At 40.6% G+C, this 132,858-nt stretch overlaps 2 protein-coding genes and 1 non-coding gene across 5 annotated transcripts; 2 read left to right on the top strand and 1 right to left on the bottom strand.

The window, feature by feature from the left end:
- Nucleotides 1-15,235: 15,235 nt before the first annotated feature.
- On the top strand, nt 15,236-70,622 carry SLC2A12 (solute carrier family 2 member 12). Of its 3 annotated transcripts, none has more exons than XM_059082976.2 (5): nt 15,236-15,562; nt 34,487-35,827; nt 54,423-54,545; nt 57,992-58,124; nt 69,041-70,622. In XM_059082976.2, the coding sequence occupies exons 1-5, from the start codon at nt 15,448-15,450 to the stop codon at nt 69,192-69,194; spliced, it is 1,866 nt and encodes a 621-aa protein (XP_058938959.1). In that variant the 5' UTR covers nt 15,236-15,447; the 3' UTR covers nt 69,195-70,622. The 3 variants fall into 3 exon arrangements, with proteins under 3 accessions (XP_058938959.1, XP_066866943.1, XP_066866942.1); XM_067010841.1 differs by lacking the exon at nt 15,236-15,562 and adding an exon at nt 18,665-18,695; XM_067010842.1 differs by lacking the exons at nt 54,423-54,545; nt 57,992-58,124; nt 69,041-70,622 and adding exons at nt 44,557-44,632; nt 44,716-44,766 and having other exon boundaries at nt 15,278-15,562.
- Nucleotides 20,789-20,861, top strand: TRNAD-AUC (transfer RNA aspartic acid (anticodon AUC)). The gene has a single exon. It is a non-coding gene; the product is annotated as a tRNA-Asp (tRNA).
- Nucleotides 70,623-71,486: 864 nt separating the features above from the next.
- TBPL1 (TATA-box binding protein like 1) lies at nt 71,487-103,888 on the bottom strand. The gene is made up of 7 exons (XM_059082984.2): nt 102,968-103,888; nt 79,569-79,747; nt 77,789-77,871; nt 77,564-77,627; nt 75,922-76,025; nt 75,734-75,828; nt 71,487-73,713 (listed from the first exon to the last, which is right to left on the bottom strand). The coding sequence occupies exons 2-7, from the start codon at nt 79,701-79,703 to the stop codon at nt 73,634-73,636; spliced, it is 561 nt and encodes a 186-aa protein (XP_058938967.1). The 5' UTR covers nt 79,704-79,747; nt 102,968-103,888; the 3' UTR covers nt 71,487-73,633.
- Nucleotides 103,889-132,858: the final 28,970 nt, after the last annotated feature.

The raw sequence follows: 132,858 nt of genomic DNA, 5'->3' as shown, positions 1-132,858 counted from the left end.
CTGCCGACACCTTGATGTCAGACTTCTGGCCTCTAGGACTATGAGAGAATACATTTCTGCCACTTGAGGCCACCCAGTTTGTACCTCTTCCCAGCAGCCCTAAGAAACTCATAGAAGTCCCAGGCACTGGCCCACCTGCTGTCTGCTGGGCAATCCAGCGCCATGCCCCTCCACCAGCAGGGACTTTAGCAAATCAAAAGCCAGGAGGAGGTCACTGCTGCTTCCCGTCTGCTGCTCAACAGCCCCAATTCAGGACACTCCAAACCCTGCTTCATTCTGGGAGCCCAGGTGGGGATGGGGTGGGGACACACTCAGTATCTTCATAAATTGTCCATATGAAATTCACACAAAATTTGTAAAGTTGATGGGGGAGAAAGATGAATGAATCTTTAGATAGGAATTTTTCCATCTCCATATATATTCAGACCCTACCTTTCTGATATCATTACACACCCCTGAGTGGCTCAAACTCAGAAATAAGCACATGCAAAAAATGGCTTCAGCCATTCAAAAGAACTCTCACAAATTCTTGTTATTCACCGAGGCAGGAGCAGAATTACCCCTCCCTTTATCAGGCGCTGAGCCTGTATGATTTCACAGATGCTCTGCGGGGGTAGGGATGGGGGAGTACCTCTTTTCCTTTAGCCTGAGGTTCCTTCCTAGGCTCCTAGTGGGGAGTGGAGGTGTAAAGAACACGTGGTGCAGGAAAAGAGACAGATGCAGAGCCACAGCCCCTCAGGCCTCCCTGGAACTCAGTGGCTGGCCAGCCATCAGAATTTACAGAGGAGAAAAGCTAGCCTTGGGGCCCCTCAGGCAGCCCTGCTTTCCTGCCTCCCCCTTTGTCCTGAGCATGAGCACAGACCATGACCTCAACTCCCCAGAGGCAGCTGAGACCAGCCGCCACAGCTGTCCCATCTGTAGGCAGCACGGACACAAAGAATAACAGCTCAGGGGCTCAGGGCTGGCCCCCGGCTAACTTCCTGCCATCTACCCGCCTACCTCCTGTTCCAGAAGCAAACTCCTCTCACCGCTGGGCCTCCAACAGGAGTTCCCGGGGCACATCCTTCCCCCTCATTCCCGAACCTTCTTCCCCATACTCCCAAAGTAAGGACTTTTCCCTCCAAGCCCACCCAGTCTCATCCCTGAGCTCCAAGTTTTCATTTTTGGTGTCTAGATCTGCCTCTTTTCAGGATGGTTGTGGGAATTTCCACTTGCTTCCTGAAATTGCATCCTTCATTTAGAGGGGTTGACCTTCTCTGACCCCAGCAAGACAATGGTATCCACACACAGAGGACCAGCGATGGCACCGTTCCTCACGCCAGAGCTAGTTTAGTCGGGTACCACACCACCTGTGAGACATTCCCAGACAAGTTCAGATTGAGTTTGGCCAAATCTAGTTCAGTTGTGTTTTAAAAAAAGAAAAAAAAAAAAAAAAGGAGTTTATTTTTAAGAGTGAGTTTAGGTTCACAGCAAAACTGAACAGAGGGTACAAACATTTCTTACATTCCCCCTCCCCCCACTATCAACACCCCACGCTAGAATGGTGCCTTTGTTACAACTGATGAACTTACATTGACTCATCATTTTCATCCCAAGTCCACGGTTTACATTAGGGTTCACTCTTGGTGTTGCACATTCCATAGGTTTTGACAAATGTGCACAGATGTATCCACCATTACAGTATCGTACAGAGCAGTTTCATTGCCCTAAAATTCCTCTGTGCTTAGCCCATTCATCCCTCCCTCCCCCCAATCCCTGGCAACCAGTGATCTTTTTATATCGCCATAGTTTTGCCTTTTCCAGAATGTCAAATAGGGGGAACCATACAGAATGTAGCCTTTTTAGATGGCTTTTTTCACTTGGTAATATGCATTTAGGGCTCCTCCATGTCTTTTCATGACTTGAGAGCTCCAGTTGCTTTGTTTTTACAATATTTCCAATATGAGGCAGTCATTGGGCCTGCCCGTTCCTCATGCTGACTTCAGGTCTCAGGTTCCAACTCATGTAAACCTCCCTCCTTCTTTCCATCTATCATCCATCTATTTTAGAACAAGAATTCAGAAATGAGAAAAAACTGTCACAAAAGATGCACATTAATGTGGTTATTTGAACTTAAAAAATGAGTTTAAATATTTCCTCATGGAAAATAAGTTGTTATTTGACAGTTTGGTTTGACACTGAGGTCTATCACGATACGTGACAGATGTTAGCCACAGATTGAATCTATAGTTCCTTGTTTTTAGTGAATATATTTAAAGAATATATACACTATACAGTACCCTGGAAGATACCGACTTTGTAAATATTTAAATTTATGGTAAAACATTTAGATGTCAGCTTAAAACTATATGAAGAGGTGCAGAATTTCTCAAGAGTTTTCCAAGTTTTTTTATGGTGTACTTGAGCAGAAATGTTTGAGGGCCACCAGCTAGAAGAAATTGTGTGTGAGAGTGAAATTGGCTTCATATTTTTGCCTATCAGCTACTCTTCAGGACATCGCTGTATGACAACTCAATACTCTCATTACTCAGAATAATCCAGAAAATATTCCATCTGGTTCCAACTCTATGTTAACTGAGGCAGGGAAGTGTGTAATGCATATAAGGATGATGATTAAAATAAAATTTCTCTCAGGAGGTTCATAAAAAAATTGGTTGTCTAATTCCCTGACCAGAGCAAATTTGGCCATTCTATGCATTTTTAATTGCCCTCCATGGGATTTAAATGTTTCAGCATGTAGAGTAAGAAATGGAAAGTAAGTACCTGAGAGAATAACGAGGAAGAAAATTATATTTACTAGGGCTTACTGCCAGGAAAGACATGGAGGGGCTAGAAACTGCCTCATGAATGTTCTTTTTTTTCTAGAGAAATTCTAAAATGTTCCATTTATTGTGAGCCACGCTCAGGATAATGACACTTTTATGTGGTTTTTTGTTTGTTTGTTTTTTGGTTTTTTTGCGGTACGCGGGCCTCTCACTGCCGTGGCCTCTCCCGTTGCGGAGCACAGGCTCCGGACGCGCAGGCTCAGCGGCTACGGCTCACGGGCCCAGCCGCTCCGCGACACGTGGGATCTTCCTGGACGGGGCCACGAACCCACGTCCCCCTCATCAGCAGGCGGACTCTCAACCACTGCGCCACCAGGGAAGCCCAATGACACTTTTAGATCTTAAGAATTCCTTTAGAATTTCTTTCCAGAGTGAATACCTTTCATGTTCAAGAGAGCTTCAGGTGGTAGATTCTGCAATCCAGATTCTTCCTCAGATCTCAGAACAAGACAGAATGACATAAGAATTCTGGAGATAGTGAAAATGATATGAACCCAAGGAGCCCATTTATGACTATAAAGCAAAGTGTCCTTATGAAATAGTATTTGGGTCTGGAAAACTGTGAAAAGATGGCTGTCCTATGCAAGAAGAAGAAGGAAGCCTCAATCAAAGGCTTCAGTCTCTGAGAGTCACGTCTAGAGAGAAAGAATATTAGAGTCAAAAAGGTCAGGCACAGGTGCAATGTATATAGTCAGATCAGCTGGAAAGGTCTTGGGTTCTTGCACAAGAGGGCCTCTTTCGTCATCACCTTGCATTGGGCCAGGATAGGTGGATGAGTTTTTGAATGAACGCACATGTTCCCTTTATTCCGGGCAGGCAGGCAGGAAGCACGAACGAGCAGCTAACCAGAGCCACAAAACTGCACAGAGCAGTTGACAAAAGCAACTCCTCAGATCGATTTGGTGCTCTTTTCCCAGCTGGCAGCTACTGTTGCATTCTCTTGCTCCTTTAGCCCCTTGCAGCTGGAAACTTGCTCTTACCTCTATCTATCAAAAGGGGGCAGCAGAGGACTTCCCTGGTGGCTCAGTGGTTAGAAATCCGCTTGCCAATGCAGGGGACACGGGTTCCAGCCCTGGTCAGGGAAGATCCCACATGCCACGGAGCACCTAAGCCGGTGCACCACAACTACCGAGCCTGCACTCTAGAGCCCGCAAGCCACAACTACTGAGCCCACACGCCTAGAGCCCGTGCTCCACAACAAGAGAAGCCACCGCAATGAGAAGCCCGCGCACCGCAATGAAGAGTAGCCCCCGCTCGCTGCAACTGGAGAGAGCCTGCACGCAGCAACAAAGACCCAACGCAGCCATAAATAAATAAATGAGTAAATAAATAAGTAAATAAATATATTAAAAGAGGGGCAGCAGAGAAGAGTTAATTCAGGTACCAGGCTGGCTGTGAGCAAAACCACCCCAGTTCCATCAATATCTTAATACAGATTGCCCAAACTGTGTCCTCCTAAAAGTTCATGTCTTTTTTAAAAATTAATTTATTTTTATGGAGAAATTAAGGATTAAAATTAAGGAGTTGGGAGAAATCTACCTTAAAATTATTTCATGTCTATAATGAAAATTTTCTTAAATATAAAATGTTTTTATATATTATGGCAAATATTTATATATTTGCCAAGTACGGTATATAATATGGGAAATTTCTCAAACTTTCTGGCCAATGAAAGAGCCTCCACAATTTTTAAAAAATATACAGCAGGTTCTTATTAGTTATCTATTTTATACATATTAGTGTATCTATGTCAATCCCAATCTCCCAATTCATCTCACCATCACCACCCTCTGCCACTTCCCCCCTTGGTGTCCATACGTTTGTTCTCTACACCTGTGTTTCTATTTCTGCCTTGCAAATAGGTTCATCTGTACCATTTTTCTAGATTCCACATATATGCGTTAATATACGATATTCGTTTTTCTCCTTCTGACTTAGTTCACTCTGCAAGACAGTCTCTAGGTCCATCCACATCTCTACAAATGACCCAATTTTGTTCCTTTTTATGACTGAGTAATATTACATTGTATATATTTACCACATCTTCTTTATCCATTTGTCTGTTGGTGGGCATTTAGTTTGCTTCCATGACCTGGCTATTGTAAATAGTGCTTCAGTGAATATTGGGGTGCATGTGTCTTTTTGAATTATGGTTTTCTCTGGACATATGCCCAGTAGTGGGATTGCTGGGTCATATGGTAATTCTATCTTTAGTTTTTTAAGGAACCTCCATACTGTTCTCCATAGTGGCTGTATTAATTTACATTCCCACCAACAGTACAAGAGGGTTTTTAATTCCTCAGAATGTCTGTTAACATCTCAAACCTCTGTAGAAGATGAATTAGGAAGTGCTTTCCTAGCCAGTCCATTCCCATCTAAATGCCAAAGTTGATTCTCTCCACTTTAAGGTATCAACTTTCTTTACCAACAGGGAAAGAAGGACTGGGACGTTGACCCCTGCCATTTCATAGAGTAAACTGTCTGAAGATGGAGCTTGAAAGATAAAGATATACCCCCAATCCTTTATATTCTTGACACTCTCTCTTCTCCCCTTCTGTCCTGGTAGTAAGATCAGCCCCCAAATTTGTCTGAGAGTGAAAAATCTCACTAGGGCCCTCCAGTTGGACACGTGGCTCTGCGAAATGTTGAGTCAGGTCATGCTATTGTAGAGGCTGGAGATTCGTGGACCTTTCTGGTTTATCACCACTGTATCAGTTGTCAGTCTATTGTCATATGCTGCTTCCGTCCTTATTTAGAAAGAGAGCCTGATTTGAACGGATAAACAAATAGACTGAGCATTAACTTGATTCTCTTCTACAGTTGCTATTGCTGTTGCATTAGTGAGTAAAGTATATTCATATAACACCTGAACAGTTTTCAAAATGATTTCAGATACTTGTCTGATTTTACCTTAACTAAAATCTTTGAGAGAGTATATGTTAGGGAATCTTTGGACTCTGGTCAACATTAGCCAAAACCAAATTTGTTGCTGGGCTTTGGAGTGGTTTATAGGACTGCAGGAAAAAATAGGAAGAACGAAGTCTTGGGAGAAACCAGGAAAGTTCTGGAGAAATAGGCAATAGTGGGTAGAGTTTTCTGTTCTGCCATCAGGAATGACTGACTGTTCCACCCAGGTATTGACCTAGTGTCATCTCTCAAGACTCACATTCCAGGGATAGAACATCTAATTGTCATGGCAGGGGGTTACAAGCCAACCCCTCGGCTAGAGAGTGCTGTACATTAGTCGACAGGTCCTCTAAAATGGCATGTCATTTCCCAACAGAAAATTACAAGGGTTTTGCTGAAAGAAGGGATCTTGGCTGCAGGGCAAAAAAAAAATTAGCCCCTTTAGGCAAAGCAAGTGCATGTTTTCCTATCTTAGAGATAAAGAAAGAGCCTAGATGGGTTATTTGAATGGCCTAAAGTCATGTGGATAATAAACAAACAACACATTAGAATTTATATGATCTTACTCCTAAACCAGTAATATTTTTCCTAGTATTACTTATACTTCCATGGAGCCCTTGGGTGCAAAAACAGCTATCATTTATTGAGGATCATTATGGTCAGATATTGTTCTAAATACTTTCTTTACATTAATACACTTAATCCTCACAGGAACCCTATGAGTTGGGTACTATTATTATCCCATTTTAGAGATGAGGAAACTGAGTCATAAAGAACTTCCAGAGACAGCAAGTGGTGCAGCCAGAATTAAAACTGACTAGCCCAAGAACCTACTTTCAAAATGATGCTTTAATGAAACAACAAGTGATCAATTTGAAGTTTTATTGTTTATACCCTCTTCTCCAACTTTTTCTTTTGCATTTCTTTCTGCAAATATTTAGTGAGTGACTCAAGGTTTCAGACACCACCACGCTGGACTCTGGAGGAGTGGCAGTGAACGAGTGGTCACAACTTGCCCTCACGGTGGTTACAGAGTCTAGTATGGAGAACAAGTTAGGAAATCATCACAGTGCTCCATGCTTCTCCTTATGTCAGCGCTGCACTCTGTGCCATGGGAGCAGAGAGGTGGGTCCTTGGCCCAGCCTGGGGGAAGGGAGGACAGAGAAGACCGAAGCACCTGGCAAAGGGGGATGGGGAGGGAGTGGGGAGGGAGGGAAAAGATCATACCACCCAATGCCTCAAGTACTGAAGGCAAGTATAAAACACAGCCAGACTTCATAGAAAGCCAAAAGCCAAGACCATTCTCCTGGGGCCTTAGAGCTCCACCTCTCTGCTTCACTCTATGATTTCTCATTCTCCTGCTCTCTGTCTGCTGAGCTTTCTCTTATTTTGCGCATCTCCTTTGCTCTCTCTACCATAAATCTGGCTTGCACAAACTTGGCCTGCTGTGACTCTGACCCCAGGCCTCACTCCATATTAACCCAAACATTCACCCACCATTGGTGGATACAGTAGAGTGGCCCTCTCAACCTCCATTCAACCCTCCTTCTTGTTGGGTAGATTAGAAAACTACATTTCCCAGACTTCTTAGCAATCAGGATCCAGACATCAGTTAGAAGCATCTGCAGGAAGGTAGATATGATGGGGAAGCTATTTTCTCTGCCTTTTTTTGGGGGGGGGGTTCTACTAGCCTATGAGATCAGGTGATGTGAGATTTTCCTGAGGCGGCATTCGACATCTATAGCTTCTTGGAGAATGCAGTTATGGGGGTAGTTGCGTTTAAATCTGATCCCTTGATTTAAACAATGCAGCTTGAACTCATTGCTGCATTAGGTGGCCTTAGATAATAGGAGCTCAGCTGATGAATCCACTCTATATTATTCTGGAAGTCGTTTCTGAATGCCTGGAATCTGATCTTTCAGGCCTTCCAATGATTTTATAAGCGCCTGATACTCTGTGTTAAATTCCTTCCTGCTTAAAATTCCCACACAGAACTCTGACTGATACACAACCAGTCTCTAATTTAATTTAGAGAGAGAAGGCCCTCAAAGAGAGGATCCTGGTCCATTCTTTTGGTTCTCGGAACATGAGAACTCTATTCGTGGTTTAGTCAGTCGTGGGCAACCACAGTGAGGAGTGAGGCAAGAGTGTCTAAAAGCCGATGAGCTCAAGGACGTACTGATCAGCTAGCCCACCAGAGAGTCCAGGAAAGGACTAGACTGCAGAGATTCTAGTGAAGAAGCAGCAGGAGAAGGGTTCAGGGAAGTCAGCTGGAGCCAGACCATGCTGGGTATTTTAGGTCTCATTAAGACATTTAGACCAACCCTAAGAAGGGCTGGAAGCTGGTGAAAAGTTTAAAACAACTGGAACCTTTTAAGGGTCTAAATTTTAGAGAAAAGCCTGGGCTGTACTATGGAAAATGGGCTTTGGGGATCAAGAATGCAGGCAGGGAGACCTGTTAGAGGTCACTGCAGCTGTCCACATGGGAGATGGGGAAGTGGTTTGGATTTAGAGAGTGACAGTAGGGATGGGAGGAAGGGAACGGATCCGAGAGATTCTTAGTAAGTACAGTCATCTGAGAAGACCTCGATTTCCCAACCATATTCATAGGGTCAGATACAAACTTTGAGGGGCCAGAAGTTTATTAAAATTGGGGTACTCCAATCTTTAAAAATAGAACTATACAATGAATATATTAATACAACATATACAAAATTTAGATATTAATATAATTATATTATAATTATATTATAATTAATATAATTATATTATAATTAATATAATTATATATTCATACAAAAATACAAAATTTTTGTATACAAAATATACAAAAAAGTCTGAATATTTATTAAGATCAGTTACAAATGTTTAAAAAGCAATCAAGTATTACAAACACCACACAATCCAGAAATTACCTGACATATGTCTATAATACTTTTTTCCCCCCTCTTTTCTTCATAACAGAATTTTGGGGGGCAATATTACTTTCTACAGAGAGAAGAGAAAGAACCCAATCTCTTCTCTAGCGTGGCCCTCCTCTGTGGCCCACATCCTCCTGGCTCTGGGAGCTATATGACATAGACACAGGACATGGATAGACAACCTCCAGTCCTGAGCCCCTTCATCATCATGGCACATGAGCGATAATGTGGAAAATGTGCGGTGTGAGTTGGCACAGTAAGTAGCAGAATTCCTGGGAGTCCTTCCTTTACCAGGAGAGATAGCAAGAGCTTAACTGCTCACCGAAGTGCCTGTGAGTCATCTAAGTGAAACCCAAGCCAAATATTTTTCCAACTTAACTGCTCCTAAGCCAGATCCCAAATATCCCATGACCACTCCTATGTCACCTACACAAGGAAAAGGTGACAAAAAGGATATCGGTGTCAGAACGCGAAGAGTTAGGGGTCTTCACTGATTGCAGGTACATATGTTACTTTTGCAAATTTTAAGAAAATATACGATCCTAGGAATGCATTGCCAGGCCCCTCCCACGACCTTGGAAGGGCCAATATGAGTGAGGGGCCCTGAAGCTTAAATATTCTCAGCTTTGTGATTGATCTGCCTCTGCACACGTCAAAAAGGACTCAGCTAGATGAGTTCGGGAACCAACTCCAACTTGGAGACTCTGTGGTCAAAAACAGTTCCCGAAGTCCTGCTCTGAGCTGACCTAGTCGCCCCGGGGAACATACCTCACTGTGTATATCTAGCAACCAAGGGACATGGCGGCCAGACCACTGCACCATTTTGCCAGAACAGAAACACTAAATCTTGTTGCTTCATGCTGCCTGCTTCTGATGCAAAACCTGGGGTGTGTGATATGTTAGGCAGAGCCTGGCCCTAGGTGTAAAGGAAGCCCCAAGAAGGGTCTTTCCAAGTTCTGTGTGGGAGACAGTCAATTTTCTATGTAGTGCCCTTCTCGTTGACCAGCAGATAGGAGGCAATTAATGAAGGTGGACCAGTCTTTCAAGACAATAAAGACTGCTGTTGTCACACAGGATTGAGCAGTATTTTTCCGTCATTATGGCATAAAAAGAAGGATAACCTAAAGGAAAGGCTTAGTCATTGAACAACTTTCTGTGGATGCCTCCATCCAAAGAGCATGGTAATAGTACTGAGGAAAATTTAAAAATTGGAAATATTGATAATTTATTTGGAAAAACAGGTAATAGAATGGAGAAGGGTACTCATCTTATATAGCTTAGCTCTACAAAGGCAGATGTAGGCCAAACTAACAGATAAGACATTGCAATTTAGAGGAAGATTATAATTTGAACAGCCCCATTAATTGCCCAAATGCATCTTTGTGCAAATTACATTTTAACTTTGATTTTCTGGAAAACTTGTTTTATAAATAAACAAACTTCTGTCTAAATGAATGGGAACAGCCCACCTATAGTTGTGCAATGTATGGATTGCACAACAGTATATGCCAGCCCTAAATTTGAAGAACTTTTCTTCAGATTTATACTTATTAGATATACAGTATTGTAACAATGTTAAGAAAATATTTTTTTCTTGGGGGCTTCCCTGGTGGCGCAGTGGTTGAGAGTCCGCCTGCCGATGCAGGAGACACGAGTTCGTGCCCTGGTCCGGGAGGATCCCACGTGCCGCGGAGCGACTAAGCCCATGAGCCATGGCCGCTGGGCCTGCGCGTCCGGAGCCTGTGCTCCGCAACGGGAGAGGCCACAACAGTGAGAGGCCCGCATACCGCATAAAAAAAAAAAAAAAAAAAAAAGAAAATATTTTTTTCCGAAAATACTTTTTACACATGATTTACCCATGATTAGGACTAAATTCCTTGTGTGACCTAAATTACCATCCCAACATATTTGTTATTTTCAATTTTTCCAAGTTCCCTTCTAGCATCTATGAATACACATATATATTTTTTTAAATTATTATAGTGGTAATCAGCATGAAATGTTCTACTCTGATTTTTCCATTTAAAATAATATTTTATTACACTGCTATATTGTCTTTCTTTTAACAATTTATTTTATATCAAGTGAACATATCATAATGAATTTAACCATACTTCTTTTGTAATTTGAGGAACTTTAATCGCTATGTTATGATTAGTAATATCCTACACATTACAAAAAAGTTATATTGAAAACCTTTAGAAAAAGGAGTTATTTGGATAGTATAAACATGTAAAATAATAAATATTTTTCCAAAAAACTGATACCAAGATGAGTATTTTATTGGAGTATGGCTAATTAAGACCTGAATTTGTATCTGGATATTTTTTGTCTAAAGATTGTGATTGTATTTCCTCATTTGTGTTTACACTGTAATGAACTATTTTAGGATAAAAACTCCGGAGGTACATTCTACATAAACATAGGACAATGGGATGCGCCACAGAGAAGCACCAGGGTGTAGTGGAAAGCATGTGAGTTTTGGAGTCAAATGGACTTGGACCGCTGTGCTTTGAAATGTTATGTTCTGCAAAAGATTTGTGCAAGAATTACTCATAACAGCTTTATTTACAATAGCCAAAAGAAAACAGCCCAAGCGCCAATCAGTAGGAAAATGGATAAATAAACTGTGGTATATTTATCCATGGAATACTAGTCAGCAATAAATAGAATAAACTACTAATACAGACAAACGTAAGGATGAATGTCAAAATTATGCTCAGTGAAAGAAGCCTTACACAGGAGTACATACTCTATGATTCCATTCTATGAGGAGAGAGAACAGGGAAAGATAACCCATGTGGAAAAAATCAGAACATTGGTTACTTCTAAGGGTTAAGATGTAAATTTACTCAGAAAAGACATAAAGGAACTTTCTGGATGACGTTCATGTTCTGTACTTAGTCGAGGTTTGGAGTGTAAATATGTAGGAGATTTTGTGAATTTATGTAATGGTATCCTTGTATGAACATCAATGTATGTTAAATGTCTCAAAGGGGAAAAAAAAAAAAAAGAACCTAAACAAGGATTGGACTCTATTTCATGATACACATATCAAAATATTCCAACTTACTATGAAATGCATAAAAACTAAGATGGATCAATGGATGGATAGAGGGGTTAAAATACAGATACATAGATGAAAGAGTGAGCATAGTAAAATGCTGAGTATGAAATCTAGGTTTTCTTGTATACTGAAAATTTTCAGAATGAAACATTGCAAATTGTTTTTTTGTTTGTTTTGTCTTGTTTTTGATCTGGACATGTTTCAAAAACCTCTGTTTCAATTTCTGCAAAATGAAAGTAATAGTGTTTACTTCACAAAGTTGTTGCAAGGTTTAAGAAAAATCGCCATAAAACTAGGCCTGGTATATACATAGTAGAGGTCCATAGCCTTGTGATGCTGTTTGCCTTCTCTTTCATCCCCTCTTATTTGTCTTGTCAGTTTATCAGCCATAATACATATTTTTGGATTTGGTAGCATTGCCTATGAACAGGTGGTCTGAAAAGGTATGCAGCAAAATTATTGGAATTATAGGAAATGAACTGTCCATGTGCTGATTACATATTCCTTAAGCAGAGGAACTGCTTTTAACGATAGTAGTGGCTCAGAGTCTATTAAGGAGGGACAGCCTGTGGTGACACTTGCTCTAAAGAGAGTACCAGAAAGGAGAGAGAAACGATGAAGTGTTAGAGACAATCGTCAAAAGGGTTTTTTAAAATTACATAGCTATCCAGCTCACGAAATGCTCCATTTGTGAGCACTCATTTATTTGTTTGTTTATTTATTTATTTGCTTGTAGAAATTTGAATGGAATGAAGTGAGGAAAAGGACTTTGTTCATACCCCTCAGCTCTGGCTGTCCATCTCTTTCTTCCCAAAGTAGTTTGCAGGGTAGGTTTCTCCATACACTGTAATCTTTTTATTTATTTATTTTTGGCTGCCCCGGGTCCAAGCTGTGGCACGCGGGATCTTTCGTTGCTGCGCGCGGGATCTTTCGTTGCTGCACGCAGGCTTTTTGAGGCGGTGTGCAGGTTGCTCTCTAGTTGTGGAGCATGGGCTGTCTAGTTGCAGTGCATGGGCCTAGTTGCCCCGTGGCATGTAGGATCTTAGTTCCCCGACCGGGGATCGAACCCGCGTCCCCCGCATTAGAAGGCAGATTCTGGACCGCCAGGGAAGTCCCTGCACTCATTTATTTAACACATATTTATTGAGGGTGTGCTGCACTGGCACTGTGCTAAGAGCTGGAGACACAGAGATGGACGAGTGCCCGGGACAGACACAGGTGCCTGCCCTCATGGAACTTACATTCTAGTCATGCTAAAGTTAGTTGGATTTATAGGGATCAGTCTGTTAGCCAGCAAATATTTACTGAGTATGCATTCTGGCCAGACACTTGGAATATCCATAGTAAACCAAACAGAAATGGTCCACTCTGTCATGGAGCTTGCTATCTAGAAGAAAAAGGCAGATTTAGTCAAATCACTGCATGTAACTATAATAAAATTGTAACATGATAAGTGTGCAAAATACTGTGAAGGAAAAGTACAGGGTTCTTCAGGAAATTTAGGCAGGAGAATATGCCCCATTAGCCTAGGTGAAAAGAATTTTTCTCCTAAATTTTCTCTGAGTTTAAGAGAGTAAATTGAGCACAGAACAGAGCTTGGGAGAGCCAGTGGCTCCCATTGGGTCAACAGTGGAATGAAGAACAGAATTAGAGGCACCAGGAGCCATGTGTTCAGTCACATAGTGTGCTTATTCCTTCGGATTTCTCCTTGGTTTATGCCTTAGGAGCTCCTGTGTGGTTCGGCTACAGAAAGCAAAGTGAGAATTGTTGAATTGCTCTTCACCGTAGTAAGGGATTCTGGAATTAGGTTTATCTTCTATTTGGTCAAAGACTATAGCAAACACCCTAACATGTCCATGGTGCCAGGAAGCTGCTGGAGACACGGGGCCTGAGATCATTAAACAAAGCAATTATACAACTGACCCACTGCAAGAACACGTCCACCAACTGAGGTCGTTTATTCCCAGCAGAGAGAAGATAGAAGCCAAGAGAATACAGAGAGCTGATGAGAAATACGCGTATGCTGCAGACAAAAACTGTTGCTCCTACAATGATAACACATTCTGGAAACAAATAAAAACCAAAGCATCACTGTACCACACATTCTTTAGTGCGGACAAGCTGATCTGTTGGAGTCTGCACTACTCACCTCTGAATCAAAAGGGGGCTGGGCTATGCTTAAAGAACTGCCATTTTCCAGCACTAGCAGCAGACATAAACAGGTGCACAATCAGTACTAGGTGAATCATCACGGGTTTGTTTCCATTTGTTGCCTGATTCCCAGAAGGATAAGAAAGATACAGAAATATCTAGTGATGAGCAAAAGTAATGTACAAATGATAAGTTAATTTAGAGCTGTGTTAGGATCCAGCCAAAATGCCAAAAGTGAGTTCTGTGTAGTTCAGCTTCTGCCTATACAAGCAAGAACTCATTTCTCTGTCCAGAGGAACGACTAGGACCAAAGCTGTATTTCATGTCATCTTCTTAAGGTCAAGAAGGGCTGAAAGTGACGGAAACCAAGAAAATCAGAGAAGGACAAGGCTGGGAGGTTGGGATATAGGCAAGTTATAGCATTAGACCACCTGGCTTCCTGGTCTCAGCTCTGCCACTGACTAGCTGTGATGTTTGAGGCAAGTCACTTTGCCTCCATTTTCTGCTCTGTAATATGGGTACATGCCTCACAAGGTTTTTTTTTCCCCTCCAAAATGAATAATTTGGTAAGGCCTTTATAAAAATATACTCACAAATCAGGAAAAAAGAATATCTTCCTTCTCAGGCCCTGCTTTTGATTCCGATTGGACGACACCACAGCCACACCATGGTCCATTTCACTCTGGACGCTCAGAACTGGAAATGCCCCTCTTCCTACAATCAGGCTGTCAGGCATCCATCTCGACAGAAGATTCAGGGTTCGTTCCTTCCTTAAAGACAGCTATGCATAAATAAACTGCGATAGTTTGCTGTAACCCCAGGGTATAAAAAGTCCAAAGGACCTGGGCATTCTGAGTTTGCGTTCACTTGGTCTCAGGCCTTGATTTGTCTGACAGGCCTTGGAGACGGAGAGTATATATACTGCACTCACCTAGGGCAAAATCAGGTTGAAACAATGAAGATGTTTCATGCTTTGTTGAATGTGCTAAGTGTCGCTCTTGGAATAACTGTCTTGCTGAAAAATTGACACACTTTTCCTTCTGGTAAGTCTTTGCCTAAATTGTTCCTCCCTGTGCAAGATTAACTAATACCATCTGTGAGTATTCTGGGCCCTCACTCGCAGCCTGGGCTTGGATCTGCCTGACTCTTTTCTGTGCCTCTTTTCAAAGGTGCAGGAATACAAGAGCTACCGCCCCCCCCCGCCCCCCCCCCCCCCGCCCCACGTCCCCCGTCCCCCGCCCCCAGCTAAGGGCCAAACACTGTCAGAGCTCCGGTTCCCAAGCCTGGAAATCCTTTGCTTCCAGCTCCGCATCTGAAGGCAAAAAACAATCCTCCGGAGATTCGGCCCTCCCACTGCCTGTGATAGGCTGCTTGGAATAGCAAGAGCCTGTGTCACCGAAAAGGGCAAAGCTTTCGGAAATAGAAACAAAGTTGGTCACACATCACATTGGCTTTGCCCGAAGTTGTTTTTTCACCTTTCTTTAGCATGCGACCATGGGGAAAGTGACCGCTCGTGTCAGTGGGGGGAGTCAGGGTGGTTTAGTGCCCAGGGAACGCCTGTAACTTCTACGTGACCATGGTACCTGTTGAAAACGCAGAGGGCCCCAGTCTGCTGAAACCGAAGGGGCCAGCAGCCGAGACTGATGGCAGCGACAGAGCCAGCGGCGGCCGGCATCCTCCCTGGGCGAGAGGTAAAGCGAGGCTGCAGGGCTCGGGGACCGCGAGAGGAGCGAGCTGGGCGCGCGTCTCACTCGTGTGTGTGTGTGTGTGTGTGTGTGTGTGTGTGTGTGTGCGCACGTGAGCGTGCTAGGTGCCTGGAGATGAGGGGACAGGATCTGCTGGGAGGAGTGACAAGGAGCTGTAATGTGAAGGTTGAAGTCCCACTACGCATAAGCCAGGTGCCCTCCGCCGTGTTGAAGGTATGATGTATAAATCTTTTTCATTTGGAGAAATTGACTGGCAAGATAGTCACACGTGTAAACACACCCACCCCCCCGCCCCCCCCGCATACACACACTTTTTCATTTATTGTCACAAATGGATAATCTGTAACCATTGGACATTATAACCACCATTTCAAAAATCAGCATTTTAAGGAAGCGTCATAAAATTATTAGTTATATAATGAATAAATACAACTTTCTTTTTCAATTCCCAGCATCTGTTTGTAATGAATTTGAGCATTATTTACAGTCTAAAACCTCTGCTTGGTTGCTCCTGCTTTCTTTAAAACTGGCCTTTCAGACTGAGGTTTGTTTAATACTTTTCCTTCCGGAGGTGAAATTTGGAAAAGTTTTAATTCATTTCATTTAATTCATTTCATTTTATCTTTGCTAAACCAAATGCCTTTCTTCACTCCCACATTTACAATTTTCCCAAACACATTGCACGCTTTTAGTTGCCTTTTCCTATTCAGTTAGTTTGTTCCCAAAGGAATAGGAACTAATTGTAATGTGAAATGAAATCAAACACAAATAATGCCCTTCTTCCGACCGCTTCCCTCAGCTCTGCCCCCTCTAATGATATAATACATTCGCACGCCATAGATTGGAATTTCATGCATAACCAAAAACACTAAATGATATGAAAGGCATTTTACCTTTCACCTTGGGATGGATCTGTATACTTATGTTTGCATGGCGGGTTTGATGATCTTGGAATTGAATCCACAGCCCCTCTCAGGGAGAAACTGAGCGGCCCCTCCTTGGGAACTGAGAAGCTCTCCTTATCCCCTGCCCTCTCCCTGCTCAGCCTTCCCTTGCTTCCCTCCTTCTCGTCAAGAATGAATATCTGAGGTCACCTTACACTATGCCTCAGCCCTCTCTTCAGCAGAGCTGTCCCTTTGTCTAAGTGTGATCTTTGGTTCCTCAGTCTAAGAGCAGACAAAGGAAACTTGTATTCAGGGGTAAAGAGAAAGAGTGGCAAAGTTCTTCTCTCTGAATTCCGGCAAGATTGAGCTCTAGGGTGAGCTGAGGTGGTGATATTGACAAAAGGGTTAACTAGATGGAGTCACTGATAAAAGTCACAAAGAAGATGAAAAGAAACTTTGTCCTGGAGGGGCCTCCATGGTGATAATCAAAAATGGATTATTTAGTTTTGATCCGTCTTTGAAAGCACAGTGTAGTACTCTTAATAGGTTCAATTGCCCAACTTCACAGGGATCCCAAAGGAAGGTAACATGTATGTGTGCTTGTAAAGGTTGAATACACACACAAAATTCAACTTATAGTGCAATTGTTTATGCCATTGAAAAGAAATGAGAAATGAACAAATACCATAATCTTTTACATTTAATTTTAAATGAACCTTTATCATGTAGAAGAGGAAACCTAAATGTTTTTCTTAAATCCTTAATTAATACAGCTTTGATGGGTGCTATATGTAGTTTATATTTAGACAAATACAAACCTTTTATTATTACTTTTGTAAATTTTCATAAATTGTCTTAAACATTCTTGGTACCCAAAGGCAAAATTATACAGATCTTATGTGTATAATGAATCCATAGTACGGACTTGCTCTACGGTTTTGACAAGTTACTTCACCTCTCCAACTGGGATTGTATTTTTGTATGATTTACGAAGATGTTGAGGTTTAATGAAATATTTGACAAATACTACTTTCAACTTCTTTATTTTTTTAATTAATTTATTTTTTTTGGAGTTACACGGGCCTCTCACTGTCGTGGCCTCTCCCGTTGCGGAGCACAGTCGTGGCCTCTCCCGTTGCGGAGCACAGGCTCCGGACGCGCAGGCTCAGTGGCCATGGCTCACTGGCCCAGCCACTCCGCGGCATGTGGGATCTTCCTGGACCGGGGCACGAACCCGTGTCCCCTGCATCGCCAGGCGCGCTCTCAACCACTGCGCCGCCAGGGAAGCCCTTTTTATGTTTTAAACTTCCATAGTTTCATCCAGGAAATTCTGAGTATTTAAAACATGCTTAAATTATCCTACTTTTCCTGCATTTGAAGGTAGCAAGTTGTTCTATATTCCTAGATGAAAAAAGTAACATGCAAAGAGGAATGAGTTATACAACCCAGGACAAGGTCATTGAAACATTTGAGATATTGACAAATGAAAACAAAAACCTTAATCTCTTTGATTGTACCCCCTTAATGCTATTGTGTGTAATGAAAAGTGTTGGCAGGTTTTTCTTGGCTAACCCCTCTAAACTGGAAAGAATGCTCTGTTTCAATGGCTAGAAGCTAATGAATTTAAATTCAGTTTCAAAAAGCTATGGCTCAAAGTGGGTACATTTTTAGTAAACCTTTCAGTGTTCATAGACACATTATAATTGACCTTGTAGGGCAGGTTGAGCTCAATTTGAAATCTCAGTACCTTGAGCCAACAACAGATATAGGTGGGTGTGGAACATGGACTGCTGGCATCTTACACAAGGAGAGCATGAGTCCAGAAGATGTGTGGTTGTCCCACGTTGACGCGGTGGCAGACCAAAGCTGACCCTGGCGACCTGTGGCCCAGGAGCCCTGCTCCTTCATCTCAGGAGCTGGGTCTCCCAGGCTCTTCTAATTCATGATTCAAACAACTGGCTAGGAGGAGGGTTTCCTTAAGTCCCCCATTACCCCACCAGCGCTGCATTCTTCCTCTCAGATCTGCCCAAAAGGTCAGAAACCAAGAACAACATTCACCATATGAGTGTCGGTTCTGCGCGCTGCAGATGCAGCTGCCGAAAGCAGTGGAACCCAGATCGCTAGCACTGGACTCGGAACCAGCTGAAAGGGCTGCACTTCATCCCCTCCAAGACCCTTCTAAACCTGAGATGCCACAGTCTGAGATTTAAGAAATGCACACTTCTGCTAATGAGGTGAATACCCTATGGCAGTTGTTCTCAAACTTGTTGAAAGCTGTGAACTCCCTTTTGCAAATGGAAGCTGAGTAGGTGGTCAGTATGTTAAGACAAGTAAACATGGCGCCTCTTTAGTGGAAAGGCGAGCGATGGAGAAAGAAAGACCTGCAGCCTGGCTGCTTCTCTGCTCCTCTCTCATCCCTTGTGGCCCTGAGCCGGCTCCTGGGTCAGCACCATATTAATAAACCTCAGGTCCATCACCACTCCGGCTATGCAGACCGTGTTTTTGAGGTTGAGGCATATTTACTGTGCTCCTACCGTGAGCCTTGGGCTCTCAGGATTAGCCTAAAACAGAACCTCTTGAATTGAGTCAGGTCTGGCTTTCTCAGGCTTCCTCAGGCAGCCCAAGGGGAAGTCTAGTTGTAAGACAGACTGAGGAGACTTTGGGGAACAAACTTATCACCGCAGAAGAGAAGGTCAGACTGACCAGCTTGACCTGATAACAGAGCTTTGGCTGTGAGACCAACAGACTGGTCACTTTGGGAAGACCCAGGCCTTGGCCATTCCCATGTTTCCGGGCTTTCCATATATTAAAAAGTGACATCTGAAACTAATATAATCTTGTAAATCAGCTATACCTTAAAAAAAAGCAGAGATAAAATTTTTAATAAAATATATACAGTATTAAGTATCAAAAGAAAAAGTGACAAAACCCTTGACAGAAATTTGTGTTCTTAAAAACATGTGTATTTAACAAATTGATGGCAATTACAACAGCAAAAAAGATGTTGTATAGCTTGATATTCCCAAGGAAATGACAGAATTTATAGACATTTGCATTTATGAGGGACTATAGACTTTTTTTGCCTGGAAGTAAGACCGGATTTAAAGATAACCATCTCCCCTTTGTCTTCAGTCAGCTTATCTCTGAGGCTGTACATTTAACCTCACTTGGAAATCATATGAAAAGTCTCAATTTGAGGCTTTTTGTGACAGTGAGGCATAGGCAAATGGCTTCTCTGGGATCTCAGAAGGGAGAAGGCTCTAAATAAACATGGCGGGAGCTGTTTCACTGCCGACTCTGGGTGGTGTTTGGCTCATGCAGCAGGGCTCTTTTCCCCTTTAATATCACATCAGAGAGAGAGCAGAGAGATTGCCGCTTGCCACAAACCACCTCTAGGCTGCTGCAGCAGCAAGCATGTATTGTGAGTGCCTGTGTTGGCAGGGCCTGGCAGACAAGGCCAGGCCAAGGAGCCACCAACAGTGCCATTGACCCAGAGGGCCTGAAATGAGCCAGCAAACACCAGCGTGCCTGAACAGGTTTTATAGCCAGTGTCTATTCCGATAGGTCAGTGCCTCTGTCCAGTTGTTAAATATTTTAAACATTACCCTCCTGTCTGGTAACATTTCCAGCAGGACCTGAGTGGCTGCGTTCTTAGGAAAGAGACTGGTGGTAGCTGGTAGGACCCTACTGTGATCCCTCAGGTATGTTTTTTGTGAATTCTCAAGGAGGTACTTTTCAGTGGTCTAGACCTCGTAGAAGCTGATGAAAACAGAACTCAAAATACAATGAGTCCACCCTGGAACTGCCTGCGGAAACTCCAATTTCCATGTATGTATCAGAGGTGAATTTATTTATTTATTTATTTTTATTTAAAATTTTTTTTTTGTGGTACGCGGGCCTCTCACTGCTGTGGCCTCTCCCGTTGCGGAGCACAGGCTCCGGATGCGCAGGCTCAGCGGCCATGGCTCACGGGCCCAGCCGCTCCGCGGCATGTGGGATCTTCCCGGACCGGAGCACGAACCCGTGTCCCCTGCATCGGCAGGTGGACTCTCAACCGCTGCGCCAACAGCGAAGCCCTATAAGACTCTTAAATTGAACGGAGTCGTGTCTCCCAAGTTCAATTTTTCTCTCATGAAGTCCTCCCCAAGAGGATGAGTTGGCGAATAAAATAAGGCAATGAAAGCCACGTGAAAGTACACCAAGTCACGGTGGTAAGAAAGGAGAAAAGCTGAAATGTGCTTCTTCCCAAGGAGCTATTTGACCAAATACCAAATGAGGATAATTTCTCATCCCATCTTCCCTCAAAAAGTACCCAGTCTCTGAGACTTCCCTGGTGGTCCAGTGGTTAGGACTCTGCACTATCAATGCCGAGGGCCCGAGTTCAATCCCTGGTCAGGAAACTAAGATCCCACAAGCTGTGCGGAACAGCCAAAAAAAAAAAAAAGGCACAGAACCTGAAATCCCTCCAAGTATTTCCCAGCTGAAATGTTAAACCAAATATATTACTTCCATAGTAAATCATAAATTCACATGAGTTTTTTTTCTATTTTATTTTGTTCTGTTTTGGCTCCTGGGTATCACTTTCCTTCCTGCATCGCAGCACATTCATTTATGCATTTGCAAAATGGCTATGCTTCAGTGATATACTAATTTTTCTATACAATTTAGATAGAAGTAATAAGACTAAAATAATTGATCACATTATTCTCATTTTAGGAATTTTCATTCTTTTTGAGCATGACTCACTTTATACTGTTGTACCAAAATATCAGGGAGAAAAGCAGTCCTTTGACTTATAGGAGTATTTTTTTTTCCCTTAAGTAAATCAAGTGTTATTAAACTTTAAACTGGTAAATTGTGCTTCCCTTGGAAGCAATTGTTTCTCAGAAACATTCATGACACAGGTCTGCCTGGCATTACTAGGCTCTGGGGCTGTTAGCTACAACCATATTATTTTATTTATATTATTATTATTATTTTTTATAATGTATTGCTCCTGCATGCATCTGTTTCCCACACTTTGTGGAATTTGGGAACCATGTGCAATGCTAATCTAGATATGACATCTCAGCCTCAGATGTGCAAGGTTTTTTAAGAATAGGGGACGGAATTCCCTGGCAGTCCAGTGGTTAAGACTCCGCCCTTCCATTGCAGGGGCAAGGGTTCAATCCCTGGTCGGGGAACTAAAAATCCCACATCCTGTGTGACGTGGCCAAAAAATAAAAATAAAATAGAGAAGTGAAGAAAAAAGAATAGGGGAAAAAGTTGTAATTTTAATCAGTTGGTATCGTGAAAGAACATCCCTAAGCTAATGAATATTTCATTTCTATTGGGAAACAAAATTGTGGAAAGCCCAAGGCAAAATCACAGGAAGAATTTTTAATAATATAAGCCTAATTGTGTAGGTATTGCCAAAAACAAAGGAATTCAAGAATTTATGAAAAGGCAGAATTGTTATGCTGGAAACAAGGTATCATTTTACTTCCTTTGCTATCAGTAAGAGACTGTTTCAAAGTTTTACTTCAGTGTTATGGAGATTTTCCCCCATAGACTCAGACTAAACAAATCTTTGTTGAATGAGTTTTGTGGGCAACCCAATGAGGTAATATTACCCCCAGTTCACAGATAGGGAAACTGAGGCTAAGAGAGCAGCAGCTAACATTTACCAAGCACTTACTAGCGTGCACCAGCCACTCGTCTATCTCATCTATTCTCATAACAACTTTATGAGTTATGTAATATTATCTTTATTTTAGGAATGAGTATGCAGAGGAACAGAAAGATTAAGGGACATGTCAGGGTCTAGCTGGTAACTAACCAGACGCTCTGATTCCAGATTGTACCTTCAGCATTAAGCCAAGGTACCTCTGGGAGAGAAGCAAAGTGACTTGCTCCATGTAGCATGGATAATAGCCCAGAGATCCAAACCTCAGTATCCTAAATCCAAGCCAGGGTTTTGCCCACTTGAATGATAATACCATCCAGCACCAATGTTTCTACTTTCTGGTCTGTTCCGTGATCTGATCCGTGAATTTGGGTACCCAGTATACGCCTTTCAGAACTTTATTGCATTCTGTTTTAGCTATTCTCTAATTTTCCATGTAACATGTCTTTTTCTATAAGATTATAAATTCCCAGATAAAATATATATTCTTGTACTTATCAGAGCTCTGAGCTAACTGCAAGTGTTTAGAAAGTACTGTGTAGCTCATAAGAGGGAGGAATTATGCCTTTTCCTCTGTATTTCCATCAGGGCTCACATGCAAATGGCACAAGTACAGCCATTTTGTAACCTAGGAAATGTGTCAGCACTGTGCTTGGATTGACCAGCGTGCTGACTGCACTGTCCGCATAGTTGAAACTGTCTGCCATCTGTGTCCAAGACGGTACTGCCGTGGAGTACATGCTTAATCGTTAAATCAGTGAGTGAGTGAAGAAGTGTTTCTTGAGCTGAACTAAAGAGCATTTAATTCTGCAATACTTATTGACCACCTACTGTGTGAGAGGCACAGTGCCAGATACTTCACAGTAAAAAAAAAAAAAAAAAAAAAAAAAAAAAAAAAAAAGATATCTAAGACATTATCCAGGTCCATAAGTTTTACCAACTCATCAGAGAGATAAGAGTCTAAAGAATGACAAGACAATCATTTAGCAAATATTGAGTGTCTCCTAGAAATCAGACATGATGCTAGACCCTGGGTCCAATGGTGAACCAGTGACATTTATGCAATGCAAATACTTATTAACAATTGGTGATGAGAGAGATCAGGAAACCTACAAGGGAGGAGGTGGCCAGACACATAATGCCACAGTAGTGCAGAGGGGGCAGCTCAGCCAGTTTTTGAAGGATCCTGGAAGACAGTATGGCTAAGTTGAGTCAAGAAAGTATCACTGAGGCCAATAGATTTACAGAGAGAATTCTAAGCAGAGAAGATAGCTTGTATACAAGTTTGGAAAGGAGAGAATGGCACATTCAGGGAACTACGAATATTTTTGTCTGATGAAAGCACAGAGTTCAAAGCAGGAGAAAGAGGGTTATGAAAGAATCTGAAGGTGTAAGTAGGGACCATGTTATGAAACCTATGTGTGATAAGTATCATGAGAGGAGGAATTCTTAGGAAGAGATCCTACTGGTTTATAGAAATCAAGAAAAGTTTCTGAAAGTGATGATAGTGGTGAAAGAATTTGGGAGTCTTGGAAAACTCCACCTGCATGGCTGTAAATCCTTCAGCTCTATAGGATCACCATTCTTTTAATATTTAAACAAAAGTAGCTCCAGCCCCCATAAAGTTAAATCCACATGCCCTCCGCCTATCCTCACACACACCCGGTATACCTGTACATCTTAGGAGTCTTGTGGTTTCTGATCACTTTTTGCACCAACTTCCTGTTTCCCCTGGATTTTTGCCCTTCAGTTAGTTCCTGCAGCTGGTCTTTTCTCTTATCCCTGCTCCAATCCACGCGTGGATTACAGCCCTTTTCCTTCATATACTCAAATCCCATTCACGCAAGTTCTTTGTCTATTCTTACTGACAATTTGAGGAGAGCTATAGTGCAATTAAATATTAGGTGGGCCCATTCGTAAAATTCTCCTGTCAAACCCACCATAGGGAATTTCTCGTAAACCAACTTTTCTAAAAGCTACAGCCTCTTGCACTATTGTTCCCTTGTCTTCATTTCCCATCCCCATCCCCCAGAACTTGACAAACTCTCCTGACCTTTTCTTTCATTTCTCTTATTTCTGGGTTCTGTTGGCCCTTCTTTCTTGATCTCTCTCTCTCTCTCTCTCACACACACACACACACACACACACACACACACACACACACACACACACATATTCTTGCTTCTTGACCTTTTCTCCTGTTCTCCCTCTATCTCCCAGAACCCACCACTGTATTACCAACATGACCCATGGGCTTTCCCCTTAACCCTGAGGTGGCCGTCTAGGTAATCATTTTTAGTAAATAAAGTGCTCTTTCTAAGAACTTTACATCCACAAGCTTTACAATATTACTTTTTCTGCATTTCATTTCCTTAACTGAAGAATTTTTAAAGCACTGAGGGTGATTCTCAACCATTTTTGAGTACCTGTACTCCTTTTTTAAATTGAAAAACCTGGACTCCTTTGTTTATTTATTTTAATTAATTAATTAATTTTTATTTTTGGCTGCGTTGGGTCTTCGTTGCTGCACGCGGGCTTTCTCTAGTTGCGGCAAGCAGGGGCTACTCTTTGTTGCAGTGCGCGGGCTTCTCATTGCGGTGCCTTCTCTGTTGTGGAGCACAGACTCTAGGCACACAGGCTTCAGTAGTTGTGGTACATGGGCTCAGTAGTTGTGGCTCACAGGCTCTAGAGCACAGGCTCAGTAGTTGTGGTGCATGGGCTTAGTTGCTCTGTGGCATGTGGGATCTTCCCAGACCAGGGCTCGAACCCATGTTCCCTGCATTGGTAGGTGGATTCTTAACCACTGCACCACCAGGGAAGTCCTGGACTCCTTTTTAAATAGAAAAACAACTTCAAATTCTCATATAACAGTTTTCACAGTTTTATATTTATTGATTAGAAAATACAGAATGACAGAAAGCTACTCTGCATTCACTCGCACTTTGAATTAAAACCTTTTTTTCAATCATATCTACATATGTATGAAATCTTGAAGTACAGATATGTATGTTACTATTTTTCCCAATGTTTAATAATCATTGATGGGATGAGGATCCTTTTTGAAGACTTTGCCAGTTTTCAAAAGTCCCTCGCTCACTACAACTCACACACGTTGAAAATCTCTGGAGACATCAGAGGCCTCTGGGTAAAATGGCTGATTCACCCCCTCTTAACTATCTATTGAAAATCCCCTTGAAAAGACGAAAAGAGATGCAAAATTACAATAGTATTAAAACCAGATATATTCATCCATGTGTTAGAACTTACCCCGAAATAAAATGCAAATACGGGCCTAATGTATAAACTAGGGCGGTAATATTTTAGCTGTCCACAAACTCTCACTCAGCACCCCTAATGAGAGAATTTTCATCAATCAAAGGATGGCATCTCCACAGACTCCCCCGGAGCTGCTTTTTCGGAGGGTCAGAAGGTTTGGCTCCATGGTCCAATTCCGCCCACCGTATCCTGTAGCCATCACTTCTCTTTCTATACCTCTTAAGGGCTACAATTTTCAAGATTTCAGCAACTCTGTCTGTTGCATTCTAGAATGTGAAATCAGGGTTAAGAAGAGACAAAGTCCAAATGAGCCACTGGAATGGTACCTTCTAGAAGTTGTAATTTTGCATGAATTGTTTATGACAAGCGAAAAATGACAGTCTGTTCATAGTCAGGGGACCAAAAAGTGGAAGAAAAAAAATTCCTTTCTCAGTCCAGTGGGGTCACTCCAGAAAAATAACTTCCAGACATCAGAAATTTGGCTAGCAGCTGTGCATGGTCAACTGCTCCTTCAGGTCTAACTATGAGAGTTTCCAACTGCAACTGCGTGGCTAGACTAAGGTGTGTCAGATGCTGAAAACCCAACAGCTTTTCCAACTTCCTTCTTATTTCTTGGTCTTTCCCTTCTGGGGAACTAGAAGATTCAGATACTCACTTAGTCTCTCTTGCAGCCAAGTTTGACTGTGGAACTCACTAGTTCTGGTCAACGAGACGTTAGGGCAAGTCTTTGTAGGGAAGGGAAAAAGTTTTCCTCAACCTTTTTAGGGCCTGTGGCTGAGTCCTAAAATTAAACTAACAAAGACTAACAGAAAAGCATCCATATTTATTTAATATAAGTTTTCTGTGACATGGAAACCTTCATAAGGAAATAAAGACCCAAAGACATGACTAAGCTTGAGTATTTTTAGCCTAGATTTGATGAACAGTGGACAGTCATGAAAATATGATGACAGGTCAAGGAGTATGAGGTAAGTGTAGTGAGCCAGGGGAAACTTAGCAAGGATGTTTGTTTGAATTCTTCTTGGTGCCCCTTTGTCTTCTGAGATAAGGATGTTCTTTTCCTCTGGGTATAACAGAGAGCACCTCTCACATGAGGGTTTTATGACCTGCTTGGGGGGGAAGCACAGGGGGAAGGCTAGAGCCACCTTCCTGTATCTGGCATTTTCTCAAATTCCTTCAGCTTAACATATTCAATATGCCAAGGGTTTGTATTTTGGGGTACCATGTCCTGAACCCCATCATCTTCCAAGGTGCTTCTGAAAAGTTCCTTCCCTGATAAAAGGAAAGAGGCACGTGGGGATTACCCCTTGCCCTAAGCCTTCTTCCATTGTCTGCTGCCTTTGAGTCTGGTTGTGAAAGCATCTAATATCTAGAGCTATGACAGCCACCTTGCACATATGGTGACAGATTGAGGACAAAAGCCAACCCTCTGAGGAGGCAGGAACAGAAGGATTCATAGAGTGTGAATCCTTGTAGACACCAAATTCAACTTGGTCTTCTCGCAAAGTAAACAATAAATGCCCTTGTTTTTCAGGTTTTTGGTTTCCTGCCGTCAAAAATATCATAAATGATTTGGGGGCTGGGTAAAGAGAATGTGGCAATCTGGTTTTGTCAAGCACATTTTAAATACAAAAGCAAAGCATGAGTTTTAAGATTTCTCTTTACAGGAAACAAATACATTTTGGACAGTATCTGATTTCTGTTCTCTACACTTAAAAAAAAATGGACTCTGTGGAAAAAAGAGATGCAGGACAACATCTGGTGATAAGAGTAAATTGAGGTGAAGATGGAACTAGCTGAGATCAGAGATGCTAATAGACCTAATATGAGATGTGTAAAGTGTTGGAGTCTAAAACTGCAAGAGCAGAATTATTATCTGAAATCTGTGATGCAGAGGATAAATAAGAGAAGCTATTCTAGGATGCACATAAAAAGAACAATAAGATAGAGATGAGGAAATGAATATATTTAGCCAACATATAAATAATTATTCCAAAACAAATGGGAAGGAAAAACCCCCCAAAATACTAGAGGAAATCTTTTCTGAGTAGGAGAACTCAACCAGTAGCAAAAAAAATTTAGAAGAAACAAGTACTCTGACTTGTCCTGGTGAAAGTTTCAAATTGAAGGAAAGACGAAAGAGGAAGGAAAGAAGGAAAAGAATGAAAGTCCTACAAGGAATCAGGCAGAAAAGGAGTGTTAACAACAGAGCAAAGTGCAGGGAAGTGCTCTTATGCCCCCTCTTTATACCTCCCCAGCCAACAGAATTTGGAGAAGATTAGTTTCAGAAAAGTATGTCTGTGAAAGTACTATGTGAGGTTGGAAAAATAAAAGGAAAGAAAGTAAAGTTCCTACCTTTTTGTCCTAGAAAGTCCAAACAATACTAGATATAGAGAAAGGCCATGTTGTCTGTTGTTCTGAGTTTCATTGCATGTTAAAGAGAGGATGGGGGTACGGGGAGAGGTGGGGGGGGAAAGTGGTTAGATAAAGGATAGTGCCCAATATTTATCATCACAGGGAGCACCACACATGGTCCAAGGCCAAGAGGAAGCCTCTGGAACTTTTGACAGCTGTTGAAAACACCATACCACAACACCACACTCTCCTCACACCCTCCGTACAAGGGAGCTATCTGATTAAGCCAGTGCTCTCCTTCCTGGGCATCCAATAGCCTCTGCAGAGCTCTGGCATTAGGTCCTATGTGCCCCCCCCCCCCCATACAGACTCTAGTCTCAAGGGACTCCCAATCTAAGCAGGAGACAGACTAATCCAGAGTGCTGTAAGGCCCTGGACACAAAGGCAGAAGAGAGAAGAGAGATGAATACTAACTACAGAGAGGGAGTCTGGAAGATTTTGTAGAGGGGGGATATTTGAGCCAGATCTTCAAAGACTCAGGTTTCCCTAGGCTGTGAAGGAGGGAGGCCAGATGTGCCATGTGCCGTAAGTGAGGGACAACAGCATGAAGAGGAGCACAAGTCTGGGAAAGGGCAGGCATTTTCCAGAAACAACCAGTGGTGCAGAAGGGCTGGAGAATTGTGCCTGGAGACTGTTGTTAGGACCTGAAAACCTGGTCCCCAGAAAGGAGACTGCTACACATGGAATCTGAGTGACTAGTGAACAAGCCTGTGCATGGGGCTGACATTAAATAAAACATAAATATACGAGTGACAGTGGAACACTTTAGAGTCCCTGCAATGGTGCCATGTTAACTGGCTAATAACAGTGCTGAAACAGTGCTGAAATACCGATTGCATGTTGTTCAGATGCTAAGCATTTATGTGACTATAAAGTTCCAGGTGCTAACCCTTAAGTCATACTAGGTATTAACCTTAGTCTGTTGACCAACCATGGGGAAGAGAGGACCAAGGATTGCCATTTGCAGTGCTGTTACCATTCATTCATTCATTTATTTATTCACTCAACAGATATTTATTGAGGATTGACCTTGTGCCAAAGACTAGAGGCAAGAATACAGATGTAAAGAAAGCAGGGTTTGGGGACTTCCCTGGTGGTGCAGTGGTTAAAACTCCATGCTCCCAATACAGGGGGCCTGGGTTCGATCCCTGGTCAGGGAACTAGATCCCACGTGCATGCTGCAATTAAGAGTTCACATGCCACAACTTAGGAGCCCTAGAGCTGCAACTAAGGAGCCCGCCTGCCACAACTAAGGAGCCCGCCTACGGCAACTAAGACCCAGCGCAGCCAAATCAATAAATAAAAATAAATAAATAAAAAAGAAAGTGGGGTTCTTGCCCTCAAGGTCTTTCTGTGTAAGAGGGGGAGACAAACAGGTCAGTAAATGAGTGACAGAAGTATGCCGTCATATATCTGAAACCCTGCATTCTGTGCACAGCAGGAGTGCAGAGGGGCTGGGGTGGGACAGCAGAAGGTGTCAGAGCAGAGTAGTCATCATGGGGGGGGGTGGCACTTGAAATGACTCTTGAATGGTGGGTTGGAATTAAAGGTATTCAGAGGGAAGGAGCAGAGAAAGAGGAGAACACAAATGCAAGGCCATTTGGGGGCCACTGCAAGTTTTTCTCAAGCAAAACATGAAGTAAGAGGTCTTTTAAATGTGTGAAGCCTTCACAGTTGGTCAAGCTGTATAATGACCTGGCTGCCTGCTGAAGAAAGACCTGTGTGTGCGCGCTGCTTTCCAGTCTGTTGTAGGATTCAGTCCTCCGGCCGGTGTTTGCTGTGTGTCCATTTATGTACCTACGCTATAATAGGCACATGGGGGAGAAAGGAAAGAAGAAAGCGGGCAGAAACTCAAATATTGTGAAAAATGGAGCATTTCATGTGCTTGCCAGTAAAAGTTGCGGTTCTGTCTGAGTCACCGTGAGCAGGAGACAATGCAGCTATTGTGAAGGCGGCTGCAGCCTCTTAGCCTGCGGGGCTTGCCTGTCCTTTGTGCCCGGGATGTGGGTCTCCGTGCTCATTTGCATAAAGCCTCCGAGTTGTGATCACATCTTCAATAGGAACAGTTTTACTTTATTATCTTACTAAGGAATTATCATCGCATCAAAAGGAACACGGCTGGTCTAACAAAGAGACCCAGAGGGTAGGCATGACCCAAGAGCCTGTGGGTACCAGTTGCAAGTTTCTAGATAGTTTCTACCTCTGTGATGTCCACAAAAGGCTGAGAATTCCCTATGGCATCTTTGGGGGGGACACTGGGATGTAAAGAAGGGCCCTCGTGGATCAAGACCATGACCCAAATGACCAGGAATGCTAAACTTCACCATGAACTTTAAGTGCGGACTGGCTTCAGGGCTGGATGCTTATTGAAAAGGCTCCAATTATGATTCCTCACCCTCCTCTCTCCTGTAGTGCTGGCTGCTTTTCTTCAGTCCACCCAGCTGCACCAGACTCTGCCATTCGTGTTTAGGCAGACATTCTCTCTCTTTCCTCCCGTTCTCGGTCAGATTTCTTGGAAAAGTCATCTCTACGTTCTGGCATCCATAGGATAGCATCCTGCTTCTATCATCATCAACCAAAAAGTAGACACAGAAAAAGAAAAACCCACTCTATGTCTTTCTTCATTTTATTTATATGGTAAAATAGCACCAGGAAAATTTCCCACGGTGGAAGGCCTAAAGTGTCACAGGGTTGAGATCTTGGAAGCGCTAGGGTCTAGCCTTCCACACTGAATTAGAATTCCAAATCCTGAATGGGCAGCCTGAGGACTGTAATGGAACCTCAGCAGTAATAAACAGCAGTCGTGAGATGAGTGGGGAAGCTAGTTTGGGTCAGTAGCCCTTAAAGCATATAATGGGGAAGATATACCCTTCAAATAAAATTCAGTTAGTAAAGACCATAGCTTAATTCTGTAGCATATAACCTTGTGTTGGTATCCTCCCCCCAACCTATGTGAGTATAGGGTCATAGGATGTCCTAGTGTAACTGTATAAGCTTTTGAAGGCAAATTGCCTAGATAGATGACAGATAGATGGGTAGATAATACTGTGATATATAATTTTTAAAATCTTGTAATTTTATAAAGAGAATTTTTTATTCATATGGAGACAATTTTATTATATCTCTAAAGAATTATACTCAGTGCTAGCTGCTGGGTCTCAAGAGGGACACTGACAAACCAGGATGGTTTCCAGACCCTCTGCACACATCCCAGTCTGTCAGTGTCCTATGAACCCTGAATAAAAGAACTAGGCATATGAAGCTAAGTCCAGAAAGCAGAAGAAAAAGCTGGGTCTCTCTTCTGTCAAGGGATAATTCCCCAAGACCACAAGAAGCTGGCTTTGGGACTTGAACCCCTTCCCCCATCCCCTTTCCTCCTTAACCCACTGCCTCGACTTTCTCCAAAGTAGGATAATAGAGGGCTTCCCTGGTGGCGCAGTGGTTAAGAATCCACCTGCCAATGCAGGGGACACGGGTTCGAGCCCTGGTCCAGGAAGATCCCACATGCTGTGGAGCAACTAAGCCCGTGTGCCACAACTACTGAGCCTGCTCTCTAGAGCCCACGAGCCACAACTACTGAGCCCATGTGCCTAGATCCCGTGATCCACAACAAGAGAAGCCACCGCAATGAGAAGCCCACACACCGCAACGAAGAATAGCTCCCGCTCACTGCAACTAGGGAAAGCCCGTGCACAGCAACAAAGACCCAACATAGCCAAAAATAAATAAATAAGTTTATTTTTAAAAAGTAAACATAAAAATAAAGTAGGATAATAGAGCATCAAAGGAAGGAACTCTTGTATCTCAAGGGGTCTTTCTTTTTCTAGGGAAGCACAATTTCCCATCCAACAAAATGGGGAGACTAAGGAAGGTGAAGGAGAAGGACAAGATGGCAAAGACTGTCCTCTGCTACTCACACAGCTCTGGCATCTCTTCCCCGTGTCCTTGACGCAGTACCCCATGCTGCCCTCTGTCCCTCTAAATCTGCTTCTGGGGTGCCTCACTCAACTTGCCTCTCAAGTGCCTCGTTCTCCAGAGTCACTTATTTCTCCAACCTGATTATTGGAGACCAACTGCCAGAGCACACACCCTAATCAGCACATCAAACTTAGATATAAAGAACAATGACAAGAAGAGATACGGAGCAATGTGATATTCTTATCCAAATGTGAGAATCGGACTCAGATCACCTGTGGCAGAAGAAAATTTGTTGTTGAGGATTTTAAGATCACGTGGGAAAAAAGAATATGTGGAAATTGAGAGCACGAAAGTACTTCAAAGTCATTTTGCATGTGGAAATTAAAAGAGTACATAATAAATAATAGAAAATAGAGATATCACTAGAATGTTAAGTTTCTTGGGGAGCAAGAACCACATCTGTTTTGTTTCGTTGTGATATGTATAGAGAGATATCTGTACATGTATATAGATATCTCCCAGTACCTAGGAAGATGCCTGCTGTGTAATGATGTTAAATATTTGTTTTCTGATTAGCTGGTTAAATTGCTGATGTAGTTTCAATTTAATGGTTTGTATTCGCAATGCTCATACATCAACTTTATTTTATTGTGGATTATTGCATTTTTGTTTGCTCCTCCATCTAAATATTTGATGCTTTTTAAAGTTTATTTTTGGAGTCTCCCCTTTTCCACACCATCAGGATCCCAGAGATGTAAAACACCTTGGATACTTGTGGTGGGAAGCGATGTCAGATCAGCTTTAGCTGACCTGCTCCTTTCACCAAAGCTAAATGGCATTTTTAAACCACACCTCCTACTCCAGCAATGGCATTGTTGAACAGCCTTAGCTCAGCCTGTGATAATTGTGTGTCCAAGCACACGTTTCTAGTCCGTTTCACACACATCTCATTCTGCTGCTTCTTCATCGCCTTTGCTTTTGCCTCCTCTTCTAAATGTTGGCATTCCTTAGGTCCTCGTCCTCATCTTGCTTCTCTTGTTCCTCTATTCTGTCTCCCTTAGTGATCTCTCCCATCCCTGTGGCTGTAAATACCAAATACACACTGCTGGATCCCCAGTACATCTCTCCAGCCTTGACTTACCTCTTCAGTTCCGAATCTGTATGCCCAGTCCGCTACCTGCTATTTTAATCGGAACACCTTACAGGTAAAACAAGTAAACCGTTTTAGTAAATCTAACGTGGAACTTCTGATTTCCACTTCTCCTTTCATCTCCGCCCACAGCCAGGTCCCTTCTGCTTCTTCCCTAGGTCCACCTGTGGCCCATATAGTACGTAAGCCCGCATACCGGGTACTGAATATTGTAAAACCACCGAACAGACTGCTCAAGCCAGGGAGCCATCTTGGGTTCTGACCCACTTCCTTACCCTCCAACACCAATTCATGAGCAAGTGTCATCGTTTTTACCTCCAAATTAACTCTTGAATCTTTCTGCTTGTCATCAGTTCCACTCCTCACACCCACATGCAAGCTGGCACCGTCTCTTGTCAAGACTAAGGTGACAGGCTACCCCCTGCTACCAGTCTTGCCTTTGGACAACTAGTCTCCACACAGCAGCAAGAAGCTGAGTGTCTTCCCTCTTACTGGTCAGCGGGCATGGACCCCACTGTATTGGGAATACAATAAAAAGTTGTCACTGTGACCTGCCAGACCTTGCATGAAGTGTTCCCTCTCTACCTACCCACTTTCACTGATGCCCCCTCCGACACCCCTCCCCAAGCCCACGCTGCACCCCCATACATGACATGACGTCCTGGCATCTCATAGCTCCTAAAACAGGACGAGCGATTTTTCTGTGCTCCGGCCTTGGAAACTACTGCTTCCTGGACCCGTGATACTCTTCCCTAAGCCTCTGTCTTTTTGTCTTGTATCCTTTCTGTTATGACAAGTTACAGACATGTAACAAACACTTATGTACCTACCACCGAAAATTAATGACTTTTAACATTTCACCATTTTCCCTCAGATGTTAACCCTACAAGAAAGGAACAGTATAAAGCCCTTTGTTCTTCTTCCCCCTGTCCCATGCCCCTTCCTCCTTCCTCAGAGTGAGTGATGGCTGCCGTCGGGTCCTCTCCCTGCACCTACTTCCGCCTCCTTTCTGACCCAGCCCTGAATTCGTGGAGGCGCTCACATCCTGGCCTCCCCCAACACCCTCATGTGTTTCAGCAAAAGCCAGCAGTGGCCCGATTGCGGCCAAGGAGACCGGAGGGCAGGTTTCCTGGAGGCTGTGCTTCATTTTGCCCCAGGTTCCACGCTGGGAAGACTGGGGCCCTTCTGGAGGTTGCTTCGCTCTCTGTCCTGCCCTCAAGGCTTTGCCTTGGACAGCGGGACCCGAGGAGCCATGCCCTCTGAATTTCTCATCCAACACCAAGGCAGGAATGAAACCGTGTCCTTGTTTGTTCAGTCCTCATAATCTGTCATCTGCTTATCTCGCATATCTGTCTGCTCAAAACGAAAACCAACATCACATCACAAATAGAAGAAATAACTTTCTAAATGTCTCCACCCCTCTCCTCCCCAAAAATGAAAGAAAAAGGATTTTTTCCTTCTTTAATCATGTCTTGATTAGTGTGTTATTTGACTATGATTATATGTGTTTATACTCAGGGCTATGAAAAACAGACTTAGACAAGCTTAAGTCTCCATCGGACACAATTCAGAAGTGACCTGTTTCTTCTCTCTGCTCGTAGGTTGCGGTATGTTTACTCTCCTGTCATCTGTCACGGCTGCTGTCAGCGGCTTCCTGGTGGGGTATGAGCTTGGGCTCATCTCTGGGGCTCTTCTTCAGATAAGAACCTTGTTAGCCCTGACCTGCCACGAGCAGGAAATGGTTGTGAGCTCCCTCCTCATCGGGGCCCTGCTGGCCTCTCTCATCGGAGGGGTCCTGATTGACAGGTGCGGAAGAAGGGCCGCCATCATCCTGTCATCCTGCCTCCTTGGACTTGGGAGCCTGGTCTTGATCATCAGTTTATCTTATGCGGCTCTCATAGCGGGACGCATTGCTATTGGGGTTTCCATTTCACTCTCTTCCATCGCCACGTGTGTCTACATCGCAGAAATTGCTCCCCAGCACAAGAGAGGCCTCCTTGTGTCGCTGAACGAGCTGATGATTGTCATTGGCATTCTTTTTGCCTACATTTCAAATTACGCGTTTGCCAATGTTTCCCATGGCTGGAAATACATGTTCGGCCTTGTTATTCCCTTGGGAGTTTTGCAGGCGATTGCGATGTACTTTCTTCCTCCAAGTCCTCGATTTCTGGTGATGAAGGGACACGAGGAAGCTGCTAGCAAGGTTCTCGGAAAGCTGAGAGCCATCTCCGATACAACGGAGGAACTCACTGTGATAAAATCTTCCCTGAAAGATGAATATCAGTACAGTTTTGGAGATCTGTTTCGTTCAAAGGACAACATGAGGACCCGAATCATGATAGGCTTAACATTGGTATTTTTTGTACAAATCACTGGCCAGCCAAACATATTATTCTATGCATCCACTGTTTTGAAGTCCGTTGGCTTCCAAAGCAACGAGGCAGCTAGCCTCGCCTCCACAGGGGTTGGGGTTGTCAAGGTCGTCAGCACCATCCCGGCCACCCTTCTTGTAGACCATGTCGGGAGCAAAACCCTCCTGTGTGTCGGCTCCTCTGTGATGGCAGCTTCATTGGTAACCATGGGCATCGTGAATCTCAACATCCATATGAACTTCACCAATATCTGCAGAAACCATAGTCCTATCAACCAGTCTTTGGATGAGTCTGTGCTTTATGGACCAGGTAACGTGTCAGCCAGCAATGACACTCTTAGAGAATCCTTTAAAGGGATGGCTTCCCACAGCAGAAGCTCACTAAGGCCCATGAGAAATGACCTGGAGAAGAGAGGAGAAACGACCTTGGCATCCTTATCGAATGCTGGACTAAGCCAAACTGAATACCAGATCATCACAGACCCTGCGGACGTCCCAGCTTTTTTGAAATGGCTGTCCTTAGCCAGCTTGCTTGTTTATGTTGCTGCATTTTCAATTGGTCTAGGACCAAGTAAGTATTTAATTTTTTATTCCTTCCCTCTCTCCCCTTATGAATGTTATATATTATCTTTGACCCGTCAGAGCATCCTACTGCTATACTACCTTATGCATGGAACTACTAGAAGGAAGATAGGGATGATATTGGTCACCTGATGTTTCTGCTAAAGAGGAAAGTATGGTTGGCTTATATCTGCCTTGTGAAATGCGCAGGGCTAGTGTTCAACCAAGGATTAGTTTCCCATTATTTGTCATATGAGGATACTTTAATATCAGTTGATTAGGAATGAGTCAGACCTTGAAAGATATTTGTTGCTCAAGAGAATATAGTGTTTTATGAAAACAAAGTTTACTGGGACATTGTCTTCTATATCATTCTCTACTTTCTTCATAGGTGCAAGGAAAAAATAATGTGTTTAGATTTTCTTAAAGATACAATAGTAGATGCATTCCAGTAATAAAGAAGAAGAAGGGAATTAAGAAGGAATTATTATGGGAAGGATAATGCATTATTGAAGTATATTTGATTGCTAGTATAACCTCCTGGGGCACTTTACTCTGTCTATTAAACAGGAGAATGGGAGTCAATGCATTCCCATTGAACATAGTACAAACAGTCTACAGGGAGGTAGCTACAAGGTTGTTTTATTTGATATAGTCAGTCTATTGCAGTGACAATGTTTAATCACTTTTCTTGAGCAAACTCGAGTTTGCTAGAATAAGTTGTTTGTTGCAGTTCTTTCATCTTTTAGCCTCACGTCCAAAGTCTAAACCTCTCTGTAGGGAAGTTGTGAAGGCTGTTTTTTACGCCTCACTAGAAAATGATGAGCTTAAAAATCAAGGGTAGTCTCTCTCTACCACCCTCAACTCCTACCTGTCACCTCTCCCTCCTACTCTCATTCCTCTCCATCTCTCTCTTTCTTCCTCCTTCCTTTCCTCTCTTACAGAGTTGATATTGAAACTCTTGTTTACAATGATCAAGGAGCAGACAAATTTGCTCCCATAAAGGGAAGTGCTGGAGGTTCAAGAATAATTAAAAGACATAGGCTGTGTTGAAGGAGAAGGAATCTCATGAACACGTGCAGGTTTCTGGTGCCAGATGCTGGACAGTGTTTCTGGAGAGGGTTTGTCCTAGTGATCCACTCTTAACTCTTCATTCAAGTGATATGTACCCAGTGACTAATTGTTTTAATAGCCAGGAACTATGCTCAATATTAGGGAAACAGTAATGAACAAGGCAGATACTGTCCCTGTCTTCAAGGAGATTTTGGTTGAATGGATTGAGCTATGCTCCCTGTGTCTGCTTCTTTCTGGTCAGCAACCAGCAGGTTTGACCTGCTTTATCTCAGTTAATTAATAACTGGACTTGCACATGGCTGATACGGCCTCTCCTTCAACTCTGCTTCCTCATCTTTTAGTTTCTACTCCTACGTCTATGTGAGATCAGTCTCTAGATACTGATTCATTCAAATTCCTTAGAGGGAATCTGATGTACACTGCGCTTTGCTGTGCCAGGTCATAAGGGGTTGTTTTAGTCTAAGCAGCTTTGGCTAGATTGGACTACATGATCTAAAGCACTGATGTCCAGAAGATGGCCCTTCCTTTCGCACTATGAGTAGACAGATTTCCTCATAAGGGACTGTGCATGGGCAGATAGAGGAAATGCTACAATACCATCAACCTCTGCTCTCTCTGACCTGTTCCTGGACCCTGACCCTGCTTCTTAAGACTGAAAATGATAAACATCATTAACGAATAATTTCCTGGAAACAGGTTTCTACCATTCTTTCAAGATTCAATTATCTTGGGTGTGCACCTGTGAGACACTTGTTTTAATCAGTTTGGGTTGCCATGGCTTAGAGAACAGACATTATTTCTCACAGTCTGGAGGCTGGGAAGTTCAAGATCAAGGTGCTAGGAGATTCAGTTCTTGGTAGGGCTCTCTTCCGGGTTTGTAGAGGCAGACTTTTTGCTGTATGGGACAGAGAGGGAGAGAGAGAGAGAGAGAGAGAGAGAGAGAGAGAGAGAGAGAGAGAGAGAGAGAGAGAGAGAGAGAGAGAGAGAGAAGAAAAGTAACTAGATCTTTTGTGTCTCTTCTCATAAGGGCACTAATTCCACCATGGAGGCTTCACCCTCATGATCTAATTACTTCCCAAAGTCCCCATCTCTAAATGTTATCACATTGGGTATTAGGGTTTCAACATATGAATTTTGGGGAGCCATAACATGCAGCAATAACAATACTTACGTGGCCACTCTGATACATAAAGTTAATGAAATTTGAGTAAGCACCTTTAAAAAATTGTTATTGTCAGAAACTCTTTAAAGTCTATTAGAAGAGCAAGATATGAGTGCTACCTTGTACCAAGAAATCAACTTAACCTTGTCTGTGAAACTTTCTATATCAATAAGATTTGCTTACTTGATAAACTTCAGGTGGTATTTATTGTTCCATTGAGTCCCTTTGCTGGCATCTTTTTTTCCGTATATATTCATCATAAAACTAAAAATATTTCTTTTTTGCATCAGTTTTCTTGATCCAATCTTTTGAAATATCATAGATCAATTAAGAAAAGGATGCCCTCTTTGTTTTCATTCAGAGAACCTCTCAGGTTGGCAGAGGTTATGACATGACACATTATAATATGAGAATCATTGATCTTAAACTTCCAGAGCCAACCTATTCATGGTAAGAGTCCTCCTGAGCTCATGATACTCTTCTTCTCTTTAGTTTTTGGGTAACTTTGAAAAGTACAGTAAATCCTCAGTCACTCACATATCATTTGATACTTTATTGTATTAGAGCAAGAGTTCCCCTTTTCAGGAAGCTCAATCTGATTTTGGAAAAATTTATTGGAGGCTATTTATTATTTACCTTCTAGAATTCCTTTAATTGTATTCTATACTAATTTTAAAAAATACATAATTTAAGCTTTAGATTCAGCTAATATTTATTGGCACCTATTATGTCAAACACTGCTCTAGGAAGTTTATACATATTTTGGAGTACTTCATTTTACCTTCACAACAAGCCTGGGAAGAAAAGTATTCACCAAATTTTATAAATGACGACACTGAATCTCAGAGAAGTTAAGTGACTTGCTCTCATGAAAACATCTCTTGTCTTCTGAAATGGCCAAGACAAGAATAGGCAGAACTGTGTTGGTCTTGATAGCAACTGTTAATTGTCAGTTCAGTCCTCTCCTTGAAGATATATTAGAAATAAGAATGAATGAAAATAATGTATCACTGTCCATCACATGAGGCTTTTAATGGGCCACTGCATTTTATGCAGGATAGAGACAGTCTCTTTTTCTGAAGCTCTGCTAGCTAAGCGAGCATGTACATTTTTTTATGAGGCTGAGCTACAGGATAAAAGAGAAGGAAAATAATGATGAGAATGCAGAAGTTTTTGATGTGCATTTACTTGAATAACTAAACTTGATTAAGACAATGTTTAGTGTGTATGTTGGTTGGAATTCAAACTCAGCTATAACAAAGACCAGAATAACAGTGGCTTAAACAGGATAGCAGTTTCTTTCTTTCTGTTAACAGCTGGAGCTGGGTGGTTCTGGGTGCTGTGGAGGCTTCCAGCCCAGGCACCAGAAGCCTATAGATAGTGTCCCCAGACGCCATAGACTGGTTCCCAGTCTACCGTGATGCCTATTTAGAGATATTAAGATGAAGTTTAAAATTTCATCACCCTTTTCTGATAGCTAACGATCCCTTGAGAATAAGTGAAATGCCCAAAGTACAGTCAATTAAAGGGAGGTTAGGTATTGAAAGGCCTGGATGAGAAGACAGTGTGAGCAGTTCTACCAGAAAAGCAGAACTGCTGTGAGTGATATGAGATAAGGAATTTCCTACAGGGATTAGACCTCGCATAATTGTGAGAGCTGCTGATCAAGCAAAGGTCTGGTAGGGGACGGTTAGAGGCAAAGGAGAAAGTCACTAATCAGGGCCGCAAAGAAGAGCTGGTGGAGTCTGTGAAGCCCGTGGCTTCTGCATCGGGTTGCAGCCTGAAGTCTCTGCAGGTCAGCAGAGCAGGTGGGAGGAAAAGCTGGATGCAGAGCATGGGGAACAAAGACAAGGGACCCTGCTAGGGCAAACTGGAATCCATAAGAACCTGGAACCCACATCTGTCTCTCACCATGTCAACTCTGATGACACAGGCCACCTGCAGAAAAACTGATGTCCTTCCCCACAAAGCCCTGGCCGTGTGCCTGGCCTGGTACTTGGAGAAGTTGGAGGAGGAGATCTGGGTGCAGATCTCATGCTCCGCATGCCAACAAGGAGAACAGCATATCACAACAATGTGTACAACCTGCACTGATGTCCAGGGCACCAACCCCCCAAGCACAGGGCTGAGCGTCACTTTGGCCTTCCAAGTCTCAGGCAAATTTCTCTTCTGGGCAGCCCTTACCCAGAACTACACAGGGAAGGAAAGGTAGTTCCAGCTTAGCTAACCTGACACAGTACAAAATGGCCAGAGTGATAAACTTGACTAAGAGAATAGATGTGAATCTGGAAAGAAATATTTCAGAAGGTCAAAGTCTCTGTATTCTGTCTTCAGTTTCTGTGATAGACATTTATTTCTTTTAATTAAAACATTACTGGTTAAACTATATGACTAGCATCCATTCCATCTAGTTCTAAAGAAGCCATGAGGTCATTTCGTCACTGTCTCTTGGCTTTTGTTTCTTTAGCTATAAAACCAAAAAACACTCTTTGGCTAATGCATTATAAAAGCTTTCATATTGATTTTCTCAGGAACGTTAATTGTCTCCCTTGAGCTGACCACTGTCACGTATCTCCAGTTCCATTGCCTCACGTGACTTCTTGTTCCCTTTTTCCCAATGAGTGCTGAACTTTTCCATTTTGATGCTTCACTGTCAGCTGAACACAAAGAAGCTGAGGCTGAATTCTTATTCCCCTCACGTCAAGGGGACTTGTCTTTATTTTCCATGGGGTAGTCACTCCGCCAGTCACCCAGGTCTGACGTTCTGGGCCCATTTCCCAATCCGGTCAATGACCAAATAAATGCTCTTGGATTTTCCCTCACAGAGGGTTCCTGTGTTCATTTGTCCTTCCCATTTCTGCCATCCTAGTCTACCCCTTTCGATCTCATCCCTAGATTACTGGGAGACCCTTCCTGTGGTTCTTTCCCCCTTCTAGGCCTTTCCCACACCCAACCATCCTCCATACCAGTATTCCCTAAGTCATCGTGTTCCCCATGTCACCACAGCTCACAAATCTTCCATGGCTTCCCGCTTTCTTCCATATCAGAAGAATCAAATGCCTTTTAAGGTGAAAAGAAGATTAGAAATGATCTAGTCCTACATTTTCCTTTTAGAGAAAAGAAACGAGAAACTCTCAGAGATAGAGATCACACAGATTTGGAACTAGAACTCTGGACCTCTGAAGCCTAATTCCATGCTCTTTCTACGACTATATCACTCATCCTGGAGGGAAAAGATGTGTGATTTTCAAGGTTCTCCATCATCCCACCCAACTCCATCAGAGTGTCTGCACAACTCCAAGGGGCACCATTTACATCGTAGTCTGTGGAGTTTTCTTTCAGGGCTACCATTCATATAGAAACACATATAGATTCCACATGGGATATAAAGAGAATGATGCCCCCTGGCATTGTGACATGAGGCAATGCTTTGCCTCTCTGGGCATTTTTATTATTTCCCATTGCTCCCCACCCAGGTCAAGAGACAGAAAGCATTTGTTGTGGCCTCTTTTCCTTCCCTCTTACTCTACCCAAGTCCCTCCTATCTTGAAAGCTCAGTGAACGTCTTATCTCTTTTATGAATTCACTCCATTTCTTCAAGGTCTTTATTTGTATGAACTACTAGTTATTTCTAGTGTAGACTAGGTCAGTTCTGGGCTACAAAGAGCCTGAATTTAAAATCACAAAACCTAGGTTCTAATCTCAGTTCTTCTGCCTACTAGTTGTATGTTTTTAAGTCATTTATTTTCTCTGAAGCTCTCTCTAAATCCACGAATTGGGCATAATAATACCTGTCCTATCTCACAGAGTATAGGTGAGCATCGAGGGAACTAATGCATGTGCAAGTGTTTTGGATGTTATAGTGTGTGATGTAAATGGAAGTTACTGCGTGATAATACAATTTAGTCCTTAATGATATAGTGTACTGCTTTTGTATGCTTGTTTGGTTTATTAACCAGAATGTGGGTACTGGATTGTAAGCTCTTTGAGGGAAGACACGACATCTCACATTTTTTCCTTCTGTCCCTTTAAGTCAGCACTGTATATATCTGTTTGAAAACCATGCAGGGGTACATTTATGTTTCTAAGGAGGAGAGGGAAAGAAGAACTTTAAAACTAAGGTGAATATACAGGAAAAATCTCGAAGTGTGCTGCTTTATCTGTGTCAAGCTATCTAGTGGGTAGGCTAAGTACCAGGAAAGCTGGGAACACCAGGTTGCCACAGAAGCTCCTGTTCCTCCTGAGACCATCATATTTTTGCAAAACAATCCATCACTTTGAAACTACACACCTCAGTTTGAGACTCGAACCCACAATCTTCTAATCTCACTCCTTCAGGTGGGACTCGAATCCAGCTGCACTTCAGTTGGGATTTGAACCCCAAATTTCTGGCTTAGGCGGGGACTCAAACCCACAATCTCCCAGCTGAAACCACACACCTGGTCACAGGTTCTTTACGTCTCAGCACAGAAGGAATTCAGTGAGAGGCGAAGTGATAGGCAAGTAGATTTATTAATATAGGTCGCTTGTGAAGGATACAAGAGGGCAGGCAAGAGGACTCTTCCCTGAAAGTTAAGTGGGAAAGCAGGTTTATTTAGGGAGATACGCACTCCATAGACAGAGCATGGGCCATCTCAGAAGGCAAGAGGCCCCGAAATATGGGGTAGTTAGTTTTAATGAGCTGGGTAATTTAATAGGCTAACAAGTGGGAGTATTATTCCAACTATTTTGGGGAAGGGGCAAAGATTTCCAGGAATTGGGCCACAGCCCTCTTTTTGGCCTTTAATGGTTGGCTTTGGAACAGTCATCGGTGCCTGTGTGTATGTCATTTAGCATATGCTAATGTATTATAATGAGCTTATAATGAGGCTCAAGGTCCTCTGGAAGTCACATCTTCCACCATCTTGGGCATAATCTGTTCTAACCAGTTTTTGTCATATCCTCAACAGCTATGTTATTGTTTTAAAGGTTGTGCCTTGCCGCCTCCCCTCCTGTCTCAACTGTGGTGTGAGTTTTAAAAATCTCTTTCTGTTTTTGCCTCTAAGAAAAGATGCAGGAGCGTTAGCAGTGCTCAGAAATAAGTGGTTGGAGGCATTTCGGGCATTTGTTTGTCAGGTCATAAAGAGTTATTTGGGAATTTCACTTAATTCCTACTTTTAGACACAGAGTATCTAAAAGTAGTCCCAGATTTTTTTTAGGACGCCTTTGCTTTTTGCGTTCACACAGAGAAGAGAGCCTTTTTGAGCATTTCTTAGAACAAAAGCAAAGCTAGTGAGATGGCGAATCTCGGTTTGAAGGAGGTTTGGGTTTGGGAAAGGGAAATAACCCTTCATCTCATGGTTTCTTCAACTTGTAATTGCTGTTCCAAGCACTGATCCGGATATTCACGCCTGAGGGTAGAAGGCAAACAATCGGAGACAGAATCCCAAACATTCCCTTGAAGGAAAACAAGCAGTTAATTCACATGGGTGGCTTGAGACTGTCAATTCTCTTAGGGTTTTTAGAAGAGATCTGAATAATTGTCCTTTTTTTGTCTTGCTAAGAGTTAGTCATTTCTGTTTATATTCATAATGCAGTTCATTTTTTCTTTTCTAAAGAAAACATACCATAAGAATTCTAATTCAGTCACCAAAATTGTATTCTAGAGCATTGGCACGAACCATTTGGAATTTAAAGAAGATTTTTATTAAGAGCAAATTTTCATACCAGATCATGAATGCATTATAAAACTTATTAACCTGATGTGATTATTGCTCAGGTATTTCATTTAGAGAGTTTATTACTTATAATAGAAGCAAATCCTTTGTGTAAATAGGGGCATAAAGGGAAAAGTACTTGCTGTTCCAAAGCAAAATCAAAGCAAGATTAAATCATCTTTATTAAATCTTTTAAAATATGTGTTGGCTTAGAATAACATTCCTTCATTGTATTAGATCACAACATAGTTTCTCTTGTCAAAAAGTATTTCTATTTTTAGGTTAAAGTGTATGCCCTACATCATTTTACTTTCTGGTCATCTGTTTCCCTGATTTTAGAATCATAGGGGTACCCTGGAATCTAGAATTCAGGAGGGGGCATAAATTTGGTACCAAGTAATCTCATATATTTTATTTTATACATTTAAAATATTATTCTATGAAAGAATCTGTAGGCTTCACTAGCCTGCTGAAGGGTTTCATAGCCCGAGGTTAAGAATCCCTGCCCTCCATTTCTCTGTAACTAATACTAAAACTCTTCCATCAAATAAAAATCATAATATATACCCCCACTGCTTTTATTGGAGATTTTTTATGAAACATTCCGTTTTCCACGCCTCATCTCTCACTTTAAAATATGTTCAAAATCTTAACTTGAGTTTCCAGTCTTTCTGGGGTGGTCCTGATCATTTTAGTTCCTTCTAATAACTGAACACTTTTTTACTGTGGTTCAAGCTTCAGGGTAGAACCAAAAAGTCCTGACATTATGAGGACATAGAGCCACATAACGATTTTTCTTCTTCTTAGGCTTCAGAAGTAAAGCAGAGATGAGCCCAAGCCCAAGCCCAAGGCATAAAGTTATTATTTCATGAGTTCATCTGAGGTAATACTTGTGTAGCTGCCCTCCTTAGAATAGTCTCTGTAACTCAGAAAAATGTGTGTGACTGTTCTTTTCACAATTCTTAGGGCTTTTATAAAAGGGAACGAAATGGGGTCATTTGTAGAGACACGGATGGACCTAGAGACTGTCATACAGAGTGAAGTAAGTCAGAAAGAGAAAAACAAATACGTATATTAATGCATATATGTGGAACCTAGAAAAATGGTACAGATGAACCGGTTTGCAAAGCAGAAATAGAGACATAGACGTAGAGAACAAATGTATGGACACCAAGAGGGGAAAGCAGGAGAGTGGTGTGGTGGGGGGATGAACTGGGAGATTGGGGTTGACACGCATACACTAATATGTATAAAATAGCTAAGAACCTGCTGTATACAAAATAAATAATAAAAATAAATTAATTAATTTTAAAAAACAAATTATTAAGGCTTTTTTTAAATGCAAAATTTCCTATGTCCATAAATTCATTAAACTCCTCTTCCATCTCATGACTAATATCTTTTCGTTAGAGTAGATGGAAGGAATTTGTCCAAGGTCACATGTTAAGTTCTGTAATGAGGCTATGACAGTCATCCTTCGACTGCCTTTGTATTCACAAGTTCAAGCGGAACTTTACACTGAAGACTGAATGACAGGTGACAGCAAATCACCTCCCCCAATCTCTTCTACCAAATAGGCAGGAGTTCCAGCAAGAAAGCATCTTGGAGTGATTATGAAGAGAGGAGAGAGGGAGAAAGTGCTGGGGATTCATCTGCTCACTTATTTGTCCAGCACGCGTGGATTGCTCACCACAACCCAATGGGCATGGTACCCATTGCTGGTGATTCAGGGATGGATGAGTGAGAGCCACACCTCGCTCCAATGGAGCTAGTGGTGAGGACAGGCAATAAGACGGAAAATGAATGCATGTATCATACAACTTCAGGAGGAGAGAAGTGTCAACATTTAGGTGGAGGTAAGAGTGATGAAGAAAAATAAAGAAGGATCAGGGATAACATCAAGTGGCCTTAAGGGGGACATGAGCTTGGAGGTTTAGGAGAAGAGCAGAAAGCCTGTGGAGGCTATACAACAGTGTGTGAATTCAGACTACGCTTTGGCATTAGGCTGCCCGACCTTGAATCACAGCTGTACAGTGTAGGACTCCAGGCATGTAAATCCATCTCCCTAGGCTTCAGCTTCCTGAGCCACCTCACAGTGTAACTGTGGGGTTGAACAAAGCCATTCGTATGATGTGTACCTAGTGTAGTGCCTGGTGTGTGGCATAGACTCAATACACTTAGTTATTAGTGCTATTTTAAAATATCTGGCCATGGTCTAGACAAGAGATGTATAGTTTTGGTAAGGCCAGCACTGACCCCAGCAGTCATTTTGCTTAAAGCACATCAGGAGACACAGCAGATGCTCCATAGAAACATATTGGATTATGATGCCATGGTCCTCCTCACCTCGCTTCTATGCACCATTCCAGTTAGGTCAAGACTAAAGAAAATACATGTGTTGTTTGAAATATGGTTCATTTCTGCATTACCTACAGTCAAGAGAGCTTTCTACGTTTTCAGACAGGTGTTACAGAAAATTTTGAGTCTTTGGTGAAAGGTGAAAGGTGTGATTTAGGTTGAGAAACACCCAACTGTCCATTCTTCTAAGTTGGTACAACTAATTTAGACTCTGTGTCCTGGGTGCACACAAACTTTGGCTTGTTCATTGTTGTTTCCTTGAGCCGAACCTGGGGCCTGGCCCACAACAGGGACTCAAGAAATATTTGTTAGATGAGTCAAAAAAAGAGTCTGGAACTCTCTCAGCTTCTGTGATGAAGGGGAGCTGTCTCTCTAGTCTGGGGTTGACATACCCTGATCTCCTCTAGTATGAATCTGTGTCAATATCTAGGCCATCAGAAATAAAAGTGGTTTGTGGGGAACCCCATGCACATTTGACCAAAAGTTATATCTGAGTAAAACTACTCAATTGAGGATGTGCAGTCATCTCTAATTCATTTGATGACTAGAGAAGTTTCATGTTTTAAATTTACTAAAATTAAGGCCATTTAAAAAAATGTATGGTGTTAGCCAAAATATTCATTTCCAAATTTCCATATTTGCTCCAAATACAAGATTCAACCTTTCCCCTGGAGTGGGAAAAAAAAAAAGAGAGAGAGATTGAGATTAGTCATATCATGGGATAATAATTCCTACTTTGGTTTAGTAATTGAATGTTTTAGAACTTAACTCTTTCCAAAAAAAGATTTGAGACAATTCCTTCCTGGTTTTCCTAAGAGAAATATGTAGAAGTCTGAGCCTGGAATTTGTTTACTTAATTAGTGTTAGAGCTTATAGAAATATTTCAATGGATTATCTCAGGCTTAACAATCACATTAAATTTCTCAGATGTAAGCTGGAAGTCTAAAATTAATAATAGCAATAAAAGATCTTTGTAGAAAAATCATACCAGAGCCACAAGTAATCAAACTCTCAAGAACTGTAAACTGGCTGATATTTGAGCCCACATGCAAGCTTACAAGTTAGCCTCAGTTTCATGGATTTTGGCAAAAGACACAAGACTCCTTGGTCAGAGACAAAGGATAGTTTATTATTCATAGCAATAGCAATAGCCAGACTATCAGCATTTGCACAAATTCCCCAAGCCCCAATACCCACAGGGCATCATGAACCAGGCCAGGTGACACCTATACATAGACTGTGTTATTTTAGAGGAGAGGAACCCCAAGCTTAGGGAACCCAAATCTTTTGTAATAGACAGTAAACCAGCCTGATTTTTCCCCTGGAGGGAGACATTATCTTTAATTTACTGGATAGTAAACAAAACTTTGCTCTAGAGGGGACACTATCTCCCAAGGTTGTTTGTTATGCGAACATCCTTAGAAAGACAGCCTGGAACAAAATCAGTGCCTTTGCTCATGAGACGTGCTGAAATGTGAGACCCATGAAAAATTGTCTCTCAACTCAAATATTCTAAAAAGGCCACTTTTCTGTTTAAAACAAGAAATTAGAACTTTTTAAGGTATAAAGATTGTAGAGCCTAGCTTTTTGTTTTGTTTGGTTTTATGGAGTTTAACCAGTCTTTTGGAGGATGGGTATCAGTAGGAAGCATATGACTCATCTGCCATAACATTTAAATTTAGATTTTATACCTAAGTAACTCTAGCTCTTCCAAAAGCAATTGTTTACGTGATGTTTGCACAGCTAAAAATTATGACAATTCCAGGGGTGTGGAACAGCAGGTTCTAATTTGGAAGTTTACTCAGCTGCTTCGCTCTAAGATATACAGGGTTTAGAACAAAGGCTTGCAGACCAAAATTATATCAAATGTTTTCAAAGATATTTCATATTTCCTCCTAGACACCAGGCCTCTAATATTCCAAACCATCACCGTCAAAAACTTTTTTAGTGCTCATCTTCTTTTTCTACCATTCTTCTTGGATAATCACATACTCTTAGAGAAAAGGCATATTGATTAAATTATTATTCTTTAAACAGGAGTATTTTATTATCAAATGTAGCCATTATACAGTCGTATTCACACAATGAGTTTGTGTAAATTGTGTCTACCTTTAAGATCTTTCAAATCTTTTTTTTCCTTTTAAATCTTACATTTCAGTTATCATCAATATTCACACCAATACTGTTCCTTTTTTTTCCAGTTAATTAAGTTAAAAGTTACTTTGCTTGATTAAAGTGGTGATTTATATGGTCCTCTGGTGTTAGTCATTGCAATAATGCAAAGTAAACAAATAATAGTATCTGAATGGTTTTATACTAAATTTGCACTCAAGCAAAAGAGGAAAAACTTAAAGAGATATGTGCCTTAGCTAATTAAATCTCACTTTCCTCTTTGGAGTTAAATGATGCACAGTGGTACCTAATAGAACCAAAGAGTCTAAAACTGCATTTTTGTAGCATGAGCACAGCTAAACAAAGAGAAGTAATACCATTTACTACATTACCATCAGCAACTCTTCACATAATATAATACATCGGTGTTTAACTTTCCTCTCCATCCCACGCTATGATCATAGGCCCATGCCCTTGAAAATTATGAATATCAGACAGTAAAGACATTAAAGAAACAGACTAGGGTTTTAATACTATCTTAATAAACACAGCATTCACCTGTTACTTTATTGTTTTTCAGAACACAATGTTAAGCATTTTTCCAAGGAACGCCTGTAACATTAAAAACTATTAATACTTTTCTCATTGAAGTCTGAAGCATCATTCATGAAAAAAGCACAGCATAAAATGTTACATGTGAAACATGACATTCAAGTTATAGTGTAAACCAGAAAAGACTAATTTCTTGTATCTCCTTCCCTTTTTTGTTTTGCCTTTTGAACTCTAGTTCAGTGATCTGCAAATTGGGATAAGCGTAATCCTGGGGGCTACTTTCTGGAATATTCCTTCAATGACACATCAACGGAAATCAGTTTTTGGATTTTTAGGAAAAGTCTGTTTCCTAAAATTTCTTCTTCCCTGTCTTCCCAGTAATAACTATTCTTCCACTTAAAAGAAAGCACACCTGCTACCCACCAGAAATCTTATTATGATATATGTCCCCAATTATAAAAACCTTAGGAACACTAATGAAAGAGACAGTTGGAAATATTGGTGTAGGTGTGGTATGGAAAAAGGACTCTAATGACTAGATAATAGTTCTCTCATAAGCCTAGATATTTCCAATAATTTACTTTCAACAAAACTGTAGGATGACCTAATCCAGTTAGCAGCTGATATACCATTACAACAAACTTTTGTTGTTAAGTTAAAGAATGTAGTGACACTCCTATTAAAAAACTTTTTCAACTCCCCATCTATTTTTATTATTCTTGAGAACAGTACAATTCATCTCCCTCCCTTATTTTTTTTTTTGCCTGTGCCACGCGGCGTGTGGGATCCTAGTTCCCTGACCAGGAATCGAACCCTCGTCCCCTGCATTGAAAGCGCGGAGTCTTAAGCACTGGACCGCCAAGGAAGTCCCCCACATTTCATCTATTTGAAAACAATGTCAACTTTATGTTAAATGCCTTATTGTTATATTTTTTAAATGGATGAAGATGAGTATCAAATAGGTGTTGTATTTAAATTCCACTGGAAATACTTGAGTGATATAATTATTCTCTACTCTAAATATAGAGTTTAAAAATACCATAGAAATTGCATGTTTTGCTGTCATTTAAATTTATGGTAAAAAAATGTTAGATGTTGATATATAATGAAAGAAAGTACTTAGTTTTTCTAATTATTTTAAAGGCTACACAAGCAAGAAAGTTTGGAGACCACTGCCACTGTTCTTATTCCCGATTAGTACCTGATCACAAAAGGGTTCCATTTTTAACTCTGGCATTTTTTATTAAGGGTTATTTCATTTCATCCAATTTCCCCAAAAATATTTTAAGAAATCATTTCGGTTGATTCTGACTAGAAATCATTAAGATAGAAAGATTGGGAACATTGAGGTTTTATTTCATTGTTTTCCTCGGTTTGTTAAGTAATCCAAGATCATATTCTTGAAAAAAAGTATTTTAAAAGAGGCCAGGGGTAAGCAAAACTCAGAGAGACTGAGAAAAGGGAGAATACAAAAAATAAAAATAAAGTAAAGCTACAATATCACTGCTGATATTGGAGATGGTGGCCTATGGTGGAGTGTATTTTTAAAGGACAAGACTTTCCCACTCAAGGAACTTATAGGGCCATAATTTAATTGGCTTCAGTCCTACAAAGTATAGGACACTGGCTCCATGAAGTTGTTGAGAACTCTGCAGCCTAAGTGTAGAACTTCCTCCAAAGTTGCTAGGAGGTCCCTGGTAAGAGTTTCAAGCCCTCCATAAGTCTTTCAAACCTGAGGCTCCCAAGGCAGGTGGTTCAGAAAATGCTCAGGCCAAATGGAAAGCATGCCTGAAATGCTGCGGGGTTTGAATCTGAAAGCACAGGGAGAGAAATGACAGCCTCCGTGGAAAAAAAATGTTCTGCAGTGGCTGAAATATGGAGGAGGGAGGAGCTAAGTGTGGCCGTTGATATGCTACAGAGCTCAGCCATTTCCACTGATTGGCCCTATTCATTCAAGTTCATGTCCTCCGTTGCAAACAGACATTTCAACGTATTTGTCCTTCATGGTCTTTCTATGACACTCTGTGCAGCCATAAGCTCTGCAGATTTCATCTGGATCAGGCAAGTTCTGATGGGCAGCCCTGGTGATTTAATGCCATGTGAAATACGAGTTTCAACATTTGTGGACAATTAGCTCCCAGCAAGACCAAAATTTCCTCAACCCTTGTAACCTAGAGAAGACTTTAAAGACACGTGCAGACTCTGACATTTATAGAAGTACATATTGCTGAGGTGGACCTGGAATAATGGGGTTAAAGGTGAAATAATAGGCATCGAGGAGAATTGTTTCAGGGCCTGCTAACCTGCAGTGAGTGGCTTCACTCACTGTGGAAGAGTTATTATGTCTCTGATTACTCTGTGGATTCCTCACAAGCAGATAACACAAAGCACCCCCCGTGGGCCTATCATCAGGGAAGGGGATAATGAGGACAGCCAGAGAGAGCCACCATTTTACTGTGGCATGTGACAATAGCTTGATTTTTGTTGGAGAGAAATGAGGCCATCTCTTTGGAAAAACATTAGGGATTCAAACAAACAAACAAACAACAAAACTTCCACCTGTTATTATTAAATACCAATATATATCCCCATGTGATGATTTATACCTCTTTGCTCTTTACTTATAAATTGAAAGGGCTTCTCCATTCCTTCTGCATTGGGTACTCACAGCCCTTTTCCAGGCACCATGGAGGCCTATAAGATTCTGGCACCATCTTGCTCCTAAGTCTTCCATGGAAAGACTTTATTTACCCTCTCAGTAAGTTCTATCTTGCTGCAAGTTCCACTTTCAGATTTTTTTTTTTTTTTTTTTTTTTTTTTTGCGGTACTTGGGCCTCTCACCGCTGTGGCCCCTCCCATTGGGGAGCACAGGCTCCCTACGTGCAGGCTCAGCGGCCATGGCTCACGGGCCCAGCCGCTCCGCGGCATGTGGGATCTTCCCAGACCGGGGCACGAACCTGTGTCCCCTGCATCGGCAGGCGGACTCTCAACCACTGCGCCACCAGGGAAGCCCCACTTTCAGATTTTTATTTCATGCTCTCTGGATCTGAAAACCTGTGATTTTTAGGGTTCTGAGATCGTTGTTAAAATTATTTTAACATTATAATTAATTAATTATTTAACTTCATTTACAAATATTTATTATTTACTCTCCTGATTTTTGACTTGACAGGTTCCATATTGGGGGTGTTGAACCAACCTTGTCACAACCTTTGTCAATTGCTGCAACATCCAGTTTGTCAATATTACATAAACCAAGGCATCGATTCTTGAATTTTCTCCACTACATCAAAAAAGTAGTCGCTTTCAGCAACGATATATTACTTTTGGAAATGTCAGGTGTAAGTTTTGCCTGACAACAAGGGCCCATCAGAGACTGACGGAAGTCTGTTTTTCAGTATTCAGTTCATTGCTCACTGACTGGTTAAACTGCCCAAGAACTTGGCTCAGCTGCTGCACTGAATGCATGCCTAGGACAGGCCTCAGTGTGGTTGCTGGGTTCTTTTAGGCGAGCCCTTGACAGTTCAGACTGAGCACATATAACTTGTGCTTTGTGCAACTGTCCCATCTTCTTGTTGGTAAGATCCACCACTCTCTGTAACAGCAGGATCAACTCATTCTCATCTGAGGACAGCGTGGAAAGCATTTTCCCCAAACCCCACCCAATAATTCCAAGAAGCCATCATGATGCAAGGTGGGGAGGGGAAGTGGGGTATCTCAGAGTCGATGAAGTGGGGATGGAAGTAGATCAAGAAAACCAGTGCTCACTCTTATCCTCAAAGAACATCAGCGTGTCCATTCCCCCACCTTTTCCTCATGGCTGCTAGAGCAAAAGACCATAAGGAACGCTCTGCTCCATGCCTACCCTCACCAAATACCCAAGGCAGGAAGGGGCCTGGGGGATTGGCCTGCGGCATAGCTTATTTATCTTCAACAGAGTGGACTTACATACTTTCATCTTGTATTTGCCCAAGGACTGGTCATTACAAAGGCTTCATCAGAATTATGCAGTTGTCATCCTACTCAGATCCAGATCCCCAGTCTTGCAAAGCTCAAGGCAAGGTTACCTGAGCTTTGCACTGGTCTCCAAGGATATAATCTGCAAGAATCTAGTGAAGGTCTTCTGGGGGAAAGAGTGGAGGGGAGGGATCTGGAATGTTATTTTTGAATTCCCTATTATTTAGAACAATAATAATCATGTTCCTTTGGTTACAGTTCTCGCCCGCACCCTACGTAGATTCACTTGGAGAAGATAATCAAGAAAAAAAAATGTGTTTCCAGCCCTCTTGTATAATTTAAAATATTTTTCCTAATTTAAAACAGCACATTTACTCTGAGCAGGTGTTTTCTCTACAGAGCATGATCTTGTCGTGAGAGGTGACTTTTCAATCAGAGACACAGGTGACTGCTCCATGATTCTGGCACTGGCAGCCCAGGTGGTTGCTGGCAGGGGGCCTCTCTCGATCCTTCCCTCACACCGCCTCCTCTCTCCTCTCGGGCAAGAGATGCATCTGGTCTGTATCTGAACACCGGCTTTGCAACACAATGTGACTTAGCCAGCAGGGAGCAGGGCTTGGGACAGCTCCTAAGCCCTTCTTTCCTCAGAATCAGAGGTGCTTCTACTCCACATTTATGTATTCATTAACGAATATTTATTGAGCCACCCCCAAGAGAGCACCAAGATGAAAAAGCATGAGTTCCAGAGGCTTCCCAGGCTCAACGCCACCTCTGAACTCTGGGACCTTGGCAGAATTACAAACTCCTTTAAGCCTCCATTTCCTCTTCTATAAAAGAGGGATAGCAATATAGTTCCTATCTGGTAGGAATTCAGCGAGGATCAAATGAGATAAGGTTTGTAAAGGTCTCAGCCCATTGGAAGAACTGGTGGCTATTAGGCAAACTGGATTTGCTAGGCTGTGAGCAGAACACAAGTTAATTGGCTCCTCGGCTGCCCTTTCTAATCCCGTCATGCAGGTCCTCTAATGTTCTGTGTGTGTCACTCTCAGATCATAAAAAGTCCTCTGATCAGTTTTCGTGCCGAGAAGAGTCTCCTTTCAGAAAATCAAATGTTTGGTCTGGCATAACATCGAATCCTGGAGCTCTGTCTAATTGAGAGCTTCTCTCCACCCAGCTTGCCACAGGCCTGGAAGCCCAAGTGGGGGAGGGGAGAGGAGCCAGCCTCCTTCCTCCGCCCTCCTGGCTCTATCTCCTACCCACTCAGTGGCTATGATGTTGGACTTGGCAAAGGTCTGGGGCAGAGGAGGTTACAGGAAAGGGCCCAGAGGAAAGCAGATAGAGCTGGGCTCTGGCACTGAGGCTCACAGCTGCCCCTTGTCGTGGGCAGGTGGCCCTAGCCACTGCCCTTTCTGTTTGCCTTTCTCAGACCAGTGTCCCCTACCAGCCCTTTATGTCCCTGCCCCTACTTCCAGGGACCATCGTCAAGCTCTCAGTGTTTCTCCTGAATCCCTTCTCACTTGATTGGAGGTTAGGAGAAAGCACACTCTCTCCTCCCTCGTCCTGGAAAAGGACATGGTCCTGCTCTCCAACCACAGATCACGTGGGACTAGGGCAGAGGTCAGTGGGCTGGCCCTCAGCTTCAATGGCTTTTTGATCATTTTGCTGTCTCCCACCCACTCTTCCTTATCTTCCAGTGCCCTGGCTGGTGCTGAGCGAGATTTTTCCTGGTGGAATTCGAGGACGAGCCATGGCTCTAACATCTAGCATGAACTGGGGCATCAATCTCCTCATCTCTCTGACCTTTTTGACTGTGACGGGTAAGAACTCGCTTTCCTCGAACGCCTTTTGTGCTCTTAGGACAAATCTTAGGGAAGCACACTCTCCTGAAAAACATTTTCTTGTCAACATTTTCAAACACACTCAAAAGTAAAGAGAATAGCAGTGAACCTGATGTACTGACCACCCAATTAAAAAATTTATCAGTTTTCATTTATGACCCCACCTGCTCTGCCCCCCAAATTATTTTGAGTCATTGTCCAAACATGTCATTTTGTCTCTAAAATTTCGTCAGGGACCTCTAAAAGATGAGACATTTAGACACTATAACTTCAATATCATTATCACACCTAAAAATATTATACTATTAATAGTCTCTTGGTTTCAAGTATCCAGTCTGTGTTCACATCCTTCCAGTTGTCTCATAATTATTTTTTATACTTTGTTTGAATCACAATCCAAATACTTAATTTACGGTTGATTGATATGTCTCATAATTTGTAGGTTTCATCTCCATTTCTCCTCCGCCTACACTTTATATTTTTAATGAAGAAACTGGGTCGTTTGTTTCATAGCGTTTTCCCCGGGGTTGGATTTGCTGATTGTAGTCACATCGCGTGTACCCTCTGTCCTTTGTGTTTCCTGTAAACTGCTATTTAGATGTAGAGGCTGAAAAAGATTTAGATTTTCTTGTTTATTTGCAACTCCTTCCCAGGTGATGGCCTGTGTCCTGCCATCGGAGGCACGTCCTGTGTGCTTGTCTCCCACTTTGTCGTGCCTGCATCCTTTGAGGATCATTTCCCAGATCCATTATCCTCATTTCATCATTCCTACTAAGTTTTTTGTCAGCAATACTTCTCTTAAGGAGAAATTTCTTCTCATTAATTATTTGCCTGCCCTGAAGTATGTATGAATCATATAAGAAAGCCAAGATTAATGTTTGAAACTTTCTCTTTATTTTCTACTTTTCAAAATAATGAGGTAGTTCCCCAGCATCCTCCAAAACTGACGGATGAGTTTTCGTCCCTTCCTTTATTTTATATGTATATATATATAAAATGCATAAATATTAAATAGTATCTATAATACAGAGATAATATATATTGATACCATTTCAAAAGTGTAAAAAAAAAGTGGATGTATAGTCAAAAAAGTATATATCTATATGTAGTACTTCTGAATCTTGTTGACTTTTTTTTGGAGTATATCTACTTTTGGAAATGAACTTTTAGTTATTAATTAAGCACAGTTTGGGTTTTTCCATAATATTTTAAAATATTTATGTCCTACATTTTTGGAAATAGCCCAAGATGAAAGGAGACACAGGAACTGGTCATTTGCACCAATCGTACGTCTCCTGCTCAGATCACACACATAGCCCCGTGCCCTTCACCTTCTCACACGCACCCCCCGCCAAAACACACACTTACCTCCTGTTTATATGGAGAGAGAGAAATATAAAACAAAGAATGGAAATGATGAAGGATGAATAAAGATGACACGAATTTCTGGGATAGCTAATACATAGGATGAGCTTGATGAAGATTCAGAAGTTCTTCATGGGATCTTAGAACAAATGTTGGGAAAGCATACTCATTAAAAAAAAAATTCTGGAATGAGCTCAAACCTGTAAATGACATTTCATTGGACTAAGTTTGAAATTCTATACTTCTTTTCAAAAATCAATTTTCCAAGTAAAAGATATAAGGGTTCTGCTTGGTGGCAAGCCCTTGGACACCAACTTTTAGCATAATTTCAGCTGTATCAATAAGAACAGAATGTACTGGAGACAGACATACTCTGCTGTGCTCATAATACAGCTGCGGTATCGCTCTCAGCTCTGAGTAAAATATTTGATGAGGGTTGCAGTGTGCCCGCCAAGGGAGGGCAACCTGGATAACATGGGCAGGTGACCTATGGTCTGTGAAGAACGGTTGCAAGAGTTTGGGAGTTTGGGATTTTGACCTGGACAAGAGGATACTCAGCAAGGGATGGAGGTGCATTCAAATATTTGCGCCACTTTCTTGAAGAAGGGATGAGGAAGGCTGATCCAGAGGACAAAGCAGAACCTCTGAACCCAAGTTCCCAGAAGGTAGACTTGGGCTTAGGAATGAGTGAGGCATATGTTTGAAACAGACAGGGCTGACTCACAACGCAGCGTGCATTTTTGATAAGTGATGAGCTCCCTGTTACTGAAAGTACTCAAACAGGAGAGCAGATAAGTTTGCCGAGGTGACCTTTTGGGTTTGTTTTTTTTTCCACTTTTTATTTTCTGGTTTTATGCCCCAGAGAGGAAAGAAGGACCAATTCTCCAAGCACTTTATTAAGCACTCTCTTGGGCAAAACCCCGTGCCAGCAGCAAGAAAAGCACAGAGGGAGCGGACTTCAATTAAAATTGCCAGAAGGACTGCAGAGCTGTTCCTTCTCCCTGCTTCTCCCCACCTCAGCACAGCTGACCTATGAGTGGTTAATATGCATAGATCCTTCCACTTTGTATTACCAAATGCCTTCTGCATAACTGCTCAGTCAATGAGCAGTTGTGATTTGTGGCCGCTAAGGGCTATTTGCATTGTTTCAGTCTGTGGCTGGTCTGAGCCTGTGTTCAAAAAAATCCAGCCTCCTCCTGCCTGCTCCTGGCCACACTGGACTTTTCCGCTGAGCCCGGGGTGCCGCAGTGCAAGGGCAGACTCAAGTGCATTGGGGGCCACCTCTCACCAGCTAACATACTTTGACCTTGGTCAGTACCACAAAGGGACTGTACCTCTGGCTAGAAGCGCTCAGAGGGAAAACTAGGTTGGTGGGTGAGATCCATCAAAACCTGGAGGGTCCTGCTTCTTGCTGATGCATTTTAGCAAGTTAATGCCTTTCATTCAAACCATTATCACTTTTTTTCTCTGAATCCAGGAAGCAGTACTACAAATACTGCCAGCTACTAAAATGATGAAATATTGCCAACATGAAACGATTTATTCAAATCAGAGTAAAGAAGGGGGAGCTCATTCCAAGAACAGTCCATCTGTATAAATATGTCTTTAAAAAATGTCTACTAAGTAGAAACCAAACTGCTATGGCGGGGATTCCCAAGAGAGGAACGGTAGAGGGTGAGGAGAGAGGAGATAGTTTACCTTCTGTTTTATGTGTTTCTGTGTTGTTTGAGGTGGTTTTTTTTTTTTTTTTGGCAATGAGCATTTCTATCACCATTTTGAAAACGAAAAGTATTATGTTCACCAGGAAGATGGCATTGGGTTTAAATTATGATATTTACAAGACTGTTATTCACTTTACCAGAGAAAGCTGGGGTTGTTTGTGAAAATGAAACTTTCAGAGGCTGGCTATATTTTTAATTTGTGATTGCTGTTTCCGTGGATACTACTGGCATGTTTGAAAATACATATGTTTTCATATATGCTCTAAGAAGCAGCTATCCACAAATGGGATGAAAGCAACACAATATGCATCTCTAACCAATATTTTTTGTCCTCTCTAGATCTCATTGGCCTGCCATGTGTGTGCTTTATATATACAATTATGAGTCTGGCATCTCTGGTTTTTGTCGTTGTGTTTATTCCCGAAACAAAGGGATGCTCTTTGGAACAAATATCAATGGAGCTGGCAAAAGAGTGAGTATTATGTGCATTGCTCTCCAAACAACACTCTTTGGTCAAAAATTCAGCTTTTATATACAGTGGAATAATAATAATATCTGAAATTTTTTAGGATATTCCCTTTGGTGGAGAAACCATATCTCAAAGCATAATTCGAGTTTCTCTGCCATGCCTTTAATTTGGCTAATTCAGCTAAGGAGTTAGAATAAGCAGAGTTTTCTAACAAGTGAAACTTTCAAAGCTCTTTTCAGTAATGATTGAAGAACCTCACCCATCTCTGGTTTCCAACACAGGGGGTGGGGAGTTGCTTGGGGTTTCAGGTGGTCCTGGAATGTCATGCTTGCCCTGTGCTAGCACCGTGGGCTTCAGCCTTCCACCTCTATCACACTTGTAGGTCTCTAAGCCCTAAACACTTGTTAAGGCTATGGTTACCAGGAAAACTCTTGGGCTTAAATGTCTACAATTACTCCAAATATGGCACAAAGTGCACTAAGAAAGATAAAGAGTTTCCTACATGAATAGGCAGTTAGAACACTGGTTAAATAAAATTCATATGGGGGGATTGCTTGAACAATTTGACAAAGCAGTGGCCTGTGGAATACTCCCCTTTTCTTTACGAGCAGGTCTCACAGCTCTGACTGTTGAAACTGTGGCCTGGGGGAGGAGAGGATGCACAGGGGCCAGGAATGAAGGGGAACTTGTTGCTCTTCCTAGGATTTAATCATTCTTTCCAAAAATGTAGGGATACTTGTTCGTGGACTTTAATATAATAGGAGGAAACTACATATTTACAGTTTGTGCCTTTCTTCTAAAAAAACTTTCATTACACTAGAGAGAAATGTATGATGGCTACAGAAATTGTGGGCATAGTGATTCTTCAGCTTTTGTCTGAAGGAAGAATAAACCTGATAAGTGAATTGATGGTAGGTATATGTGTACAAATATATAGACCGAGCTCTTAATCCTGGCTTATTAGTATTATATAATAATTTTATTATTATTATTAGGGTATGAAGTAAGTAGGAGTATGGATGATTTTTACTTTGTACCTGTATACTTTAAAATGGTTTACAGGGAATTCCCTGGAGGTCCAGTGGTTAGGACTTGGCACTCTCACTGCCAGGGCCCGGGTTCAATACCTGGTCAGGGAACTAAGATCTCACAGGCCAAGTGGGGTGGCCAAAAAAAAAGGTTTACATTTTAAAGACATTTCATTTTAGTAAGCAGAAAAACTTTTCTCTTAACTCAAGGTAAATGTCAACTGTAGGGATAATTTTTGATGCTGATAAGGCCCTATTTTTAAAGCCTTCAATGAAAATGAAAAGTATTCATTTACAAAGAGAAATATAAGTGTCAGGAAAGCCAGCTATCTCCTTGGCCTGGCCAGAGCATTACCTGGCTCTATTCAAGTTGAAGTCAAATAATTGGATTTCTTGGTGAGCACAGAATCTGAACGACAATTAATTACGCATACATGATTCAAATAACTAAGAGCCTCAGACCTTGATGACGCAGTGCATTCATCTGTAAACTGGAAACATGTCTGACAGATGCAGGCCTTTTCCAGAACTTAGATGCCAGGACACCAGTGATGTCCACATCTGTTGGTCACACTTCATTTCTCATCTTCGCTAGAGCTTGTTTCACATCGGTGGTCTATTTAGATATAAAACACTCTCCCCTAATGTAGTGGCTTAAAATACACCATTTACTATTTTCCATGATTCTTTGGTTGGGCTAGGTGGGGCCTTTGCTCACTTCACCGAGGCTCCCCCAACATCAGCAGGAGGGTCAATTGGACTGGAAGGTGCTGACGCAGCGGGAAGCTCCAGTTCTCTTCAGGTGGCCTCATTCTCCAGGAGGCTAACGTGGCTTCCTTACCTGTCAGACTCCGGGCAGCATTCCAAGGTAGTGGAGGCATAAGCTGCAAGGTTCCATGAGGTTTTCCTTCTGGAAGTCACACTACATCACTTCGATTACTTTCTATTGTCAGTACAAGTCCCAACGCCAGCCCAGGTTCAAGGGGTGTAGGGATTGACTTATGTCTTGATGAAACGAAGGGCAAAGTTTTTGTTTTTGTTTACCACATTTAATCTACCACACCTACTCTTTCTTGAAATTCTTTTACCTCTTAAGAAACCATTTTTTTCCCTGCATTTTGTCCTGCCTCACTAACTCTTACTTCCTTATTTCTGCTTCTATTCCTACATGAGAGTTATCTTTGAAGAGTTAGCCTTATAGCCTTGTGCCTTAAGGGCCAATGCAAATCCTCATCTTCAAAGCCTTGAGTAACCCTAGCCCTGATAGTATTCCTTTCACCAGGATCATCAGTATCTTCTAGTCCCACTTTTTTTTTTTTTTTTGGTCACGCCACAGGGCATGCGGGATCTTAGTTTCCTGACCAGGGATCGAACCTGTGCCCCTTGCAGTGGACATGGGGAGCCCTAACCACTGGACTGCCAGGGAATTCCCCCCATTTTCTTTTTATATTGCCTTAGCTAAAACTCTAGTGATTTCAATTCCTTAATTAAGTAGGTTATAAAGTTTTGGCATCTGGGAATGGTCTTGGCCCATTATGTTTTGTATGTAACCTCTAGAGTGCCTAGCTTAAAATTGATTCCTAGCAGATGATTAAAAAGTATCCACTGTTCAGTTGGATACCTTGTGGTCAATCCAATGCTGAATAATTGTGTGTGTGGATTAGATTATGGGTAACAATATAAACCACAAGTTTTGATCTGTGGATCACAGATGAGATTTAATCTTACGAGCCAACAATCTGTGCAACAGAAAGAGGTATGTGTTCAGAAAAGGGAGACATATGGCCTCCACCATACCACTCCCTGCCCGCAACTTCAGAGATTATTCATTCAACTCTTTGTTGATTATCTACTATGGAGTAGACACTGTATTAGGAAAGCACTGAAAATATAGGAGACAAAGAATCCATAGCTCCTTCACTTGGAGAGGCAGACCAGAAAACAGACCATTGCAATACACTGTGTTGGCAAGTGCAAAGGAAGGGCACATGCATTGGGGTAGAGAATGCCTTTAAAAATAAAGGTTTGTTACAATTCTTGTGAGCAATACTAACTAAAAAATTGAAGCAGGGAGAAAGCAGTAATGAATTAATTGAACGAAACTAAGAATCACTCCTCATTGCCCTCTTTTTAAAAAAGTCTAACTTGAAAGCAGAATGTTCTCAATGAATTAAGGTTAAGAAACTTTTAGATCTTTTTTTTTTTTTTTTTTAATGGGGCTGTCAGAATGGATCAAATTTCAAACCAAAGGAAAATTTGAAGACAAAACTTAAGCCAATCTTTCCATCCAGTAGGCCTCCAGAATAAGACATTCCGTAAGAACACAGTGATTTGGGTGTCTAAAACTCAACAAAACATATTCATTCAGAATTTGGGGTGGGGAAGAAATCTGTCTAAATTAACAAAACTCTGCATTATTAAATGTTTTTGAATTACTCAAACTTAAATCCAGACCCTCTCCAAGAAAGTTTTAAATTGCAAATTAGGAGAGATCCAAAAGCCCAAGTACTACCCACCCCTAGACAGATTCCACAAGTACCAGGAGGTTGGTGTAGAAGAACAAATAGAGATAAGGGCACAGGTGCGAATTATGAAAGATGAGGTGGCAAAACAATTCTGCATTTCAAATTCATTTCTAGGAGCAGCAAGCAGCAGTGTCTACCAGGGATGCATTCTTGTGGGGAAAGCCCAGTACCTGAGGGCAGAAAGGAAACAGTTGCCTTCAGAAATCTTGGCTAACTCTGATTTCTGCAACATCAAAGAGCCTGGGACATGTCTTAGCTTGAAGCAGTAGGTTGGCAAATGCTTTAAAAATGAAAATGTAAGCAGACTGAATGGTATAAATTCACCAAAGTTATGTATGAAGTATGTGTGTTAAACAAGGTTCCCTGGAGGGAAATGGCAGAGACAAAAATAGAAATAAAATACATAATAGTATTGAAAAGTGATCGAACTAGCTAAGTGAACGTGGGGGCGGGCGGTGGAAAGCCCCCGGGGACTTGTGAGGACACGCAAGTTGAAGTGAACTCGAAGATGGAGGACGGCTACTGCTGAGCTAAGGGAGTCTTCATGAACTTCGGAGTTAATGAAACAATGAATCAACTTTTGTCCCCAGGGAAAGAGAGTCCAGATGTGTATGTCCCAATGATTTTCTAAGCAACAAGAAAGGAAACTATTTATAATATCAAATTAACTTCAAATTTGATACTCCATACCACTTGATATTTTCCTTTCTCATATTGGAGTTGGCTTCTTTTCCTTCTATTTCTACAAGGCTGAGAAAACAAATATTCTTCCAAAGTTGTTAAGTTTCTTGTAAGATAAACAATGACTCAGTGGAGAGGTCAGAAAAGATTTCAGCAGTAATGTAATTTGAAAGGATTTCATTTTGAACTTGTGCCCTGCCCCCTACAAACACAAACACAAAATGGGACTTTTGCCATATGTGCTATTTCAGCTGTGACTTTCATTCTATTCCCCAGTTTAAGTGGAAACAATTAGAGAAAACTAACAAGTTAATGTTTTGTAAATATTTTAGTTCTGAGACTTAGGTTATTTTTCACTTTTAGCAGCTCATTTTATGTGGTCATTCCTTCATTCATTCACCCAAATTCATTTATTCGCTAAATAGTTACTGAGCACCTGTTCTGTGCCACGCAGTGTTCTAGGTGCTATAACATTAATCAGTGAGCAAAAATGCCATGAGAATTAAAATAGTAAGCGTGTGTGGGGGGGTACTTTTGTTTTTTGGATGTTTTGTTTCGTTGTACATTTTTATTAGAGTAGTTGATTTACAATGTTGTGTTAGTGTTTGCTGTACAGCAAAGTGAATCAGTTATACATATACATATATCCACTATTTTTAAGATTCTTTTCCCATATAGGTCATTACAGAGTATTGAGTAGAGTTCCCTGTGCTATACAGTAGGTCCTTATTAGTTATCTATTTTATGTATAGTAGTGCAAAACTTGTTATTTTCTATTATTATTATTTTTTTGGTAGTGGCCAACCTAATGGCTTGAGGTGGTATCTTATTGTAGGGGGTACTTTATTTATTTATTTATTTGTTTATTTATTTATGGCTGCGTTGGGTCTTTGTTACTGTGCATGGGCTTTCTCTAGTTGCGGCGAGCGGGGGCTACTCTTGGTTGCGGTGCGCGGGCTTCTCATTGCAGTGCTTCTCTTGTTGTGGAGTACGGGCTCTAGGCACGTGGGCTTCAGTAGTCGTGGCATGTGGGCTCAGTAGTTGTGGCACACGGGCTCAGTAGTTCTGGCTCACGGGCTCTAGAGCTCAGGCTCAGCAGTTGTGGCGCACGGGCTTAGCTGCTCCGTGGCGTGTGGGATCTTCCTGGACGAGGGATCGAACCTGTGTCCTCTGCATTGGCAGGCGTATTCTTAACCACTGTGCCACCAGGGAAGTCCTGCTCTGCTATCATTTATTTTCACCTGTATTCTTTGCCATCATTTATAGCATAGTTCTTTCAGAATTGTCTCTATTTAGTCAGCAATTCCTCTCTTCCTATTCTCTCATGAACCTGCTCTGATGAGACTTTTATGGCCATTACTCTACTGTCATTGCTCCTTTTAACATCCTGGTTACCTCCATGTTGCTAAACCCCATGATCAATTCTCATCCGCCGTCTTAATGGCTAATGTAGTGACCATCCCCAGCATTGACTGGGGTGAGCACGCCCTCCTTCCCAAAATACTTGCTTCACTGCCTTCAGGGACCGACCTCCTGGTTGTCTCCTACCAGTGCATCCTTCTCAGCATCCTCTGCTAGTTCCATCTCATCTTTCACTATCTTAAAGTTGGGGTGCCCTAGGGCTTCGTCCTCTGACCCCTTCTCTATCCCCTCACTGGCTCGTTGATCTCAAAGTTATGGTCTTTACCCCATCCATATGCCACTGAATCCAACATTTACATCTCCAGCTTCAATATCTCTCCTGAACACAAGGCTTGTCTATTCAACTGTTTGCTCTCCAACTCTCTTCAACTGTCTAACAAATATTACAAACATGATCTGAATTGAACCCCAATATTCCCCAAACCTACTCCACTCACAGACTTTTCCACCTCAGCTGATGTCAACCTTATCCTTCTACTTGCTCTGGTCACAAACCTTGGCGTCTCCCCTGACTCTTTCCCTCCCACCCCATGTTCAATCTTTCAGAAAACAGTGTTGGCTCTAATTTAAAAATAGATCCAGGGACTTCCCTGGAAGCGCAGTGGTTAAGAATCCACCTGCCAACGCAGGGGACACGGGTTCAAGCCGTGGTCCGGGAAGATCCCACATGCCGCAGAGCAACTAAGCCCTGCGCCACAACTACTGAGCCTGTGCTCTAGAGCTTGCGAGCCACAACTACTGAGCCCCTGTGCTGCAACTACTGAAGCCCGTGCGCCTAGAGCCCGTGCTCTGCAACAAGAGCAGCCACTGCAATAGGAAGCCTGTGCACTACAACGAAGAGCAGCCCCGGCTCGCTGCAACTAGAGAAAGCCCGCTCACAGCAATGAAGACCCAATGCAACCAAAAATAAATAAATTAAATAAATACATTTATTAAAAGAAAATAGATCCAGAGCCTGCCACCTGCAATGCCCCTCCCTTGATCTGAGTCGCCGTGATCTCTCCTGCGTTACTGTAGTAACCACCTGCCTGGTCCTGTTTTCAGCCTCCATCCCCTCTGATCTGTTTTCAGCACAGCAGCCAGTGATACCTTTAATATGATCAAGCTATTCCTTTGCTGAAATCCTCCAGCGGCTTTGATGGCCCATACAGCCCTACATATCCGACTACTCTCCCCCTCTTTCACTCTCATCAGTTGCACTGGCCATTTTGCTGCATCCCAAATGCACCACGCAATGCTCAAGACTCAGGGTCTCTGCCCTGGTTTCCTCTGTCTAGAATTCCCTTCCCTTAGACATCCACTTGTCTCACCACTTTATCTCCTTCTGAATTGTCCTGTTACCCTATTTAAAATCACAGTCATATCCCAACTCTGCATCCACTCTCTTTTTTCAGTTTTTCCCCCAAAGCTGGTACCTTCTATATTTCACTTGATTTCTTGTCTATCTCCTCTCACTCCATTAAGTTCCATGAGGGCAGGGAATTTTGTATACTTTGTTCACTGTTGTTCCCCAGCACCTGGAATAATTTCTTCGCATATAATTGAAGCTTATTATTGAAAATGAATAAATTAATGAATTAACTGGATATAGGAGTAAGGCAATGAAGTAGTCAGGGTGGTACCTAAATTTTTAGCTTGAGAAACTGCATGGACGGTAACACAGGGGAGCCCTTTCAGAACTAGGTTTCAGGGCTGGAAAGATTACAGAGATGTCCATTAGACATCAGATGGATATAGTACTGGTTGGCAGCTGGATACGTAAGTATGAAATTCTGGAGACACTCAGAGTCAGGGTCAGATTTGTGTAAGTGGTATTTAGGTTATGGAACCAGATGAGATCATCTGGTCAGAGAGCAGAGAGAAGAGAATGGAGGTGCAGGACCAAGCCCTAGATTACGCCAATACTTAGAGAACAGGCAGAGGAGAGTGAGTATCGAAAGGACTGAAAAGGAGCCAATGGTGAGGCTGGAGAGCAGCCAGGAGAATATGGTATCACTGAAGCCAAGAGGAGTGTTGTCAGAAGCAGGGACTGGATGATGCTGGGAAGGGGAGCAAAGAGGACGATCATAACCTCGACTGTCCTTACCCATCGCTGCTCCTTTCACAAGCAACCCACTCACCCTCGGACCACTCTGAGTTTCAGCTCACTCTCTCAAGCACCTACCATGACTGGGAATCCACTGAAGAGTCATCACCCATGTCCTCACTTCCTTTCTTACCTTCCTTAGATCCCATGCACCACCCCTCCCTTTACCCTGCCCTCTCTCCCTCCATTCAGGCAAACCTTAATTCTGATTAAGCCAGTCCTTAGCTTGTTTTATCCCCGCGTCCGAGGAACTTGGCTTGAGATACGCCCAGCTATACTGACAAGTCCAGTTTTCAATTGATGAATATAAGTCTCAAGTAGGTCTTCAGGAATGTCCTGCAACCTACCACATGGCCCTGGTCAGTTGATTTTCCTACTGTCCAAGATGGTGGCCTCACACCCTGTCCCCTCTCAAGCCTCCAGCACTCCCTCCCACTTCCTCACTCTCTGCTGATGGTCTTGGGTTTTGAGTTCATGGAGAAAACAGAAAGAAAGAGCCCACTTCATCCTCCACACCATCTACTCAACGACCTATATCTATACCCACCTTCTCTCTCTTGGTGCAAAGGCCAATTCTTTCATTTGTCCTGAGCATGTCCTCAATGTCCCCCTTCTATGGGATTATCATCACACACACACACACACACACACACACACACACACACACACACACACACACACACACACACACACACACACAGAGCTGCAGCACTCCCCATCCTAAGCAACATACCTCCCTAGACCTCTAATCTCAAATTCCTCCCGGGTACCCACTCACTCCCTGCCCACTTTTCAGTTCCAGAGTGCTCTGTTGTCTGCAGGTCCTCACCTCTCATTCTTTCTTGAACTTATCTCCTCTCAGGCTTTCTTTCCTGCTTTCTGACTCCCCAGGCTACTCATGACTTCTGCCGAGTTACCAAACCTCAGGGTCAGTTCCCGTGTTATGTGACTTTCCAGCAGCATGTGCCCAGGCCCTCATGCTCCCTTATCTTTAAACATTTTTTTTTTTCACTTGTCTCCTGGGATATTAGTTTCCTGGTTTTCCGCCTACCTCATTAGTCATTCCTTGGTCTCCGCTGCTTCCCCTTCCTCCCTCCCTTCAAATACTGTAATGCCCAGGGCTCAATCCTTAGATCTCCATCTACACTCACTTCTTGGATGCATTCCCCTGGCTTTATCAGCCATCCATAAATTGATGACTCCCAAATGATTATCTCTAGTCTAGGACCTTTTACCTGATTTTCGAATTCCAAAATCCAACTGTCCACTTGACATCTTTGGTTGGAATGTCCAAAAGGCATCTCTAATCTGACAGAACTCTTGATTCCCAGTCCCCTCGATCACCCAGTCACATTTCCTCCATGGGTCTTCTGCTTGGGGGGAACTTCTGAGGCCAGGGGTGCTTTGAGGCCAGAGGCTTAGGATTCATCCACGCTACTCCTTACACCCCACAGCTACACTATCAGCAAGTCTTGTTAGCTGTTAAGAAAACATATGAATATACACTTTCCACCAGTACTGTTCTAAATCCAAGCCACCATCTTTTATTTGGACTTACTAACCTCCAAACTAGTCTTCCTCTTTCAACTCCTGCACTCTGCACGCTATCCTCCATATAGCAGCTAGATGGATCTTTTATTTTTTGTAATAAACATTTATTATTTCACACAGTGTCTGCGGGGCTGGCGTTTAGGAGTGGTTTAGCAGGATGGCTCTGGTTCTGGAAGTCGCAATCTAGCTGTTGGTCAAGGCTGCAATCATCTGAGGACTTTACTGAGGCTCAAGGATTAAATTTTTAAAAAAATATTTATTTTGGGCTTCTCTGGTGGCACAGTGGTTGAGAACCCGCCTGCCGATGCAGGAGACACGGGTTCGTGCCCTGGTCCGGGAAGATCCCACATGCCGCGGAGCGGCTGGGCCCGTGAGCCATGGCCGCTGAGCCTGCGCGTCCGCAGCCTGTGCTCCGCAATGGGAAAGGCCACAACAGTGAGAGGCCCGCATACCGCAAAAAAAAAAAAAAAAAAAAAAAATTATTTGGTTGTGCCGGGTCTTAGTTGCGGCAGGTGGGCTCCTTAGTTGTGGCATGAGAACTCTTAGTTGCAGCATGCATGTGGGATCTAGTTCCCTGATAGGGATCGAACCCATGCCCCCTGCATTGGGAGCACGGAGTCTTATCCACTGCGCCACCAGGGAAGTCCCTAGATGGATCTTAAAAACGTCATTCCTCAGCTCAAAATCCCATGGCTCCTACTACATTTTGAATAAAATTCAAGCTTCTTAACTATGGCTTCTACCCTCCCCTCCGACCTCACATCTGTCATTCAGGTACTCGCCATGCTGTAGCCATATCGGACTTTCTGCAACATAGCACTTAGCTGCAATCCTTCACATGGTTCCCTCCCTAACTTCACTCGTTTCTGATCAGATGTCATCTAATCTTTAGAGATGCCAGCAGTATGATACAGTCCCCCACACCCCAACTAAGTCATTCTTTTTCCCTTTCTTGGTTTACTTTTTTCCTTAGCACTCTTACTACTTGAAATTATATGCTTACGTGCTTGGCTCCTGTTAAGGTGTAAGCTCCTTGAAAGCCAGAGTCTTTATCTCCTCCATCCATAGCACCTGGCATGTTGTAGCCACTCGATGAACTGGTTAAATTATAGGACAGGATATTGGAAAGGGGGGAGAGAGGTTCAAAGGTGTTTATTTAAAGAAACATAAAATACTAGAGCATGTTTTTATGCTGATGGGAATAATGTTGCAGAAATGAATTTGTTAATGCAGGGGCAAGGGGATAATGCAGAAAGCAGAATATGTAGATATAAATATAGGCATACTGGTAAGCAGAGTTTGAGAAAAGGGAAGAAATTAAAGAGGATCTGGGATGTAATCTCCAGTAGTTCTATGTAAGATTATCCTTGGAATCCTTCCCTGCGAACAGGAATGCTATGATTATGTTCTGAGAAGGCACCCCACCTTACCCTTTGCATGAGATTGATCAAAGGTCTGTGGTGCACTGAATTTCATGACACGTGGAAACTTTGCAGTAAACCTTGGTCATTTTTTGCAGAGCTAAAACATTAAAGCCCCAGGGTGATTTAAGAAATTATAGCCTGCACATTTTCAAATACTGTAAATTAAGAATGACATTTTCATTAGTGCCTCTTTCTCTTTCAGGAACTATGTGAAAAACAATATTTGTTTTATGAGTCATCACCAAGAGGAATTAGTGCCAAAACAGCTTCAAAAAAGAAAACCCCAAGAACAGTTCTTGGAGTCTAAAAAGCTACGGGGTAGGGGACAGCCAAGGCAGCTTTCTCCAGAGACCTAATAGCCTCAAAACCTTACAAATGTTGATACAGTATGAGAACATTTAGGGTGTCTTCCTACCAATGCATATTGGCCACTCCCATGTTTTCTCTTCGGTATCACAGAGCTAGTTTAAAAGGGACACCCTGAAATGATAGAGACAATCTTTAATCTCTACCCCCGCAAAAGGAACCATGAAAGGTAGGTGAGGAACAAGGTCCTAAGTGATCCCTTTCTTACTCGGAGCAGAACACCAGGTTAAAAATTAATACCGGTTGGTTATCTTCCACCTTCTTCACAGAGCAGCCTTTGAAAGACTATGAACTAGTGATGAGAACAAATTTTACCTTAAGGTTTGTACGCATAGAGGCCAGTTGTGGCTTTATTATTAAGACACAGAAGTTGTTTGAACATAAGCTTATGGTTTTTTGCCTACCAAGACACTACCTGCACTGGGTCTTGTGTAAAAAAGAACCAGGACACAATGTGGACAATTGCAAACATGTTCTAGGTTAGAACAGGGTCCTGGTTAGGATTTTAGTGATAATTTCTAATTACAGTTCAACAAGTATAAAGATTATACATCCTATTTTATGAATTATGAACTACAATGTAATTCAAAATATCCTTTTATGAATTTGGTATTAGTATTATAAAATTTTAAGAGAAACAACTCTGCAATAGTTGAGAAAAATAAGCACTTTTCCATCCTTTTTTTTTTTTTTTGCGGTACGCAGTCCCCTCACTGTTGTGGCCTCTCCCTTTTCGGAGCACAGGCTCCGGACGCGCAGGCTCAGCAGCCATGGCTCACGGGCCCAGCCGCTCCGCGGCATGTGGGATCTTCCTGGACCGGGGCACGAATCCGTGTCCCCTGCATCGGCAGGCGGACTCTCAACCGCTGTGCCACCAGGGAATTGCCTCCATCCATTTTTTAAAAATACAAATAGAAAGGACAATTTCAAAATCCTGGGACCATATTTATTTAGAAGTAGCTGTTAGTAAACACAGAGAAAAGAAGTCAAGCCATTAGGTTATTTATTCAAATCTGTAAGTAATTAGGTTTGAGTTACTAAGTCAAGCTTATACAGTTCTCTCTTTGTAAGGCTTTCATGATACCTTAATAGCGATCCATAGTTTCCTGTGATTCTTCGCACTCCTCAGGATTATCACTACCTCAGGTTATGGCCTACAGGCTATAATTGACGCTGACTTTCAGATGCCTGCAAACATAATAAATGACATCCAAACATTGGGACAATTCCCTCAACATGGTCTTCTCTATGATGAAACAGAGATCACCGACTGTACCAGAAACTTGGGTTTTCAACCACACAACAATGGATTGCTCTCTTCTGTATTTCACCAGTTGAATTTTAAGATGTGGGGAGGCATTTTACTAATAGAATTGGGATACAATGATAGAAAATCTACAATAAAGAATCTCAAACCACTTATGCAGTAACCCATTAAATGACTAATATTATAAGCTATGGGAGACACACACAAAAAGTACTGAACAACCTAACTTGAAAAAGAATACAAAAATATGATTAACCTGAAGAAAGGAGAATCCTAAGAGTCAAAGGCCCTTTTTATTCAGCTTGAAATTTTTCTATTGGCCCATAACAAACTGTCCTAGTTTCATATAAGGAAATATGATCTACTGCATTCCCTTATAATGAAGTGATCTGACTACAACCTATGTGAGCAATAGTAAAACTGTATTATCAGGAACTCAGGAGAATGACTAAAAGTCCTGGTGCTGAAACATACTATCTAAATTAAAATTGGCAGGGGAGGTTATGAGGAAGGGGGATTTGCAGTCTTCATTCTGCATGGTACATTTCATATGCAAGTTAGAACATGCACTGTTCACTTGTTTTGGAAGACGGGAAAGTATGTTCTGTAGAGGATCAATTTAAGAAATTTATTATGAACCTTCAGTGCAATTATACGCTGAGATTAAAAAAGGTCAAGACAGGTAATCAGTATGAATTTTTTTTTCTTTGCCAAGCATCACAGATTGTAAGATATTTAACAAAATTGTTACATATTTCGCTGTGCAGTTCAAACACTGTATATATTTTAGCAATCTCTTGGCTTAGCCATACATTGTAAATGGGCAGGAAACTGTTATAAACCTAGTAGGTTTATCACTAAGTGATTTCAATTTCAGGATCTTCAACACTCTCTTACATTTTTCTTTCATTATCCAGAATCTATGAAACAGTTCTGTTTTCAAACTAATTTTTACCCAATATGCACCCAATCAGAGCTTTTTGACTTTCAAAAATAAAAAAGGGGGAATACTTATAATTTATATGTATATATTCATAGTTTTTATTTATAAAAAAAAATGTACAGCACTTGTGAAAAGCCAGAAGACATCAGACACACTACTCATTTCTTGCCAGCTTTGTTAAGTATAGTGGGTCACCTATGACACTTTGCCAGGCGATACTCAAGCAAGCAGTCCTGAAACCAGACCCAGTCAGATTGTCTTTCTCCCTCTTTTCTGAGAAAGCATTTTGATGAGCTACTGATCTACATAGTTTTCAAGTCACTTGAATACTGAAAAATATTACAACAAACATCTGGATCTGCACCTTGGCTATATAATCATGTGCCCCCCACCCTTTTTGCTATTTCTTTTTTGTGAGCACTGCCAAACAGGAGGTCACTTAATTACTGTTAATTAAATCTAAGTGGAAAACCTCAAATTTTTGAAACAGTCTGCCCAGAACCTATAACTTTCATTGAATTTTATTCTGTATAGTTTTTGAGGTTGCCTATCCCACTGGATCTCAAAATGAAGCAAATAAACACAAATGTAAAAAATGAGAAAGAAGTCTTAAAATCACAATTAAGTCTTTCCCAAGAAAGAAAATATAAAAGTTAGCCATTGGCCCCAACTTATGAGGGAGTGAGAGGCAGGGTAGGGGAAGGCATCGAGAAGAAAGAAGATACAAATAAACATAAAAAAATAATACGTATTGTTCAGTGCAGCTTTCAAGATTTTAGAATATGGTAGGGAAAATGGAGGTTAAGATATTCCAATTTTTCACAAAGGTTTCAAAACATTTTGGAAATTCAAGGTTTTAGAGGAAAATTGTGTTGTACTATTACCTCTATTAATTTTAACTGAGAAGCTAATATGACTCTCCACTCAGCTTTATTTCTAGGTAAAATCATTGCTAGTAATACTAAACTCCTAAACACAAATGGCCAAGCACCACTGCGGCCTGATCCTATATTACCATTCCTGGGCTCATGGGTGAGCCAGAGAGCCACTGTTTCACAAAATGCATATTTATTATAACTTTAAGAGGAGCAATCCCATATACTGAGTAGTCGCTCTTTAGCTTCATTAAATAAGACACAGCAAGGGGAAAGACTTATCTTGCAAAATGGCTTTCAAGTTCAAATTGAACTGTAGTATAATTACACTGTGGCACAGAATCAGTTTTTGGGCACTTCTTGCTAAAACAGCACAATGTTTCAACTTCTGACAAGACTCTTAGTAAAGGCTTGAGTACCAACCTAAGATTTTTACTTTCCTATAACCAGAGTTGAGTCTTTCCAGAATAACAAAGGTACATATGAGGTACAACCCATCACAGCTTCTTTCTTATATTCATCTTGTAGGTAAGTTTCTCTTTTTAAAACTACAACTTTATGACTTTTAAAAGATAGTTAACATTTTCTATCATGTTAAATTAGCAACATAAGACATTACGCTTAATTTATAAAGTTCTACTCCAGTTCCCTAGAATTTATATACATGTTTTTATTTCTAATCTGCAAGAAAAAAATTCCTATTTGATATTTGGTAACAGAGCATTAAAAGATACTATACACATGTGGCATATATATATATTTACAAAATACACTTCAAAAAGAAGCCAACACACTTTAGCAAAAGTCTAAGCTTGCATAGATTAAAAAAAAAAGAATTATGAATACAATTTTTGTTGAAATAGAAAATAGGGAATAGAATGGATATGAAGAGTGATCTTTTACAAACTTTTATTTGTGCACATTCAATTGAAAAAGATAACTTTTACAGGTTCTTTGGTGCCCATATTCAGCATACAAAAATGTAAAAGACTATTCACAAATAAAACACATCAGCTCAAACTGGAAAAAAAATAATGATAACAACAAAACACTTTAAGGTAGTGCACACTGTGACAGCTCTGCTCTTGGGGACATGAAATTACTGCGAAAATAAATAGAATGTCCTTTTGTAAAAGCAGCAATGTCATGTCTTGTAAACTTCCTTTTTATATTACAGCAAGGTTTGAAATAAAATCCAAAGGGACTGGAGCTTACACTGTAGCCGTGAATGAATAAAAGAGTCTATTTCCTCAATTACTGTTGGTCCAGTTTTCCTTTTGAGTCCAATGTGCAGCAGGTTTTAAAAGGTACTCAGTTTGGGATTCTAACCAATTATGTGATGACTTATAAAATTTCTTTCCTGCTTTCAAACACAAATGGGTATACCTGTTCCACAGCAGTAGCGACGGCCTTTACATTGGGCCCTGTAACAGCACAGTGGAGGAAGGGGTGAGAAGAGGCAAGAGAGCACTAGGTAAAGCAGATTTCCCAGAATTACAAATAACCAAGTACTTTAGAATTTATCAGGTTGTTTTAAAAACATCTACACTTACATAATTATACACACAGTCACAGCAAGAACCAAGAGAATAAGATTTTTTATGGACAATTAAAGGGAATCAAACACAAAATGATGATATTCATCTTGTTTTAGGGCACCATTGTGAAAAGAGTATATAAAAAAACCACACAGACAATTACAAAGTACTATAATATGCTTATTAAAGAAAGGAATAACAAGTAGGAGTACATAACTATTATGCTTTTGGTTACTGTAGTCTGGCTTTTGGTTAGGCTACGACTGAAGCTCACAGGAGTATCGAGGAACCCAGCAGAGCTAAACAAAGCTGCTACCAGAGTGTTGGGAAACCAGAGGGCTGTTATATACTGCACGGTCTAAACATCCCCACAAATTCACTACTATTTGGTACTCACATGTTTATTACTAATCTGGCCATTCACCCTTACAGCTTACTCTGCCCGTTAAAAAAAAAAGCACCAGGGGATGAAGTTATGTTATATATTAATTAATCTATATAATGCTAGGACTTTAAAAATATGTAGCCTTTCATCTAAATAGCTAAAAAAATATATAAAAAGGATAATGAAAAAATATTTTTATAAAACTTATTCTGAATAAATACGTTTTTTCTACTAACGTAAACTTACCTTTTGAAAGATCCTAAAAAACGTACATATGCACCCATTGTGGACCCTTTGAAGGTACTGACCACGTCTTACCCTGGTCCGATCCTTCCTGACTCACCTCAGTCCCTCCACAGAGTACAGCTTTGACCACGGGAACCACTCAGTACATGTCCACTGAATTAACAGTTCATAGGGTATTCCAGAGGTTAATATATAATGCATACTAATTAACCAGGTCAGTGGTCTTCAGTTTGCTACTGTGTTGTTTAAATCTATTAACTTAATATATATTTTACATATGCATTATTTTCTTCCATACTTAATAGGGACTTGTCAAATAGATTTGGAGGCCTCTGTGAGGTCTGGGCTCCAAAGTGTAGAAACAGAGAGTCCAAAGAAGGAAAGAAATGGACTTGCTCCCCCATTTTTAAGATTCAGGTATGACTCTGGCAAGAGCCTTTAAGTCTCCAAGGAAGATGTGAAAATCCATGGCTGAATCAGAACTAAAGCTTTTTTGTTGAAGGTTTACAGGTGTCAATAATTTTTATTTTCCTCTAAGGATTGAAGGAATAAAAAAATTCAAGGACTCTACAGAAATTTTCCTTAACTTAGTTTTGCCAAAGGTAGGGTCTGACTCTCAAGTACTGTCTCTGAACAATTTATAACCATAGTACCATTAAAAAAATCATCCTGCATGCTAATACTACCCTTGGACATCTATGCCTACGTAGTATTCTGAAACTACCCCTTCCAAGTAATTAAAACAATTCAAAAGATATAACAAAATACACATAAAACATACCAAATAGGTACCAATTACATATGAATATTTTGCTCATGTAAAACCTCTATGAAGTTCATAGAATGGGTTTGTCTTGAGTATTTTAAATGCAAGATGTCATAAACTTAAAAATCATATATGAAAATACATACTAGAATATTTTTAATTCCAAACTGAAAACTATCCAAATGCCCATGGAACAATATATTCACGTACTGGGTACTAAATAGCAGTAAGAATGGCTGATCTACAGCTACACGGAGCAATAGAGATGAATCTCACTAGGGTAATGATGAAGATGAAGACCAGCACAAAATAGTATACATAAGATTTCAAAATAGTATATAGAAGCAGGTTAAACTAATCTACTGTGTTAAAAGTGAGGAGACTGGTTCCCCTAGAAGGGCAGAAGTGGCTAAAAGGGACAAAGCAGACTTTATCTCTATTTTGGTACGGACACCTCTTATCTCATTCAATCCATAATTGACAAGCTTGGTTTCAATATCATAAAATACCTGTTACTGTGATACTTCCTGTTGAAAAAATCTGTAATGTAGCTCTTAGAGATTTTATCCGATAACACACAGCAGGATGAAGTTCAGGTTCGTAACTATGCAAAAAAAAGCCACAATTAATATAAATCCTTATAGCCTGACAAATAATTTCAAATTTGCTAAGTTATCTTGATTCTTCAAAGACCTACCTGGCATGAGGTCTATTATTCTTTGTGAATTCTGGCAAACGTATTTCAAATGGCATGTTACATACTGCCAAAACATTAACAACCTTAAAATCTGTAAAAATTACCTTTAGGAGAGAAGTAAAACGAATGAATTATTTTGAAACAAAACAAAATATTTGCTCATCATGGCAATCTTAATCATTGAATTGTAATCCTTAAATATAAGAACAAACAAGATAAACAGAAACATTTAAAGCATGGATTTAGTGTTTTAAGTTATCGGGGACTCCTTAATGCTATAATTAAAGGGGGGAAAAAGGCTCAAAAACGTCATTAAAAAAATAAACAAAGCCTGAGATAATTGCATGATCAAAGCGCTACATCTGGGGTCTTCTGAATCTTATTTCAGTTTAATTTTTCAATACTTTAAACCCATTTAATATTTAATCTACTGGGATAAGAGGGAGAACAGTGAAGAAAAACGTAAAGCAGAGTCCTCCTTGAAGTGTCAGAATGGAAAGCCATCACTTAAAACTCAGAAAGTAGTGGACATTGAGCTCCAAACGCCAGACTTTTTCTTATATGCAGTCAGGTAAAATGGCATTTCTGTGAGTTTAGTTAGATGTTTGTTTCTTTTGGGGGACAAAATGAGGAATAGTGTGATAGAATTGTGTTTTTAACTCACTGGGATTTCTTTCAACATTTCTAATATTATGCTAAGAAAAGAGGCTCCAAGGCTGAACATAATGTTCCCTCAATATTAATAACTTCAGCCACTCCTACCAAGATTTTAATGGTTTTACCCTGTCATCTTTTCAACTGTCCCTAGTAAAACCACAAATCTGGATGAACTATCCTCCAACTCAGTACTGACACAAGGCAGTGGGAGAAAGTCACAAAATGTGCACAGTGGCCCCGCTGTCAATCATGGCTCTCTATCCTGCACTCCCATCCAGCACCAACACCCCCATGCCCCCCCAGCACCTTAGTGCCTTCCTAGCACCTTCCACCTCAGAGGAGACTGAAGTCATCAGAGAGAAACTCAACGTCTCATCACCTCCCACCCAAATCCCAAACTGCCTAGGCCCACCTGTTCAGGAACCACAGCTCATCTTTTTCTTTCATTTACTCATAATTTCCAAGTGACCTAGCAAGTCCAGGATATGTACTAATTTTATTCAAATGCATGCCTCTACAAAATTATATTTGAGAAGGCTGGCCTGCTCGTAACAGTCACGTTACAAGCGTGAGAGCCTGCTAACCAGTGAGTATGTGTCAGCAGGGTCCTGCAGCTCTAGCTCATCACCCTGCTACAGCATTCTTGTGACGATCAAAAACGGAATTTTTTTGTGTGTGAGAAGTGAAAAATGTAGAGTTGAAAAGGCAGTTAATCTGTAAGGAAACAAGTCTCTCTCTCTCTCTCTCTCTCTCTCTCTCTGGGGAAAGGATGTGGGAAAAAGCCAGGATTCCTGACAAATACCCACATGGGCAAGGTCTGCCACTAAATTTTTGTGTTGAAGGACAGTATTATACAATGTAGAAAAAGGTCAATCGTAAGAGGACTTTCTGTGGAGATTTCTTTAGTCCGTTAAAAAAAAAATGTTAACTTTACAAAAATAAATCCTTAAGTATCTGCGGCTCGGATCGCTTTTGAAAACGTTACCTGAAATCCTAGCTTCTGGAGACTGCGGGCTAAACGTCTGGCACCAAATTTAGCTTCTTCTTCACTGTGGTTTGAAAGAAAGAAAAAGATGATCAGTTACACAGGAAATAAATTTATACTGAGGAACACAACAAACTGTACACGTGAATTTGTTTTTAAGTCTAGATGTCCTTCCCATGAGGGGAAAATTAAAAAATGAAAATTGAAAACCCAAGTAACATTTACCTTGTTGCTCCAGTGCAAATAATTTTTCCTGAGGACCAAATCGTAGCTGTAATTCTAGGCTTTCTAAGCTTCATTAATACTTTCTGCAAAAAAAGACAACCAGAACTCCAACAACCTGATTACACAGTAAGTGTTGATTTTCACACACGGTTCTACTCTATGTCGCCATTTCACGTTTAAATACTACGCCAAGCTTACCCAAAACTGAATAACTGTTCTCCAAATCACCCATTCTGAAATCAAGAACCACGCTGAACACAAAGAACGTATTAATCCAAAAGGACATTTAATCAATTAAAAATTCAAGGCCTGTATAAATCTCACTGTATACTTGAAATCAATGTACCACAAGGATGTACACACTCCAACTCTCGTTCCACTCTGTTCACATAACTGGAATTTGCAATTTGCACGCATCCTCAAACATGTCAAACTTGTCCACACCTCAGGAGCTTTGCCTAGCTTACTTTCATCTGGAATATTCTTCCTTCAATGTTCTCCCTTCATTCAGGTCTCTCACCAGATGTCATCTCCACAGAGAGGCCTTCCCTGATCATTCCACCAAAGTACCCATCCCTTCACCCCTCCCTGATTTCTTTTTTTGTGGTACGCGGGCCTCTCCCGTTGCGGAGCACAGGCTCCGGACGCGCAGGCTCAGCGGCCATGGCTCACGGGCCCAGCCGCTCCGCGGCATGTGGGATCTTCCCGGACCGGGGCACGAACCCGTGTCCCCTGCGTCGGCAGGCGGATTCTCAACCACTACGCCACCGCGGAAGCCCCCTCCCTGATTTCTAACCCTGCTTTTCTCTGCTTCTTGGTGCCCGCCACTACTTTATACTGTGTCTTACAGCTGAGATGCCCATTACATATTCAAGGTCGATGTGCAAATCCTGAACGCGGGAGGAATGCTGGAGCTGGAGATGTAATTTTAGATTCGTTAGAAACGAAAGGTACTTGAAGCTATGGATTTAGAAGAAATTACCTACAGTGTGAGTATAAACAGGTCAAGGACTAAGGTCCAAGATAAAATGTGAATTTAAATTTTCACTGCAGCTTTTCATGTATGGCAATATTCATTATATGGCCATTATGTATAAAAGAGATAAATGTTTACTGAATACATAACAAATAAATGAATGAGACATTTCTTCTTAAAACTCTTGTTACATTTTTAGTTCCTTCTTTTCTCTGTCATATGCCATATTATCAAACTAGAAAGCTATTAAATCTGGGGAGACAAAATTTACCACAGATGCCAAAATAAAATCTGAGCTAAAATACATTATAAAATGTCATACGTAAGTGGATGTGGCTGAGAAACATTGAGTTTATTCTACTTTTAAGTGTCTTGCACTACCAGCTCGTCCATCAACTCAGTTTTCAGTTAACCTTCCTAGAAAAAATGACTTCTCTACCATATGGCATGCTAAAGTTCCAACGCAGCATTAAGCCTTTTCCTCTCTTTTTAGCAGATATATTTGCTCCTTTTTTAAAGTGAAGATGGCATTATTGATGAACCTGAAAACCTTTCATTGTGATTCACTGAAATTTTTAATTGAATTTAATTCATCTTTACTTAGTTTCTAGCGTGAAGAACTAATGAAAATTTATCAAGGTATACTGGCATCTGATTTTTAGAGCTTAAACAGAGCCTTCATACACATTCTTAATTTTTATAGTAAATGTATAAGGTAGTGTCATCATTGTTTACTTAGTATCTTCTTCACAGCACTATAAAATTAGGCTAATGTAGCACACATGACAAAATTCAGATACTCACTCCAACGTCACGCTTATAAATTACATTTGCTCCCTCCAAAGCAATCTTCCTTAAGTTCAAATGGCATCTTGTTCTAAAAACACAGACTACATTTGTAATTAGAATGTCCAGTGCAACATCACTGTCTGCATCCATTGGGGTAGTTTAAAAACTTAGCTTCCCACCACGAAGATCACATCCTGAGAAATAAAACAAAATAAAATAATTAAACTCAAATGTTTTGTTAATATATTGTTCACAAGTAATCTTGAAAACTAAAATGCAAGAAGTCGATCTCATTACTTATTGTTCAAATGGTACTCAAATCAAATCATATCCTTTCTTCTCCCCACAAAAAAAAAATGTCACTTTTTAAAAGATAACATGTCATATAAAATCCTTCCAAATCTGGACCTAACTTTCATTCCTTAAAATTAATCAGTAACTTTTACATGCCAGGAGCTTGCCAGATGTATCTGGAGCGACTCGCCTTTACAACCACCATGCTCCAGGCATATTGCAGTTATGGCCATTCTCCAAACACACCATGTTCAAGGGCTGGACTTTGTGGTCCCAATGTCCAACCATTAATAGTACTACAACCCACCTCATACAACCTGCAAGGGCTGTAAAAAGAATGACCTACTTTTCTGCTATTTCGGGTAGAGCCATTGACTTAAGTTTAAAGAGGCAGCAATATTAATTATAACATTTATTAACAGACTTTTCTCACTTACAAGTCATTCATTCATTATTCACTTACTGAATACCTCCATACACTGAGGATACTGGAGGAAAAAAGGAATAAGGCAAGGTCTTTTGTCCTGAAGGAGCTCACAAACCTGTGTGTGTACAGGGGAGCTCTAACAGTTACTTAGCACAACAGCATTTTTATCAAGATCCCAATCTTCCAAAAAATATATCTTTTCAAAACTGTTTGAATTTCTATAAACAAACAAGAACAAGCCCTTGTTTTTACTAAGCACATGATCCATGTCCAGCTAAAATATTCTCTGAGTTTCCACCTCTTAAAAAATAAGTAATGGTAATTCAGCTTACCTACCCCACAAAGAGAAAATCAGAATATAGTAACAATACTATATAATTATCTTTACAATTCCTTGAAGCCACAATATGAAAATGAACTAGGATTCTTTATACAGATTCAAGTTATTATATGACTAAAAAATGAAGAAGCCAAGAGTCCAAATAAAAAAAATTCAGTTTTGTTTTCCTGCCTTTTAGTTTCTGATGGGACATAAGAAGTCAGACCGAAACTTTTAGCATCTCTATAGCATTGAACTCTGTGTATTACTTGAACCTCAACATCATTCTATTTTCTCACTCTTATATTCCCTTCAATCTGCTTATCTTTTTGTTTTTCTGTTCTTTGTGTATGTTTGAGCAACCTCATATGATTCTTATGTACGAGAGGCGGGGCAGGGGTGGCAGTGGAGTCTGTAGGTGGACAGATTAATAAGCAGAGGACAGAAACAGTTATCAGTGGTGATCTTAAGTGCAGACTCCATGTTTGACGCACCACTGACTAGTTCTCAGGACTTAGGCCAGTTATGCATTCTGTCTGTGTCTTGGTTTTCTCACCTGTGACATGGAATAGACAGTGCCTACCAGACAGTGTTATGGGAATTATATAAAATGTATGAAAAGTACTTAGCACATATACTTGGAAAATAATAACACAAATGTAACAGTGATTAGGGATAAAAATAAGTTCACATCTACAGGCAGGGCAGAGATTTCTTAGCATTACTTCCCACGATTACATCACAACCCAGATATTGAGCCACCTTCTATTTTCCTATTAAAATTAGGAAATAACTGTGAGGTAGAGGCTCCCAGCTGCTCACCCCAACATCTATTAGGCCCTCTCGTACTGGTCAAAGAAATGTTAAATGAATGGTTTTGTGTCTTTTGAGAACTCTGCTTTGAGGGACCAAATTAACCAGCGAAGACCCTTTTGCCTTTCTGCTCTTCTTTACTCTTGCTGCATGGAGTCTGGACGTGAGAGCTGGAACTTAAGAAGCCATTTGGGATCATGAGATTATGAGATGAGTATGGAAGAATAGTAAGACAGAAGCAGCCCGAGTCCCTGATACTGTGAAACTCCTTACTAGCCCTGTACTTTCTCATTCTAGACTTCACAAATGTGAGAGAAAAATCAATTTCTATCTTAAGCCCCCATGGTGGACTTTAGTTATATGCAGCCTGACTGACACATATCCCATGATAAGAGGCCACAAAAAGCACTACTTAACAGAGAAATTACATATGAAGAAACTATGTCAAATTTACTGTTTCACATAGCCTTTTTACAACAAACAGGCTAAAACAAATTGACTCAGATCTACTACTCTGAGTATTAAACTGCTGAACTGTCTGGGAGAGAATACAAGGATAACATATAAGGTAAAAAATAAGTCAAGAAAGAAGGGGTAAAGCAAATCTTTGCGAATGCAAATAAGCCTTAATTAATTTGAAATTAATTCAAAATTGATGATTGTTTCTATATATCAGCGACTTAAATTCTAAAAATGAAGTCAGGGGCATAGATCATCATAAGTTAGGAAGTATTCATATTTTATATGAGTAAGCTGTCAAACAGTCTCAGAAGATATAACATTGCTTTAATAGGTTTTAAATCAAGGATAAAATATGAAGTCAGTACTTCAGAAAAAAAAAGAGGCAAGGCATACTACATGAAAGATTCCACCTTTTCCAAACAGTACCAAAAAAAAAAAAAGGCCCATTTGCAGTTTATCTATCTTGTAAAACAAGAGTAGTACTAAATATTAACAAAGATTAACTTGTTAAAGCTAAAGCATTTGATATCACTTTTAAATAGGATAATTCAAATGGCAATCCAGTGAAAGAGACAAATCTCAACTTCTACAGAGCATCTGACAGCCTATCATACCCCTTTCAATTTTGAGTGAAGCTAAATCATTTATTAATGGGTAAAAAATTCTACCTGAGGAAACTTTATTGTCAGCATTAAAGAGGAATGAATTGATTACCTCTTAAAGTAGTTCAAAAGGCTTAGATTATTCCTAAAAATACACACACATAACTTTTTAAACACACACACACACACACACACACACACACACACACACACTCACACACACACAACTATAAAAAACATGGGGACAATTAATTCCCACCAGGGAAGAAACATTCCAAATTGCTTGTAACTATTATGGTACCTACAGTTAAACATCTGGACCATTTATTTCACCTGCTAAATTCTGAAAGTCAAAGACTACATCTTAAATGTTTGTACACACCTATGGCTCGGCACCATATCTAGCACACAGTAAATGTTCTCTTACTATTTGGTGAATGAATGCTAGAAAATCCAACATTTCAATCTTCAGCCTATATTAAATTTCTCACCTACCTAGAATTCCAAACTATTTCTTTTAATACTAGGCATGGAAAAAATTTTTAAAAACTAAAAGCAAGTCTGAAACTTTACTTCCAAAGCCACTCATTTTCATATAAATGAAGAAGAGCTAAGAGTCTTTTTCTTTCCCTTAATATCCATGAAAATGCATATGTAGTACACTTTACTATATTTCATGATGGTTTACACATAAAACTTTTAAAACTTGTTTGTACAGTTCCAAGGGAAATGTGTTTAAGCAACTCCACAACAAAGAATAGTATTTTAGAGTGGCATTTAAACTTACAAAGCTGTTAAGCCTGCTGACACTATAGCATGAAATACTTAAGATACATAAATGGCAAAAACGAACATCTATGTACCTACCATCCAGCTTAAAATATAAAATTTACAATACAATTGATGTCTCCTCATGCACTTCTCCCAGATTACACGCTCATACCTTCCCTCTGGAGAAAATCTCTACTCTCGTTGAATTGTTTTATCATTCTCATATATTCCTCTTAAAGTTATGACATATATATTATGTCCTTGAACCCAGTAAGTCATGTTTTTTTAAAAAAAATACATTGATGGATTTGGTTTGCTAATAATTTCAGTTAGGATTGATATGTCTATGTTTGTAAGTAGAATTTGCCTATAATATTCCTTTCTTGGACTGTCTTTATCTGGTTTGAGTATCAAGGTGACATAGACTTATTATAAAAGTTAGGTTGGTTTCTTTTTTTTTTTTTTTTAAACATCTTTATTGGAGTATAATTGCTTTGCAATGTTGTGTTAGTTTCTGCTGTTTAACAAAGTGAATCAGCTATATGCATACATATATCCCCATATCCCCTCCCTCTGGTGTCTCCCTCCCACCCTCCCTCCCATCCCACACCTCTAGGTGGTCACAAAGCACCTAGCTGATCTCCCTGTGCTTTGCAGCTGCTTCCCACTAGCCTTCCATTTCACATTTGGTAGTGTGTATATGTCACTGCTACTCTCTCACTTCATCCCAGTTTACCCTTCCCCCTTCCCATGTCCTCAAGTCCATTCTCTACATCTGCGTCTTTATTCCTGTCCTGACCCTAGGTTCATCAGAACCGTTTTTTTTTTTAGATTCAATATATATGTGTTTACATACTATTTGTTTTTCTCTTTCTGACTTACCATAATTCAAGAAGAGTCAGGTACCACAATGTTCACTGTAGCACTATTTCCAATAGCCTGGACATGGAAGCAACCTAAGTGTCCACTGACAGATGAATAGATAAAGAAGATGTGCCACATATATACAATGGAATATTATTCAGCCATAAAAAGAAACAAAATTGAGTTACTTGTAGTGAGGTTTCTTCTTCTTTTTAAAAAAAAATTCTCTGGAAGACAGTTTTAGAAGACCTTATCTGAAAATTGTGTGGACCTGTTTCTTGTTTCCTTAGGGGATTTTAAAAGATTAATTCAATTTAAGAGTTTTAAGACACTTGATGTCTTCTATTTCTTCTTTAATCAGTTTTCCTAAATTAAATTTTCTTGGGACATTTTCTATTTATTCTAAAATTTAAAATTTTATGGCATACAATTTTTCATGGTTTTCTTACCAATTTTAAAACCTCAACTTTAGTATACTTATCTATTTTTCATCATAGTATCATTTATCCCTGCTTTTTTTCCTATCATCAATCTTGCCGAAAAGTTTTTCTATTTTTTGTTTCTTCAAAGGACAAACTATTGGCAGTTAGTTGATCCTCTTCATTAAATTTTTTGCCTTATGTTCATTATTTCCTTCCTTCTACAGATCTATTTTTTTTCCTAATTTCTTATATTGGAAAGTAAGTTGGATGCTTAATACTTCAGTTTTGAACTTTTTCTCTATTCTCGTATGAACATTTAAGGCGATTATGACCAAGTGCTTTTGGTACATCTGAAGTTGGATATATTATGTTTTCATTATCCCTTGATTCTAACAATATTTACATTTCCATTATTATTTTTCTTAGACTAATTAGCTATTTATTTAGAAATTCTTTGCCTTAGACATGTATAGTTTTAAAATTTACTGGTAATGAGGAAGTGCTAACTTAAAAGAATGAGATACCACTATTTATACTGGTAAGCATCAAACACTGCTGATGAAGATGTAAGTAATCCAGCATTCTCTTATAATTTGGAACAATTTCTACAGGAGATAATCTGGCAGTGTGTATTCAAATAATTTAAAATATGTGTATATGATGAATTGCAGTCAACCATTAAGAATGCATCTTTAGACATTATTCAACTGAGCAAAGTATAAAGATTATACACTGCAATTCTGTTAAGAACAGAAACCTACGTGCCCATCTAGAAGGGATTGGTTAAAAAAAAAGTATAGCAGTCTCATATAACAGACTACTGAACAGACTTTATAAATTACAACTTCATGGATGTAGACGAAGAGGTTCATAATGTAAAAAATAAATATATGTTTGATAGAGTTCATTTTGGTTTATATCTCTCTGTATGTACTAAAAATGCCAAAATGTTAACAATTAATTCTATTCAGAGAATTGGCAACAGAATGACTTTGGTAATCTCCCCACTGCCCAAGTCCTAATATTAAGACATGGTTTAATAGGTGTTTTGTCCTGTTTCTCAAGTAAATGCCTAACATGTGTTTGTCAAATATTTCCTTGTAATAAAAAGCAAAGTTGAAAACTGAAGCTGTCCTACTTCAAGAAATAACATATTTCTAGAACTGTATTAAAATGCATTATTGAAGTTGAAACAGCTTCTTCCCTGCTCACTGACTTTTATGGACAAGTTAGATCCTCTTTCCAGTGGTATTCCAACTACAACCTTAAAGCATCACCTGGAAAACATCGCCACCTCCCGGTTTTTAAGACAAATTACATCCGAGACTACTACATTTAAACTTTCCACAACAGGAAAGACATTTTAAACTAAAAGGGCACAATAAACACTGTTATAAAAACAATGCAAAAATAACCCTAAAAATCTAACTAAAAGCCAAAAGAATAAAATACACATGAGAATACAGAAAAGTAGATTCTAGCTACTTTTAAGTGTACTTAAGTTGCATCTGAGGACACTGTGGGTGTGGGTCCTCAAAGGTTTAAACACGGAACTACTGTCCATGACTTGAGAAATGGCAGAAGGAGGGAGAGACTGGATATAGTCCAACTGCAAAGACAGTGTGAACCCAGGTGGTGTCCTAGAGATCATCCTTCGACAAATAGGATATGCCATCTAAACTAACCTCATATTCTTCATAAAGCCCCCAAAATAGCAGCTTAGGAAAGAGACATTTTGTGTTCCTGATCCCAACAGATTACTTGATCATCTCTCAACACATGCCTATGATTAAGATGGACAAAAGCCTTTTAGAAAGAGGGTCTTCTTTCATATCTGTTTAATAGGATAGCATAAACCTTACAAAAGGGTAGGGTGACTTAGTGTTTACATTTAGGTGTGTGATACTGGGTAAGTTACCTGACCTCTTTCTAAGTCTTAATTTTTTTTCCTGAAAATCGGTGATAACATCACTGCATCTCCCCGGGTGCTTTTAAGGATTAAATATGATTATTTATGTCAAGTACACAGCATACAGCATGTGTTCACTAAATGGTAGCTATAACTGTTTAATGGATTCACAGGTAGCAGAATATCGCAACCAGATAGTATGATTTAGTGAATTGACACAAAACTTGAGAACAGTCACATTAACAGAAAAAAACAGATCATGAGAGGTTAGGCAGGGGTCAGCAAACTACAACCAATGGGCCAGGGCCTGATTTGTTAAAAAAAAAAAAAAAAAAAGTCATATTGAAACACAGCCATGCTCATGTGTTTACATAATAACTCTGTGGCAGAGCTGAGTAGTTGTGACAAAAACCAAATGACCTATAAGCCTAAAATAGTTACTAGCTGGTCCTTTAAGAAAAAGTTTGCAGATCCCTACACTAGTGCAATGGGGCAACAGCGATAAAATAAAATTTAATGCTAATAAATGTAAAGCTCACATTTTTATCTAGAGTCTGTCATACAGAGTAAAGTAAGTCAGAAAGAGAAAAACAAATATTGTATATTAACACATATATGTGGAATCTAGAAAAATGGTACAGATGAACGGATCTGCAGGGCAGGAATAGAAACGCAGGCATAGAGAACGGATGTGTGGGCACTGGTGGGGGGAAGGGGAGGGTGGGATTAGCTGGAAGATTAGGTTTGACACAAATACATTACCATGTGTAAATGGGTAGCTAGTGGGAACCTGCTGTACAGCACAGGGAGCTCAGCTCGGTGCTCTGTGATGACCTAGATGGATGGGATGGGGGGTGGGAGGGAGGTCCAAGAGGGAGGGGATAGATGTAAACATATACCTGATTATCTTCATTGTACAGCAGAAACTAACACGACGTTGTAAAGCAATTATAATCCAATAAAAAAAATAAAGTGAATAAAACATCTGTATATCATGGTCCTTGATTGGTTCCTGGTTTGAACAAAACAGTTGTAGGAGGAAATCTGAGTATGACAGATGACATTAGGGAATTACTGTTAATTTTGTTAGGTGAAATAATAGAGTGGTCATGTAGACAATTATGCTTATTTTTCAGACATGCATATTGAAATATTCAAGGGGGAAATGCCATGTCTGTAATTTACTTTAAGATACAGGAATCTTCCACTGTCTGAACTCGGTAACAAATAGATTTGGATAAAGTTTCAGATGAGTCCCTCATTACCTGGAATCTTACCACAGAAACCAAACAAATTTGGACAATCTATTCTGAGGTACAGAATGAATCTGGATAGTAGGTATAATTTTATTTTAAGACAAAAAAGTACCATACTACTTACTGCCTCATCTCTTACTAATGATTAAATCTAGGTGATAGGATATATGGGTATTCGTTACACTACTCTCCCTACATTTCTGTCTAAAAATTTCCATATTTTAAAAAAGCTGTTTAAAAAGAAAAAAAGAATTTCCTTACAATAGGTCACAATAAGACAACATGGATTTTAATTATATTACTTACAAAAAGAAGAAAAACTAGGTTAGAAAGGAGTATTCAGAGCAAAGGAATTACTAGTCTCTTTGCTACTAAAACATCTAGAATATCCTGACCTTCTCATTTAAAGAGGGCACTGATATCCAGATATCCAGAGGAAAGTAGGATGGCATGAGATATAAAAATAGTTGTATCAGGAAAGTCTCAGGACATTTAGCACAAGAAAGGAAAGATAGCAGTCGCTCTCAAATGTCTGAATAAAAAGGAAACTGAGAGATCCAAATCAAGTCGCACGGAAGCAGGCCTCATAAACCCACACCAAAATGCAAATACCTGCAAAGCAGAAGCCTCAACGGAAGATAAGTGTCCCAGAAAAGCGGAGGTAGGGCAAAAATACTTAACCAAGTTAGGAACGTTATAGAATGATTCTCTTATTGGTGGAAGATGCCACTAGATTTTTTTTTTTTTTTTTTTTGCGGTACGCAGGCCTCTCACTGTTGTGGCCTCTCCCGTTGAGGAGCACAGGCTCCGGACGCGCAGGCTCAGCGGCCATGGCTCACGGGCCCAGCCCCTCCGTGGCATGTGGGATCTTCCCAGACCAGGGCACGAACCCGTGTCCCCTGCATCGGCAGGCGGACTCTCAACCACTGTGCCACCAGGGAAGCCCCACTAGATGGTTTCTAAGATGCCATCTAATTCTCAAATCCCAGGATTCCAACATCTTACATGAAGACATACTATAGACAAATTTAGGAATTACATATTAAATTTCAATTTTCATTCTAGAACAATTATGTTAGTTAAATTAACATCCCAATTCTGAACTTCCCACCTTCCCTTCAATAAGCATTCGTGTTCAAATGGGCAGTAAAGGGAGAAAGATGCACTGGAGGCAACGGCAGAGGCAGATGACCAAATTGCAAATTCTTTGGCATGGTGACATCCTATCATGAAGATTTCTCTGCATGGCCCAACAGCTTATACTTTATATCAACAGTCCTTGGGGTTGGCATTTTTGTGTTCTAGCCACATGAAGAAAGTTTTATTAACAGTATGCCTGGGCACAAAAACCCTTGTATATTCCAAAGGAAAGGATTATGTAGTATACCACTCAAATAAAACAGTTAAATGCTTAAATAAAAGCAAAAGTATTTGATGTACAAAACCATCACTGCATTCAGTTAAACAGAAAGTTAAACTATCTTCATTACATATGTCTCCACCTTCTATCTCTGACTTAATCTAAATACCAATTCTGAAGACTGGTAGCAAAACGGTTATTACAACTTTTAAAAATCTACATTAAGAGAATTACAAAGATACTGTTTTTATTTTATTTTTTATTTTACATTGAAGTATAGTTGATTTACAATGTTGTGTTAGTTTCAAGGGTACATACAGCAAAGTGATTTAGTTAGTTTCATTTTTATGTATATCCTTTTTCAGATTCTTTTCCCATATAGGTTATTACAGAGAAAGATACTGTTTTTTAAACAACTCTGAGGGTTGCCAGCAACTATCTATTTAAAAAAAGTAGTAAAGAGGAGTATATTAATATGTTTTAATCAAAGAAAATATTTGTAATGATGCCTAAAAGGTGGTGGAGGAAGATTTAAATGATGCTTATTTTCTGAAAATGACTGCTTAAGGAAAGATAAGTCAATGGTTTACAATGCCATGAAAAAGTTCCAGTATAAAAAAGTATTTTGCAGTTTAAAAATACATAATCAAATACTTACCCCATATTAATAATGCTTAAACAATAGCCTGCTTAAGAATTTCACTATTTTAATATGTACTAATATGTATCTGTAAAGTAAGAAATCTTGGATGTCTAATGGATGCTATGTGACAGGGGGCTGACTCTAAACTGTTTCTCCCCTTATTTGCAAAATACAAACAACACTACTTACTCACCATATGATTGATTTGAGGGATTAATGAGCACCTCACAAATTATAATATGCTCTATTAAAGTGCTGTCACATTAGTCAATGCTAACATTACTATTAATTTTAACTAATGAATTATTATAAGAGGAAAAAAGTATTTTACTGAATACAACTTGAAATCTAGCGATTCACACTCAAAGATGAGAAATTTGGCATACAGATTCCTTATTATGTAGAAGCAAAATTTATTATGGATAGATTTCTTAGTATTTCAATTACACGGTCTTAATACATGATTTTAAAAGATGGCATGTCATTTTCTGATTACATAAGAAATACTTAAAGAAAAAAAAGTCATCCATAATCCCACCACAGTGATAATTACTGCTGTTTTTCTATGCTAATATGAGCCTGCTAAATCCATATATTTGTGCATATTAAATGAGACTGAGATCATATGTTTTGAGGCTGCTAAATCCATATATCTGTGCATATTAAACAAGATTGAGATCATATGCATATGGTGTTGTATCTAGTCAACAAAGGATTTTATAAAAATCTTTGACAACCTGAGATAAGAAAAATAGCAATATTGAATTAATTGATTTTCCTTGAATACTAATGAAGGTGAACTTTTCAAATATGAATACTTGTATTTATTCTATGTTAATTGCCTCATACATATCCTTTGTTCGAGATATCCTACTGATTTATAAAAAGCTCTTAGAAATATCAGCCTTTTGCTTGCTTATGCTAGTCCTTCTGCTAAAAATGATCAATCCCAATTTCTGTACCTAGCTCATTCCTACTTGTTCTATGGCTCAGAATCACCTTCATTCAATCAATTCTATAACAATGAAATGGAAATCTAAGCATCAGGCCCAGTCCCAGCGGATGGGGGTCCAGCAGTGACCAAGACTTGGCAGAGGGAACAGCTGGTGTTCTCAGCTCTGAGGTGAGTGAGCAGTGTGAACTGTTCAGATGTGAAGAAGGGCCAGCCTGGCTAGAGTGGGAAGACGGAAAGTGGCATGAGACCAGGCTGGAGATGCAGGGAGGGGTTAAATTATGCCTTCTAGGCCAAGTTAAGGATTTTCATGTTTATCCCAAGATAATGGTGGGCTAAAGAGAAGCAAGAAATGACATAATGTATTTGCTTTTCATGAAAATCTATCACTGCCATTTCTGTAACAGGAGAATGGACTGCAAGACTCAGTTAGGGTCTAGTGAGGCAGTACTGGTGAGAGAGGACAGTCGTGGGAGCAGGGTGGATGAAGACGGAAAGAAGTAGATTGAAGAGAGACATTTTTGGGAGGCAGAGTGAACAGAGCTTTGTGACTGATATGGGAAAGAGGAAAAGGGAGATGGAGGATGACTCTAGGTTTGTGGCCTAAGATACTATCTACTAGGACAGGAACACTGAAGGGAGAGCAGGTTTGCAAGGGGAGATGGGAAAAGGAGGAGGGGTAAGGATTCTGTTTTGGACATATTGACTTGAAGGAACTTGTGAGACATCCAAGAGGAGATACAGACAATCAGATAAGAGCCACTGCTCAGGATGGGCCTAGGTCTAGACTGGATGTGAAAACTTGGAAACCCTCATACAGAAGGTAATTAAAACCATGATGGGTAAAATAAGAAATCAAAGGAACTAAGACATCTGATCTCCAAGACTGAGCCAGAGCATCCATTACCATGATGAATGCTCCGAGTCTCATGACCATGCTGCTAGTTGTACTACTACACAGCACTTTCCCACACTATAGTGAAATTTTGTATTTCTGTCTCCTTGGTAGACAATAAGCTCCTTGGGCGCATGATCAATTCTTACTTATTTTTGTACCCAAGTCTTCGAATAGTTCCCAAGGCATGAGACACATTCAATAAAGTGTCTGTGAGAGGTTAACTGTTAGCTTGAAATTATTAAAAAGCAGCATCTCTACACAAGCACACACAAACACAAGGTTTAAGAGCGCAGGCTCTGGAGCAGATTACTTGGGTTAAATCCAGACTCTACCACTTATCAGTCGTGTGACCTTGGGGAAGTTACTTAACGCCTTTGTGCCTCAATGTCCACATCTGTAAGATAAGGCAGATAACAGCACCTCTGCCAAGTGCTGGGAAAACTAAAATTTCATGCAGAGCATTTAGAATAGTACTTGTACACAGTAAGCATTCAAATGGAGCTATTCTTATTGTTACTATAATTATCTCCTTTCTTCATCTTCCACGGATAGAGAAATGTTAGAGAAATGTTCAAAAATGGAAAGGATTTCCAGTTATTCATTGTGGTTCTCTAGCTTTGGAACACAAAAACAGATCATGTTGCTTCAGGGCTAAAAGCAAGGGTAAAAATAAAGAATACAATTTTGATGTATCTGGTAAATGAAATCAGTATTTTAAAAACAACTAAATTTAACAGTGAATTAAAACAACAACAATAACAAAACCAGTTTCAAACCAAAACAAAAGTAGTTGTTGACTGTGTGGGGGTTTTTTGGGGGGTGGGGAGTTGGGAGTCTGGAGGAGAAGGAGAGAGGAAGGTACGGGGAGAAGAGTCTGACCAAGTCTACTACAAATTATAAAACAGACATTTTGCCAACATTTACTTAGCTAGGTACCTGCAAAAACAGGAAAACTGAATATTAAATTGCAACAAAACTATTCATCATGTTCATTTCATTTAAAATGTAAATTTATCATGTTCATTTTAAGTGTAAGGCCTCAGTTTTTCCCAGAAGGTCTTACATGCAACCCTATTTTCCCATATTATGAGCTATCATTTAAAAAACGAGGATGTTTGTCTCTTTACAGAGAATCTTGATATTTGCCCTAAGTTAGCCATAATAAGCAACTACAATTTGTGAGACTACTCTAGCCATTTAAGCTGATGCTAATAACACAACAAAATTTTTTTAAAGATTATCATTTTCTTCACAAGTAAAAATGTTAATTAATTAGGTTGCTAAAAATCTGAATAAACCCTCTTTCAGCTTATGGTTGGTGTCAAGGTTGGCATGCATAAAGTTCAATTTCTTCCGTAATCTGATTTTTATTTCAAGGGTATGAACGCAGGATTCAAACTTGAACTTCTGACAGCTCATCAAGAATTTAATCCAGGGCTTCCCTGGTGGCGCAGTGGTTGAGAATCCGCCTGCCGATGCAGGGGACACGGGTTCGTGCCCCGGTCCGGGAAGATCCCACATGCCGCAGAGCGGCTGGGCCCGTGAGCCATGGCCGCTGAGCCTGCGCGTCCGGAGCCTGCGCTCCGCAATGGGAGAGGCCACAACAGTGAGAGGCCCGCGTACCACAAAAAAAAAAAAAAAAAAAAAAGAATTTAATCCAGAGAAAGCACTGCAAGTTGAAAACACAACAGGTGGAATTTCCTATTTTGACAGTTTCCTTTCAACTGCTTTTATAGGTTTACCCTTCATATAAAATGTCTGCTCTAATGGAGACAACCTGTTTAAGGTCTAGGTCACGTATGACTGCCATTTTTTAAAAAAAAGGAAGGTAAGATTATAAAATTAGCTACTTGGAAAATAGTGTACAGAGTTCAAATTTTTCTAGTTAAAAAATAGTTTTTACTATTTAGTAAAAAATGTAACATACTTAAATAAAAGCAAAAGGGACTGCAGAATGAATACTCTTTCCACATGTAAGCACCAATAAGAATTTCCTGTTTTACTCAGAAATGGGCAGATCTTTCACTGACTGAGGGCTGTATCACTCAAAAAAGATAAATATGTAGAACTTGGCTGAAGATCAGAAGAAAGCCATAAAAATTTTTAAATTGGAAACTAAGGTCTATGAGAAGGACTAAAGGGCACTGATTTAAACCCAGCACAACAGTAAACTGAGTAACTGATAATAACGTACAATTAAAGAAAGTATTCTAACACAGACGCATAAAAAGAGTGATAAGGAGGTTTTCTGATGGGAACATTGGTTCTTAACTTTTAAGAAAAAGCCAAAACAAAACAAACAAAATAAAAGCCATAAAGAGGCACAAGCCCCAAAGATATTGATTAACTAACCTTTGTAGGGCCCTGATTTTAAAAACATTTCCAAGTTGTTTCTAATGGGGCAGTCAGTTGAGAACCACTGGGCTGAAACAACAGGACAGGTCAACAAAATAATGGCATTTCCCTTTCAGCAGGTCCTTAAAATGGGTTATATTCTCATATCAGGACTGTTTATCATAGAGAACACCAAGACTTCTGAACTCTTTCCCATGCATCGTTTCCTTAACTTGGATTCATGCATTAAACTGTCACAATCTGCCTTCTGCCTCTGCATGGGATGAAATGTTACAAATGAACTGCTCATTGCTGAATCCCATGTCACAGCTGACACTCCCTCCTACTGGACCTCTCCAGAGCATAAAGCCCTGGGATCACCTGATTCCCCCAATTCTTCCTCACCATCCCCTATCCTTGGCTTCTGAGGCACCTTTCCTAGGTTCTCCTCATCTCAAATACTGCTCTGTCTGCCTCTTATGTCATAAATTCTTCAGGGAAGTCCACGACAGTCCCTGAAGAGCTCAACAATTGGTTCCAGAGGTGCAAACCCCCTTGAAATTATATCCACACAAAATTGGATATACATCTGAGGAGGCCATTATTTTCTTCATATTCTCAAATGAGTTTAAGATCCTTGAAGGTTATAAACAACTGCCTTAAATCCCTTTCTAATTTAAGCTTTCCAGGCTTCAACTGCTACCCATAAATTTATGGCTCTTACTTCAATCCTGACCTATCAGAGATTTGAATCCATATTCCTGTCTGTTAGGCATATTAATTAAGGTAAATCAACACATCCAAAACTAATAATTAATCCCCTCAGAAATACTTGCTGTCTCCAGATTCTTAATTTAGTTAATGGAGCCACCACCCAACACTCTCAAACCTGAATCAGAAATTTCAGAATCATCCTTCATTTCTTCTTTTTCTCCTACACCCAGTTAACTTCTCATGTAGCTTCTTTTCTGCATCCCAAGCATCAGTGTTTTATATTACGCTTTCACGTGCCATTAAGGCTACAGCCTTCTAGTGGAATTCTCTGTTTGCAGTCTCCACAATTTAGTCCATCTACCAAATAAGCTACCAGAATTGTCTTCCTAACTGTGCCACACCCCTGCTTAAATAAATCTCTCTTGGCTCTCTTACATAGACAGCTTGGAATGCAGTGAGTTTCAGGTCTCCAAATTACATTTTATAACCTAATCTTCCACTTCCAACACACCGTAACTGTTGCAAAACTTTTTACCACTCCTCTTGCAACAGCTGACCCTCTCATGATTTTATATCTGCCTAGGATGCCCCTTCCCCACTCCTTCAATTAACAAACTCTTACTCACAATTGTATTCATTAGCATGCAACTGATGTGAACCAAGCACTACGGCTGGACACTGGGAATACAGCTCAGAACAAAACAGGTAAGAAACCCTCATGGCAGTTGTATTCCAGTGGAAGAAACAGACAGTGAAAAGACAAGCCATGAAAATAATTAGAGAATGAGATCTATGTTATAAAGAGAAACTCTAGAGTGATCCAGGAAGGTCCCTTAACTTCCTCAGAGATGAGAAATTATTCTTAAAATGAGATTTTGAAGGATAAGGAGGAGCCAGCCATATGAAACACTGACAGAAGAGATCCCAAGCAGAGGGCACGGCAAATGTAAAGGTACTGACTGTATTATAACTGTCTACTCTACTAGACTGTAGGTACCATGCTCCTTAAAGAGAACTGTTTAATACAAATGTGTGTCTTTAGAATGTGGCTTAGCGGCTGGCACTTGGTCATCAACTCAATAGACCGATTTTAGTTCAGACCCCCAAGTCCTAAAGGGCAACTGTGTTCCAGGAGTTTTCACAAATACAGAAATATAATACAGTTCTGATGTAAGGAAAGAATAATTTTGGTTAAAACACACATACTGACCCTTAGCGCTTTAGGTATATATTATCTTTCCCCTTTCCTAAGCTACACTCTCCATTTCAGCCCCAAGGGTCCTAACTCATCCATATCCTAAGTTTATTCCATGAAAGCTGGTTATAGACTAGCTACCCTGTCAGTTAGCTTCAGCATAATAACCATCCTTTAAACAGGGTGTGATAATAAAGCCATCATTCCTCTCTTTACTAAGTGAGAGTGAGGATACAATACAGACAAATTAAGTGAAGAATATAGTTTCAGACATCTGAAACTCTTCTAATTTAACAGGCCCTAAACAAAACGCCTACAAAGAGTAACTTAAAAGGCACACATTCTTAATGTACAGACAAATTAAACTATCACCCAAGTAGGTTTACACTATGCATTGAAGCAGAATTTTCAAGACTACTGGCCAACCAAAGGTTTTCTCTAAAGATTTACATTAGCAATATGCTGCTGAGATAATGAAAAAAGTATTATTCATAGAGCTTTTTATCAGTTGTGAACTGTTGGGCCACATCACATCCGTCACCTCAGGTCCTCCCCCACCACCAACAAAAAAGAGTAGAGAACTGAGTTAAGAAATCTGGTGGACCATTGAGATGAGCACACCAGGTTGGTGTTGAGGAAGATCTAATGAACTGGTGACTGTGCCTTCAACATGGCTGTGGCTCCTACCACCACCCTAACAGGCCACGTCCTGGGATGTGGTCAACCCATGAGCAATTAACGGCTGCCCATTACAACCTCACTAGGTTGCACATGCATACGAGAAACTGGAGACACCCAAGAGGTTCACTGCAGCCATAAGCAGGTGAAAGATAAAAGGTTTTGTGGTTCAACAAAAGTATCTGGCCAGTTAAAAAGAATGGAGAGGTTCTTGTTCCACATAAGCTGCAGGTTCATCGTGAATCTTAACAGAGGTTCAAACAATGATAGGGTCTATAAGTGTTGGCCATACTCATAAACCAAATGCCCATCTTCAGATTTGCACTTTTGGGTTACACACTGGTTTTATTATCTTCATATCTGAAAGATGGCAACACTTGTCCCTGAAAAAGGGCGGTGTTAAGAACACCAGGGAAACATTAACAATGTGTTAGACAGAATAAAACACCCAGGTTTTATTCTGGGTAACAGTATTGACACTTTGGAGACCTGCTGTCCTAAAAATCTCCCAATACATTCCTCAGAATATCTAAAATTAAAGGATATATACACGTGTGAGTATATATATATGAAACAGCCATGATCATTTCCTTGCTTATCTCAATATTTTTTTAGACCCAGAATCCATGATGGCTACAGGAATTATGTTAACAATATTATATCAATACCTCATCTATTCTGGCCAATGTAATTATTAGTACTCAATGAAATCAACAGTATCAACTAAATGTCACTCTCTTCAATCAGGAAAACAGAAGTCATGCCTCTAAATACAAGCATATTTGCCAATCTTCTTGGCGGGGTGGTTATAAAAACAAACAAAAACTGCACAATATAGAAGAAAGAATTATAAAACTTTACCCCTGTATATTTAAAGCAAAACATACTTTTTTTTTTTTTTTTTTTTTTTTTTTTTTTGTGGTACGCGGGCCTCTCACTGTTGTGGCCTCTCCCGTTGCGGAGCACAGGCTCCGGACGCACAGGCTCAGCGGCCATGGCTCACGGGCCCAGACGCTCCGCGGCATGTGGGATCTTCCCGGACCAGGGCACGAACCCGTGTCTCCTGCATCGGCAGGCGGATTCTCAACCACTGCGCCACCAGGGAAGCCCAAAACATACTTTTAATAATGTTTTATATATAAACTTCTATGTGTTTTATAAAAAATATTATTTCAACTAAAAACTAAGACCTACGTATCAGCTAAAATAGGAAAGAACAGTTTGTGATACATTGCACTTAAGAGAAATATTTTCTAGTCAACAGTTTCAAAGGTCCATACAACTAAACTAAAACATTTGGATTTAACATTAAAAAGTTAGCCATTTCAATAGCAGCCTGATAAACAAAGCTATAATGGTCAGGTTATCCCCTATGAGGCAGCCACAGTATTTGGTGTCAGCCTTACCATAAACAAATAATCTTGCAATCGTATGCAGTCATTCCTGAGCCACTTGAATTATTGGAGCACAGCAGTAGTTTCAGCTACCTCTAAAATTACAAGAAAGCTACTATGTAGAGCACATTTATAGTGACACAGAAAACCCAAGTGATAATGACACCAATAAGTTTCAAGTTTACCACCACCTAAGGCTATACAAGTAAAAAACAGTGTCTTCTAAAAAAGGACTAATTCTGCTAAATGAAACCACTGGGGTCTATTCCTTTTATTCAGAAGTACCACACAACTAAACAAGCAGTCAAGTCCACAGGGAAATAGCATTTCAATAGCTGCAACATGGTGCCAGACCGGGCTTTGTTGGCCTTCCTTTTCCAAGAAACAGAGATGTCTCTTTTTACTGAATCCATCTGCCATAAGTGATAACCAGATGTCTGTGTGATGATTCAAAATTAAAACAAAAGTGCTTCCCCCTCCCAAGATCTAACAGCAGAGATGAGTCCAATAGCCAGCATCACAAAGAATTTCACTGTTTTAATAGCCTCCAAAGGAAAGAAACAAAGCATCTGAGTGGTCTAATGGTTCACCTTTAATGTACTACACCTCACACCACTGAGTCAAGCACCAGCTAGTATTTTTTCAGCTAACTCTGCAGAACAGTGTGCTAAGTGCTTTACACTTCTCACAGCAACCCTATGAGGTAGTACTTATATGAACCCCATTTTGAAGATGAGGAAACTGGGGAACGAAGGCAGTGAAAAAACTTACTCAAGGCCACACCACTAACGAGCAGCACCACCACCACGCTGAACACAGGAAGCCTGTCTCCAGAGTCCATACTCTTAAGCGCTATACTAACCCTAATCCCAAGAAAGCGTAACTGATTTTGATCAAAACTGGTTTTACAATGAAAAGACTTGTAATTTATCAGAAAAAAAGGTTAATGCCTGATTCTCTAGAACCATTTAGTTAATAAAAACAAATTTTGACTTCTTTTAAAATGTTGTGAGTTCTCACCTAGTGAGTTAAAAAACAAAAACGTATCATGGATCAAGGTCTATGGACAGAAGTCTATGATGGTAAGCACAATTATAGTACCAAGAGTCATCCACACATGTCTTGAGGAGACTGTCCTTCAGATGCAATCTGATTTTCAGTATTCTTTCTTGATGGATGAATACTGCATGGTCAAAATCGCCAGCCAAAGTTCTGTGCTGCATTTTTTTGGTGAAATTTTAAACAGCTTCATTATGGACTCCCACACGAAGGCTGATTTGAACTGTCCCAGAATTCACCTTGTGTTTTTTTAGCATTTAGTGGGATCCCCAGCAGCACACCTCCCATTACAAAACAAGCCATTTAAACCAAATTGTGAATTTTGTCACCCTTTAGTCATAAGATAAGACCAAATAAGTACAATTTTTGATATGACCTGATTCCTTTCCACTAATGACATACTTCTGGAATCTTGCTTTTTCACAACTGTACAGACACATACACTCCATTTTTCTTCTAAATAAATTGTGTCACAATACAAAAATCAAATTTGTCAACGTGGCCTGGAAAGACCTCAGATAAATATATTCTTTCACCCTTCTGAAATTACCCAAAGTGGCAGTCATATAACAAGAGCAAATACTGTATCAACTCAAGGCAGTAAACCATTATTATTATTTGAATTGGTTAAAAAAAAAAAAAGCCCTAATCATGTTTGAGAAATTTTGCTGTTTAGAATTTGCAGCCAGTATAAAAAGTTAATTTTAGGCATCAGGAATTAGATTCCTAATTAGATTAGATGGCTAAAGGTTCCCCTCATCCACTAGATAAGTCCCTGAAGCGAAAGAAATAAGATATATATACATCCTTTTATTAATGTTAATCTTCAAAATACACACATATGCAACATGAACATACAATATGATGCTGACTTACAGTCCTGGTCCCCAAGAAACTTCTAATTTAGTAGGCATAATGAAATCCGTACACCAATAACTATAGCACCAGGCAGTATGTAATAAAGGATTTAAAATTCAAATTTATGTTTGTCATGTTTTAGAATCTATGCATGTCATTTCTCTGCTATCTACAAGTGCCCAAAAAGCACCTGAAGAGAAACACTTTCATCCAGCTTCAACAAACATGAGTGTAAATTTCGGGAAATCTTTATTTATTAATTTAAATGTCACAATACAGCTAAAGTTTTAAAGCACTACAGGTGTTGAGCCATTGTGGAAACATTCTACTATCAATTCTACAATCAATTTACACTTTATTTTTCATAGCAATAATAATTCATCACATGGTCTATGATGCAACAGAAAGAAATCAATCACCAGGTAATCACGGGCCTCCTCACCTAAAAACAGCACTAATACCCACTCAACTAGATTATACAATATTTGCTGATTTTTAAATACTGTGCCACACCCGTGCTAAGAAAGAACACTCTCCAAAAATATTCAGCTATAGATTTTGCATGTATTCATTCTACTTTACAGCAAACTCTGCACATTCTATATATGTATACATCCACACAAATTTCGACACGACAATTTTCCACATGAAACAAAATTGTGGGACTCACTTAAATTGTTCCCTCTAATTTGGCGAAGTATAATTTCAGTCAAGTATTCAGATGCAAAATGATCAGAAAAGATGGATGTTAAGAAAAGGTTTTTAGAGTACAAATTATGAAAATCTAAGGTTCAATTAAAAACACACAGCAGGCTCTACAATACTCTTTTATTTTTAAAAAAGTGACTACATCTCCAATTACAGTGTTACCACCTGGACTTCTGAAACACCTTTTATTCCTAAACGTTCAAATATTTTTACGTGCCTTATTTCAATACAGTCTTGATTCTTGGTTTAAGGCTCTTACCTGTTGTATTCAGAATAAATACAGAGCATCTGACATGATCACTCCATTTTCCATATAAGGGGAGGGATCCAGAAGGAAAATGCAACAGACAAAGTAACATTAATGAAAAGGATATACAGGCCAAGGACATATGTTGAAAATTCCATAAGAAACAGAAATAATACAAATAGCATAAAAAATCACTTTTGATGGGGCTGTGATTAAGTAAGGAGAGGAACTAGGACAACACAAAACGTTGGGGGCGTTAGAGCAGAGAGCAGGGAAAGCAGGGATTGTTAATAAAGGTGGAAGTCGGGGCTTAAATCCTTTCCCCCTTCAAACACAGAAGGGGTAAGGGATAGAGGCAACGGCAAATAAAATCTAAATGAAGTGAGTGTGATGGCAGCCCTGAGACTGAGGGAACTCACTAACTCTCATACACACTGAGAAAATCCTGGGACTCAACATCCAATAGCCTCAAGTGTGGTCACCCCCGCCAGAACAACGTTCACAGAAGTACAGCTACATGAAGAGATTAAGAAAAAGTCCTTGATTCACTAACCTAAAAATGACAATACTAGGTTTTTCTTCTTAAGAGGTTTAAAATGCAATTTTATGTTTCCCAATGTTTATACTTCCCATCTTTGTCAAAGGAAACTGCCCACCTCTTTGCACACATATGAAATTCCGTAACAACTGATGCTGCACCTCAATTCCATGAAAATGCCAAAGTCAAAAACTCTGTTCTGGCATCACCCAATCAAGAGCACAGAGCAGCAGATCATTACAGTTTCTGAGACTGATTCCGAGGGCAGAGTACGAAAAACGCGGGCTGGGGGACAAGGATGAAACCTATTTGCTTAAGACAAGCCAGACTTAGCGAAAAAGGTAAGGAACAAATAGAAACTGTGGTTGACATCATTGCTTCTGTTATTTATCAATTTTATTTTCATCTTTAGTCTTCAACTTTATATAAAGAGCTTTGTTCCCACTGGACACAAAAATAGTATTACTGTAGTATGCATACATGGCCGTTTCAGCACGCCACAGGAAAACCTCATTTACTGACCTAGAATGGTTTTGGAAAGCATAAAACCATTAAATAGTTAGGAACGTAAGGCTTAAAGAGATAGCATAAACTGGCATTTAACGTATCAACTGCGAATAATTCTTTAAACCACACAGTGATAAAAATCCTTTCTCGATTTGAATGAACTGCCATTTTCTCAAACTTTCCAAGAGACTGCAGATTGTGCTAGAATAGCTGAACCTTCTCATATTTCCCTTTCCCAATTTCCCCAAGGAACCCGTTATTATTTCTTCACACAATAATCACACCAAGCTTGTTTCGGTTTCTTTCCTTGAGCCAGTTTTAAGGCACTGTTCTTAACCCTAAATACACAAGCCTAACGCTGGTTAACTGCCAGTGTCGCTCTGGAACTGCAGGTGACAGATGCAGTCAGAGAGCTCACAGATGTGGATTGGCTGCAGTCTGAATCCTATCGCAATGAGCACACTGACACAGCCCGCAGATGCACATCTCGGCAGAAGGAGAGAGTTTAAAAACCGTCATTCCCAATTAAATTTACTTTTAGAGCTTCTACTGGCTATCACTAAGCGCTTATCCCGACTCTCAAGCCTGCTTAGCCCTACCTACTATGTTCCAGATCCTTCTTCATCAAGTCTAATTTCGGTTAATTCTACTACTAATAATAACAAAGCGAGGCTGTTGGCATTGCCAGAACCAGGAACCGACAAAGGTGCTATTTGGGAGCCGGCCCGCGGCGGCAAAGGCCGTTGGAAGTTTTCTGGGAAGCAACGGACCCGCTAGCATCTTTGCACGGTATCTCTTCCCCTGGGGAAGGGCTCCACAGAGACGGATGGGGAATCTCCCTTCTCCTGTCTTTCCCAGTGGTGGCTAACAGGAAAAATAAAATACCTGTTTTCTTATCCTACACCTCGCTGGATAACGCTCCCAGGCAGTGACGCCCCACCCCCAACCCGTTATCCCTGAGGAGACCCCCAAATATCACCCTGTCCTCCTAAGAACTGGACCCTCCCTCGGCCCCCGGACCAATTTCCTACATCTGAGCGCCTCTCCCTCAGGCATCCGCCCGCACACCCCCCACACGCAGCACGGCGCCGGCTCCGCACACGCAGCCCCGCGCCAAGTCGCCCCGCACCCGGCACTCAGGCAGCTCGGTCGTCCGCGCTCCCCCCGCCCAGGGTCGCCGACGGGGTTACCGTGGGAAGAGCGGGCGGCGGCAGAGGACGCGGCGGCAGCGCTGTTGCCGGTTGCGGCGGACGCGAAGGATAAGCTGGAGGACAAGGATAATGATGAGGCGGGCGCGCTCCCCAGTCTCCATGGAACTCCCGCCCCGGGCCGTTGCTAGGAGCCCCCGAGGCTCGGGCTCCGTCTTTCGTGCTTTGTTGTTCCGGGTACAGGGCGGCCGCTGCTTCCCCGCGACAATAAATAGATGAGACGCGGGGGAGCACAGAGACAGCGCACGGAGGCTAGAGCGCCGCCGGACAGGGCGCTCCTGGGTTCCTCGCTAGCCAATCATTTCCGGCTCTCACTGCTCCCGTCACTTTCCCCCGCCCCTTCCTCCGCTTTCCTTTCCTCCTTCCTGGTGCCCAGGTCCGGCCCGGCCTGCTGGAGAGCTTGGCGAGGTGGGGTTGGTGGGTGTGGACTAGGCTAGACTTTTGCTTGAGAACCGCTTGAAAAGATTTCGAGAAAACTGTGTATCCCTTGTACATCTTTAGCTGGTAGCTAAACATACGCACGTAATTTCTGGCGTACAGTATAATATAAACGGATTTTAGGGTTTTTTGTTTGTTTTTTGCCAAAACCTTGGAACTTTCGTTAGCTCATTCAATTTGTAGAAAAGGTCTACCATTCAACATAATTAGCGAAGCTAGCTCTAAAGAACTAATTTTTTTTTTCTAATTCTAAGGAAGACATTTTCTGTGAAAAAGTCCTGCTTCGCTTTTTCGGGTTAATTTACGACTTCGCGATCAAACTCTCATGAATGAATTCTAATCCCAGTCCTAAAATTGAGCGATAGGATATGAAAGATGAAAGAATGGATACACGGGTAAATTGATAGATAGATAGATAACGCAGGGAGTTTAGGTCAAACTTCTGTCGCCTGTCCCTTCGATATTCCTTACTCAGCTTGGGTTTGCGATCAGGATTCTGCCTTGGGAGCCGGGAGGCACTTCCGAGGCTTCTAAGCCGCGCAGCCGGATCCAAGAAGGATGCGAGGTGGGAGAGGGCGGCTGCAGGCTGGGACTGGGGCGCTGGGCAGAAGCAGCGGCGGCTCGGCTCACGTGGAAGCTGGGCGCTTGGGACTGAGACCCTTCCTCCGCTGTGCTCCCAAGTAGCCGTGAACTGACCCGGGGGACTCCCAGGGGTGCACATTCGCCAGTTTGAACGGCTGCGCTGGGGTCCTCGGGGACCCTCACGGGGTGACCTGAAAGGCGTTGCCTGCGGGAGCGAGACCCGAGTAACGGCCCTGGGAGCTCCAGGCAGCGCGGGATCCCGCGGCAACCCCAGAGCCCCACTCCCAGGCCGGCGCAGGCCTCTGCTCCAGGGCTGGGCTGCAGTCAGAAGCCTCTGGCCCTGCATGAGGCCAGTGGGCAGCTCTAATTTAATAAAAGGCCATGAGGCGGGCTCATGAGTACCTGGCCTCTGATTGGTGTGAATCCTGCATGAAAAATGATAACACCACAGTCCTTTTGAAAAGACTTGGGCTGACTTCTGGGAGATTTGGGAGTAGACAACCAGTTAAGTGTTTCACTGCTTACGGGGTCTTCGAGGATGCCTCTAGATCTTTTGCTTCCCACTCTGACTGTTCAGTAAAATATCTGAAGTTTAAAAGCACTGTAGAATTATGGAACTTCCATTTTGTTTCATTTTCTTTACTAATTTATTTTTTGAATAATATTCAATAATTATAGCTTGTATTATAATTATTTAATGAAGAAAATGAACAAGAATATGTGTGATGAAGAAAATGAACAAGAGGCTGGGTTAGGGAGTAATGTCTGCGGGGTAGTGGGGAGATGACTTTGAGGAAGTAACATTTTAACTGTTATCTGAAAGGGATGTACATAGTGTTCCAGGCGGAGGGAAGAGTATGGGCTAGAATTTGCTGTGCTGGAGTATTAGAGTGGGTGGGGCATCATGATCAGAGCAAGGGGTAGAGCACATGAGATGAAGTTGGAGAGAAACTAAGGCCTTGAACCTTCAGTGACTTGCAGACCATGCAGAAGGGAGTTTGGATTTTCTTTCAAGTGCTAGTGGAAGTGAAGGGGTTTAAGCTGTAGAGTGGCATGGTCTGATTTACCAAGGAAGTGGCAGGGGAAAGACTCTATCCCAATGATGACTGCCACTGCTGAAAAGTCAGCTTTACAGCAATGGTGACTATGGTCTTTATGAGGCACCCTCCTTGCAAGAGACCGGCAATATACCTGGTATCAAGCATGTCAATTGCTTTGGACCCCCTTTTGTCACAGATCAGTCAACAGTCTGTCTCATTACAGTATTTCCTTATTCTGGAATTGGGTTTGATTTTACTGCAGGCACCATTCTCCATAGACTCATTGAACGCTTTAGCTCAAACACCATTCCACTGAGCAAGGAATTCATTTCAAGATGAAAGAAGTAAGACAATGAGATAAAGCCCATGGGTTTCACTGGTCTTATAATGTGCGCCATTATTCAAGATCCAGGTAAGATTATAATATTATTCATTATTCAGGTGCCAGGTAAGGTTAGAATATACAGCATATGTTCTGAACCAAGCCTCTCGATTAATACAGAAATTGATATCTAGGCTGGGAAAACAGTAAACCTTATCAGTTAGATATGTGCTACTAGAAATGTGATTTATAGACAAAAGCCAGTTTGTAAACTACTGATCAACAATAAAATAGGTATAGAAATCAAGAGGAGCATTTTGAAACTTTCAATAATCTGACATTATTGTGACATCTAAGCATGCAGTTTTGTATTTATGAAAACACTTGTCTGTGTTGGGTTGGTAAATAAAAACAAACAAACCCAAACACTGATCCTTCACCACAGTTAGGCCCACTAAGGCTCCAGCTTTATGAACTTTGTTAAGAAAAAATCAGGTTACTGGAATATGTTGGCTACTGCCTGTCTCCCTTAGAGCTTTGAGAGAGACAAACTGTGGTTCAGCACAGCCTTTCTGAAGAGACAGGTAATAGTGGGGTGGTACTTAAACAGCATTGTTAAGAGGAGTCCTTTCTGCCAGTGATTTAGTTATCCTATACTGGTAGGGATCAGATAATATCTACTCTGCCAATTGAAACAATGAAATTTTCTGCCCCACATAAAGTTAACATACTAACTAGGAATGCAGAGTCCCTGCAGAACATTGGAGTTGGGGATCCTCATTTCTCAGGATTCTACTGCTGTACACTCTGTACACCAACTGAAAAAGTAATTCCTCCCATCATGCCAGCTGAGTAGTGTGCAACTTACAGGACAGAGTGTGATACTGTAACCTGGCTTTATGACCCCAGCTGTTCCCTCCCTCTGCGCTCAGATAGTGGCGTGTCTATGGCAAAGACAGTGAACTAAGATCTAGGGAGAATGATAGAGAGGCCAGGCCAGTATCCAAGGGAGAGAAGCAGGAAGGGCAGAGTCCATATTCAAAGCTTACGTCTCAATGAGATTTCTGTTAACAAGCTAATGGATTTCCCACAAATGACACTGTTTGAAGGTATAGCCAGAAAATCCTCAGCCTGGCAGAAGGCATCTCTTGGTATGCTGTGTCAAAGACAATGTTCCAGTCTGTCTCTGTAGAAAGATGAATTCGCTTGCTGGGGCAGTCCCAGGAGATTCCTTCTCACTATTCCTCTAAGGCAGGGTCTTTCAGGATAATAGATAAAGGAAATCTTGGCGCTTTGATTGGCTCACCAGATATCTCAGTTCTCTGCTGGAGAAGAGAGGTGCTTCTTACCCTTGTTACTCTTGTCCAACAGAATACGGTGTAATCTCACAGGCATCATGTATTGCATCTCCTTTTAGCCCTTTCTCATTAGTTTTTTGTTTTTTTTTTTTAAAGAAGATGTTGGGGATAGGAGTTTATTAATTAATTTAATTATTTTTGCTGTATTGGGCCTTCATTTCTGCACAAGGGCTTTCTCCAGCTGTGGCAAGCGGGGGCCCCTCTTCATCGCGACGCGGTGTGCGGGCCTCTCACCATCGCGGCCCCTCCTGCCACAGAGCACAGGCTCCAGACGTGCAGGCCCAGCAACCGTGGCCCACGGGCCCAGTCGCTCCGCGGCACGCGGGATCCTCCCCGACCAGGGCTTGAACCCGTGTCCCCTGCACCAGCAGGCGGACTCCCAACCACTGCGCCACCAGGGAAGGCCTCTCATTCGTTTTTGTTATCCCATCTCCCACCTCCTTTATTGTATATTTGTGCGTTGGGGAAAATTTTATATTATTCATCCTTTAGCTACATCTGGACCCAATCAAGATTGACTATACCCAAAGACCCTGAATTTGGGCTGGGTATGACTTTGAGTTTTCTCCTCCCACTGGGTAGGGATTGAGTACATTGTCAATTGTATATGGATCATATGTTAAGAGAAACTATAGCTATGGAGAAATCAGTGTGTGTGTGTGTGTGTGTGTGTGTGTGTGTGTGTGTGTGTGTGTATGTATATACCGAACACCCAAGGGTGATGTGAAGGGAACATTTATTGTTTTGTCAACCCAGAGCTCCCCTCTTCTTTTGGGAAGAGTACTCTTCTCTCCTATTTGGGGCAACTACTTCTACTCTTTATCTACCTCCAATCTAATATGGGTCCAAATGGGACGTGCAGTAACCACAGTGATCGATAGAGCAGTGGGTTTCTGAGCTGAGCTAAGGCAACTGTACAGTATCTACACCGTAATTGAGTTATGGCTCTTCGTTCTGAATTCAGTCTTTGTGCCTGTTCTGTGAAGGTAGACCTTGACCCATTAAATATTCTTCCTTTGTTAGCTATCACAGTGTTACACTTTGTCAGTAGAAAAAGTGCTGAAGCAACACTGAAGGAGGAAAAGGTTTTGCTTCCTGGTTCCAGTGTGCTTCCTTGCCAGGCATCTGAAGCATGGAAGGTTTTTCTAGAATCCACCTCCTGCAGCACAGGTGGCTTCCACAGCCCCACTCAGGAGTCTGAAGGACAGTCAGTGGTAAAGGGATATCTTCTAAGTGGGCATAATTCAAATAGTATATTTGTTTATTTATTTTATTTTATTTTATTTTATTTTATTTTTTTTGCGGTATGCGGGCCTCTCACTGTTGTGGCCTCTCCCGCTGCGGAGCACAGGCTCCGGACGCACAGGCCCAGCGGCCACGGCTCACGGGCCCAGCCGCTCCGCGGCATGTGGGATCCTCCCGGACCGGGGCACGAACCCGTGTCTCCTGCATCGGCAGGCGGACTCTCAACCACTGCGCCACAAGGGAAGCCCCAGTATATTTGTTTATTCACCACGTCTGGAGTGAGGAATGACCAGAATGGGCAGCTGCTAATGGTTTTTCTAGATGGAACGGGATTGGAAGTTTGGAGACGAGCACGTATGGGGAAGAGGTATATGAATGGATTTCTCTGAATGGGCACAGACTGTGAAGGTATTTGTGTCCCATCTGAATGCACATTAAAGGTACCCACTGTAGAGGAGACTCAATAATCAGGTGGATAAAATGGCACACCCTGTGGGTGTCCGCCAGCCTCTTTGCCTAGCCACCCCAGTGCTTGCTCAATGGGCTCTTGAACAAAGTGGCCATAGTTGTAGAGATGCAGGCTGTGCATGTGCTCAGCAACCTGGATTTTCCAACACTAAGGCTCACCTAGCTGACGCTACTGCCAAGCGCCTAATTTGTCAAAAGCAGAAAACAACATTTGAGTCCCTGATACGGTCCCAGTCCCCAGGGTGATGAACCAGCCATCTGGCAGGTTGATTACATTGGACCTCTTCGGTCATCGAGGGAGCAAAGATTCATCCTCATTGGAATGATTACATGTGCTAGAAATGGATTGGCCTTGACTGCTCATAATGTTTCTGCCAACACCACTGTCTGCGAACTCACAAAATGGTTTATCCGCCACCAGTACATTACACACAACACTGCATCTGATCAGGGTGCTCGTCTTACAGCAAAGGAGGTGTAGCAATGGGTCCACGTCCATGGAATGAACTGATCTTACTACATCCACCATCACTTTGGAAGCAGCTGGCTTAACTGAAAAGTGAAATGACTTACTGACGACACTGTTATGATCCAGTTGGGAGGCAACACTGGAGAAATGGGATTCTGTTTTACTGGATGTGTTTTGAATCAGAGACCATTGTATGGTGCTCTCCCTCCTGCAGTCAGAATACATTTGAATCAAGATATGACAGTGAGTGTCTCTTTTCACTCTGAGGATTTTTCTCCCCTCACCTAAAAACTTTGACTGCTGCTGGTGTGGAGTTCTTAGTGCTCAAGGGGAGAATGTTTCCTTCAGGAGATGCAATGGTTCCACTAAATTGGAAGATGAGGCTATCACCTGGTCATTTGGGGTGCCTTATACCACTGAAACAAAAAGCAAAAACGGGGTAATCTACTGGCTGGAGTGATTGATCCTGATTACCAAGGGGAAATTGGCTTGCTTATTCTACACAATGGAGGCAAGGAGGACAGCCTGGAACCCAAAAGATTTTCTGGGCATTGTCTTAGTACTTGCATTTCTAGTATGAAGGATAATGAAAAATTAAAGCAGCTAAAAATAAAAAGTAGGGTTCTTGAGGACTCAGAACCTTTGAAAATGAAGATCTGGGTCATTTCACGAAGTAAAGAATCCCAACCAGTTGAGGTTCTGACTGAGGGTAGGGGAAATATGGAATGGTTAGAGGAAAATGGAAGCCATAGATATGAATTATGATCTTGTGAACAATTACAGAAACAGAGACTGCAGTATCTTTGTATATTATCTATTGACTTGTTATATCCATGTGTTTATTTGTATTTAGTAATCATTTTCTTCCTTTCTCTCCTTCCCATTTTTATTTTATATTGAAGTTGTCAAAGTTGTATTCGTTTCCTAGGGCTGCTACAACAAAGTACCACAAACTTACTGGCTTAAAACCAGAGAAATTTATTCTCTCACAATTCTGGAAGACAGAATTTTGAGATCAAGGTATCGGCAGGGTTGGTTTCTTTGGGAAGCTCTGAGGAAGAATATGTTCCATTTCTTTCTCCTAGTTACTGGCGAGTGGCTGCCTGGTAATCTTTGGCATTCCTTGGTTTATAACATACCACTCCAATCTCCACCTCCATCTTCATATTGTCTTCTCCTCTGTGTCTCTCTGTGTCTCAGATCCCCCTCTTTTTTCTCATATAAGGAACAGTAGCATTGGATTTAGGCCCCCCTCTAAATCAGGGTAATCTCTTCTCAAGATCCTTAATTTAATTATATCTCCAAAGACCCTATTTCTAAATAAGGTCATGTTCACAGGTACTGAGGGTTAGGACTTGGACATATATTTTGAGGCCACAGTGCGACTTACTATAGAAGTTAGCTTTACAATCAGTCTTTAGGTAACAGAATATTCAGTGGAACTGTGACTGAATTTGAGAATTAATCAATACAGGCAACAGTGGATACGATGACTCTTAGGAGTCTGTCTCCTCATTTTTGGGAAAAGGTGAGACGCTCACTTGTAAGAAAGATAGCAGTATCTTACTACAATACATAGAAACACGCATTGATTTATCATAGACAGGTGCATATGGAAGCTAAGTAGTCACAAGTTGCTGTAGTGCACGGGGCTCCTACAAAGTGAGTAGCTTGAGTGTCTGCTTCCTGCAACACATGCAGCTCTCGCAGTTCCTAGCTCCTGCAGCTACCTCCAAATCTCCTCCTCATCACTTGGTATTGTGGGATATTGCCTCCAGTCAGTCATCACCTTGTGAACTACATTCCCCAGCACCCAGGGCCGGTTTCCAGTGAATTTTGTCTGTCAAGCATCATAGCAAATTCTGTGTCACTTGGTGAGCCATGGCCATGCCCACTCCAACAAGGTCTGGAGCTCAGCCACGGAGGACTTTTTTCTTGGGTGTTCCATCTCAGACCTAGAGGTGGCACCTGTTCCTTATTTCCACTATTTCTGTATTCCTTAGAGTTTTCTTCATTTCATGCTAGCCAGTTCCTCAATACTCCAGTCCCCTGTTATAGATAAGAATTATGTTGTACTGTCTCTGCTCGAATTACTGTGTGATTTATCTCTCCTGATTGGATTCACTACTCCACTTCCCTGGCTCCTGTGATTGGGTGGGAAGAGGGTATACGACCAAGTCAAGTCAAAGAGTTTTGTTTATTGAGATGCAACTAGGAAAAAGAACAATTTCCTTTTTTAGTAGTGAAACTGGGAAGGTGTGAAATGAGGGCAACAGGCTGACTATCCTCTTCTTTAAGGCAGAGAATGATAATCACTAGGAGATAACAAAGCTGACATGGAGACAGAAGATGGAGAGAAAAGAGAAGCAAGTGATTGGCTGGAAAGTTCAGTGGTATAGAGAAGTCATTTCTCCTCAGTTGTAGCTATAAATTTAATCTTATCCCAATCGATAGCCAGCAATAATTTTTTAATGAAATTAATCAGATTCTAAATTTCATCTGAAAAAGAAAATGCAAGAGCATAACATAGACAATTTTGCAAAAGAGGGAATATTATACTGCCAGATATAAAAACACATTAAAAACCAATAACAATTAATGAAGTATACTTCGGGCAGGAATGGGCAAAAATATGAGTGGAAAAGAGTAGAAAATACAGATCCATGTATTTAAAGAAATCTACGAAGTGATAAAGGTGACATTTCAACTCTGTTGGAACAGGATAAACTATCAATAGATGGTATTGAGACAGTTGGCTATCCATTCGAAAAATATACAGTCATATCTTTATTTAGTAACAAAAATAATTTCCACATGGATTAAGGATCTCCACTGTCTCTGATTTTAGCTCTGTTTTGAAGAAGTTCTTGACATTTGTCAAATGCATGGGTTTCAAAGATCTTCAGCTCTGTTAGGTTTTATCATCAAATCTCTATCCATATAGTTTATTTAAAGTGACTACGTAATCTTTCATTTGACACATGTAATACATGAATACACTTCTCAGTAGAAATTCAGACAACACAAACATACACGAAGTGAAGTCTCCTTTAGTCCCCCACCTCCTGCCATCCCATCCCTCCTCAAAATTAACACTGTAGTGTGACATTTCCTTTATATGAATTCTCCAGTGCTCTAGTCTTCTGGCATCATAGACTCCTTTTTAGTGCTCTGAATTAAATTTTATTTATATTTCTTCTGTTAATTTAATTGAATTTTGAAAGAATAAGGAGGTAAATATGTTTTTAGGTTACCTTCTTGAAACAAAATTTACTTGGTCATTTGATTAATAATTCAATTCACAACTTAGATAAATAATACTATTATTTTGAAATATATAAAATAAAAAATTATTTTGAAAATGCGTCTTGCCCTCTAGTGGTGAGAAAGTTATCCACTTGATTTCTACTCTGGAAATTCTATCATGCTATTTAGCAGTTGAAGTAAGTTGGGAGAGCACAGTGGAGTCTGATGCAAAAAGAGTGTCCTTAGATTTGTATTGTTTAAAAGAGGAGTTAAGGTATGCTCAACGTTAGACATTGTTGAGTTGTTAAATAAGATTACTAGAAGACTATTGCTATTATAAAAAGTAAAAAATAGACTATAAATTCCCGTCTAATAGAAGGCAAAATTAAACAACAAAACAAACGGATATAAAGAAAGTCGAGAGAGAAAGAAAACATAGAAATAGTAGAACAAAAGAGATCATAAAGTAAGATAGTGGAAACAAATTCTAAATTTCCAGTAAACATAATACATGTAAATAGATTAACCTCACATGCAAAAAATCAGAAAATATAGTAATAGATTAAAAATAATTCAACTATATTCTGTCTATAAATATATTAAACTCACCAGTTAAAAAGCAGAGATTGTTCTGGTGGATTAAAAAATAAAATAACCAAGAGAACTGTATTGTTTCCAAAATATTCTTTACATTTAAAGAACAGAAAGAATGAAAGCTAAAAAATGCAGATGATTCTAGAAAAATGCTAAAAATTAAAAACCAGTAGCCATATTAATATTGTCAAAAACAAAATTGATGATGAGAAATTGGCAAATTTAGATCAGAGAAGATATCCCTATAAATCTCTCTGATTTATTGAAATATAAAGCAGTTAAAAATTAATAGAGCTGTAGTGTTTTTTTTGAATTTTTGAATTTTATTTTATCTTTTATACAGCAGGTTCTTGTTAGTTATCTATTTTATACATATTAGTGTATACATGTCAATCCCAATCTCCCCAGTTAATCCCACCACCCCTCCCCCACCTGACCCCACCACTCCCCCCCCCCCACCGTGTCCATACATTTGTTCTCTACATCTGTGAATAGAGCTATAGAAGTTTTAATCAACATAATTAACAAGTTTTACTTGCTTTAAAGAAGAAAGCCTGAAAATTGATATGGGAAGTATCAAGTTAGAGAAAGAAAAACAGAAGAAACTCCAAGAAAGCTGAAAAAATACATTCACTTCAAATGGACCAAATATATATGTAATGCGATCAAGGCCTTCTCTCCTAAACAATGCTGCAAAAGACATTTTAAATTCTTCTCTGTCTCCCCTATTTTAGACGCCATGCAAACTATTATCTTTCTTTGTTTTTTATAAATTTTATTTTATTATTATTATTTTTTGCTGCACTGGGTCTTCATTGCTGCACACGGACTTTCTCTAGTTGCAGTGAGCAGCGGCTACTCTTCGTTGCGGTGCACGGGCTTCTCATTGCAGTGGCTTCTCTTGTTGTGGATCACGGGATCTAGGCACATGGGCTCAGTAGTTGTGGCTCGTGGGCTCTAGAGAGCAGGCTCAGTAGTTGTGGCACACGGGCTTAGTTGCTCCACAGCATGTGGAATCTTCCTGGACCAGGGCTCGAACTTGTGTCCCCTGCATTGGCAGGTGGATTCTTAACCACTGCGCCACCAGGGAAGAACCTGTTATCTTTCTATCTTATTTTTTCTAAAGAAGAGTTACAATATTATTGATTATATATTGGTTTTCCTCTGAAACTATGCCCTGATTGGATTGGAGTGTTTTTGTATTTTTCATAGGAGCAGCAGTTAGAGTTACTTTCATTAGGAATTGATGCTTTCTGGTTTTCCTCTGAGATGGTAGTTTTATACATAATGATTGATTTTAGCACATTTTCTCGGGTATGGAAATTGAACACAACCAGTGTTTTCTAGGTCATTTATAAGTTCCATCACAATCTCCCTAATTTCTTTTGCCCTGGAGACCCTCAAACATTCAAAGAGGTTTGCCAAGCTTGTTTTCTTACCTTCCTTTTGGGAAATGCTGGGAACACCTCACTTCATGCCCTCCCTCATTACTTCCTTACTCTTCGCCTGTGCTGGTCAGCTTGCTTCTGAAGGCTTTGTGCCATCATCCTTTTCTCACAGTCTTCATAGATTCAATTTCAGTGGCAAGTCAGCTTTGGAATCATAAATCAGAGTTTGGAGATCTATTCAGTTCCATAAATAAGGAAACAAGGGCCCACACTATTTTTCCTACTAGTGTCCTCTAGAAACTTTGGTCTGAATCAGTTGGTTTCTTCCCAAACCCACTACTCACTCATTCAGTAACCATGAGGATCCCTCCTTGAAAATACAGAAGAGGAAATGAGAAACAAGGCTGCCATCGTGTGGTGTGATACTTGAACACTTGAAGGTGGAGTTTATACAGAGAAGTGTGAGAATTGGGGAAATTGTGAGCATTGGTGAAATTTCCATTAGTTAGAACAGTAATTACCAACTTTTAGTAATTACAACTTTTGGACCTAGCCATGTAGCTGCCTGAAGTCCCAGGAAGATATTATAATTGACCCCTGTCCATAGATTGAAAGGTCTATAGAAGGCACTTAGGAATCTATAGTTTTCATTTAAAAATATGTCTAGTTATGCATAATTTTATTTGATAAAACAAAATATAAGATATTAAATTCTTAAAATACTCCTTGTTCCTACCTTTTTCCCAATCAGATACTTTTGGCATGATAGCCATGTTATATAAATGAGATAATTTAACTAAACAGAATTTAATGAATGCCAAGTGAAGCAAATATTTAAATAGATTTGCTTTAGTTTGAGTGTCACAGAAATGGGCACTGAGATCGTTTTTTGGTTAAAAATAAAGGGGGGCCCAAGAGGAATCACTGCTTGAGTTGCATAGAGGCCCGCTCTGTAGCTGGGATGCTACTAATAACCAGACGTAGGGTAAGAAGAAAGGCAATGAAAAATAATTTCGCCAAAATATTTGCTGTATCAGTTGCTATCTTCATCCTAGACAACTGTAAATTGCTCATGTCAAGTATCCACATGTCTGCCCTACCTCACTTGGAATTAATGAAAATGGGCAAGGGGCACCATATCAGAAACTCTTCTTTCCCTGCTAATCTATCAGGGTTAGAAAAGGGCTTCCCCCTCTAAGACCGCTTAACATTCTTAAAGAAGTCTAATCATCTCAAAGGAGCAATCTCTTTTATTAATCAAAAGCAACTGAAAAATGTATTAAGCCCATTTTTTATTTTTAAAACTTAAAAACTAGAATATTTGAAATAAAGAAAGTGTACAACACAGGGTAACTGGATGGGCCCTGGCCTCATGATCATGAACTTGAGCTCTGGAGTTAGACCTATTTTGGATTCAAATTCCAGTGCCACCGCTTATGTGATAAATTGGTGACATTATTCAACTTCTCCAATCTTCAGTTTTCTTATCTGAAAATGGGACTACTAACTGTACCCACAGGGCCGTGGCAAAGATTACATAGCAAAAGGCATGCACAGAACTTAGCACAACGCCTAGCATTTACTCACTGCTCCATAGATATTAGGCTGATAAAATCTCCCAGCAGCAGAGATACGTGTACAACTATACTTTAAGTGTAATCACAATGAAGCTATCAAGTTTCTTAAAGAAAACCAGCACTTCTTCTTTCATTTTTTAATGCATTCTTGGAAAAGATGTTGTCCTAAAAGTAACAGATTCTTGCCAGCAGGATTTCTCAAAGGCAGGACCTTAGTTGAGGCACCACATTTTAGCCTAGAACATGGAATTTCTTAGCACATCTCACAAAAATTAGTCTCTTGGTGAGAAAGGCTAGGTTAGTGAACACAGCAGCAATTTTCTAGTGAGATGGTCCAGGGCTCAGATTTTAGATCCATCAGTTACTAGCTGTGTGTTCTTGAACTTTAGTTTCCTCATATGTTTGTTAAAATAAGAACAGTAGCATATACTTACATACTGCTTACTATTTAATATATAACACTGTAGATTGTGTTATCCTGCATCAGGGAGATAATGTATGCAAGCATATGTCCTAGAGCAAATCTCAAGAACCGGTTTTTGTTGCCCTGGAATTCTTTGATGATGGTGGTGGTGATGGTGGTGTCTAAAGAGACCTTAGTGTTTAGATACCTGGGAAGTTGATTTACAGATCCATTTTGTCTGATGAACAGACAAATAAAAACACAGGAAGAGAATGGTTTTGCCAGTGTTCCAGTTATCAAGGTATTGCCTCTCAGCTCCAAATCCACCCTTTTGCCTGCTCAACTCTAAATCCAGTGTTCCGGAGCTAGATTTTTATAAGCATCTCTCTTTTGCAGCTGGCGTGATATTAAGCTTTGTCAGTAGAGGGCGCAGGAGGGACACTGAAGGAGGAAAGGTACCCTTTCTGTTTCACCCATTTGTGCTCCTTCTAGCAGCCTCCTTCGTGGGCCAGCTTCTGCAGGCCAGGCTCCTGCAGCATGTGTGGCAGCCTGCAGAGTCCAGTGGCCAATAGAACATAGCACCTCTCTGCAGGGGCCTCCACCCAGCATCTCTGGTGGCTTTACAACAACTTCTGAGGTATGGCACCTTTTGTGGATGCTTTTCCCCTTGTAGCATTCCCAGAGGTCCAATTCCCAGTGAGTTCCAGCCAAGGTTTCCAGTTTGCCAGCCTCTGTTTGCCTCCACCCCAGAAGATCGTTCCTTGCATGCTGGTCCCAGCTGAAATTCCTTGCTTTCCAGCCTCTGCTCCAAGCACCTGTGGACCAGCTGTGGTCCAGAACAGCACAGAAATCTTCTCTGGTGGACTTCTTCAGTAAAAACTGAATCCTAGCTTTGGGAAAGGGGCCTCTCTTACAAGTTTCTTCCCTCTGTGGGTAAACCCCATCAGCCCCAGGGTTCTCCCTTTCTAGTTAATTCTCTGCTGTAGTTAATAACTTTTTAAATTAAATTTTCCCTGTTCAGATAACTATATGGTTTCTGCTCTCTGACTGGACACTGACTATAAAGGTGGGTCCTTAATCCAACTTCTGTGGAAACCCAATGAACTCTGTTCTACCATCAAAGTACCTTTCTTGTGAAAAAATTTCCTGTTTCTTATATCTTTCTGGGAAGTTCTGAATAGAATGGAGAGTTTGCTTTTCTATGTCGATCACGTCCCTTTTGTCAATCCATCCTTGGCTCAGATATATACATTTCACTAAATGGGCAAATCGATATTGATGGGAACCTGCAAATGTTATGCCTGTACCAGTTATTAGTTGATTTAATTTGTACCGTTCTAGAATTATAGTTGGCTTCATCTCAGTCTCTCCTCTCTTTTTTCTCTTCCTCTAACCCCCTCACTCTGCCAGTTCCTGACCCCCAAAAGTTGAAACAGGAAGCAGTGGGTCTGGAGACTAGTAAGGGAAAGGAAAGATATTATAGGAACAGAGTATCATTATAACCTGACCTCAACCTTTCTCTTATGGGCACCGTCCCTTGTCCCAGGCAGATGCATCTTTACATCAGGTGGCCACTTCAGTTTCTGTATGTGGACTGTAACTTACTGCCCCTCTGCCTCTCCAGGTGGTCTGCTGGGACTGGACCCATGGTGACCTCATGCCTGCTTACTCTCTCCTGTAGTGGGACAGGCTCTGGGTATGTAGATCCCAGCAAGTATCAACTCTTGGACCTGCCACAGGGGATGTTAATCTCTATGGCCTCAGGGGGAGCAGTCCTATCCTCCCCCCAACAGGAATAACACCTAAAGCTCTGGGGAGGCTCCCCATCCCACAGTATGGCAAGTTCCTCCTTGCTTCCTTGGTTTGGGGTGAGGTGGGGCTCTCAGCTGAGCCCTACACCACATGCAATATCTTCTTCCAAAGATAGTCTTCACATGACAATCTCCTTTCTCTCCACACTTTCCTGTCCCTTTCATATTCTTGATTCTTCATAGGGGGCTCTGTTGTGAATCTTAACATCTGTTATCTTGTACTGCCTCAGTGAAAGCTTCTATATGAACATTCTCTTATGTGAGACTAATCCTAATGGTAATTATTTTTATGAATTTCTTTTATAAAGAATAAAGTCAATGCTATAAATTTTATATCAAAATTCATATTAATAATTTATATATAAACAATCTAATTATAAACTATATATATTTCTAAACTATATATGTGTATGTATCTATATTGCTCTCTGAGTCTAAGGAAAACTTTAAGACAGACTTCATATATTTGGTATATTAGTTTCTAATTGCTGCTGTAACAAATTACCAAACAAACTTAGTGGCTTAAGACAACAGAAATTTATTATCTTACAGTTTGGGGGGTCAGAAGGTTGAAGTTGGTATCACTGGGCTAAAATCAAGACATCAGCAGGGTTGCATTCCTTCTGGAAGCTTAGGGAAGAATCAGTTTCCTCATCGATGCCAGTTTCTAAGGGCTGCCACCATTTTGGCTCATGGCTCCTTGCGACCTTCAAAGCCAGCAATGGCAGTCCAGTCTTTCTCATCCTGCATCAGATTGCATTGGGCTCACTTGGGTAATCTAAGCTAAAGCCCCCTATCTTAAAGTCAGCTGCAGCTGAATGGCAAGCTTAATTTTATCTGCAGCCTTAATTCTCTTTTGGCACGTATATCAGAGAAGCAGAACCAGTAGGAGACATATATTAAGAGATTTATGGCAAGGAGTTGGCTTATGCGATTGCGGGGGCTGTCTAGGCACGTCTAAAATACACAGGGCAGGCTGTCAGGAAGTGCAGCTGGAACTCAGGCGTATGCAGAAATTTCTGTCCACAGGTGGAACTTCTTTTTCTTCAAGGAAGCCTCAGCTCCACCTTAAGCTCTTTCAATTGATTGAATAGGGTCATCCAAATTGTCCAGGACAACTGCCCTTACTTAAAGTCAACTTTAATGGATCATGGATTTTTTACTTTCTTTTTTGGCAGTACACAGGCCTCTCACTGTTGTGGCCTCTCCCGTTGCGGAGCACAGGCTCCGGACGCTCAGGCCCAGCGGCCATGGCTCAAGGGCCCAGCCGCTCTGCGGCATGTGGGATCTTCCCAGACCAGGGCACGAACCCGTGTCCCCTGCATCAGCAGGCGGACTCTCAACCACTGCGCCACCAGGAAAGCCCCCGATCATGGATTTTTTATTTAGTACCCGGGGACTATAGCCTAGCCAAGTGGACATGTCAAAAAGATCATTACAGTCCACTATTTGTCTACTTGGCACACACACACAACTCCATAAACCATACTTAACCTCCAAATAAAGACATCAATGGAATCATACTTCCACCTGACATCACACATACTCCATACAACCAAAACACACTAACCCTTTCTCCAGAAGAGGATGCCAAATCCTAGGGTAATATTCACTCTTCTTTTTGATATTCTTAAAAATGTGATATAAAGTTAAGAGTCATTAATATATCTTAGATGATAAAGGAATAAGAGGGAAGAAAACAAAAATAATTGCTTAAAATATATACAAAATATTTATAACAAAACCAGGAAGAAACACTCGTAACGATTATAGCCCTAATTTCTGCAGCTGGTTACATTGTTGTAGCTGGTATTTATAGCTATCTTCTAACGCTGTCCATTTCATATTCCCTTTGCCCTCAGCAATCACCTCAGCTAGTCGTGGTTCTTTACCTGGTGAAGTGACCCAAATCTTCATTTCTGAAGGGTCCGGGCCATCAGTGGTCCTGGCTGAATTTGATTTTTTACAGCTTTCCATTGATTTAATTACAGGATATGATGCTTAATTTTATGTGTCAACTTGATAGGTCACATTATTAAACATTATTTCTGGATGTGTCTCTAGGGGTGTTTCCAGATGAGATTAGCATTTAAATCAGTAAAGTGAGTAAAGTAGATTGACTTCCCCAATGTGGATGGGCATCATCCAATCCATTGAGGGCCTGAATAGCACAAAATAGGAGAGAAAGAGAGAATTCACCTTCTCTGACTGATTGTTGAACTGGGACATAGGTCTTCTCCTGCCCTTGAATTGGGACTAACACCGTTAGTTCCCCTGGCTGAAAATTTGTCTTTGCTGCATTGTATTGCCTTTGCTTTTTTTCTTAAAGATAAGTTAACTATATTTAGGTGGGTCTATTTCTGGGCTGTTTATTCTGTTCCATTCTTTCACCAATACATACTGCCTTGATTATGAAAGCCCTAACTTTGTTGTTCTTCAATACTCTTTGGGGTATTCTGGATCTTTTGCCTCTCCATATAAACTTTAGAATCAGTTTGTTGATATCCACAGAATAACTTACTGGGATTTTAATTGGAATTGCATTCAATCAAGAGACCATGTTGGGAAGAACTGACACCTTGCAATATTGAGTTTTCCTACCTGTGAACATGGAATAGCTCCCCATTTATTTAGTTCTTTGATTTCTTTCATCAGAGTTTTGCAGTTTTTCTCACATAGATCTTGTACAGGTTTTGTTAGATTTATACCTACATATTTCATTTTGGACAATACTAATGTAAATGGTATTGTGTTTTTAATTTCAAATTCCACTTGTTCATTGCTGGTGTATAGGAAAGCAATTGACTTTCATATATTAACCTTGTATCCTGCTACCTTACCATAATCACTTATTAGTTCTAGAATTTTTTTGTTGATTCTTTTGAATTTTCTGCATAGATGATCATGTCATCAAGAACAAGCAGCTTTATTTCTTCCTTACCAATCAGAATACCTTTTATTTCCTTTTCTTGTCTTATTGCATAAGTTAGAACTGCCATATTGATTGACTTTTAAAATTTATTTTGAGATCTTCCTGGTTCTTAGTATAAGTAATTTTTAAATTGAAACCTGTGCCTTTTTGTATTGAGAAAATGGATCTTATTTAAGGCTTCTGTTTTAGCTGGCTTTCTCTGACACTACTCTGGCAGGGCACTATTGTTCCTTGTTAATGCCTTGTTACTTGTAATCAAACCTTGTTACTGCCAGACAGAGGTAAAAGTCCAGATGACCCACTTGGCCTCCACTGAGACTCAAAGGTGCGGTGCTCCTTGTACTGCTTGGACAGGGTAGGAATTCTGGTACCTCACATGGCCTCCACTGACAATGCAGTGGCAGTGGTCTTGTTACTGCTGGGTGGTGGTAAAAATCTTGATTCTCTAGCAGACCTCTAACACCACCTCAGCAGGGAAGTGGAGGGACACTGCATTGCTACCAGGTGGGGATGGAAGTCCAGTCTCCTCACATGGTCTCCATTGACACTGCAGGAAAGTTACTCCATGTTGTTTCTTAGGCTCCAAGGTCTCTGGCTGGTTTCAAAGTCTATTTTTGCTTTATATAAAATGTCCAGAGTTTTTAATTGTACTTAGCAATCAGATAGAGAAAAATACATCTATTTCATCTTTCTGGGAGCAGAAGTCCTCAGCAAAACTTTTAAAACTTTATAACACTGAATATTATCAAAGGTATGAGGAAATTGGTACTGGGAGTGTAAACTTTTTCAAATTTTGGTGAGAGCAATTTGATAGTAGGCATCCAAAAATTTGAACAAGATCAGCAATCCTACTTGTAAGAATCTATTCTATGCAAATGCTAACATGAGTACATAAAGAATAAAGGTGATTATTTTAGCATTGTTTATAATAGGGAAAATAATTAGAAAAAAATTATCCAAAAATAGAGAAGTGGTTAATATGGTATCCATAAATGAAATTGTATGACTTTTTAAAAGCAAGCTGAAAAATAAAACTTATTGAATGTTCTACACATACTAAAATTGTTAAGTGAGGCTTTTCCTGTTGCTTTGGGCAACTAAGGCTACGGGCTATGGGAAAAGGATCATAAAGTAACCTATTCTACAGTGATACCCTCCAGGGAACCTTGAACATTTGCGGCTGACCTCTCTATTAAGGCTAAAAACAAGTGGGCAAAATTAGCTCTGCTGCCTCCAAACATTATCCTAGTATATCCCCTGCCCTTCCTCCAGCCTCAGCCATCATCTCAATGTTCCCTTACAGTCCTATAAAAAGAAGACCTAGGGATAGTGGTAAGGTTGGGAAAAGTCTTTGAAGTCAGATGCTGTTGGTTTATGTGGGATCTCTGTTTATTCCCCACTGATTTCCATGGAAAAAGGAGGGGTGATGCTTACCCCCCACTACCCCATCCGCACAAATCAAGTAAGGGAGAGAAGATCAGGAGAACTGCTTACAGACATTAATGTTGCCTGAAACACTGTGAGACTGGCATCTCATCCCCTGAAGGAAATTTTGGGATTCGGGCTAAAATAGTTGATCCATCAATCGGCGCATATACATACATAAACAGGGGAAAACGGAACTGCAGACAGATGGTAAATGGATGAGAGCTGACCACAGGGTGAGAGGACACCAGAGGCAAGAGGGAAGGTGCTGAAAGAGGTTGGGAAAGCTAGACATGAAGATGTAGAGACAAACTCCACTTCATGGCACTGTGCAGAAGGGTGGCTTCATAGCATCCTCTCCCCTCCCAATATCCCCCTCCCAGAAGAAAGCCTGCAGAAGAATTTACTCTTGAGCCCAGGTGAGAAGATGTATTTGGGCCCTTGTTACATAGAGGGCAGCCAAGGCAAGTGAGAAGTAACAACCAGCAGAGGACCACAAGAGTAGGCAGTCAGTAAAGAAACATCCTCTCTCATCCTCCCTTACAACCCACACAACCGAAAATACATTCTTTTTTTTTTTTTTTTTTTTTTGTGGTACGCGGGCCTCTCACTGTTGTGGCCTCTCCCCTTGTGGAGCACAGGCTCCGGACGCGCAGGCTCAGCGGCCATGGCTCACGGGCCCAGCCGCTCCGCGGCATGTGGGATCTTCCCGGACTGGGGCACGAACCCTTGTCTCCTGCATCGGCAGGCGGATTCTCAACCACTGCGCCACCAGGGAAGCCCCGAAAATACATTCTTAAATAGGTAGAGGAAGAGATAAGCCAGACCCCCGCCCCCCTTGACTCCAACACAAGTCAATGACCAAACTCACTGCAGGTCTCTGGAGCCATGGACCATGGCTAGCAGAGATGAGATTTGCATCAGATAAGATTGGAGTTTTAAACTGGACAATACTGGATTTGTCTTTTAATTACAAAGTGTTGGAAATGCTGTGGCATCTGCCCAAGATATCGTTAAGGATCTGTTTCCCACTCAGAAGAGGAAATTCGACATAGCATAGTAACAGGAGGAAAGTGAAACTGGTTTCATTTTTATCCCTGTGAACTTAAAACTGTTAATCAACATGTTACATGTTCATGTGTGTATGCAGGTGTGCATATATATTCATTAGTCTATATGTGTATATATTTTCCAAGCAAAAAGAACTGTTTGGAAGTTTCTGTGCTCCATTATTTACAGTGGCCACAATCTGGCCAATATAAAGATGGAATTTATAACAACCAATAGGTTCTTAATTTGAGAAATAAAAGGGTTTTCTTTATCAATAATGGATGTACACACTGTATGTTCCAGCCAGATAACAGCATGTCCATAAATTTCACAAAGTTGAAAAGGCTTCACCAATTGATGAGAATAAATCGTTCATATTTGTATCCCACGCATCCCAATGGGCTAAGTCCCCACTGTCTTGACTGGTGATCTGTAGTCTTTTTCTTAATGAATTTCTAAGAGTTTGACCCTGTAGAGGGTCATTTTCAATGTTGGAATCTCTGGGGGACTGGTTGGGTGGGGGCAGGAGCTAGATTGAAGCATCAGGGCTGTCCTTTCAAGGTAATCAGAAACAGTGGCTTCTGGCTCCTTTGAGCCAGTTGCTAGCACTTCGAACTTCCTGCTCGGTTTGAGGTTGACAGCTGTCACTCTTCTCCCGGAACAAGCTTCTTTGGAAGAGCAGGCTCCCTCTCCTCCCATGGGTTTCTGCTCCCTCCTCTGCTAATCTTGGGACTGTTTCCTTGTATTCTTTTTACACTACCTATTTGAAGTCTCCTATTTCTGGTGACTCCCTCTTTAAAAAGGGGGTTCCCACAGCACAGTAATTTGCTCATCTGGAATACTATTCTTTCAGCCCTCAGTTGCTAGTTCAGAGGATGGTCAAGCCTAGTATTTTATTCTCCCTGGAAAAAAAAAATGCTATCTTCAATATCCGTACCCTGCTGCACAGCTGATCCACTCCTTTTCACTCAGCCTTCACTGTCTTTCCACCGCTCCAGATTACTATGGGGACCTGCAGGTTATCAGGTCTGTACATCTCTTAACTCCAACTGTAAAGAGAGTTTCAAGTGATTTCTCACAGGATTTCTGAGCTCCATGCAAACCAAGGGGTATGACTGGGCATCTGTTCTATACATCCCTCAGTATTTCATAGCAGTAAAGCTAATCATGAAGCAAATGTGGCCAGAACATTTAGGGAAACTCTAGGGGGTGGTGGCGACTAACTCCGATAAACCATATAACTCAGCAACTACCCAACCCAAATGCTACCAAGGGAAATAACTTGCCTTTCCTAGCTATCTGAACAATTTTGGGGGCAGAAACTCACAGTGTCTCTCAGTAAAAGCTGTATAAGAAATAAGTGAAGTTACCCCGACCTGGCTGGAAAACAAGTTGGAAAAATAATGAGACATCTTTGACAAAGACCTAGAAGAATAATGTTAAGCATTCATAATGGTTCATTGTAATGGGTATTCTTATATGCTGCTAGTGAGAGTTTGAATGGGTATGACCTTTCTGTAAAGCAATTTTGCAAATTTAGAAAGAATCATTCTTGGAATCTATCCAAAGTAATAATCTAAGAGGTAATCAGAGATATAAGGGTGCATAAGGATGATCAATACAGAATTATTTATCGTAGGAAAAATTAGAAACAACTTAAATGTCCAAAAATGAATTATAGTTTCTCCATTAAATGGAAGATTGCCCAGTCATTAGAAATCATGTTTCCAAAAAATTGTATGATGTAGCAAAAAGCCTGCTTCATAATATTAAGTGACAAGTAGTAGAGTATGAACCGCATATACAATCTTAACCTGATTTTGTTATGTTTATCAACCTATATCTCTGGAAGTAAACCTTTTCTTTCCAAATGTTTTAAAATAATCATAGATTGCTTTTATTAGCAGAAACAAACTGACTTAAGAGCATTTGTTTTAATTTGGCAACACCTATATTGGGACTTTCTGGTTTGGGGGTAAAAGTCTTTTCTATAAGGCACACGAGGTAAAATTTTGTTTTTAAAAGTTCTTGAGAATGGAATGGAAAGGCAAAAATTTGGAAACAAGGTTACTCCCTCCCCCAACAGCTGCACAGTTATAATAGTCTTAATTTTTTCATGTTCTCCTTCAGCCCTTGCACAAAACAAATATTATTTTTTTAAAGGTGTAAGTTGACCCAAAAGGGGGTGATGGTATAAGTTAGCAGAGAAGAGAGAAATTTGTTCATCTCAATCCCTCATTCTCTTTCCCTACTCAATGGTTAGGCTTCCTTATATGGGCAAGAGAAAAAAACAGTTAAATTTAAAATGTAGTCCAAGTAGTGATCTAGGTAATTGCTGATGGGGTGTAAAGTGAGAAGCAATTTGGCAAAATGTATGAAGAGCCTGAAACTGGTCATGCTCTTTGGCCCAGAATTTTACTTCTGGAAGATGCAGACAGAGATCCAAAACTGGTATCGTGAACAAACTTATGGTTACCAAAGTGGGTGAGTGGGGAGATAAATTAGGAGTTTGGGGTTAACAGATACACACTACTATATACAAAATAGGTAAACAACAAGGACCTACAGTATAGCTCAGGGAACTATATGGAATATCTTGTAATAACCTATAATGGAAAAGAAACTGAAAAAGAATATATATATATATATATGTAAAAAAAATGGGTATCATGACCTAAAGTGAAATAGTGAAATACCATCTAAATATCTAAAAGTAATGGAATGGTTAGGTAAACTGTGGATAGGATAAATAAAATTTGTTAAGACATTAAATCTTTTGAAGGTTCAAGAATTCTTCAGAGTGCCGTGCCTTTGGGCCATCATCCTCTTTTCAGCCCTATTTTGCTTATTCAGCCATTGGTGGAGATAAACCCAGACCAGGGTCAGAATGGTAACTAAATAGATATACACATATCATTTGTTTTTGAATTTTTTCTAAATATTATGTAACATGCAGAAAAGGAAATCATTCTAATGAGAGAGAGAGAGTCTTAGAAGGAATCTCATGTTTTTCTTGATTCTGTATTCAGGGCCAGCAGAGGATCTAAAACTAGTCATGGTACCAACAGTTTCTGGGTCTTCCTACATTTAGTTGAGAGTGGGTGGGCATTTTCCTGGCCAAATACCAGAAGTCTGGCTCAAAAACCACATGAAAGTGTTTTCTAGAGTTATGACTTTTTAATTTAATGATGAAGGGAACTTTAAAAACCTTGCTGGTGAAGAAATCAAGGCACAGAGAGATTAAATGGTTAATGATTAGCTTGGGGTCAGAGTAGCTTAGCCCCTAAAGCTCAGGCCTATGAGTTTTTTTTTTTTTTTTTTAATAAATGTTTTATTGTTATACTTTGGAAATTTTTTGATGTTTAGAAAAGTTGCAAAATTTTTTATAGACTATCTTAACTCACTTTCCCTATTTTAAAACTTTTTACGTACACAATTTGTCAAAACTAAGAAATTAACATTGGTACAATTATCCTAAATCCATACTTTATTTAGTTTCCTTTATCACTACCAAATGGCTTTTTTTTATTCCAAAATATTATTCAGGATACCACATTTTACTTGGTCATTGTGTCTCCTTAATCTCCCTTGATCTATGACAGTTTCTTTAGTCTTTCCTTGTTTTTCATGACCTTGATAGTTTTGAAGAGTACTGATATTTTGCAGAATATCTATTAATTTGGATATGTCTGATTTTTTAAAATAATTAGACTGGTATTATTGGTTTGGGGGAAGAGTACCATGGTGTCTATGAGCTTTTGAAAATATCACTTTAAAAATATCTTAATTAGGGTATACCTGATAAGGTAATATTGAGAAAGTTAGTGGAATTCAGTGTCATATAATTTATGAGTTGCTTTATAAGATTCAGAAGAGAAGAAAAAGCAAAAGACAGGTTCTGGACATAAAAAGCTTTGGGAAATTCGTACTTGTTTGAGGGGAAGGCCCCTGAGATAATGCAGAATGCTTGGCAGGTAAGGCATAAAAAAGTTACGCTCAGCTATTTAGGGCATGGCTGGCTCTGATGGTCTATCATTCATAGTTCTGGTGTTGATTTTCCAGTAGTGAAGATAAGTTTCTGCTAATGCACCTATCATATCCTGAAAATGTTTTGCTTTGGACCGAGAGCACATATTTGCAAAATGACTTCCTATATCAGTGTGGTAGAAAGATGGCCCACTATATACAGCCCATCTCCAAATGGCCTGAGATCCAATTTTAGCTTTGGGGAAATAAAAGCCTCCAGGACAACCACCTTGGATGCAAAACGTGATGTTTTGAAATCACTTCCCCCATTTATTTGTTCACTCCTGGGAGATTGGTTAGTCTGGGGTAGAGGCAGTGCACCATGTTGGACTAGCTTAATGAGTGACAGGCTGAGCTGTCTGCAGCACTAACTTAGAGTGTGGCAGAAGCAGCCAGTATGTCCCAGTAGCCCATCCTTCTGGAAACTGGCACAGCAGGTGCGAGACTGCCCTGCTCTTTCAGGTCCTTGCAGAGAAGAAAGTCTGCAACTACTGGAGAGTAAGACCTAAGCTGGAGATAAGAAAGGTGTCATCTATTTTCAGTGTGTAACACGGGGTCCTACATACAGTGTGTACTCAGTGATGATACATGGGATGAAATGAGCTACTATATATCATTCTAAGATTCATTATTTTTCACATTTCTAAAATTGAAATGCATCTTAACACTGGTCTATTTGTTTGAATTTTCTATATTGTTGGTATTATCCATGCTGGGTTAAATTGCCATGGAAAATATCTTTTAAAGATTATACTGCATCAGAAAAAAATTTATTTTGGTATATAGATATCAATAATACATATAATTTTGTTATGCATAGCAAGGCATGGAAATAGAGAACCAATATATAGGAACAAATGCATTTTTCATTGGAGGAATATCCATAATTCTGTACTTTCTTGCAAAGGCACGTGCAGATGCTTTATAGAACTTAAGAAAGGAAGTAAATCATAAGTAGATGACCCTGTTACATTTTGTTACTGAGATACATGCAACGGATTGCCTATCACATGCTGTATTAGTTTCCTGTGGCTGTTGTAACAAATGACCACAAACTTGGTGCCTTAGCACAACAGAAACTTACCCTTTCTTGGTTGACAGCCAGAAGTTCAACATCAGATTCACTAGGTCAAAATCAAGGTGTAGGTATGGCCCGCTCCCTCTGGAGGTTCTAAGGGAGAATCCATTTCTTGTCTCTTCCAGCCTCTGGTGGTTTCATCACTCTAATCTCTACCGCTGTCTTCACATGACCTTTTCCTCCTCTGTGTATCTAATCTCCCTCTCCTTTTCTCTTATAAGGACAATTGTAATGGCATTTAGGACCCACACATAATCAAGGATAATCTCTCCATTTCAACATCCTTAACTTAATTGCATCTGCAAAGACTTTTTTCCAATTATGATAATATTTACAGTTTTCAAGGATTAGGATCTGATGTCTTTGAGGCCACCATTCATCCTCTTATACATGTCAAGTAATGAAACTAGTGTCAGAAGAACCTTCAAATTTCTAAGAATAGGTAAAAGAAAGGTGGGTATGATTAACTTTTGTTGGTATTTTCTTTATCCTCCCTTCTGACAAAATCAAGAAAGGGTAAGCACTGAAATTTGCAGAATGTGTATCAGTGGCTTGGAAGAAAATCACAGTGATTGTAGAGGAAAAATCTTCTAAGAAACATTCTTTGTAACCCAGAAGACAAAATGGGTGGTACAGCACATATTGACAATTCAACGTGGGAAATAATTCAGAAAGGCTAGACTGTGAATATGAAGAAGTTTTAGGAAAACCTTAATATGGCAGATTAATTATAAAAATGGTCCCAGGGCTTCCCTGGTGGCGCAGTGGTTGAGAGTCCGCCTGCCGATGCAGGGGACACGGGTTCGTGCCCCGGTCCAGGAAGATCCCACATGCCGCGGAGCGGCTGGGCCCGTGAGCCATGGCCACTGAGCCTGCGCGTCCGGAGCCTGTGCTCTGCAACGGGAGACGCCACAACAGTGAGAGGCCCGCGTACCACAAAAAAAAAAAAAAAAAAAAAAAAAAAAAAAGTCCCAAATCTCACCCTTCTCTGTATCCATGCTCTATGCGATGTGACTGCAGCTTTTCCCCATCAAGAAGTAGCATCTATTTCCCCACCCCTTGAACCTAGGATGCTCTGTGGCTGGCATTAGCCAATACAACACAGCCAAAGTGACTGTGACTAGCAAGTTTTGAACCCAAGTCCAAGAAGCTCGTGAGTTTCTCTTCCCTCCCCAGTCACCATGAAAGCAATTACATGCTGGCCTATTGGATGATGAGAGACATGTGGCTCTGTCACCCTCATCACCTCAGCCAGTAGCCAGCCTGCCATCAGACATGTGAGTGAGGCCATCCTTGACCAGCTAGCTCTCAGACAAATTGCCCCCCAACCACAGATATATGAGCAAGCTGAGTAAGAACAGCGTAGCACTGTCCAGATAAGCAGACTGCACAGCTGACTTGTAGACGCATGAGCAATAACAAATGCTTACAGCATTAAGCTGTTGGATTCTGGGGTAGTTTATTACATGACAAAAACTGATACGTAATGGGTGGAAAATCACTAGATTTTAATGACGGAGTAAATAAATAATTCGGAATGAATTGCACTCTGACTACAAAACAGGTTTTTGGACTATTTTAACTAACTTATTTTGCTTATAGTTTCCTTTTTGTATCTTTAACAGTGGTAGAGGATAAAAAGTATTAATAAGTCTAAAAGAGTTTTTTAAATGAGGATAAAACAAAAATTCTGATTGAAAAAAGCATCATGCCATGCTCTTCTTGTAAGGATTTCTTTCTTTTATAGAGTTATAATTATCCTTAATTTCTTTTATCCTGGGGAGTCTCCTATTTTCAAGGCAGGAGACCATTTCAGTTTAATTAAGTAGAAGAATTCTATACTCAGCTTTCTGCCACTAATCCACCATATATCTTCTGGTGATTTACTTCCCCTCTCTGTGTTTCAGCTGCTTTACATGAAAAGTAAGGATGATAATACCTTCTAGTTAGGGTTGTTTTGAAGATGAAATATGATTGTTCATATGCATGGTCTCTCTGTAATGCAGATGGATGAAGAAAATTAATAAAGCTGAATCTATATGAGTTAGCATTTTCCTAAATAGCCCAGTAATAGCACTGGCATACCAGTGGTGATTTTCTCAATAAAATTATTCTGTTCCATAAAGTAGATCATTTAGTTATATGTATATATGTTTTCTTGATGTTAGTATCTCTACCCTTTCCCCCCATTACAAATACAACATGACCTTTTTCCAAACACATGTTGCTCGCCATTGGTATAGCAGAATAAAACCAGGTGGCCCATATGCAGACACCTCAACCCTGATTGCATTAGATTACATTTGTAGCAAACAGATTTGGGATTCTTGTCTCACCCAAAGCCTGCATCTCAAAAGAATCTGCCCCAGCCATCAGCCAACCTGTCCACCCAACCCCAGCCAACCAGAGCTGACAGGACAAGAGGCATACAACTGACCCGGGGAATTTAATCAGAGCCTCTTAGAACGAGTCTATAGTAGTCCATATGCATATTCCTTATCTTAAGAATTCAAATTAAGAGGTGCTGAGACTAAAATTTTAGGTAGTAGAGCCTACATGTTCTCATAGAATTGGGGCCATAGCAACCTAACAAACAAGTTCCATCTGAAATAAAAAGTTCAGGAGAAGTAGAAAGTAAGTCAGCACAGAAAATCAGAAGAGGAAATGCAGGAGACTGGCAGAGAAAGCAGAGATAAGAGCCCAGAGAGCTCCAGAGAGAGAGAGGAAGGGAGTTGTACTCTTGACTTTCAGTTTCCCAATAGATTTTTCCCTACTGTTTATTTTTTGCCTGGAGATGTCAGCCAGAGTCCTTGTACTATCTTTACAATGCCTCATTCCCCTTTTATTTGAGCCAGTTTGAAGGGATTTTTGTTCCTTGTAACCAAATGACCCCTGTTGGTTTAAAAAATTATCCTGGGTTTAGAGATGTCTTGGGTTTCTTTTTAGTCCTTGGTGGGGAGAGAAAGAATGCTTGTTAAGAAAAAAAAAAAAAGTTGAAGGAGCTATTGAGTGGGTGACAGATGCCTGAAAGTGAGAGATTAGAGGGCAGCAGAAGAAGGTGGTATTCACATAAAGTGCAAAAGAAGAACAAAAACATTCTATTAAGATTCATTAGCGAATAATTCTAGGAACCAAGCATAAGAGTTTAGAGGTGACTGGTCCCCGGGGATAGTAAGAATACTGAAGGGAGACGTGCATTGTTTTGAAAGACAGTACTTACTATAGACATTTTCCTGGGATTTATTGCTAAAAGGAGAATCTGCATGTGGTGAGGACTAATGTTTCAGGTTAATTCCCCATCAACAGAATTGATGGTGATTTTTTTCATTATAGATTTATTTTTATTTTTAGAATACGTGTCCATTACCAAATTCTAAAATTAAAATTAGATGATATATTTAAACCAGTCTTTGGTTATAGCAATGCAATATGAACTTACCTAGAAAACAGAGGTATCTCTAAGAAGCCTATTATTAAGCTTTATACATTCAGTCCTCTTCAAACACTTACCACATGCCTGTCACTCTGCTAGGGGCTGGGAAACAAAAGTGGATCAGTCAGACATGGTCCCTGCCCTCATGGAGCTAGTGAGGATAAGTATAAACTAAGTAAAGAAACAGAGAAATGAAAGAAAATACTGATTACCTGTTATTGATAGTGTTATAAATGTTGAAATACAGAGTTAGGAACCGGGGACTTCCCTTGTGATCCAGTTAAGACTCCACACTCCCAATGCAAGGGGGCATGGCTTCGATCCCTGGTCAGGGTCAGGGGGGAAAATTAGGAGCAGGATCCACGTAGATAAGGTGGTGAGGTCTGTTTTAATCACTATCAAGATGAACTGAAGCAACTGGATTCTCACGAGAATTTAATAATTCTATACAATATTCTACTCAATAATTACTACTGGGTAGATAACTATTTAGGGGAGATGCATATCATTCTTTCAGGCACTTTTATAACTTAATGACCAGAAGAAGAAGAGAGGAAAGGAAGAAAACCAATATTAATTAGTGCCCATGATGTACCAGACATCGCCTTACCAAAGCAGTCATTACCTTTTTAAAAATAATTTAAAAAATTAAAGTATAGCTGATGTACAATATTATGTAAGTTTCAGGTGTACAATATAGTGATTCACAATTTTAAAGGTTATACTCCGTTTATAGTTATTATAAAATATTGGCTATATTCCCCATGTTGTACAATGTACCCTTGTAGCTTATTTTCTACCTAATAGTTTGTACCTCTTAATCTCCTACCTCTATATTGCCCCTCCTCTCCTCCCTTTCCCCACTGGTAACCACTAGTTTGTTCTCTATATCTGTGAGTCTGCTTCTTTTATGTTATATTCACTAGTCTGTTGTATTTTTAGATTCCACATATAAGTGATATCATACAGTATTTGTCTTTCTGTGACT

This window comes from Kogia breviceps, chromosome 13 (genome assembly GCF_026419965.1).
Source record: "Kogia breviceps isolate mKogBre1 chromosome 13, mKogBre1 haplotype 1, whole genome shotgun sequence".
NCBI lineage: Eukaryota > Metazoa > Chordata > Mammalia > Artiodactyla > Physeteridae > Kogia > Kogia breviceps.
Note: the sequence above shows the minus strand (reverse complement) of the source record. Positions and strands in the feature narration are given on the sequence as shown.

Coding starts and splice junctions, on each gene's coding strand:
- SLC2A12 (XM_059082976.2), top strand. CDS start 15,448: ATGGTACCTGTTGAAAACGCAGAGGGCCCCAGTCTGCTGAAACCGAAG. Junction 15,563..34,486: donor GCATCCTCCCTGGGCGAGAG/GTAAAGCGAGGC, acceptor CTCTGCTCGTAG/GTTGCGGTATGTTTACTCTC. Junction 58,125..69,040: donor TCAATGGAGCTGGCAAAAGA/GTGAGTATTATG, acceptor TTTCTCTTTCAG/GAACTATGTGAAAAACAATA.
- TBPL1 (XM_059082984.2), bottom strand. CDS start 79,703: ATGGATGCAGACAGTGATGTTGCACTGGACATTCTAATTACAAATGTA. Junction 75,829..75,921: donor AATAATAGACCTCATGCCAG/GTAGGTCTTTGA, acceptor TTTTTTGCATAG/TTACGAACCTGAACTTCATC. Junction 73,714..75,733: donor AGGAAGTATCACAGTAACAG/GTATTTTATGAT, acceptor GTGCTGTTACAG/GGCCCAATGTAAAGGCCGTC.